Below are 138746 nucleotides of genomic sequence, written 5' to 3'. Positions count from 1 at the left end.
ATAATTGTTGTTATTGTTGTTGTTAATAGTAACATGATATCTGATTTTTTATTATTATTATTATTATTACAAATAATTATTTTTGTTTATTTATTTTATTCTTAAATAAATTAATTTGTTTAATAGTGCTACGTGTGACATATAGGCCCATGTGTGTTGCAAGGGTTAAAATCATCATTTCCATCAAAATATGTCAATATAATATTGAAAAATATCATATATGTGTATATTTGTTAAGTTAGTAAGCGGCTCTCCAGACATTGGAACCCAAATAATTACTTAAAAATAAGTGTAGGTGGTTTGGAAAATGACCTCCCAAATATTAATAAGTACTTCAAAACTTATTTCTCAAACTATTTATTCACCAAAAATAGCTGTAATAGCCAAGGCCCATATATTCAACAACAAGCCCAATTAGAGACTTTTTTTTAAGGCTAGAAATGAATTAAGGTTTACATCAAGCACCCATTTATTGATCAACAGTAACAGCGCCTCAACCTCTTATCGGGTTCTATCACCCAATTAGGAACGCCAAGTTGCATATGATCAATGTGGTACCATTTGCCTCCAAAAAACCACTACCAACTCAAGATCTTTCTCCATTTGTAACCAAGAATTAGCATGGTCTTCGTTATTTTCAAAAATGTCAACCAAGAATTTTGTTGACATAGATCTCATATTCACGATTAGGTCAAGCCAAAGCCAACATTGATCCTGCATCCGCTCCAAGGTGCACAAGATCAAATCAATAAAAACCCAACGGAAATCGGGTAGAATACTACCCAAATTGCTCTCCTTTGCCCAAATATTACAAAACGGACCGGAATCAGAGGTGACTAAGTATGGATTATCTCTGTTCATTACCCATAAAAGTTAGGTGCTGGATTCTGACGATCAATCTAACAACAGTAAGGTTGCTGGAATCTAGCAATGTCATCAGAAAACTAAGAAGAAGAAGAAGAAGTTAAATTAAAATCCATTTAGAAAGGCAATCTAAAAGGCTACTCTAGAACAATAGAAATAGAAACAAAATTAAATGAATCAACAAAATAAAACTCTATTACAAAGAAACCAAAATAGCTACACGTTGAACTCAGAGCAAATAGATAATGAATATTGAATAGAAGTTAGAGGGCAAAAGAGAGGCCGAAAATATAACCTTCATCCCTCTGTTGCTCAACTTTTTTTCAAAGGGATGACTAGAAAAACAACCATATTGCAATCAAAGGTCATACACGTCGTTGCATGGATTCAAGAAAACTTCTCTACTGCAAGGGTTTTCATAGATGCACAAGTACTAGCAAAAGCAATTGAAATGAGGTTTAAAGGAATAAGAAGAAAAAAGGATGAAAAGAAAATTAAAAAGCTCACCTATCAATTGCCTTGCATAGATCAATACTATACTGAATTAGTTTAGAGCTACGAACTGGTGGTTGTGAATTGTAGCAATGGAGAGGTAGCCCAGTTATTTGGTTTCTTACATAGTTGGAGGATGTACACTATAGAAATAGAAAATAGGGAAGTAAACTAAGGGGTCTTCCACAACAAAGTTGGTTTTGTTTTTGAAAACAAAAACAACCATCAATGTGAAAGTTGATTTTGTCTTTAAAAACAAAAACAACCATGTAGTGGAACACTCTCTAAATTTTTAAGGGAGAATGACTGTTCTCAACCCATCCCAGAATTCTTAGCCCCACCGTACAGGTGGGATGAATCTCGACTGTGGATCGATGTAGGGGGGCTACTAGTAGACTATGGGGGGCTGTAATTTCAGATTTCTATGGTGGAGTGCAGTGTACTTCACCGAATTTTCAAAAACAACCACCACATTAGCAAAATTATATTGTTTTTGCGGATGTGAAAAAAAAAAACAACCATGTGGCAGAACACTCCTTAAATCAATCTATATAAGGCTGCGTTTGGAATCAATGTAATGACATTTTACACTGAACCGTAAAAGTGACCATTGCTTTTTGAAAAACGTGATGGGTGAAGAGTGTAAAGTTTTACATCGATAACATTGATGTAGTATTTACATTGATAATCGATGTAAAACTTTACGTTTGATAGGTTTTATCGATCTAAAACTCCACTCCATTAAAAAATACGCAAAACTGAATTAGAGTGGAGTTTTGTGTCGACCATGATTACACTCTCATTCCAAACACAGACAAAATCGAACTGGTGTAAATTTTTACACCGATTCCAAATGCAGCCTAAAGGAAATATAGTGAAGATAAAGTTATGATAGGTGATTAAAGAGAAAAGACCGTGGTAAGGTTTCCTGTTGATTGTAAGATGCCAACTGGCTGGTTGGTAAGGTTTCGTACTGGTTGTAGCTAAGACTTGGGACTAAGTCCCACCTGCACTTGGGTTGGGGGGTTATGGGTTTAACCTTTTTTTCGTATTAATCAATATATGTAGGACCGTTACTTTTTAAGTTCAGTACAACCTCAACTAATCATATAATTCTTTTCTTACAAAGACGATCATAACAGGATTCAAAACTGCACCATTGCTGGAACAGTTCATTTAGTGTACCAACTGAGTAGCTCAATTGGTAAAGAACACTTGATTGGAGAAGGATTGGCTATATACCAAATAGCTTCCATGTTGTCCTAATAATATCAAATTCCATTATTATCCATGTAATGCAGGTGCTCACACCCATAGATGTGCGAGTAGGGTTACAACCTGGTTTGGGCCAACATGAACCGAACCCAACCCAACCTAAAATTAAACTGGGGCTGGTTCATGAAAATATGAACCCCATATAAATTTGGGTTGGGTTAGGGTTGATGTCTTAGGCAATACAACCTAACCCAACCAAAGATGATGATATTTGTAATTATATATTATGGTGCATGTATTGATCTATGATGAGAGTAGGAGACGAGAGTTAATGATGAAGGGCTTTTTTGTAAAAAAAACGTTCAAATAATGATCTCTGCACATCAATTTTATATGTAGTATATAGAGATGGAAATTTCACTCGTCTTCATGAGCCCCACCCTGAGCGAGGTGGGTTTTTTGATCACTGATTGAGGTTTGGGGAAAACCCAAAACTCTGGAGTTGGGGACAGTATTTGTCTATCCTGCCCCGATTATATTATAAAACATAATATATATAATTATTAATATATTATATTATATATTATTAAGCTATATTATATTACATAATATAAAATAGTTTTAAGTATGTTTCAAAAAATAAAAAATAATAATAATAAGTATATAAGTAAGAATGACCGGGTAGGGTGGGGCAAAGTCGGGGATCCGTTCCCCGTAGGGATGAGGATGGGATTAGGAATTTTAGCTTCGTGGGGGTTCAGGGTAGGGAATTTGTATTCGGAGTCGGGTATGGGGTAGACAAAACCCTGCCCCACCCGGCCCCATTGTCTTTGAATGAATGTGATTGTGTACGTTGGTGTTCGTAAATTCAGTTAGGTTCCAACCACAGCCCAACAATATCTCATGACCAAGATGGGTAAGGGTTGAGAATCTTGGGTTGTATTAATTAGGATTATGTTTGAGGTTTAGTGTTGATCTCAACCTAGGGCAACCTGGACAGAGTAACACTCCTAGTTGTAAGTTATGATGAATTTTAGAAGTGAGATTTTCTGTTTACACCAAATAGATTTTTGAATCAGCAATCTTTTAAAGCATTTTGAGTTACTAGTTTAAATTCAAATTTGTTTCTTTAATTACTTGGTGTAATGGTAAAGATTGTCAAACGTAAGAACATGGTTTGAGTCTAAAGAATTTCACTTTGTGCAAAAACTGATTTAGGACCATATCCGGTTCATCCCTCCCAAGTCCCAAGACTCCACATAGTTGGAACCAACCAACATTGGGTAATAATACGCTCTCTCTCTCTCTCAATAACTCATCAAATTCTCCTATAGTAGCAAAAAGCTACAAGCAAGGATATTTGAGAGACAACAAATCAACCATGCATCATGCCATACTTCAACCACTTATTATAACCACATGAGTTCCAAATTTTAACTAGCATATTTTTCTTCTTAATCTCAACCATTCAACAAATTTTAAAAACTAATTGATTATTAAAATTTTAAACATTAAAAAATAATTAAATTGGTCTCCTAATGATTAAAATTTACATTCGTATCTTAGTTATAATATCATTTTCAACATTTTCCACTTGTTTTCCGGTAGTTCATATTAAATACAAATTAAACTATTAGAAAATGTTCTTTTTATGTTTATTATATACCTCAATTATAGTCATCTGAGACCTAGATTTAGTGTTGTTGATTTAACTTTTGAAACTTATTTAATTTTCCCAACATAACCTTGTGTATATCCTAGATTTTTCACTGTATCTAATGAGTATTAAAAGTATATCCTGATACATCTCTTACAATTGTATTTCCAATATTCCCCTCCACTTTGTAAAGAAACCTTTACAGGGTATTGCTATCTCCTTATCCCAACAAGAAGACCAATTGTGGTGGGGATTATTGAAACCAAAAGGAGAATTTACAATTAAGTCCAGTTATAAGATACCTCTGAGGATGATTTTCTGACTTGGGGAGAGAGAAAATTTAAAGGATATTTTGACACTGTGGGTAGTCATGTTGATTGGAGAAAGTTATGCTACTGTGAGCAATGTGAAAAAGCAGGAATGAGAAAACAAAAATTCATCAATAACAAAGGATATATACACCCCTAGTGATGATGCACAATCTGGCCGGTCTTAGCTGTAGATGGTTTTGCCTCTGAACTGAGTAACAGGGACCTGAAACGGAAGGAGAAGAGAAGCTCCGGGGAGAACCCGGCGTAAGGGCTCTGAAGCTCAAGTTAGAATCCTTCAAAGGCAAGAATAACCAGATAGCGCGAAAGTTAGCATACCTCGTTCCTGGGGGGTAGAAGCCTTTTATAACCACCTCGCGCACTCACTTCTAGGCCTCCGTCAGGTCGGGCATGATTACTTCTGAACTCTTGCCAGTTCGGGTGTCATTTCCTCTGGCCGGACAGAACCGCCACTGTTCCTTTTGTCGGAGCCGTCTCTGTGGCTAGTGACGACGGTTGCAAGTGGCGGTGGCAGGAAGCCGTTTGAAATGCGGCTGTCAGGCATCAGATCCCAAATCAGTCAGGTACGTCGCCCTTGGATACGGACGTCCTTGGTGTCGGGTACGTTTGGCTGGCCTGGTGCTTTGGAAGTGAAGTGTTGGAGTGGCGAGCGAGGTGCCTTGAGTTCGGTTTGGAGTGTTCCGAGCTGCCACGGGTCAGCTCGGGTCAGCTTTGTGAGGCTTGGGGCCCAGTATAGTTCGTGCTCCTTGCAGGGAGCTTAGGTTCTCAGTAGGGAGCTCGCTCTTAATAGGGAGCTCGGACTCCCAGTAGGGAGCTTGTTCTTAATAGGGAGCTCGGATTTTAGGGAGCTCGGGTTCTTACTTGGGGAGCTCGGACCCTTAACAGGGAGCTCGGGCTCCTAGTAGGGAGCTCGGATTTTAGGGAGCTTGGGTTCTTACTTAGGGAGCTCGGACCCTTAACAGGGAGCTCGCTCTTAACAGGGAGCTCGGGCTCCTAGTAGGGAGCTCGGACTTAGGGAGCTCGGGTTCTTAGGGAGCTCGGGCTCCTAGTAGGGAGCTCGGACTTGGGGAGCTCGGGTTTTTAGGGAGCTCGGACCTTTGACAGGGAGCTTGCTCTTAACAAGGAGCTCGGACTAAGTACAACGGTTTGGAGTTCGGGCTCGGTAGTGAGTTTGGACTTGCTTCCGATGTTCGCTTTGGGCGCTCTATTGTCCCGAGCTGCTTGCCTTTGCCACGTGTCGGGCCAAATTTCCCTTCATTAATTGCCCCCCACTCCCTGCGACAACGGTCCCGTCTTGGCGCGGGGAGTTTGCAAGGTAGCAGGAGGGTTTTGGTCCGTGCTGAGCGCGCTTGCTCTAATTTGATTTTCAAAAAAAAGGCGCGCGTTTGGGAGTCGTGACGGCAGTTGTTCGGGAGTTGCGCTGCAGACGCTTTTATTGCGAGGAGACGTGCGCCGTTACCCCGTCAGTTTCGGGAAGACGCGTGCCGACACCTGTCCTCTGACAAGACGTGCGTGACGTTCCGTCAGTTTCGGAAAGACGTGCACTGATTGGTCTTGGAAGACGTGTGGCTTAGCGCGGCTGTGGGCCGTTGCATTGGCTTCGATCTGGGCAGTCGATTTCCGGCCCTGTGGATATAAATAGCGCGCGGGGGGGGGGGGGGCATCCTTGCTACTGTTGTACACCTTGAGCTCGCACCTAAGTTTCATCTCGCGTCCCCAGTTTCCTTGCTTGTTCGAGTTTTCGTGGTCTACTTCAGTCTTCTTCCCGGGTGAGTTTTTTTGAATCCCGTTCCGTTTTCCGATGTCTGGTTTGGAGGGTTCAGACTGTTCAAGCGGGTCTGATGTAGGTTCTACGAACCAGTTTGCGTCCCCCGGTAGTTCTAGTGAGCCCGATGTAGGTCCTGAGGAAGGGGTCGGGCCTACCACCCGAGGTGCTTCGGGTAGGTCGGCGTCCACCTCCCGTCGTGGCCGGGTTGTAGACCAGTTCGGCCCTTTGACTATGACGCCTGAGGAACTTCAAACCCTCGTAGACTACTACGACTTGCCCAGTGAGTACGGTTACTTTATCCCTATGGGCAGCTTCCCTTGGGAACATGGTCCTGATGAGATCGTGATTTTTCGGGAACAGCTCGCCGCGGGGCTGCGACTGCCCTTCCACCCTCTTCTTGTCGAGGTCCTAAACCACTTTGGTGTGTCGGTCGGCCAACGTCACCCGAACTCCATTAGGAACTTAGTGGGGACGATCTCTTTATTTTGCGACGAGAACTTTCCTCTGGATCTGGAGATTTTCTCTTCCATTTTAATGCTGAAAAAGCAAGTGGGTCCCCTTCCTGGGCGTAGGCGGGCATACTACCTGTCCCCTCGCCCGGGCTTCAAGCTCTTTCACGGACTCCTCAATAAGGTCCCGACGTGGAAGCGGGACTATTTCGGGGTGCGAAGTGCGCTGGGGTGGCCGTTTCAGACCGGCTGGGGGATGGCCGCTCCTGATTCCGGCATCACACTTGATGAGGAGACGGCGAAGGGCCTCCGGCAATGGGCGCGGCTTGGGCTAGATTGCCAATGGTATCTGACGGAGGCCAAGCTTATTGCTGCGGGCCTGAGTTCAAGTAGGTTCTTTCCCTAGTGATCCTGTCTTGCTCTTCTTTTACGTCTTACTGATGCCGAACTCCTTTCCGCAGGTACAATGGATTCTCGAGGGACCCGAGGTGGGCATTTGTTCGAGGGCATGAAGAGGAGAAAGCGGGTGGCTAAGCGAGCTCGCGCCGAGCCATCCCGAGCTACGGAGCCCGAGGTGCCGGATTATCCGGCAGAGGAGCCCGAGATGGTTCCTCCTATGCAGGAGCCGGCGGGGGCTCCTTATGCCGAAACCACACACACGGGGGCTCCCGCCTATTCCGAGTCCGCTCGTATGCGAGCTGGGCCGTCGGGCTCGGAGGCCCCGGGGGATTTCAGGAGCGTGTTGTCGCCTGTTCATGCTCTTCAACGGAGTAAGGAGGCGATGTTTCCCGAGGAAGTTGCGGCGTGGACCAAGCTCCCTCTGCACCAAGTGGCCTACCGTGCCGTTACTCATGCCATGGTGGTAAGTGATCCCTTCTTTAGAGCTCGGCTTTTATTCTTTTATTCATTTCTTTGATCCCGTTTTCCTTTGATAGATGAACTCCTCCATTCACGCCTTGGCGAACCAGGTGGAGAAATGCTCGAGGCAGGTGTGAGCTACCGAGGAGGCTGCTCGGACTGCCGAGGAGAATGCTCGTGCTGCTGATGCTGCTGCTCGCCGTGCGCGGTCTAGGCAGGCGAGGTCTCAGAGGGATGCCGAGGCCATGGGAGTGGTGGTGCAGCGTACGGCGGAAATGAAGCTGGACCTGGAGCACCAGGTCGAGTATCTTCAAGAGGATATCAGGGAGAGGACTCAGATCTTCTCTCAAGGCATCGAAGACGCGAAGAAGAAGGCTGTCAGCGATTACATTGCTTCGCCGGATTTTGATGACCTGATGGTAGACTCCTACAGGAGGGGTTTCAAGCTAAGTCTATGGATGATCCGGAATACGTACCCCGGCCTCGATACCAACGCCGTATCCACTTCACGCATCACTCCAAAGATGGCTAATGCTGCGGATGCCGAACCGGACTCCGAGGGGGAGCTAGGTCCTTCGGGCGTTGTCGAAGAGGAATGATGAAGTGGCCCCTGGCTTGTGAAATGAAATGTACACTTTTTTTTTTTTGAATGTACACATCTATTCTGAAATGAAATGGCTTTTTGTTCATGTACTGGTTGTCCTGTCATCGAGCTATATTTTTTGCCGAACTGACCATTTCGGTCCTTCAGTTCGTTTTCTGACATGAAATGTCTTCGAGGTACTTGGTGGCCTATAGGTAGTACCTTCTCAAGTTGACAACGTTCCATGCTCGGGGTACTTGTTTTCCTTCTAGGGTTCCGAGCTCGTATGCTCCCCCACTGAGTGCTTTCTTTACTCTATAGGGACCTTCCCAGTTCGGTCCAAGTTTCCCTACACCGGGTTCGGGCACCATGACCTTACGGAGAACCAGGTCGCCGACGCGGAAGTTCCTCTTTTTTACTCGCGCGTTATAATACCGAGCTACCTTTTGTTGGTAGGCCGCAGTTCGGATGTGTGCGAGGTCTCTCACTTCGTCCAGTAGGTCGAGGTTGGTGTGTAACTCGCCCTCGTTTCTTTGTTGGTCGTACGCTTCTAGTCGCAACGTAGGTACTTCGATTTCCACCAGGATTACTGCCTCGGTGCCGTATGTGAGGTTAAAGGGGGTCTCACCTGTGGCGGTTTTTTCCGTAGTTCGGTGTGCCCATAGAACACTTGGTAGTTCGTTTGCCCACAAACCTTTGTTTCGGTCCAATCGCGCTTTCAGTCCGCAGAGGATGGCTCTATTCATTACTTCTGTTTGGCCATTTGCCTGTGGGTGTGCGACCGATGTGAAGTTCTGACTAATTCCCATACTTCGGCACCATTCTTGGAACTTGATATCTTCGAACTGTTTGCCGTTATCGGAGATCAGTACCCGAGGTAGCCCGAAGCGACATACGATGTTCTTCCAGAAGAAGTTTTGTATGTTTCGGGCTGTAACTATTGCCAGGGGTTCGGCTTCTATCTACTTAGTGAAATAATCTACTGTCACCACTAGGAATTTTCTTCCGCCTGTCGCTGGTGGGAATGGCCCCAGGAGGTCGATCCCCCATTGGGCGAAGGGCCATGGGCTGGTGAGGTATTTGAGGTCGGCGGCGGACTGATGGTGGATGCTGGCGTGCTTCTGACACTTATCGCATTTTCTGACGAGCTCGATTGCCTCTGTCTTCATCGTTGGCTAGTAGTATCCTTGTCGAAGTGCCTTTTGGGCGAGGGCTCTGCCCCCCAGGTGTCCGCCGCACAAGCCTTCATGGATGTCGCGGAGTACCAGCTCGGCTTCGGCTGGGCGCAAGCATCGCAGATAGGGGAGCGTGTAGGATCGTCGGTACAACCGTTCGTTTATCATGACGTATTTGGCTGCTTGGCGCTGCACCCTCTTGGCTGTGTTGCGGTCCGCGGGGAGGGTTCCGTCTAACAGGAAGCTCGCGAGTGGGTCGATCCAGCTCGGCTCCGCTTCGGTGACGGGAGCGACCTCTTCTGCCCCACCGAGAATGATGGGCCGAGGTAAGTCCTCTACGTACACGGTTCTCCTGGCGTTGTGGCTCGTGCTAGCCAGTCGGGACAGGGCGTCGGCCTTAGCGTTCTCTGACCTCAGGATTTGCTTGATGAAGTGTGACTGGAAGTTGAGCAGAGCTTCCTTTACTTTTGCCAAGTACGCAATCATAGTGAGCTCGCGTGCTTCGTACTCGCCTGTAACTTGGTTGACCACGAGCTGGGAATCACTGCAGATAACCATGTGCTTTGCTCCGACCTCGTGCGCTAGGTTTAGCCCGGCAATCAGTGCCTCGTACTCCGCCTCGTTGTTGGATGCCGCGAACTCAAAGCGTAATGCGTATTCCAGTTTTGTTCCGCTCGGGCCGCGTAGCACTATTCCAGCCCCGCTGCCTTGTTGGTTCGAGGAGCCATCAACGTGAAGGATCCAGGGCTCCTCCTCCCAGTTCGCGCTTGGTCTAACCAGGAGGGATGCCACACTGGCTGCTACTTCACGGGGTTTGGACTCGTTTGGCTTGGGAGCTCCGAGTTCGCCCGAACTGGGGATCTCGGGGTCGACCGGCTCAGGGGCTTCGAGGCTAAACGTGCATTTTGCGATAAAATCTGCCAAGGCTTGGGCCTTGATGGCAGTTCTTGGCTTGTACTGGAGATCGTACTCACTGAGTTCGATGGCCCACTTCGTCAGCCGGCCGGAAACCTCGGGTTTGAGTAAAACTTGTCTCAGAGGTTTGTCGGTCAAGACGATGACGGTGTGGGCCTAGAAGTACGGGCGGAGTTTCCGTGCTGCTACCACCAGGGCATACGCTATTTTTTCTATCTGTGGGTACCTTGTCTCTGCTCCCTGCAAGATTTTACTAACATAATATATGGGTCGTTGGACCCGGTCTGCCTCCTTTACTAGTACCGAACTGACCACCTCGTCGCTAACCGAGAGGTACAGTTCTAAGACTTCGCCTTCCTCAGGCCGAGCTAAGGTTGGCACACTGGCGAGGTAGACTTTTAGCTCGTCAAACGTGAGCTGGCAGTCTTGGGTCCATTCGAACCCTTTGCCTTTGATTGCTTTGAAGAAGGGTAGGCAACGATCTACTGACTTGGACATGAAGCGACTTAGAGCGGCTATGCGGCCGTTTAGCCTTTGGACTTCTTTTATTTTCCGAGGTGGTCTCATATCTAGGATGGCTTTTATTTTGTCTGGGTTGGCCTCGATGCCGCGTCGATTGACGACGTAGCCCAGGAACTTACCCAAGGTGACGCCAAAGACGCATTTGTTGGGGTTCAATTTCATGTTATACTGACGTAGGATTTGGAAGACAGAATCTAAGTCTTGTATTAATTCTTGTGAAAACTGTGTTTTGACGACCATGTCGTCTACATAGCACTCTATCTTCGTGCCGATCAGGGGCCGAAACAGCCTATTTACAAGTCTTTGGAAGGTCGCCCCGACGTTTTTTAACCTGAAGGGCATGACCTTGTAACAGTATAGACCGAACTCGGTTATGAAGCTGGTTTTCTCCTCGTCGGATTGGTCCATCCGGATTTGGTTGTAGCCTGAGTAGGCATCCAGGAAGCTTAGCAATTCATGTCCCGAGGTCGCGTCCACTAGACGATCGATCCTAGGAAGGGGGAAGCAGCCTTTCGGGCAAGCTCGGTTCAGGTCGGTGTAGTCGACGCACATGCACCACTTGCCATTCGCCTTTTTCACCAGTACAGGGTTGGCCACCCAGCTCGGGTAATGGACTTCCCTTATAAAGTCTGCCGCGAGGAGCTTTTCGACTTCCTCGTCGACCGCTTTCCAGCGCTCCGGGGCTAAGTTCCATTTCTTCTGTCTAACGGGTCTGACTAAAGGGTCAGTGTTAAGTTTGTGAGTTATAAGACTAGGGTCAATACCGGGCATATCGGCCGTGGACCATGCAAAAATATCTAAATTTTGGAGTAAAAATCTTACCAGTTCGGTCCGAAGAGGTTCCTTGACAGAAGCACCAATCTGGAGTGCGCGAGCTGGGTCCGTAGGCGAGGTCGGGATCACGACTGTTTCTTCTGTTGGCGAGGCTCGTTCTTCGCCTTGCTCCGTAGGCCGCTCCAGATCGAGGTCACCGGCCGTCTTGGACTTGCCCTTTAGGGCGGCAACGTAGCACTTGCGGGACTCGAGCTGGTCGCCCCGCACTACCCCCACACCGAAGTCCGTAGGGAACTTCATGGCCAAATAGTAGGTGGAGACCACCGCTCGCAGGATATGCGTGATGGGCCGTCCTATTATGGCATTGTATGGGGAGGGGGTCGCGACCACCAGGAAATCGTGGTCGAGTCTGACCGCACAAGGCCACGTGCCGACTTCCACGGGCACCGTTATTTTTCCAAGGGGCCTGACTTCCTCCCCGCTAAAGCCCACCAGGGGAGTGCTTGCAGGTTTTCGTTCGCTCCTTGGCAGCTGTAGCCAATCAAATGCCAATTTGAAGAGGATGTCCGCCAAGCTGCCTGAATCTACGAGCACGCGCCTAACCTCGAAGTCGCTGATCCTGAGTTTAATGACAAGTGCGTCGTCGTGAGGGTAGCGAACTCCCCACGCGTCGTCTTCTGTGAAGAGGATCGGCTCCTCGGTCTTCGGCCTTTTCGGGGGGTTCCGCTCCTCGAGGACCGCTTCGCGAACTGAGGTCCGAGCTGCCGCTGATGTGCATCCCGCCACCACCGAACCTCCCACAATTACATGGATGGTTCCCCGAACTGGCCTTTCTGCCGGAGGCTGTCGCTGCATCGGTTCGGTAGGCCTGCTGCTAGTCTCCGGGGCGTCTTTTAAGTGTTCGCCCGGCTGATCCGCTTTATTGCTATTATTGTTGTGCTGTACAAAGTTTCTTAAGTATCCTCGACGGATGAGCCCCTCTATCTCGTCTCAGAGGTTATTGCACTGTTTCTTTTGTTCGGATTCCCTATGGAAACTACAATACAAATTCTTGTTTCTTTCGTTCGGATTTCCCTTTAGGCGAGGTGGCCATTTCACATATGGGGCGTCCTTGATCGTCATTAGGATCTCGGTCCGCCTCGTGTTCAGGGGCGTGTAATCCGTCCGAACTGGCAGGGGTGCTCGGAACGACTGGTTCGGTTTTGGGTCCCGGGCCGGGTTTCTTCGGTCGGCCGAGCTAGAGGGCTCGCCGTCCCTCTTTCTTTTCTCGTTTCCTCCCTCGGTTCGCTGGTTGATTTCCTCCTCCGTTCTCATGAACTTGTCCGCGAGCTTGAGGAACTCGGCCACGGTCGCGGGCTGGTTGGCTACCATGTGCCATTTGAACTCCTTGTGCGTCACCCCTCTTTTTGCTGCGGCGAGCTGCACCACGGGGTCTAACCGCGGTATCTGTAAGCATGCCTAATTGAATCGCTTGATGTAGCCCCGTATGGGTTCTCCTTCCCTCTGGACTACCGCGAAGATGCTTTCCTCTGCTCTGGGGCACCGTTTGCTGGTGACAAAGTGTGCGGTGAAGACCTGCACAAACTGAGCCCAACACTTTATCGATCCGGGGGCCAGGTTCCTGTACCAAGTGCGGGCTACCCATTTGAGGGTGGTGGTGAAGGCCACGCACATTCATGATTCGCTGGCTCTGGCGAGGTGCATTTGGGACTGGAAAGCGTCCACGTGGTTGTTGGGGTCGAAGGACCCGTCATACTTGTCTAGGGGCGGGAGCTTGAAATCTCTGGGCAAGGGGACTGCCAGGAATTCTGAGGCGAGGGGGGAAGGAACTGAGAGAATCAGGGCGACTCCTACCTCGTTCGAGCTCGTCTCGCCTTTGCCTCTGAGCTCGGATAAGACGCGGGTGGCGGTTCGTCGACTTCGACGGCGCCTTCGCTGCTGTGTGAGCCTTGTACTGGCGCTGCTGGCCTTCGTGTTGCCGAGCTCGATGGGCTCGGAGTGCTGGTAGTTCGCTGCTGCCAGTGCGCCGAATCGGTTTTCCACTAGTGGGGACTCCGGTTTGGAGACCCGAGGTGCCGACCTTGCGGGCGAGGTTCCTGATCCGCCTGCGAGGCACGAGGCAGGGATGACTTTTCTTTCTCTCCGGCCTGGGGACAAGGCCTGGCTGTTTGGGGGATTCTGGGGCCTAGAGGTCTTTCCTTGGTGGAGGCGCCCATCCTAAGGAGAGGCCTTGACTGGCTTCGGGGCAGGGTAGCGAGGTGGGAGCAGTGGTTGGTTCGGTGTCAGTTGGGGGAACTGCTGTTGATAGTGGTATTGGGAGAGGTTATGCAACACTTGGTGCTGGTGAAGCTGGTGTTGCTGGAACTGCTGCATTTGGGCTTGCATTGCCCGCATGCACTGCATTAAGTCGTCCAACCGATTTTGGCTAGCTGCCAGGGGGACGGCGGTTGGTTTAGTGAAGGTAGTCTCGATGGGAAGAGGGAAGGTGATGTTTGCGGAAGGTAGGCTTACAGGCGCCACTGCTTGTGGCGTAGTCAGATTGGGGATTCCATCCACCGAGAGGGGGATGGTGAACTGCCCAACACACACCACGGGAACTTGGGGCTGTTCCCCGGTGGTGTTTGTCTCTGTGCCGCGTCCGGCGTTGCTGGATGAGGCCATGGGTATTGAGTTTCTCAGAGAAGAAGAAAAGGGTATGAAAGTTTTGGAGGGAGGCTTTTTGAAGCGTATTCCCACAGACGGCGCCAATTGATGATGCACAATCTGGCCAGTCTTAGCTGTAGATGGTCTTGCCTCTGAACTGAGTAACAGGGACCTGAAACGGAAGGAGAAGAGAAGCTCCGGGGAGAACCCGGCGTAAGGGCTCCGAAGCTCAAGTTAGAATCCTTCAAAGGCAAGAATAACCAGATAGCGCGAAAGTTAGCATACCTCGTTCATGGAGGGTAGAAGCCTTTTATAACCACCTCGCGCACTCACTTCCAGGCCTCCGTCAGGTCGGGCATGATTACTTCTGAACTCCTGCTAGTTCGGGTGTCATTTCCTCTGGCTGGACAGAACCGCCACTGTTCCTTTTGTCGGAGCCGTCTCTGCGGCTAGTGACCACGGTTGCAGGTGGCGGTGGCAAGAAGCCGTTTGAAATGCGGCTGTCAGGCGTCAGATCCCAAATCAGTCAGGTACGTCGCCCTTGGATATGGACGTCCTTGGTGTCGGGTACGTTTGGCTGGCCTGGTGCTTTGGAAGTGAAGTGTTGGAGTGGCGAGCGAGGTGCCTTGAGTTCGGTTTGGAGTGTTCCGAGCTGCCACGGGTCAGCTCGGGTCAGCTTTGTGAGGCTTGGGGCCCAGTATAGTTCGTGCTCCTTGCAGGGAGCTCAGGTTCTCAGTAGGGAGCTCGCTCTTAATAGGGAGCTAGGACTCCCAGTAGGGAGCTTGTTCTTAATAGGGAGCTCGGATTTTAGGGAGCTTGGGTTCTTACTTGGGGAGCTCGGACCCTTAACAGGGAGCTCGCTCTTAACAGGGAGCTCGGGCTCCTAGTAGGGAGCTCGGATTTTAGGGAGCTTGGGTTCTTACTTAGGGAGCTCGGACCCTTAACAGGGAGCTCGCTCTTAACAGGGAGCTCGGGCTCCTAGTAGGGAGCTCGGACTTAGGGAGCTCGGGTTCTTAGGGAGCTCGGGCTCCTAGTAGGGAGCTCGGACTTAGGGAGCTCGGGTTCTTAGGGAGCTCGGACTTGGGGAGCTCGGGTTTTTAGGGAGCTCGGACCTTTGACAGGGAGCTCGCTCTTAACAAGGAGCTCGGACTAAGTTCAGCGGTTTGGAGTTCGGGCTCGGTAGTGAGTTTGGACTTGCTTCCGATGTTCGCTTTGGGCGCTCTACTGTCCCGAGCTGCTTGCCTTTGCCACGTATCGGGCAATCGCGAGGTCGGGCCAAATTTCCCTTCATCACCTAGCTAAGAAAATTGAAAGATGAAAATGGAGAAAGCCAATCAACTTTTGGCTGTTCCATTTGCACGAAATATGTAGAGTTGGGCATGTATATCTATCCATACAAGATAAAATGTAAGAGTTTGTTGTTACACAATAGGTTACAATTACTTACAACCAAGGATCAAAATTTTGTCACGTTTTTGTGAAGCTATTGATGTAAACTAATTGCAGTCTGCAGTTAGTTTAAGGGAGGGCATGAAGAGGTCGTTGCTTGGAGTCAGGTTTTTTGTTAATGTTTTACTTGCTTTGTTTTCTGTTTCAATAAATCCTAGTTTTTAGGGATGTTATTATTTGACATATTCCTTTGCTTTGTTAATCACGTAGCTAAGATAAAGCTAATGTGTGCTGCTTTTATCCTTTTTGTTAGAGTTGTAAATGGCTATAAAAGCCAAGTTCAGTTTCAATAAAATAGTGCAAGTCATTCAGTCCATTTTGTTGAGCTCTTGTTATTGCTTTCGATTGTTGCATTTAATTGTTTCTAACAAAGTGGTATCAGAGCCACACTGGGCCTGAGAGAGAGGAAAGCCGCAGTCTTTCGATTGACTTGTAAACACAGGAAAGTTTGAGAGAGATGTCGAGTGCAAGCGAAGGTCCTTTCGTCCAACCAGCCATTCCACGTTTTGATGGTCATTACGACCATTGGAGCATGCTCATGGAGAACTTCTTAAGGTCCAAGGAATATTGGAGCTTGGTCGAGACAGGATATGAAGAACCGCAAGCAGGTGAAGCTGTGACAGAAGCACAGCAGAAGAGGCTCGAAGATATGAAGTTAAAGGATATGAAGGTCAAGAATTACCTGTTTCAGGCAATAGGCAGAACAATTCTTGAGACTATCCTACAGAAGGACACATCGAAACAAATCTGGGATTCGATGAAAAGGAAGTACGAAGGGAATGCTAGAGTGAAAAGGTCAGTCCTTCAAGCTCTGAGGAGGGAATTCGAGACTCTCAAAATGAAGTCAGGTGAATGTGTTACTGAATATTTTGGTAGAGTTAATCTCTGAATCCATTGCCAATCTCCATTTTGAACTCTTCACTGCCTCTTCATAGTTGATGGGATCTGTAGAGGCAACAAGAGCCATATTGAGCTCAATTTCTTCCTCGGATAGTCCCTCACCGCTGATGTAATCTTCCATCCAAATAGGAGCCTGTCTGACCCTTCTTTCTCTAGCATCAGACCCTTCTGCATTCACTGGATTAGATACAACACTCTCGACTGCATGATTTTCATCTCCCACAACTTCTCCATTGCCTTCACTAGCAGCTTCAAGATTCTCATCACCTTCTGCTTCATGCTCATCATCTGTGTCATTCTTGTCATCACCTCACTCAAGATCTACCAACACTTGTTCCTCATAGCTAGTGTCCCACTCCCACTGTCTATCTTCCTCAAATACTGCGTCTCTGCTAGTCACCACCCTTTTAGCCACCGGATCATACAACCTGTAACCCTTCGACTCCTCACTATCTCCCAAAAGCACGCATCCAAAATTCTTGTTCTCTAGCTTAGTCCTCCTGGCGTCTGGCACGTGAACATGTGCCACACACCCGAAGACTCTAAAATGTTCCACTGTGGATTTCACACCAGACCATGCTTCTTCAGGAGTGATATTCTTGACTGCCACTGTAGGACTTCTGTTTAACACGTACATGGCCTGAGTATCACTCCTGAAGAAGCATGGTCTGGTGTGAAACCCACAGTGGAACATTTTAGAGTCTTCGGGTGTGTGGCACATGTTCACGTGCCAGACACCAGGAGGACTAAGCTAGAGAACAAGAGTTTTGGATGCATGCTTTTGGGAGTTAGTGAGGAGTCGAAGGGCTACAGGCTGTATGATCCGGTGGCTAAAAGGGTGGTGACTAGTAGAGACGTAGTATTTGAGGAAGATAGAAAGTGGGAGTGGGACACTAGCTATGAGGAACAAGTGTTGGTAGATCTTGAGTGGGGTGATGACAAGAATGACACAAATGATGAGCATGAAGCAGAAGGTGATGAGAATCTTGAAGCTGCTAGTGAAGGCAATGAAGAAGATCTGGGAGATGAAAATCATGCAGCCGAGAGTGTTGTATCTAATCCATTGAATGCAGAAGGATATGATGCTAGAGAAAGAAGGGTCAGACAGGCTTCTATTTGGATGGAAGATTACGTCAGCGGTGAGGGACTATCCGAGGAAGAAATTGAGCTCAATATGGCCCTTGTTGCTTCTACAGATCTCATCAACTATGAAGAGGCAGTGAAGAGCTCAAAATGGAGATTGGAAATGGATTCGGAGATTAACTCAATTGAAAAGAATCAGACCTGGAAACTTACCGACTTGTCAGCTGGTGCCAAAACCATTAGAGTAAAATGGATTTATAAAACGAAGTTGAACGAACTTAGAGAAGTAGACAAGTACAAGGCTCGGTTGGTAGCCAAGGGGTACTCTCAACAACAAGGGGTAGATTTCACTGAAGTATTTGCTCCAGTAGCTCGTATGGATACAGTGAGGATGATAGTGGCACTTGCGGCGCAAAGAGGTTCGAAGATTTACCAGTTGGATGTAAAATCAGCATTTCTCCATGGTGAACTCAGTGAAGACGTGCATGTGGAGCAACCAAAGGGTTATGAAAGAAAGGGGAGTGAGCATAAGGTGTATAAGTTGCATAAAGCTTTGTACGGTCTAAAACAAGCTCCACGAGCTTGGTTTAGCCGTATTGAAGCTCATTTCATTAGTGAAGGCGTTTAGAAGTGTCCAAATGAGTAGACTTTATTCACCAAGAGGAGCAATGAAGGTAAAGTGCTGATAGTAAGTATTTATGTGGATGATCTGATTTACACTAGTGATGATGAGGATATGATGTCTGATTTTAAGAATTCTATGATGAAAGTTTTTTACATGACTAATTTGGGGAGGATGAGATTCTTCCTTGGCATTGAGGTGTTACAGAAATCGGATGGCATTTTCATTTGTCAAAGGAGGTATGCCACTGAAGTGTTGAAACGTTTTGGGATGTTTGAGAGCAAGTCAGTAAGCAGCCCGATTGTGCCAGGTTTCAAAATGAGTAGAGATGATCATGGAGTCATAGTGGATGAGACTTATTTCAAACAAATGGTGGGAAGTTTGATGTACCTCACGGCAACTCGTCCAGATATAATGTTCAGTGTCAGTTTGATCAGCAGGTACATGGCTAAACCCACTGAACTTCACTTACAAGCTGCCAAAAGGATTTTGCGATACTTAAAGGGCACTACAAACTATGGGATTTTGTATAAGAAGGGAGGGCAAGAAGAAGAACCGCTTGCTTTCACGGATAGCGACTATGCAGGTGATATAGAAAATCGTAAAAGCACGTCTGGTTATGTGTTTCTTTTAAGTTCAGGCACAATATCATGGCTGTCCAAAAAGCAACCCATAGTTACGTTGTCAACCACTGAGGCGGAATTTGTGGTTGCTGCTGCGTGTGCCTGCCAGGTAGTATGGATGAGGAGAGTGTTGAAAAAGTTGAGTCATGAACAGAAGGGTTGCACCACTATCATGTGTGACAATAGTTGAATGATCAAGCTCTCAAGAAATCCAGTTATTCACGGAAGGAGCAAGCACATTGATGTGCGGTTTCATTTCTTGAGAGATCTTACAAAAGATGGTGAAGTTGAATTAATCCATTGTGGAACTCAGGAGTAGGTGGCTGATTTGATGACGAAGCCATTGAAGTTAGAAGCATTTCAGAAACTCAGAAAGATGATGGGAGTGTGTGAAGCTATTGATGTAGACTGCAATTAGTTTAAGGGAGGGCATGAAGAGGTCGTTGCTTGGAGTCAGGTTTTTTGTTAGTGTTTTACTTGGTCTGTTTTCTGTTTCAATAAATCCTAGTTTTTAGGGATGTTATTATTTGACCTATTGCTTTGTTAATCACGTAGCTAAGATAAGGCTAACGTGTGCTGCTTTTATACTTTCTGTTAGAGTTGTAAATGGCTATAAAAGCCAAGTTCAGTTTCAATAAAATAGTGCAAGTCATTCAGTCCATTTTGTTGAGCTCTTGTTATTGCTTTCGATTGTTGCATTCAATTGTTTCTAACAGTTTTAACCTATATTGGCCGATAGTATCATATTGGATCCTTCCTGATATGCCCCTATAGGGGATTTTCCGGGTCGGCAAGTGATTCAGGGGGTTGACTAGCCTTAAACCGGCCCCTCTGAACCAGTTTCAAAAAAAAATAAAAAAAAAAAAAACACATAAAAAGAGTATCGATACAGGTCAATACGCCCTATCAACATATCACCCTTATTGATATTTTGAACCTAGAAGAAACATATAATGATAAACTTATATCATATCACTAGCTAGTTACGTGCATAACTTAGCTAGCTTGCAAAATTGACCCTCTCCAAGTCATAGAAATAGTATGGGCAATGTTCATAGAATTAACTTTAATTAGTTGAGCTACTGATCACCAACCTATATAAAAACAAAACATTAATCAAGATTTGGTTTGGACTCGATAGAAACGAAATCAAATTTGATGCTTCAAAGATATGAGGATGATGGTCAAACAATTTGTTGGCACTGGGCTGCATTTTTAGGAGGCCAGTGTGGGCAAATTCCTATGGAGGTGTCTGATGTATCAATTGGCTTGTCATCCGGATTGCCTGGGTTGTCATTAGTTAAACCCTTAAACCCCCCTCTTTGTATTGTCATCGCCTCATCGGGATGGGCTTCTCAGCCTCAGGCAGTGCATGGCAAAGATGAATTGGTGGTTCCGGTCTTCCAATCCAGACTAGCAGATAATAGCTTAGATGGGTACCTCTAGAGTCTAGACAAACCAGTCATGAAGCTCGGGAAGTGGACAATATAGTAATCAATTGATACACCCAATGTACCCATGTGACCACAACCTTATATATTATTATTATTATTTTTTTTATAGTATTGTCACTAAAAGAAGGGAGGCAAAGAGAATCTTTGCAGAATTCAGAATTCTGATAAGAAAGAAGAGAGAGATGAGATGATGCTACCAGTACCATACCATACCTAACACGCTGTAGCCTGTATATATTAAATCAAGATTTCAATTACAATTACAATTACATATTTTATTTACTTTGTTCGAGTTCCACTTATCAAAGACGTTGAATAAATGTCATTGTGATATGTGATTTTTGTCTCTGGTTCACATCCCATACTTCGTTTATTCACCTAAATTGAGTGCCTTTTCAAAATTTACAACGCCCTTTGTCTCTTTCGATTTTTTCACGGATCCCATAAGAGACCCAAACTCATCAACCAGCTAAGAGACAAGCCATAACACCATATCAGTTTGGCAGCCAAACATGTAGAAAATCAAATAAATATTTAAATATATATATATATATCAAAAATTAAATTAAATATTCATACATGCTTTTAATTACACCAAGTACTAATAATAGTAGTAAGTCAACAACCTCAACTACTCTTTTGAATAAATACACCCCCCCCTCCCCGCTTTCCCATTTCTTCTTTCTTCTTTCCTCTTCTTCTTCGGCAATCGGCGGCATCCACCCAACTCCCTCAACTTTTAGTATCCCGTCGGAAACTCGCATTTTCCAAACTCTGCGCAAAATACAACCAAACAAATTTTGCAACATGAAAATAAGTGACACAAATCATACGTGGACCAGGACACATCATAGCCCTAAAATCGACGTCTCCCATTCATCGAACAACATCAAATTGGGCTCGGATATGCTACCCACGAGACATTACAGCTACGCTTTGGAAATATTCCCAATACATGGTAGTGATACTTTGTGGGTAGGATTGTGGGAACATGTCCCGAGTGCATCAAATTATCAATCCAAAATATTGAATACCAGATCTACGATCATTACCCTAAAGTTATTCGTCAGTACGACAGGGAGTCCATGTACAGTAAACTTCTTGTTTTTTTCCCAGTCTAACGTGCGCCTTAACTGGGGGTCCCAATGGGTAATGAAAGACCGCCTTCACTCCCATTCAATTGAGAACCCGCTCGTCCTCTACTCTCTCACAAGTCCCAACTCCCAACATCATGGCTCCAGAACCAGCTAAGGTTGCTGCACCATGCGCACATTTACATATCTAGACCAAATATTGCTAACGTGCGCTTTGCTCCGATCCGATGAACGGGGCCCGGAGGCCGGAGCTCTTACCCTGAACTGAATCTGATAGAATCTAAAGTAGTGAATCTACGGTAAAAAAAAAAAGGATAAAACCAGAACACCTCCTGTCCAAACAACACTAGTACACGGCTCCACCCCTCCTCATCCCCGTGAATGTTTCATGTTTGTAGAGAAAAAGTCATGACAGAAGACAGAACATCTTATCCTGCGCGTGAGGTGAAGAACTGAAAATTGAAGAACAGTAAACAAGGAAAAAGAATACGCACTGGGAGGCTGAGTGACAACATATGCGGCTCCTTCAAAATCACAGGTCCCCATCCCGCGCCTCATCTTCTGATAGTAGCTATTAAACGCGAACGAAGCGTGTGCCTCCAGAGTATTAGGATCGTAACACGAAGCACCCGGTTGGATCGGGCGGCAGTCAGATCCTCCCTCTCCACAAGCATAATCTAGTGCTGCCTGCAACTTCTGTTCCCCAGCCTTACCGTTCGCCACACACCACGTCTGTCCGGACGAGCTCGTCGAAACACTGCCCCCATTGTTCACCGGCGTCATCTGGCTCTTCCCACCGTTAACTGGAACCTTCTGCCTCACCTCTTCCGGCGTAAGCGGAATGTCGTAGACCTTCTCTTCGTTGGGGTAGAATAGACCGTAGTTCCTCTCAGAAGTCGGGCCCGGCTTCATGTTTTCGTTAAACAAGGCAAACAAGTAAACGTCGAGGTCTTCTTGTGGTCTCTGTGGGGTACCACCTCCAGCGAGTACCCTGCGCACCAGGTTCCCGTTGTAAGCAGCTGCATTAACCTCGCTTGCGCCCGACTCGTCCTCATCTCCCTTCGATGGCCAACCTGTCTCGGTCACGACCATCTTCACGTCGTCATATTTCAAAGCAGACATGGCTGCGAAAACCGCATCTATCTGGGCCTCGAAAAGACTGTAGTAGCGCAGGCCATTGCCAGAGTCTACGACACCCGGGTTAGTTCGGAAGAGAGCGTAGTCTAAGGAAATCACGTCGGAGTTGGCTGCGTAGGCGAAGAAAGGATAAGCGTTCACCATGAGGTAGGATCCGGTCTCGCGAAGAAAATCCAACATGGGCTTGATGACGGGTTCGACTAACTCGGTTTTGAAAGATCCCGCAGAAGACGGGTAGGAGGACTGAAGAGCACTAAGGGCTATGGGAGAGGACACCTTAATGGCGGAGTCGAGGTTATATTTAACGAGCGCGGCGTGAACGTTGCGCATCGCTGCGACTAGGAACTCGGTTATATTGTGTGGATCCACGAAGACTTCGTTTCCGACGGCAATGGCGTGGATTTGGGTGGATGGGTAGTAAGCGGCGATGTTTTTCTGGACCCAAGTGTCGGTATAGGACTGTCGCTTGGCCGCTGAGGAGAGTTGCTCGTTGGGTAGGGTAACGACGACGCTGATTCCTGAACCGGCAAGGGCCCTGAGAACGGTAGCGTCAGTGTCGTAGAGCTTGACTCGGTTGAGACCCTGAGACTTGAGAAGCTGAACCACCTTCCCTGACGAAGGAAGGTCGTTAGCTACTCTGCCATAGTTTATCCCGATTGTGCCTGCATCTGCAAACGTAGTATGGAAAAAGAATTAACCACAAAAACATCAAAACTACACATGAACAGACAACAGACAAGAGGTTTTGGTAGCCTTTTTTACCTGTAAAAGAAACAATGGAGATGAATAGGAAGAAGGGAACTGTGAAACGTTCCATGCCCTGGTTCTGTGAGAAACAGAGCACGAATGAAGAAGAAGAAGAAGAAGAAGAAAAGCGAAAACTTTCTTTGGCTGGTTTTATTCTATTAAACGCTCTGCCTCAGGGAGGGGAGAAGTGGAGGAACAGGTGGGAATGAGTGAGGGTCTGGTCTCTTCTTATTGGGGTGAGTGAAGACTGAAGAGTTCAGTGAGGAGGGCGTCAGGGTGTAGTGGAGACCGGAGAAAACATCGAGGCAGGTGGCGGGACCCACAACACTGACAAAGAGTTAAAAGTAAAACACAATTCCACTTCTACCCATGAATCTTACCTTCGCCGTTATAATTGCCGTTTATCGTGAATATAAACCAAGAGATGAGCCGTTATATGCGCCGTAACGGTGAAGTTGATCTCTATGGCATAATGGCAACTGCGCGCCAGTGACGGAGCCCACGAACTCGACCGTTAATTCTTCCCCCCAAAACCAAAGACCGTAGCATGACTATGACCCACCTTGGCCTTGGCCTTGGAGAAAGAAAACATCACCACCATCCAATTCCAATCAATATGAACGTTATGAAAATGAAAGTGATTAGTCTTCCAGCAAAAATGGAAGCCAGATTGCGCGACAGACGGCAGACGCTTATGCGTACGGTAGAGTTTAACCAAATATGGTGAGAGTGAAGTGGAGCGGATGCAGTTTTAATGTACAAGACTTTGAGACTCAAGAGTCGAGAATGCAGTTTCATTCTTACCCCGAAGGCCCGAACGAACTCGTGTGTTTCGGTCAGCAGATCCGTTTTCATTCGAACGTTGTGCTTTTCTCAAGGGTCTACATTAACAGTTTAACACTACGTAACGACATATAATAATCCCCCACTTAGGAGTGTAAATGCATGCAATAGAATCATATAATATGCGAATTCGAATCCGATTAAAAAATTGGGTTAATAGTATAGAAGGGCAATTTTTGTGGTTTAATATCAATAAAAATAATATATTTTAAAAAATTTTAAAAATAAATTAATTTTTTAAAAATAATATCAATAAAGGGTAAAAATACTATTCATCTTCTTCTTGTCATTTGTTCATCAGAGTCGTCGTCCGTTGGCACCTGCCACCATCGTCCACTGGTCATTCCTTTGCCCGCCATCGCCGCAACCTCTACCTCCACCCATCTCCAACAATGTTGCCGAAGGCAGAGGCGGAGGTGGCAGCATTGGACAAAGAAACGACCAGTGCCGCCGCTGCCACCTCTACCTCCGGCCACCTCCGGTAATATTGCCGGAGGCGGAGGCGACGGTGGCGGGCGGCGGCTCTAGTGAACAAATGGCAAAAAGAAGAAGATGAACAATGCTTTTGCCCTTTATTGATATTATTTTTAAAAATTTAATCTATTTTTTAAATTTTTTAAATATATTATTTTTATTGATATTAAACCCCAAAAGTTGCCCTTATATGATAGAAACCCTAAAAAATTTGATATTTCAATCTAATTTAAGATGTATATTAAAAATTAATATTCAAATTTAAATTTGATTAAATATTTAAATATTTGATTTGAATTTGATCAATTAATTATTTTAGGTAATTAATAAATTTTATTTATATAAAATATATTAATTATTTATGTAACTTAATTATTATATAAATTATATAAAATGTTTAAATATTTCATATATTATATATAAGAATTAAATAATCAGATTCAATCGATTATTATATAAATTCATATATGATCTTATTCGATTTAATAAATATTCAAATTCAACCAATTAAGTATACGTTTAGCATCAATGATGTCTTTTTTTCTTTTGTTTGGAAACATTGCTACCAGGTTTTCTTGGGGCAACAACAACCCCTTCTATTTGGTACCAGTGCTCCATATCTATTTTCAACACTGGTACCCATTGTAGGAAGTCCACCGTTTTTGCCACATCATGTCCCCATTGGCATGAGCTTCAAATTGAAAAAATGTCAAATTCTACATTTTCCTATACCACACTTTCTCAATTTCCAAAGCGTGGTTTGGAACACTATTTTTTATGAAAAAACGGTTTCAAACATATTATCATTTTCTAAAATACCGATTTTTCCAACATGACATTAATGTATCACTGTTTTCTAAAGTAACTGCATCCATGCCAAACACTGCCTAAATATTCAAACTATGTAAATTCAATTCGATTATATCATATCTCAAATTCAAAGTTAGATTTTTGAATATCATTAACACCCCTGTCCCTAATGCCAACCGAATGAAGGCTGATTTGATCCCAAGTCTCCGCTACAACTAGCAAGAGACCTTACCAACCAGCCGGTTGGTCCTTTCAATTGAAACGTTGTTCATAACAGCTGTCGTAGATTCGCAGTTAGTAATAATGTGTTTCTGTTTGTTTTTTTTACTCGCCCTCGCACATGATTTTTGTTAAGTTTACAAAATTTTATTTGTTATTACTTATTACAATTTACAAATTAAATGTAAAATTTAGTATAGGATTAGGATCCAGTGTGAGCTAGTAGATGAATGGTTAATCACTATATGACCAATCTGGGCCAATGATGATCAACGAGACTGTTATTGGTCAAGATTGGCGTGATTTCGAGTTGATCCAATCGCTGATCGGAATCTGCTTCACATTCATATACCTATGCTACATACAGCAATCCCACGACTCGCACAAATAAGTCATTTTCAAGCCAACACCGGCACCAACCACAGAGACAGAGGTAAGCACGGGGACCGTTTACAGAGTGTTCCCAATGCACGGTGAAATGTGCCTGTGAATTCAGTGTGAGGCGCCTGGGTGAGGAGCAAAATCCAATTCCGTACTCTAGAGAATAAAATGAATCACAAATATGAAAATACCCCGGAGAAAAAACATCCCTGATGTTGTTTTACAGTGGAGAAAAACTACATCAGTTTGGTGGTGGGTACCGGGGTACATTCCATTTTCTGATAAATATCCAGTCAAAAGACAAAAAATACCCCCTTATTTGTGCATGATATAACAAAGATAAGGACTACTTTTTGTCTTTTTAAAAAAGTAACAGAGTGCAGACCAGTAGCCTAGAATCCTAGATAGCAAATTAGCAATTGGTTCAGATCCTAGGGCATTGGCTTTGTAGGGTGACCTATTCTTCCAGTCTCTGAGAGGACATATGTACTTAGCTGCAAACAGCAAACCAGCCCGACCTTCCCATCTGATGCTGTTTTACTTTTACATGTATAAACTATGAGTAAATAAGAGTCAGGGTCACAAGAAGACTAGATGCAAGAAAAAAGGGTTAAGGGTTAAGCTTCTTAGCATGGAATCACAACTCATCTTGCATTATTGATGAATCAATTTTTTGTGATGTACATATTATATTGAGTTTGGGTGAAGTTGGTCGATAGTGATATTAAAAAACTTAACTATTTCTATAATAAAGGGATGGAGCGGAAAGCGCAGCCCGACTACGAGCTGTTCTTCGAAAACTGCAAGGTCATGGTGATCGTGAGCCCAAGGGTATTGACCTAGGGGAACGCTAAAAACTAAACTATCAGGGAGACGGTAGCGAGCTACCAAAGACAGTAGCCTATCCAAAGTCATGGTAGAAAGACCGAAGTCATCCGGATCCTGACCCCAAGAAGAAGATGGGACCTCCTCTCTAGAGGTCGGTCCCTCCTCCCGAGCTTCAGGCTCCTTAGGCCGAGATGGCCCAACTTCAAGTAAGGAAGTTTCCTCTAAGGGGCGAAGGGGGGAGCCACCTAGAGAGGAGCTGACCTCGCCAGTAGGAGCCGAGGACTGCACCTCGGCACCCTCGAGCTCACTAGAATCACCTAGGAGCCTATCTATGCTAGCACTAGACATGATTAAAACAAGAAGAACAAACTAAGAAAAAACGAACTCACCAAAAGAAGAATGACCTTAGAATACAAAGAAAGAGCGAGCTGAAAGACTTCAATGCGACCTCGAGAGAGCTCAATCACAGAATTTTTGGCGAAGAAGAGGGGTCCCTCGGCCCCCTATTTATAGTTCACCGCGAGGCGATCAACGGCTGAGATCTGCTTGATCCAACGGTTTTCATGAAAACCGTTGTACGATGCCCGAGGACGAAATCAGTTGAGCGCGTTTTTGACGTCCCCGGAGTCCATAAACAACGTGGCGTCCGCGCATACACCCAATGCGACCTAGGCTACTTTTGGTTAAATCGAAGGTTCAAACAGGTCCGATCGGCTGATCCACTCGACAGACCGCCTAGACCTCGTGCCAAATCCACCTGGACTCGTCATGAACTCCCCGCACCAGGTCAGGACCCCCGGCTCAAGGAGTGGGGGGCAATTGATGAAGGGTGATTTGGCCCGACCTAGTAATAGGGGGACACGTGGACACGTCCTGACTAATAGATGACAACTCAGCCCGACATACCAAGACCGCAACAGATCGAACTTAGATAATCAAACCACCTCGGCATGGGTCACCTCGGGACGAGGTCACCTTGGTACAAGGTCGCATCAAGACCACCTTGGTCTCAAGGCACTTCGGGGTTCACTCTAGTTCGGGACTAAAGAACATCAGTTCGGGGATACCGACTCAGACCACTACTTGATGACCCTGGAAACCTCGCCATCAGATTCCAAACTTTACGGGATCACGCCTCGTAACGGCAAGCTTTATCTTCCTCCTCGCCCGGTTCGGGTGGAATAGATAAGCCTTATCAGTTGGCAACGTTATCCCCCAATTAACGCGGAAACGGATCTCGTCGTAATGAGGACCCCGGAACTGCTCCACAGAACCCGCGAGGACTTCACTATTTAAATGCTCAAACCCCGAGGGCACAAGGTACGCGTGATTTCTCTGCTCTCTAGCTCTCTATACTCTCAAGTTATTTTAGCTCACAACAAGTATACTAACTTAAGCATCGGAGCGACCTCACCGGGCTAGCCACCCCTGGTTCTCTAATCGTCTCCTTGCATATCAATCTCGTCCGTCATCTAACTAGAAGCCAGGTCACCTCCAACGGGGAGCAGCTAGATCACGCTACATCAATTATGATGCCCTCTAACATTATCTTGACAATTAATAAAAAGATGTAAGAGTATTTCAATTGAATTTTATCTTTTTAAATAATACTGTTGAGGAATGGGCTGGGACAAAGTAATTTTTACAATTTAGGATGTGTTTGGTTTCAATGCCAATTTATTTGCATTAATATTGCAAACTTATGGTAGTGCAAATGATTTTAGTGTAAATTATGATTTATTTTTATTTCAAAATTTGCTTTATTTTGTTTGATTGCATTATAAATGAAGTAAAATAAGACTAGAAGCAGAATAAAGTAAAACTCAAAATAAAATTAAACCACAATTTGCATTATTTTCATTTGCACTCCCACGTATTTATACTAGCACAAATAAAATTGCATTGCAATCAAACACAGCCTTTAACCGATTGTTTTGAAATTTGTATTGAACTGTGTTGGAATACAATATAAGACGGAATAATTTTAACAAGCACCTTGGTTTCATTTATTTGTAATTTGAAAAATAATAAAGTATGTGAATAATATCTCATAATTGGACATGCTTAAAAGGAAGTTTCATTGCTCTATAAAAAAAAGGAAAAAAAAAAAACAAAGTTTCATTGATGTGAAGCTATTGTCTAAAATATGTTTTTGAACAATGATAATCTATGTGTTTTGTATGGCTTCCGTTTATTTGATAAATGGTGGCATGTCATTGCTAAATTAGCATTTGTCTCATTATGTCGATTCGTACACATTGTAATTGATAAAGTTCAGTCTTGATTTACATGTACACCAACTATTGGGAGAAGCTTCATTTTAACACTTCCCCCAATTGTTAAGTGTTTATTTATTGTTCTACTGATGTGGCGCCTAGTTCTAATTGTCAACAAATTCAAGAAAAACATTTATCAACCATTTTTTTCTTGGTTTTGAAGACAAATCAAGTATAATCAATACCTAGGGGTGCCCACGAGCTGAGCTCGAATAACATAATAATAATAATAATAATAATAATAATAATAATAATAATAATAATAATAATAATAATAATAATAATAATAATAATAAATAATAATAATAATATAAAATATAAAACTATAGAAATTAATATATATATATAATATAATATTTTTATTTTTATATATAATAATAACTAATTATTATAATCCTTAATTTTTAAATATAAAATAAAAAATATTTTTATATATCATTTTTTTAAAACATTTTTCTCAAGTCAAGCTTGAGCCGAGCCGAGCTCAAGCTTACGAGCTTTTGACCCGAGTCGAGCTTGAGCTCGAGCCTTGTACTGCCTTAGCGACTCGAATCCACCCCAAACTATACAAAACACAACCAATGTGGTATTTGCAGATTCTGATAATAAGGAATTATTTTTGGAAATCTTTTTTACTTTCAAAGTGATAATTTTTCTAATCATCAATTTTGAACAATGTTGAATGCTCATGTGGCATTTTCAGATATTTTACCAGGAAATAAAGTTGTAATTTTTGTATACATTGTTGACATAGACACACCAATGCCATATCAAGATTCAATAATCATTTTGACAATTGATGTAGCGCAATTCGGATGCTCTCTGCTGGAGGTGATCTGGCTACCAGCAACGACGGGAACTGAGGAACCTGCAAGAGATGAATCAGAGAACCCGGGGTGGCTTACCTGGCGAGGTCACTCCGATGGTTAAGTTAGCACTTAGTAGTGAGCTTGAAGATGATATCAGATTATGAGAGAGCTAGAGAGCAGAGATTACGCATTATATCACCCCTGGGGGGTGAGGTCTTTACATACTGGAGTCCTCGCGGGTTTGGTGGAGTAGTTCTTGGATCCCCGCTGTGATGGGATCTGTTTCTGTGTTAGGTGGGGATAACGCCACCAACCAGTAAGATTGCCCATTTCCGCCTGAAACGGGGAGTGGGTGAGCTAATATAGCCATTACAAGGCACAATCCTATAAGACACAGGGTACGGTGTTGAGCTCCTTGGAATTACCATGCGGCAATTGGTCAGCATTGCCTGAGCTCGTGCTCATTAGATCCGACCTGATATGAATGCCAAAGTACCTTGGGACCGAGGTGTTCCTGATGTAACCTTGCACCGAGGTATACCCATCCCGAGGTAGACTTGTCCCGAGGTGGTATGGTTATCCGAGCTCGATCCATTGCGGACTTGGCGTGTCAGAGTGAGTTGTCAGCATGCTAGTTTAGGTTGTGTCCACGTGTCCCCCTATTACTAGGTCGGGCCAAATTACCCTTCATCAATTGCCCCCCACTCCCTGAGCCAGGGGTCCTGACCCGGTGCGGGGAGTTCATGATGAGCCAAGTGGATTTGGTTCGAGGTCTGGGCAGCTAGCCAGATGATTCACGGGTCGGACTTGTTCGGTCACCTGGCTCAACTAGGAAAATCCAGGTCGCGTCTGGCCTACGCGCAGACGTCACACGATCTATAAACTCCGCGGATGTCAAATAACGCACTAACCCGACTTTATCCTCAAGGGTCGCGCAGCCGGTTTTACTAGGAGCCGTTGGATCACTTCGATCTCGATCGTTGGTTCTCGAACATAGCGGCTATAAATAGGGGGTCCGCGATTCATTTTTCTCGCCAAAAATTCACAAGTCTGTTCTGAGGTCGCGTTGGAATCTTTCACCTCACTCTTCTCTTTGTTTTCCGAGGTCATCCTTCTTTTCGGTGAGTCTGTGTTTTCCTGTTCTTCCTTTGTTTTTTAATCATGTCCAGTTCTAGCGTAGACAAACTTTGAGGTAGTTCTAGCGAGGCGAAGGGTGTCGTGGTGTAGTTCGCGGCCCCTGCTGGGGAGGTCAGCTCGCCGCAAGGTGACTCCCCTCTTCAGTCTTTAGTGGAAGCTTCTGCTCCCGAAGTTGAGCCGTCTCAGCTCAGGGAGACCGAGGTTCAAGAAGAGGGTCCGTCCTCTAGGACGGAGGCCCCATCTTCTTCCCGGGCTCGGGGTCCAGATGACTTTGGTCCTTCTACTCTAACTTCTAATAGGCTAATGTACCTTGTAGCTCGTTATCGTCTTCCCGATAGCTTGGTTTTTAGCCTTCCCCTAGGTCAATACCCTTTGGCTCATGATCACCATGAGCTTGCGGTCTTTGAAGAGCAGCTTGCGGCCGGGCTGCGCTTCCCGCTTCACCCTTTCATTATAGAGGTAGTTAAGTTTTTTAACATTACCATCGACCAACTACACTCGAACTCTACTCGGAATTTAGTTGGTACTATCTCTTTGTTCCACACATACAACCAGCCTCTATCCTTAGACACCTCCAGCTCGACCTGTGCAATCAAGCGAAACTTTGCTTGTTTGCCTGGGGACATCAGACAAAGCTATTATATCTCACCTTGGCCTGGGTTCAAAATCCTGTTCGGCTACCTGAACAAGGTTCCATCCTGGAAAAGGAGGTATTTCATTGTCCGAAATCCTGAAGGGTGGTCTTTTCCAACCCACTGGAGGGTAGCTATCAAGGATCCCGGGGTGAGCTTGGATGTAGAAACTAGGGCAGTCATCAACTCGTTGAGGGACCTCGGCCTCGAGATGAAGGATTTCTTGGCTGAGGAGAAGCTTGTGCGAGCTGGTCTGAGCCCTCCTGGTAGGTTTTCACCTTGGTTTTTTATTTTAAAGTTCTTTTTATTTTGCAACTAACCTTTTGTTCTTGTAGTTACCATGTCGGAGGTTGATGCCGAGAACCTTCTCAAGAGATCTCAGAGAGGGAAGAAGAGGAAGGCTTCGAAGAGGCTTCACCGGGAGGCCGGTCCTTCAGCCCCTGCCCCATCCAAGGTTCCGGCTATGGAGTTGATCTTTGCCGAGCTCCCCGAGGAGGAGGTTCATCCTCAACCCCCCATAGTGAACCTCGATGATGACCAGGAGGAGGATGCTCAGCCCCATGAACCGAGAAGCACTTCTGTACCCGAGCGGGAAATTTTCCAACCTCGTAGGCTGGAGAGCACTTCTGCTCCGAGACCCAAGCCTTCCAATCAGAGCATAATGACTCTCAAGCTCGCAATGCGCAAGAGCAGGGATGCTGCCTTTCCTGACGAGGTCGCGGAATGGGCTGACATGTCCACAACCCTGCTCGGAACCTGAGCTGCCAGTTACTGCATGGTGGTAAGTATCTTACTTTACAGTTTATTTCTTTGTTAATTTCAAATGTACTTACTTTGGTTTTGTTTTCTAGGTGAACTCCGTCATTCAATCGTTGATGTGCCAGTCTGAGATCCGTATGAAGCAGGCTCTGGAAGCCGAAGAAAAGGCACAAGAGCTTCACCACGAACTGGACCTAGCTCGGGGTGAGATACTTCGAGCCAAGAATAGAGCTCGAAGCCAGCAGGAGTTGATTTTGGCCATGACTGAGGAGAAGGAGAAGCAATAGAAACTAATCTCCGCACTAACTGAGGAGAAAATGAAGCAACAGGAGCAAATCTCGATGCTAACCGATGAGAAGGCAAAGCTTCAACGAGAAAACAAGAGTCTCAAAGCGATGATTCAGGAGTAGACTGAGATCTTCGAGACCACTATCCAAGAGGCGCGAGCTGAGGAAAGAAGCCATGCTGTTGAACGCTTCGAGAAATCCTCGGAGTTCCACGATCTTCAGGTCGAGTATGGATCGAGCTTCTATCATTCAGGGTTCAAGCTGATCAGATACTTGGTGCGGCAGAAGTTTCTCGACCTCGATCTTGAAGTCCTTACTATGTCGGGCCTTACCCCTGAGGTGGCGAAGGCGGCGAATGAAGAGCCCTGCTCATCCGATGTGGAAAGTGACGATGAAGCTGAAGAGGCGGGCCCCTCGGGTCAGGAGGACATGAAGACCGACCCAGCTGGCAATCCTCCTGAGTGATTCTAGCTCTTTCTTTTTCCTATGTTTTGGATGTGCGCCCTGAAGCCACCGAGCTCGGGTTACAACGAAGTCTCTGTACTCACACTTTTTCAATCAATGAAATATAAATTTTTCTGAGCAATCCTTGTGCAAAAATATTCTAAGTATGAGTACCTCCCGATCTGGGCAATGAATGTATAGGTTACCTGAATTGTCGAGTTACCGAGCTGGACAACAAGTAAGGATAGCCAAAGTAAAAAATTTTCTAAGTGTTTGTTACCCCAATCTGTCTTCTTGCACTATTAGTAGGGGCAAGTTTACATAATGTACGCCGAGGTGAGCGACATCGCAGGGTACATACCCGTCCTGTCCGTGCACGAGCTGTTCATCTAAATGTCGGTTGTCCCTTAACGGAGGCGACATCGCATTGTAGGGATCACACCCGAGCTGTCTACACTTTAGGCATTAGAAGTATTTTGCCTATGCTGAAGAGGCGACTGAGACTTATCTGCCCATGCCGAGGAGGTGACTAGGACTTGTCTGCCCATGCCGAGGAGGCGACTGGGACTTATATGCCCATGCCGAAGAGGCGACTGGGAGTTATATGATGCCGAGGTCTTTTATCAGCTCGACACTTTTAGTCCTTAGACTTCTGGGAGTGACTCGCAGTCCGCTCTCCAGTTCAACAATCACAGGTAGTATCGCCTTAAATTGCTGATGTTCCACGCTCGAGGTACTTGCTTTCCTTCTAAGGTTTCGAGCTTGTACGTACCTTCCCCAAGTACCCGCTTTACTCGGTAGGGACCTTCCTAGTTCGGTCCGAGCTTACCTACACCGGGCTCAGGCACCATAACTTTTCGAAGGACCAGGTCCCCGACACAGAAGTGCCGCTTCTTGACCCGGGCGTTATAGTACAGAGCTACTCTTTGCTGGTAGACTGTGGTCCGGATATATGTGAGGTCCCGTACTTCTTCCACCAAGTCAAGGTTGGTACGGAGCTCGTCATCGTTTTCTTCTTCTTCGTATGCCTCCAGGCGTAAAGTGGTACCTCGATCTCGGCTGGGATTACCACTTCCGTGCCATAGGTGAGGTTGAAAGGGGTTTCACCTGTGGTGGTCTTGACAGTGGTTCGATAAGCCCATAGTACGTTGGGTAGCTTGTCTATCCATAGTCCCTTAGCTTGGGCTAAGCAAGCTTTTAGTCCATGGAGTATAGCTCTGTTCGTGACTTCCGCCTGGCTGTTTGCCTGAGGGTGTGCTACCGAAGTGAAGTTCTGCTGTATCCCCATCTCGGCACAATAGTTCTGAAACTTGATATCTTCGAACTGCTTGCCGTTGTCAGAGATGAGCACTCGAGGCAGCCTGAAGCGACATACTATACTCTTCAAAAAGAAGTTTTGTACACTTCGAGCTGTGATTGTTACTAGGGGTTCTGCCTTTACCCACTTTGTGAAGTAATCCACTACTACCACCAAGAATTTCCTCTGTCCTGTCGCCAGCGGGAATGGTCCAAGAATGTCAATTCCCCATTGTGCGAAGGGCCATGGGCTGGTGAGGTACTTTAGGTCGGCAATAGGTTGGTGATGGATGTTGGCGTGCCTTTGACATTTATCACACTTCTTGACAAGCTCGAGTGCATCTGCCTTCATCATGGGCCAGTAATATCCTTGTCACAGTGCTTTCTGGGCGAGAGCCCTGCTCTCCAAGTGTCCGCCACACATGCCATTATGAGTGTCGCGGAGAACGAGCTCAGCCTCTGAAGGTTGCAAGCAGCGCAAGTAGGGGAGCATGTAGGATCTCCGATATATCCGTCCGTCTATCATGACTTACTTGGCTGCCTGTCGCTCTACCCTTCTGGTCGGGTTGCGATCTGCAGGGCGGGTTCCGTGAAGCAGGTAGCTCGCGAGTGGGTCAATCTAGCTCGACTCTGTTTGTGTAACAAGAGCGACCTCTTCTGCCACCCCGAGAATGCTGGGCCGAGGTAGGTTTTCCATGTACATGGTCCTCATGGTATTGCTACTCGTGCTGGCTAACCGGGACAGGGCATCGGCCTCAGCGTTCTCGGACCTTGGAATCTGCTTGATGAAGTATGATTGGAAGCTGCATAGAACTTCTCTGACTTTAGCTAAATAAGCAGCTATGGTGGGGTTGTGAGCTTCGTAATCGTCGGTGACTTGGTTAATCACGAGCTAGGAGTCATTGCAGATGACGATGTGTTTCGGTTGTACCTCGTTTGCTAGTGTGATCCCGACTATCAGTGCTTCATACTCCGCTTCGTTATTAGATGTCGCGAACTCAAACCGAAGTGCGTATTCTAGCTTCACCCCGCTTGGCCCGTGTAGAATAACGCCGGCTCCGCTTCCTTGTTGATTGGATGAGCCGTCTACATGGAGGATCCATGGCTCCTCGTCCCAGGTTGGCCTTGCTCTAACCGGGGTTGGTGCCACACTGGTTGAAGCCTCCTCTCTGTGCTCGAGCTCAATCAGTTCGAGGATTGCAGTGCTGAAGGTGCATTCTGCAACGAATTCGGCCAAAGATTGGGCCTTAATCGCCGTCCGAGTCTCGTACCGGAGGTCATACTCGCTGAGTTCGATGTCCCACTTTGTCAGTTTGCCAGATACCTCAGGCTTGTGTAAGACTTGCCTTAGATGTTTGTTGGTGAAAATGACAATTGTGTGGGCTTGAAAGTACAGATGAAGCTTCTGAGCTGCTGTGACCAGTGCGTATGCCAACTTCTCGATCTCTGGTTACCTGGTTTTGGTGTCCTGCAAAACTTTACTTACATAGTAGATAGGTCGTTGGACCCGATCTACTTCCTTTATTAGTACCGAGCTGACCACCTCATCGCTTGCGGAGAGGTACAGTTTCAAAACATCACCCTCCTCGGGTTGGGTCAGAACCGGGATACTAACTAGGTATTTCTTCAGCTCGTCGAAGGTGAGCTGGCATTCTTCAGTCCACTCAAAGTTCTTACTTTTCTTAATCTTCTTGAAAAAAGGCAGGCAGCGATCTGCTGATTTGGACATGAAGCGACTTAGGGCAGCCATACGGCCATTTAGCCTCTGAACCTCTTTCAACTTGCGAGATGGCTTCATATCCAAGATAGCCTTTATTTTTTCGGGGTTTGCTTCGATGCCACGTTGGTTAACTATGTAACTCAAGAAATTACCCGAGGTGACACTGAAGACACACTTGTTAGGGTTCAATTTCATGTTATACTTGTGTAGAATTTCAAAAACACGTTGCAAGTCATTTATTAGATAGTTCGAAAATCGGGTTTTGACGACCATGTCATCTACATAGCATTCAACCTTATTGCCGATCAACGGCTCAAATAGTCTGTTGACAAGTCTTTGGAAGGTCGCCCCAGCATTTTTTAGCCCGAAGGGTATGACCTTGTAACAATACAATCCTACTTCGGTTATGAATGTTGTTTTTCCCTCGTTAGCGGGGTCCATCTTGATCTGGTTATAACCCGAGTATGCATCCAGAAAACTCAGCAACTCTTGCCTTGAGGTCACGTCCACTAGACGGTCGATCTTAGGGAGTGGGAAACAATTCTTCGGGCAAGCTCGATTTAGGTCGGTATAATCGACACACATGCGCCATTTACCGTTGGCCTTTTTTACCAAAACGGGGTTAGCTGCCTAGCTCGGGTAATGGACCTCCCTGATGAAATCGGCTGCAAGGAGTTTCCCGACCTCCTTATCGACTATCCTCCAGCGCTCCAGGGCGAGGTTGCATTTCTTCTATCTAACTGGCTTGACTACAGGATCAGTATTTAGCTTATGAGTTATTATCTTTGCATCTATATCGGACATTTCTTCCGTGGACCATGCGAATATATCTAAATTTTTAAATAAAAAGCTTACCAGTTGAGAACGGAGAGGTTCCTCGATCGACGCCCCGATCTGGAGGATCCTGGCTGGATCTTCTTTTGAGGTTGGGATATGGATCGTATCTTCGGTTGGTGTAGCTCGCTCCTTGAAATACTCCACGGGTCGCTCTAGCTCGACGTTGTCCGCCAGCTTGGCTTTCCCTTTGAGGGCAGCAACGTAGCACTTACGGGGCTCGAGCTGGTCACCTCGCACTACCCCAACTCCAAAGCCCGTGGAGAACTTCATAGCCAAGTAATAGGTGGATACCACTGTGCGGAGTGCGTGGGTGATAGGCCGACCTATTATGGCATTGTACGGGGAGGGAGTCGCGACTACCAGGAAAGTGTGCTCGAATCTCGATATACTGGGCCAGGTGCCGACCTTCACAGGTACTAAAATTCACCCTAGGGGCCTGACTTCCTCTCCACTGATGCCTACCAGAGGAGTGCTTGTTGGCTTGAGGTCGCCTTCCTGGAGCTGGAGTTTGTCGAACGCGTCTTTGAATAGGATGTCCGCTGAACTGCCGGAGTCGACTAGGATACGCTTCACCTCAAAGTCATTGACCCTCATCTTTATAACTAGTGCATCATCTTGGGGGTACTGGACCCCACGTGCATCGTCTTTTGTGAAGAATATCGGGTCTTCGGGCCTAGATCACTTCGGTGGATTCTGCTCTTCTTGTTCCAGTTCGCGAACAGAGGCCTTCCTTGCTGCCGAGGTGCAGCCCGCGACTATGGATCTGCCAGTAATCGTGTTGATCATCCCGCGGATCGGTCTCTCCTCGGGCAACTGTCTTTGCGGTTGCTCATTGTGTCTGTTGCTGGACTCGGGAGCATCTCTCCTTTGCTCCCCCTGTCGATCTACCTAGTTCTTATTGTCTTTTTGTGAAAAAATTTTTAAGTATTCGCGACGAATGAGTTCTTTTATCTCGTCATGGAGGGTTCTACAACTTTCGGTACTGTGACCGTGGTGTATGTGGAAGTGACAGTATACATTTTTATTTCTTGTGGCGGGGTTTCCCTTCAACCGACATGGCCAATTTACGTAAGGGGCGTCTTTGATTTCCATAAGGATTTCTCCCCGCTTTGCGTTGAGGGGTGTGAAGTTCATTCTTTCAACCGGGGGACTTCAGGAACATAAATCAGACCTGTTCCCTCCCCTGGTTGGGGACTTGCTTTTCCTCCTTTTGCTGCCACCATTGTTCGAACTGTTGTCTTCCCTATTTATTTTCTCCGCTGGGGCTTCAGTCTTTTGATTCATCTCCTCTTCGGTCCCGATGAACTGGTCGGCGAGCTTGAGGATTTCGGTGATGTCTTTAGGCTTGTTTGCCACCACATGCCACTTGAATTCCCTGTGGTTGATGCCCTTCTTTGCTGTCGCGAGTCTTATAGCGGGATCTAAGTCTTGGATCAACAAACAGGTGTCGTTGAAGCGTTTGATGTAGCTTCGAATCGATTCTCCTTCCCTTTGGACTATGTTGAGGAGGCTTTCTTGTGACATCGGGCACTTCTTGCTGGTGATGAAGTGCGAGGTGAACATTTGCACGAGCTGCACCCAACTCTTTATTGTCCCGGGTGTGAGGTTTCTATACCACGCGTGAGCTACCCCTTTGAAGGTCGTAGAGAAAGCAACACACACACAAGCTTTGTTTGCCCCAGCGACGTGCATCTGGGACTTGAAAGAGTCTACATGATCATTTGGGTCGAACGACCCGTCATACTTATCCAGGGGAAGCACCCTGAAGTCTTTCGGCATCGGAGTGGTTAGGAGCTCAAAGGACAAAGGAGAGGGCACAGAGAGGAGGGGAGTGGTTTTTGTGATTTCCGAGCTTACCTCCACCTTGCCTTTAGGCTGTCCAGGTTGGCTAGGTCCTGCGAGTTGGCTTGGGTCTACTGTTCGATGTGCCTTAGCACTTTGCCTTCGCTGCTTCTTGACTGGTTCCACAGCGGTGCTACTGACTTCTGTGCTGTCAAGTAGTGTCTTGGCTTGAAGTGACCTCAGACTGCTGACGTTGGCTATGATGGACAGAAAGGCCTTGTCTGGGGTCCGCGGCTAGGACCTCAAACCGATTCCCTGTAAGTGAACCTTCAGGTTGCGAGGGTCGGGGTGGACTAGTTCTGGTGGGTCAAGTATCTCCCGACCCGTTCACTTGCTGGGAGACTGGAGGAACAACTTACCTTTCCCTCTTGCTATGGGACGAGACCTGGGAAGTCTCTCCCCGGTGAGGAGGATGACTATTTTGACGACAAGGCTTGTTTGGTGTGATTGGACACTGAGGCAGGGCTGGCTGTTGATTCTGTTGTAGTGGTGGGAACTGCTGCTGGTAGATGTGGTGCAGAACCTACTGTTGGTAATGTTGAAACTGTTGGACCTGCTGCATTTAGGCTTGAATAGCCTGCACACAGTGTACTAGGTCATTCAGTTGGCTCTGTCCGACTCCAGGGGGAACCACAACTGGTTCAGCAAGGGTCGCACCCACTACAGGGGGAAGTGGGGCGTTCACGGGCACAGTTGCTTGAGGCACAGTCAGTGGTGGGATCCCACCCGCGGAGAGCGGTATGGTAAACTGACCTATGCAGATAGACGGGAATTGAGGTTGCCCCCTGGAGACGTTCGCTTTGTTGTTTTGTTCGGCATTGCTGGAGGAAGCCATGGACTTGATTCTGAGTTTAAGACTTTTGAAATGGAGGCAAAGGCTTTTAGTAGCGATTTCCCACAGACGATGCCAAATGATGTGGCGCCGTCCGGCTGCTCCCTGTTGGAGGTGATCTGGCTACAAGCAACGATGGGAACCGAGGAACCTGAAAGAGATGAATCAGAGAACCCGGGGTGGCTTACCCGACGAGGTCACTCCGATGGTTAAGTTAGCACTTAGTAGTGAGCTTGAAGATGATATCAGATTATGAGAGAGCTAGAGAGCAGAGATTACGCATTATATCGCCCCTGGGGGGTGAGGTCTTTATATATTGGAGTCCTTGCGGGTTTGGTGGAGTAGTTCCTGGATCCCCATTGTGATGGGATCCATTTCCGTGTTAGGTGGGGATAACACCACCAACCGATAAGGTTGCCCATTTCTGCTTGAAACGGGGAGTGGGTGAGCTAATATAGCCGTTACAAGGCACGATCCCGTAAGACGCGGGGTACGGTGGTGAGCTCCTTGGAATTACCATGCGGCAGTTGGTCAACATTGCCTGAGCTCGTGCTCATTAGATCCGACCTGATATGAATGCCGAAATGTATTGGAATCGAGGTGGTCCTGATGTAACCTTGCACCGAGGTATACCCGTCCCGAGGTAGACTTGTCCCGAGGTGGTCTAGTTATCTGAGCTCGACCCGTTGCAGACTTAGTGTATCAGAGTGAACTGTCGGCCTGCTAGTCTAGGTCGTGTCCATATGTCCCCCTATTACTAGGTCGGGCCAAATTACCCTTCATCAACAATCACTCCCTGATTCCATAAAACATATCTCAGTACAAAAAATGAGAAATTGAGAATAATGGTTTTCTCTACTTTTTTGAGGAAAATGGACTCTAGCAAAAGTAAAAAAAGAAAGTTGTCTGTAATGTTTCCTATGAAATATGAAAAAATGGCTGACGTGGCAAGATGAAAAGGTAGAAGCGATGAACAATTTGGGAGGTGTTGGATGATGCCAATGGTTTTGCTTGATAAAACAAGAACAACCGCCAAACATATCACTTTCATCTTACCAAGATACCTCCTTTGCTGGGTTTGGGAAAGCGGAAACGGCGACCAAAGTGTTATTGGTTTTCAGGAAACAGAATTTAGACAGTAGGCAGCCCAACATCAACGATTCAACATGCCTGACCCGAGGCTGAAAGTGATCTCCACTAGTTCCTACGACATCACAACGCTGTTTTACTCTCAAGTGCTCTTACTATTATTACCTTGTGAGCTCTGCGCTGTGGCCGAACAGAATCTCTCGCCATTTCAAGTTTCAACTGCAATTTTGGTTTCTTTGTCTGTATGGTGTGGATTGTGGACTAGAATTCTGGAAACAAATTAATACAACAGTAATTCTCTGAGCGTAAGATGCAAACGAGGTAACAACCGGCCATTTATTTCCTTATAATAGGAAGGGAAAACAATTGAAACATGGTCCCTGTCCCCCACTAAAAAAATCAAATCATCAACCAAGATGGTTTTTGGACTTTCTTGTATCGATTTATTACTGTGATTCTGTGAATGAAGTACATTCTTTCCACCGTTTTTCCCATGTGACTCCTTTTTTTGCTTCCTTTCGGTTGTTTGCTTCGTATCCAGCCCTACCGGATCAGTACAATAATTTACTCGCATGGTTGATTGATTTGTCCTCGCCCCACTAAACCTTTGCCAACATTCTGAGCTGTCTTTCTTGGGGAACGACGGAATACGTCACAATGAGCAATGATTGGGTAACGTAGGCTGTTCGATCCAATATGGCCAAATTCTTCGTTTCGTGATATATCAGAACCGTTGATATGGAAGCACGTTCTCCTATTATATGATTATATCATGGGTTTCTACGAGACCGGATCTGCTCCTAAAGAATTTGGGAGGTGTAGCTATTCCCTAATCAGATTACTGTAGCTATTGTATGACTCAATCATTCTCAAGTTGTCATTAGCAACAACTTGTGATGGAAACAAGGGACACTTGTTAAAGAGTATTCCAATTCAATATCACACCATATATATTTTGATCACGTACATTACACTTTTAAATTGGACAATAAAAGTCATTCAGATTATATGAATACTGAAAAATCCATGTTTCAGCTCTTATGCTTTGGAAACTTGTGCACTGACCATGTAATGTAATCAAGCCTCTTGACATTAAAACCTAGTGGCTTTGTGCTCTCCTCCATTTTTTTTCCATGATTTTTGATGCAGAGCATCTCAGGGCGAATTTCATCTCTCGCTTTCCACCCTAAAATGATGCAAAAAATTAATTTAGTAGTGTAGTGAAGACATTCACCGTGGCCTAGTTAAATTAGCTCTTTTAGTTGAGGCATTGAATTGGCAATAACAACTAAGTTATGTTACTCAAGCAGAGACCTACCAATACATCAAAGCAGCAAAAAAAGCACTTGTTCCTTTTCAAAAAGTCTAGAGAGATTAAGCCCTTATGATAGTGAGATTATGTCGAAAGCATTCAAGACTAATGGTTTCCCCTTTTTTGGTTCCTTTTGCTCTGATGCTATGTCATCCTTCTACATAAAAGCAGGTCATGCTTCATCGTATTCTTGTTTTTGAATGAACAGTTGGACACTTAGAGACATGCTAGTTTGGATGGAAATTTAAGATGAAACCAATCTCACATAAACCAAAAAAAATATTACATACTTATCATTTTAGTTATTTGTAACCTTGCATTACCTAACTAACAACTTACATAATCCAATAGTGGTTACAAGTAGGGGTGCTCACGATTTAGTTAGGTAATTTTCTGGACCGAACCGATAGGTTCAATTTTTACATTCAATCGAACTGATACAACTGGTTAACCGATCAATCGATTAACTAGTGGACTGGTTAACCATGGTTTGGTTTTTTGGTTTTTTATGCCCTTAAAATTAAAAAAAAAAAAGAAAAATTGAGAGGCAAATCGGTCGAAGGGCGAAGCACCAAAGGCTAGAGAGAGTCCGAGAGGCGAGAGAGAGAGTTCAAAGAGAGACCGAGAGGCGAGAGAGAGAGAGAGAGAGAGCTCAGAGAGAAACTGAGAGGTGAGAGAGAGAGAGCTCAGAGAGAGACTGAGAAGCGAGAGAAAGAGAGAGAGTCCAAAGAAACTGAGGTGAGAGAAAGATTTCAGAGAGAGACTGAGAGGAGAGGCGAGAGAGAGAGAGATAGAGAGAGTTCAGAGAGAGACTAAGCAGCGAGAGAGAGAGAGAGAGAGAGAGAGACAGAGAGAGAGAGAAAGAGAGTGAGAGTCCGAGAGAGAGGGAAAGAAAAAGACTATCAAACCTGTCTTAGAGAAACTGAGAGGCCAGCGGGTGTCAGTATGTCAGGTGATTCAGACTGACAGCCAGTAGGTGCCAGACTGGCAAACCTGTCTCAGCTCTCAGTTCGGCAGTCTGAACACTCTTAAATTGTCGAATGTTTTTATTTGATTTTTTTTAAATAAAATATAATATATATATATATATATATATAATATTATATAAAAATATATGCCAGTCGGTTCGGTTAACTACCAGTTTTTTTAAATGGTTAACCGAAACCAAACTGAAACTTTCAGTTTTTTGAAAACATCGAACCGAAACTGAACCAACCGGTTTGATTAACCGATTTTTCGGTTCGGTTTTTCAGTTTTTTTTTTGTTCACCCCTAGTTACAAGAAACAGTATAATAGCAGATTGATTACAAAAGGTTGATTTAAACTGAAGACAGTTCGTTACCGTCTGGTGTGATTAAGCTCTAAGTCTTCAAAACATTTGAAGTCCAACTTAATCTTCATGGAGATTCCTTTTTCTTTTTGAAAACCATCAAGATGGTTGTTGTTCATAGATCAGATTGCATTAAGCTAATCCTAGAAGATGAAATACATATAGCCCCTGCTATTTTATAGGATCTAATCCATATAACTACATGACAATTGATGTAACCATTTCTGGTCACGTACCATTTTTTGTGATGTATAAATTTTTTTTGGCTAAGTACCTCGTTATTTGACCCGGTGGTGACGTGCCTTGGTGATGAGCTACTTGGTGGCGAACTCCCTGGTGGAGAACTGCTTGGTGGTGAGCTCCCTGGTGGCGAACTGCCTGGTGGCGAGCTGCCTAGTGGCGAATTGCCTGGTGGCGGGCTCCCTGGTGGACTCATCATTTGACCTGCTCCTAGGCGGTCTGCAACTCAGAGGATGGTGGAGCTCCCTGGTTCAGCGCAACCCGACTACCCTCTGCATGAGGTGATTTCCTCTCCTTCGTAGGTGGTGGGAGCTGAGGGACCTGCGAGAAGTGAATCAGAGGACTCGGGGGTATTTTCCCGGCAGGGACTCTCCGATGCCTAAGTTAGCATTCTGATTACAGAGAGCTTGGAGTGAAATGAGAGAGCTAGAGGGCAGGGGTTACCATCCTCTTTTCCCCTCCCTTTCCCCCTTTGGGGGTGAGGTCTTTATATACCGGAGTCCTCGCGGGTTAGGTGGGTGAAAAACCTCCAAACGGTAAGACTCGTCACATCCCGTCAGAACCGGGGTAGGTGGTGAACTCCTCGAGGTTGTCAGGCTGGCGCTTGTGTCAGGCGACCAGGTCGGCGCCTGGGCCAGGTTGTCAGGGCGGCACCTGCGTCAGTCGGCGGGTCGGTGCCTAGGACAGGTTGTCAGGTTGGCGCCTGTGTCAGTCGGCGGGTCGGTGTCTAGGCTAGGTTGTCAGGTCGACGCCTGTGTTAGTCGGCGGGTCGGTGTCTAGGCCAGGTTGTCAGGCAGGAGATCTTCCTGCGATACGCCAAACTACTCCTGTACCAAGCTACCCTACAAGGGGCGAGCTGCTCGGGAAAGCTATGCCGAGCTGCTTGTGGCGAGCTCTGCCGAGCTGCCTGGCTCCTTGGTGGCGAGCTCCTTGGAGAGTAGCCTAGCTCCTTGGCGAGCTCTTTGGTGAGCTACCGAGCACCTTGGTGAGCTCCTTGGTGAGCTACCGAGCTCGCGGGGTACGCCGCTATGGTTCATCGGTGGGCGTCTTATGGGCGGCTAGGTCGGCCAGGTCAGATCATGTGCCAGGCCGATCCAGGTCGGCTAGGTCGCGCAGGCCGCGCCAGGTCGCGCGCAGACCGCTCCAGGTCGTGCGCAGGCTGCCCGTAGCCCGCGTGCAGGTCGCGCCAGGCCGGCCAGACTGGTGCCCGGGTGGGATACCAACTTGGTAAGTTGTTGCCTGGGTGTTTGCCTAGTTGTCACGAGGTGCCACGTGTCGCAATTTCACTGGAGGGCCAAATCTGCCCTCATCAATTGCCCCCCACTCCCGAGCTGAGAGTAACTCAGCGAAGGGAGTAGATTTCTTTTGGCCCGTAAGTCGACGAGCTAGTAAGTGTTGATCCAATTCCTTAGGCTTTGGGAGTTGCTTGTATGTGGCGAGCTGCCAGTAAGGCGAGGGGGTCTCCGCCAGTTCACTAGTGTAGCCCTTAGGCTCTGGGGCAACTTATAGTTCACTTTTGCTGATTTGCTCCTGCTGAGGAAGCGATTGGATATTTAGCAATAGTGTGGCCCGTAGGCTTTGGGAGTGACTTGTAGTCTACTCTTCTTTGACTTTTGCTCGTGCCGGAGAGGCGACCGGGCCTTAAGCAGTAATGTGACCCGTAGGCTTTGGGGGTGACTCGTAGTCTACTCTTTTTTGACTTTTGCCCGTGCCGGAGAGGCGACCGGGCCTTAAGCAGTAATGTGGCCCATAGGCTTTGGGAGTGACTCGTAGTCTACTCTTTTTTTACTTTCCCGTGCCGGAGAGGCGACTGGGTCTTAAGCAGTAATGTGGCCCGTAGGCTTTGGGAGTGACTCGTAGTCTACTCTTTTTTGACTTTGCCCGTGCCAGAGAGGCGACCGGGTCTTAAGCAGTAATGTGGCCCGTAGGCTTTGCCTGTGAGGTGTCGAGCTATGATTGTGCTGCATCAGCTTCGTAATGCCGGTCACCCACTCCTACAAGAAGCTACTAGGAGCTCGACCTTCTGGGGCAACACTACTAACTTTAGGTCGCCAGCTCACACGGGAGCCTTGGAAGGCTCGACCGGTAAGGGCGCCTATGTAGTTTGTTGGCCGTCAACTCCCGCGGAAGCCACGAAGAGCTCATCTTTGTAGGGGGGACCTTGCGAAGAGGACTGATGAGGCATTATCTGAATTGAAAGTAAGGTTCGTAGAGCTACTTAGTCTGTTAGCTCCCTGCATAGTCTTTGAGTTCATAAAAAATGTAAACTATAAAGCGATAGCTTCGATTTCTAAAAAGTGAGGATTTAGCTTTGGTAAGATGAGAACTTGGCTTTTGTAGGATGAGAACTTAGCTTTTGTAGGATGAGAACTTAGCTTTTTGTAGCGTGTTCCCACAGACGGCGCCAATTGATGTAACCGTTTCTGGTCACGTACCATTTTTTGTGATGTATAAATTTTTTTTGGCTAAGTACCTCGTTATTTGACCCGGTGGTGACGTGCCTTGGTGATGAGCTACTTGGTGGCGAACTCCCTGGTGGAGAACTGCTTGGTGGTGAGCTCCCTGGTGGCGAACTGCCTAGTGGCGAGCTGCCTGGTGGCAAACTGCCTGGTGGCGAGCTGCCTGGTGGCTAACTGCTTGGTGGCGAGCTGCCTGGTGGCGAGCTGCCTGGTGGCTAACTGCTTGGTGGCGAGCTGCCTGGTGGCGAGCTCCCTGGTGGACTCATCATTTGACCTGCTCCTAGCCGGTCTGCAACTCAGAGGATGGTGAAGCTCCCTGGTTCAGCGCAACCCGACTACCCTCTGCATGAGGTGATTTCCTCTCCTTCGTAGGCGGCGGGAGCTGAGGGACCTGCGAGAACTAAATCAGATGACCCGGGGGTATTTTCCCGGCGGGGACTCTCTAATGCCTAAGTTAGCATTCTGATTACAGAGAGCTTGGAGAGAAATGAGAGAGCTAGAGGGCAGGAGTTACCATCCTCATTTCCCCTCCCTTTCCCCCTTTGGGGGGTGAGGTCTTTATATACCGGAGTCCTTGCGGGTTAGGTGGGTGAAAAGCCTCCAAACGGTAAGACTTGTCACATCCCGTCAGAACCGGGGTACGGTGGTGAACTCCTCGAGGTCGTCAGGCTGGCGCTTGTGTTAGGCGGCCAGGTCGGCGCCTGGGCCAGGTTGTCAGGGTGGCACCTGCGTCAGTCGGCGGGTCGGTGTCTAGGCCGGTTTGTCAGGTCGGCGCCTGTGTCAGTCGGCGGGTCGATGTCTAGGCCAGGTTGTCAGGTCGGCGCCTGTGTTAGTCGGCGGGTCAGTGTCTAGGCCAGGTTGTCAGGCAGGAGATCTTCCTGCGATACGCCAAACTACTTCTTTACCGAGCTACCCTACAAGGGGCGAGCTGCCCGGGGGAGCTATGCCGAGCTGCTTATGGCAAGCTCTACCGAGCTGCCTGGCTCCTTGGTGGCGAGCTCCTTGGAGAGCAGCCTAGCTCCTTGGCGAGCTCTTTGGTGAGCTACCGAGCACCTTGGCGAGCTCCTTGGTGAGCTACCAAGCTCGCGGGGTACGCCGCTATGGTTCATCAGTGGGCGTCTTATGGGCGGCTAGGTCGGCTAGGTCAGATCATGTGCCAGGCCGATCCAGGTCGGGCAGGTCGCGCGCAGGCCACGCCAGGTCGCGCGCAGGCCGCCCGTAGCCCGCGTGCAGGTTGCGCCAGGCCGGCCAGACCCGTGCCCGGGTGGGATACCAACTTGATAAGTTGTTGCCTGGGTGTTTGCCTACTTGTCATGAGGTGCCACGTGTCATAATTTCACTGGAGGGCCAAATCTGCCCTCATCAACAATATTCTTAAAATGCAGGCATGAAGTGAGGTGGTAGGATCTACTAATGCATGAGACGTAAGCCTTGTCAGTTTCATTATTTCAAGAAAGAACATGAACTAAGATGAGAGGTAAAGTGTAGAATTATGCAATATAAGGGCTACAATTTTATAGAATAATGTATGAATGAATTACTCGTAATATGATCAAGGAATACCAAGTAATATTTTTCTTAAAACTCTTTCTAGGCAATTAGAAAGCTCTTGATATAAATGAAAAGTTCATAGGGGTTTTGGAAACCTTAATTATTTATACAACTGAAAATGCAAATCGGGAAATTTTTGCTCATTTCATTGTTGAGATGAGAACCAGACTTCATTCAATTAATGTATTCAAAACATGATATTGACATTAAACACCTAAAAGTGTGACTAATGTGCATTATACTTCTAGGCATGAACCTCAAGGATGATCCTTGGGATATTGTCCTTATGCTTTGCCTTGAAGTGAGCCCCTACATGCCTTCTAAATCATTGCTTCATAATATAACAAGTGATTTGAAACTTGTCTTTTGTAAATGGGCCGAGGATAGTATCTAATAGCAAATGTGATGATTCAAATCAAATTAAGACAAAATACGTACTGAGAACTACCAACAGTTTGAGCCAATAGATCATCCAAAATAAGGGCATGGCTAAAGCTAATAGGCAGAATAGATTATGTCCAGTATTTACATTTATTAGGCAGAATAAATCAATTTCACTTGAGACCACAACCTTTTGATCCTCAAATCTGACAGGTTTGTAACCTTTCTTCAACCATGAGCACTCCAAAATATGGGAGATGGAAATCCTCTAAAAGAAGAGAATAGAGAATTTCAGAATCCATTTAAACAAAGAGACACTTGATTAAATAGGCCTATCATATGAGGTGTTGAAAAGAAACTGGCACACATGTTTGGACCTAAACCATTAGGTCCTATCATCGATGAAATTAAACAATTTCATATCTAGACTATTTATTGGACCTATCGATGAAATTAAATAGGTCTATCATGGGTATTCTATTTGAAAATTTTCATTAAGTTTGTTTCATAGGAGGAAGACATCTCTTCCAATTCAAAAAATATGGATTGAGGTTGTGCCTTCAAATATTGATTTGTTTGTTTGGTCAGTAGTACTCCCTTGTCTTTCCTTGTAAAAAGTAGTTCTAGGAGTACGACACCAAACACATATACATCGACTTTGTCATTTACTTTGCCATACATGAAGTATTCAAGAGCCAAAAACCTGACCCAAAAGAATTTGACAACTTAATCTCAACGCAGTTTAACCAATAAAGTAATTAGAGCTAGAAAAGATGCATACCCAAAAGTTCTTGCAACATCATTGTAAGTTATATGGGATGGCAAGGATGAAGCCCACTTAGCAAGTCCGAAACTTGAGATCTGATGAAGAAAAACCCAAGGGCAACATGAATAAATTAGTGGCATATACAAATAAAGTTACTGTAGAGAATTTATAAATAGATCTTAAAAGAAAATCACATGTGGGTCAAAAACATCAAAAAGAAGAACATTGGATTATTTTACATCCCTATGAATCATGGGTAGATCACTTTGAAGGAAGGGGAAATTCATCATATGGATGGCCAAACCATGCAAGATGGTTGGGCGAAATTTCAAAAATTCTCTTTTACCTTTTCGGGAATCGTATTCCTAGTTTTAGAAAAACTGTATTTTTTAAGAATCGTTCTTGCACCATACTAGACCAAATATGAAACCAAAAGGAAGGGAGAAGTATACCTGATATGGAATCCACAAGTGTAGCTCCCAAAGTGATAACAAATGTATTGTAACTAGAGCAGTTCGCCCTCCTCCTTTTATAAGCCTTGAGGATCAACACTCCTAATTCTATTAGGAGGAGTCTAATCCAAATATTTATTTGGATCTAGACTCTTTAAGTGGACAAGACTTATCCTCTTATCTAAATTGCTGATCCAAACCCATATCCATACCCATATTCGCCCATGTCACATGATTGCTTAAGCTGTCATGTGACCACTTGATTAATCTAATTAATCATGGGCTTTAGGCCCATTAAGAAAGTGGCTCACGACCCTAGATAGTTGCTGGCCCATTTGGCTCTCTTTGTATGGCGTGGGACCCCAATAATGACCTCACATAAGCCCATATGGGTTTGGCCCAGATTCTGTGAAAAAGCCTGACCGAATTCACTGTCAAGTACAATGAACCCCTGAGTCCATCAATATGGGCTCTTAATGGACCCAACATTTACACTAAATGATCATTGAGTCCAGCCATCCTATGAAGGCCCAAGGACAATGGACTTAAGTGAGATATAGCCCATAAGGTAACAACCTTAAATGGTCTCTTACACTTAATCTCTTAGCTCTTAATGATCAACCACTACCCAATAGGGAAGGAACTCTCCCCTGACTACAAGGTGTAGTGTTATACTCTCTGCTCGGAAGGGTCCTACGAATTAAAACCTTTTGCAAACATATATATATATATATATATCATATCATATCATATAAATATATTTTGCAAAACAAATCTCAAACATGTTTGAAATTGACTGTCGGCAGTTTTGGTTTCCATTAGAGAGTGTGCAATCCCAACCATTCACTTTGTCTGGCAAAGGGGCTAATCCTGTCACTATGATCACCCACTCGAGTGAATTCTCAGACTGCCCCAACATACCCAGGTTTTGACCTCCAAAGGATCTCACTGATTGGCATATCAAAGACAGCCTAATCTGATACCCAGTGCAATACCATAATCGAGTCTAGGGGTTATGTGTAATTTTCCAGTTTTGCCCGCCAGTCTCCAAGGTCTAGGGCATAACTGAGAAATGGTCCAGGTTCAGTGATTTGAACAAACACACACTACATGTGCTTTGGGTCCAAACCTGACAGCTGAGATAGGCTGCCACAACCTTCTTGGCAGCACACCAATGTTAGCCTTGGCAGGATAAACTTCCCCAAGTCTATCCAACGGTTAGGAATATTCTAAACTTACATAAGTCTCATAAGTGTCCAGTTTAAGGGTAATTACATAGAAACACACCAATTATAACACGAATCAATTATGCACTTTTATTCATTTTACAATAAATGCATCAGTACATCAATCTAATTGGAGCTAAGGGCATACACTGTCTAACAGCTCATACTTGCACTTAGGTCCAATCAGGTACAAGCCTGAGTCCCATACTGTCCACGTGTTTCTCAAACACTTTCTGTGTCAGTGGCTTAGTCAATGGGTCTACCACATTCTCCACTAGTGCTACTTTCTGAATCTGGACGTCCCCTCTACCAACAATCTCTCGTAGATTCAGTATTGTCACACAACAGTGGAATGGGTGATATGGTAGGATTCCAAATTCCAAGATGAACAACTTCATTCATTAGGCAGCCTCACTTACGGTAATGTGCTTGGCTTGGGTTGTTGACTATTTTTCTTACTACATAGAACCCCATCGTGAATATCTAACCAGATGTAGACTTTCTATCATCTAAGTTTGACTGGAATTCGACATTAGTATACCTGACAATCTGTAATGAACTACCACCGAATACAAGACAAAACTCTTTTATCCTCCGAAGGCATTTGAGTATGTTCTTTACAACAGTCATATGCTCCTATCCTAGGTTTGATTGGTATCTACTTACTACACTCACAACCTGAACAATGTATGGTCGAGTGTGCAACATGGCATATATGATGCTTCCTACAACAGAGGCATAGGGAACCTCTCTCATGCCCTCAATCTCCTTAGGAGTCTTGGGAGACATACCCTTGGAGAGAGTGACTCCGTGTTTGAAAGGGACAAATCCCTTCTTGGAGTTCTCCATGTTGTATCTGATGACAATCTTGTCAATGTAGTGTTTCAAGAAGTAGGCATTTCGATCACAAAACACTTTTTGCTCTCTTGGGTCATAGAATAGATATTCTACAAAGCCTTTGGGGTAGCTTACAAATAGGCAACAATTAGTCATGGATTCCAATTTGTCTGCACTTAATCTTTTAACATGTGTTGGACAACCCCAAATCTTCAAGTGTCTTACAAATAGGCAACGTAGTCTCCAATGCGTGTTCCCAAAATGATATAGATAGTTCTGAATGTATGAGGAGTGATCGAACCATATCTAATAAAGTTCGGTTTCTCTTCTTCGATACACTGTTTAATTGTGGTGTAGTAGGAAGAGATAATTGCGATATAATCTCATTATTCTTAAGGTAGTTCTTGAATTCGTCGGAGAGATATTCACCTCCTCAATCTGATCGAAGGGCTTTGATCTGTCTCCCAAACTATTTCTCGATTTCTTGTATGAACTCCTTGAACTTTTCAAAGGATTTGGACTTATGTCTCATTAGGTACACGTAACCATACCGAGAATAATCATTGGTGAAAATTATGAAATAACAGTGTTGGTTTCGTGTCCTAACATTCATGGGACCACATACATCAATATGTATCAGGTCAAGCATGCCCGTAGATCTTTCAGGCTTTCCCGTAAATGACCATTTCGTTATCTTATACTGAAGGCAATGTTCACAAGTTGGAGGATCTTCTATAGTTAGAAAATCCAAAGGATCATCATTTACTAATCACGTGGGATTAACCACATCACGTGTTCTTTTCTTGGGGTTAAGATCCGATGTAGTTTCGGTTATGTTCATTTCCAAAGAAGGATGGAGGATATAGAGACAATTTCAAGTTCTCCGTGAGTAAGGAATTTGTTACTCAATTTGATAGTAATCGTTTTACTAAATAGAATAGAATAACCATCCTTATATAGTTTTGAAACTGAAATCAAATTTCTTCTTAGTAACGGAACATAAAGACAATCTTTAAGTGTTACAATTCCTTCTCTGAAAATTAAATCTACAGTTCCTATAGTTGTAGTTGCAACTATTGCAGAAGTCCTTAAGTAAAGGACCACCCCGTCATCACTCAGCCTTCTACTTTCTCTGAACACCTGCAATGTATTACATGCATGAGTAGAAGCCCTAGAGTCAATATACCAGGATGTAGAAGTGACCAACAAATTGGTCTCTTTGACAAGAGATTCGAAATTACCTTCTTTGTTTTTAAATTCTAGATACTGAGGACAGTTCCTCTTCCAATGTTCGGTTTGTTTGCAGAAGTGACATTCATCTGATGCTTTGTCTTTCTTCTGCTTTTTTGGCTTACTTGCTTTCTTTTGAGGCTTCTTTTTGCCCTTCATCTTCCTTTTTCCAGATTTTTCACTTTCCATAAGCATGGCTATCAGTTTGTCTTTCTTTATCAGTTTTTCGGCCCTCTGCAACATATTGTTGAGTTCCTGAAGGCTAATCTTTAGCTTATTCATGTTGTAATTCATGACAAGCTGATTGATGGAGGGAGACAGAGAGTTTATGATGGCATCATATTTGGTGTCATCGTCTAGTTAGGATCCAAGAGCCTCTAGTTTGTTAATTCATGACAAGCTGATTGAGAGTAGAATGCTTCAGCCACGCCTCTTATATTGTTGAAAATTTTTGAATGTTTAAATGAAGTTGCTTGAACATCCACCTGAAAGAGTGGAAGTGTGTAGTTGGAGGATAAAGAAAAACAAAGCACCACCTTATGGGTCTAGATGTAGTAGGCATGCACGTTAGGTAAGTACAATGAGTGAAAACGTAATAGCTATGTGACACATGTTCCAGTTAATGTGTCTTTCATCCAAATTTTTTTGTTCCGTTAGGCAGAAATTATCCATTATTTTATTATCTTTGTCAAAATAATTAAAAATAAAAAACAATAAAAAAAGAAAACATAAATGAGTCCCAACTCCCAATACTTTTAGGTTTTCCTTTTTCGTTATTTTTATTTTTAATGATTTTGTCAAGAATAATAAAATAATAGATAATTTTTGTCTCACAACTATTATGTGCTCGCTCATTGTGCTTAATTAATGTACTTACTACATCTAAACCCCTACCTTATACCTACTACGTACGCTACTACTCACTCTTGTTTTCTACCAACTTTCACCGCAAGCTTTGACCTCCCCCTCTAGCTCCTCCTTCCCGTCACCTGTTTGAATTGTACAACAGAAATTTCACCCTTGCGGAAGAATTCCAATGCTTTTTGACTGATTCTATAGATGTCACAGTAGGTGCCGTGATCTGATCTCCAAGTTATATCTTCAACATCACTCCTTGTTGCCGAATCGAGCAGCAACACTTTGTATTAATGCATATATTATTTACCTTGTTGGCTTCGCGTTCACAACATCATGTGAAAAATCTGATTTATTTATTTTTTACACTGCCATCATTTAGGTCCTGATTTGTGATAATAGGGGTTTAGAATTGGATTATCATTTTAATTACAACTGTTTGGTTAGATGGAATTAGAATTTTAATTACAACTATAGAAATAAAATATTCTAATTCTAATTCGAAAAAATTTCAATTCCGATTTTGACTGAACACCAAATGGACTCTTAATAAACTAAAAAAGAAAAGACTGTTGAAAATTAGATTGTATTAATTAATAAATCAATATTTAACTAAAAAGTTGTCATTTTGCTTGCTTAATGGCAAACTTCCTGGATTGACAGAATTAATTTGATTGGGAATAAAAATGGCGACGACTCAGGACTCACAAGTCACGACAGTGTTTGCTCAACTCCATCTGAAAGTTAAAACTCCTTTTTATTAACCTAAATTTGAACAAGACATTTAAGTAGGTAGAGGTTGGCAGGTTAGTGTTGAATTGAAGAGAAAGCATACAATATACAGATGAGAGGCCGACCAACGCATGTTGAAGAATTTGTGAGAGGTAGCGCGCGGGGTAGGTCATGTCATATTGTCATGGGTGAGGGAGGACTGAGGTGAGAGACCTGCAGCAAGGGAGCCAACAACGGTAGCTGCGCGCTTTATTTTGTGATTTGCTGCTCCCTCCTCCATTCCTCCACTCCACATGGAGACGTGAGTAGCTCTTCCAGCATGTTACGTTTGCAGCTGCAGGCGAAGCAATAATAAAGAGCAAACAAACATTCACTACTACTACGCCTCTTCTTTCATCACTGTTCACATTAATTAATAATAACTTTAATTAGCAGAAAAATAATTAATGCTGCAAGCAATTGCTATTTTTGCTAACCAACCAAGAGTAGGAAGTTTCACGACAATACAAAATTACAATACAGGACAGGGTCGCAATATAAATATCTAATGTTCTGGTTTGTATCTCTAGGCTCTACCTACTACTACATTCATCTGGCAATGCATGCATGCATGTGATGTGGTTGTTAAAATTTGTGAATGAAGGATTGTCCCAATATGGATATGGGCATGGGATGCCACCTAGCTAGCCAGGACGTACTGGCATTAATGTCTTTTCAATCACATGAGCCCACCCGTTTCTAACATCATCATCATCATGGTCCCCTCTCCCCCTGTTGCCAAAGTGCCTACCGGCGGAGGTCGTTTCTTACTCTTCTCTTATATATATATTATGTATAACAGAGCAAAGACTTCGCTGGCTATAGTATTCACGCGGTCTCACAATAATAAATAAATGAAAGCTCTGTCCCTAGCCATCAAGGCGAGTCTCCTTAATTTTACCTGGACATGTCCAGAGTGATAGCATAAATCCATTATATTATTATTTATTTTTTACCAAATAAGCTCAATTTTAACCTGCACCGGCTCTGCCATTTGACATTTCTTCTCCTCAAACTCACCATCATGTGCTTGATATAATAAATAAAAAAAATTGCTATTGTATTTCCAAGGTAAAAAAACCAAGCTTCAACAACAACAATAACAATAATAATAATAATTGATAATAAAGTAATTTTCAAAAATTATCATTTAAAGAATTAATACTAATTATTTAATTATTTAATTATTAATGATATACTATTTAGATTTAGAAGTGTAAATTGAGTTGTACTGGGCCAGCCGTGGTGTTGACAGGCTATCGTGTTGGTATGCGGGCCAGGCCATGAGTTGCAGGCCATGTTGTGGGCCTGGGCCATGCTGGATTGGGCTATGGTCTAGGCCTTGGCCTAGGCCGAAATGAGTCAAAAAGGCCTAGACTATTTTTTTGCCAAGTAAAACTAGAATACTTTATTAAAAAAATAACAAATAATTTAAATGAAATTGAAAACAATTACTCCATCTCCTAGACTTTAATCATCTACTTCATCGGGTGTAGTAGTTTCATGTTCTCCTTTGTCTTGTAATTTATTCTCACCATCCAAGAAATCTTTACAGTAGATCCCTTTTTCCTTGTTTCTCATAGAAGAACAAATATTTGCCCAAGTTTCCAGTATCACCCTTGCTATCGAAGCTTAAGTCAATCCTACATTTTTAGCAAATGCCTCTTTTTCCCTTCCCCTCAAAATCCTCTATTTTAAATATTTTATAAATCGGGCTAGTGAACTTACTATTGAGGAATTGGTTTTAGGAGGAGCCAGCCATTTTTTTATTCTAAAAAAAATAAAAATTAATTTAATTACACTTACCCAGATGTTTGGATTACTGGTTTAATCTCAACTTGATTTTAATAGTTGAAGCCCCAAAGCCTCCTAAATTGCTAAGTGCATAAGTGTATGTTTGTATGACAGTATGCCAATATGAGATTGTATGAGATGAGAGACCAAGCGAGTATGAGAACGGAGAAGAGAATTGTTGAATTGGTGTGATGAGAATGGTGGACTGATGGATGATACATTTATTTATAAGAATTGAAAATAATTCAATTGCCCAAAATACCCTAAAAAGACATTTTTTAGGTGTTAGGAAGGGTATTTTGGTCATTGTAAAGTCATTTATCACATTACCCAAATGCCCTCAAATTCCCAAAAAACAAACTGTTATATATGATATAGGCATATAGTTGTTGGAGGGACATTATTGTCTTTTTCTTCCCCCAAAAGCCAAAATACATAAATACTCCCCCTATATATGCTTATGACTATTGATTGAGGGGGTATTTCTATAAAACCCTCTAAAAAAGCTGAAACTAGTTGTTTGAGGGGTCCCCCAAGGGCCCCAATGGCTAATTTTCTCGAATGGGCTGCACTTGGCCCATTGTAAGTCTGCAGATCATGTCGGCCCATGGAACCTAAGACCCCTGATCCAGCACGGCCCACACAATCATGTCGTACTTGACACAGCCCACGTACCACCATGTCAGGCCACAGGTGGCACAGCCCAATTTATACATCTGTTGTAATGCTTCTGGTTGTGTTTAGGGATTTCATTTTTTTGGATCAAAAGAATAGCATTTTTTACGAATTTGAAATTGATTCATAACTGCATTGATTTTTGGCTAATGTTGGCATTTTGTGAATATGAAATTGACTCATTGTCCACTATTTTGCTGTTTTGCTTGGATTTTAGTTTATACGAGAAGATAATTCATTGTTCTCGGAATTACGTAATAATTGTTTCTTTGGATTGGAATTAATCTAAAATTGGTCTACTAGCTGTTGGCCTACATAAAATGGAGTTTTTGTTTGTAAATAGGAACGGCAACGGGGTGGGCTTGGGGCGGGGATTACATTCCCCATCTCCGATCTCGACTCCCAAATCACCCCCCATCCCCATCCCTGATCCTCGATGGGGAAAGGAGTCCCCCCCTCCATCCCCGACCCCAACGGGGATGAATTTCACATCAGAGACCTGAATCCCCGACGAGATATGTATGCACACTGAGAGTCTGAGACAGAGAGATTGAGATTGGGATTGAGAGAGAGAGAGAGAGAGAGAGAGGATTGTTGCGAGAGTTGAGGTCGGCGACGAGAGAGAGTCTGACGGGCGACGGCGACGGCGATCGGCGACAGTAGACGAAGGTTGAAGCGACAATGGTCGACGAGTGGTGATAGCGACTCTTCTTTGAGTAGCTCTTCTCTGTCACTTGAGTATATCCTCTGTCCGATGTCCGACGGGCGAGTGGCGACAGTGACGAGATGACAGTGGGCAAATTGGCGACCGACGACAAGACGAAGGAAGAGTGGAAGACGAAGGTTCAAAGACAGAGTCGCCAATGAAGGTTTAGAGATAGAGTCACCGACGAAGGTTTAGAGACAAAGTTCTCTCTTCTCTCTATCGAAGTGTTTTGTGTTTTACTATCAAGGGTTTTAGTATTTTAGTATTTTTTAAGTTTTAATCTTTTAAAAAAACAAATAATAATTATTATACTTATATAATATTATATATAATATTAATCGGGGACGAGTCGGGGCGGAGATTGCATTATGATTATTTATGATTAATCGGTAATTACTTAATTACCAATAATCCACCTCTTTACTTATGCTAATTATGATTATTTATTATACATATTACATTATTATGTAGGTATTTTAAAGAAAATGTAAGTTAAAAGGATTAAAACCTAGTCATTTATTTTAAAAATTAAGAAGCTTATCATCCATCCACCATATTTAAGTACATTGTTGTAAATATCATGTTTGATGCTTAGACTATGTTTGGTTTTGGTTGCAGTGCAAACAAATGAAGTAGAATGATTTGGTAGTACCCGGTCTGGTTCATTTGCATTGATGCAAAATTATGGTGGCTCAGTTTGGAAGGAATACAAATACAAATATGTATAGTGCAAATACATACAAAATATAGGGTTTTGCACTCTACAAATTTGCATTTGTACTCCTTCCAAACTAGCCGTAGTGCAAATGATTTGGGTGCAAGTTTTGATTTTTTTTTTTACAAATTTTATCTTTGTTTGGTTGCCGTAAAAATGAAGTAAAATAAGACTCAAAGCAGGATAAAGTGAATTCCAAAATAAAATTGAACCAAAATTTGCATTTTTTCATTTGCACTCCATACATTTGTATTAGTGCAAATAAAATTGCACTACAAGCAAACACAGTCTTAGGCTAAGTTTGAAAAGAATACAAATACAAATATGTAGGGTGCAAAACCTTGTATTTTTTATGTATATGCATTGTACCTGTTTGTATTTGTATTCTTTCCAAATTGAGCCTTAATTTAAAATTTCTACTTCCTTGCTTTCTAGTCTTTTTTAGGGTTTTTGTTCTAATAAAATGGCCTACTTAATTTTGTTAAAGGGCAAATTTCTTAAAGTATCCTTGTGGTTTAGGAAATTGACTAGCTATACTCTTAATGTTTACATATTGTCTTAATGTATCCTTAAGGTTTTTGATGATTGTAGGGATGCAAACGGACTGGATCGGATTTGAATTAGGGTTTGATAGGATTAGATTTGAATTTGAATCCTATCGGTAAGTGGGATCTTCAAATCTGATCCGATCCGACTTGTTTTCTTTAAAAATTAATAAATTATTAAAAGAAAATAAAATATACTAATTTAAATAAAGTAAAAACAAAAAATAGAAGTATTTTTTAATTATTTTCATCATATATATACACATTTTTTTATAAAAAATAAATAATATAACAAATTTATAAAAATATAATATAAAAAATATATTTATAAACAAATAAATAACATATATATGTATTACATCTATCTATATTTACAAATATATAATACATATCGGATTGGATATTCTCGGATCGGATAGGGGTGATCCAAATCCAATTCAATTTCTGATCGGATCCTATTATCTGATTCGAATATTCAAACAGGGGTGATTCGAATTTGACCAAATAGGATCGGTTTGGATCATAATCCGATCCATTTGCACCCCTAGACAATTGTCTAAAACCTCCCTTGCCGTTAACTTTCTATCACGCTCTGTTCACATGTGATGTCACGTGAATCTTCGAAGCCATAAATGGGGAACTCAATCTCCTTCCCTCTTTACAATGTTTTTCTTTTTTCTTTGGTAAGAAAGAAATGTTTATGCTTAAGTGCTGAGTAATGTTCAACAGTAACTATTAAAATCTTCTTCGTTCTTTGTTGTGGGTTGCATTTTCATATGGCTGTCCTCACCACTAGATTATTGGTTTTGGGGAAGGTGAGTCGTTGTAAAACGATGCTAGTTATGCATCTATCAGTTCCAATTATCCTTGGACTTTGGTTACCATCTCCTCTCTTGAACTAGCAGCTATTTTTTTTTGTTATTTATTAAATTTAGAAAATAAGATATAGGACTTTGATTTAAGGTTTTGATTATCAAGAGAACTTGGTTATAAACTGAAAGACATTTTTCAAACGGTTAAACAGAGAAAGGGTATAAAGAAGAGACGTGCAATAGCTCTTGCAAATGGCTTCAGCCGGTGGATGAAGATTGGAGAGAAAGTTTTTCTTGTCAATAATTTCTGCCCCTAGCTGATGAAGAAGAAAGGGCTAGGGGTTTTAGGAGTTAAAAAAAAGTAATGAATATGGTCTAAGACTACTCTGGCTTCAATCGGTGAAGGAACACAACGGGTTAATTTCTGAGTTAAAACAATTTCCTGTCGTTAGACTACCACCACTCACGGATTTGAACCCTGATCTCATGAGTTTGCTTTCAACTCTCCTTGTCCTGACTCCTGACCTCCTCGAGACTGCTGCTAGAGCAATCTTGGATAAGAACAGTTCCCACATCCGACAGCTAATGTGGATGCTCAATGAACTCAGCTCCCCGTATGGTGACACCGATCAGAAGCAAGCTACATACTTCCCTCCCCAGACCCTGCATTGGCGATATATGGCGAGTGTCTCTTGCATTGAGCTGCCCTTTTTAAGTGGAAAATATATGAAGATTTTTACTTCAACCGCTCAACTTAACTTGTTCCTTAATTTCCTTTGCCATTTTGTCATTGCAATAGTTTTGGATTTTTGACAATAGACAACACACTATCAATTATGAAGCTGTTCTAGTCAATCTCTCTGTTACATTATTGGCATGTTGCACTTGTATAAAATCACCACCACGAACAATTAAATGCTTTTTACCTGATCTGTTTTCTTTTATCTATGTCTTAATTTATTAGTTTTGTCAAAGTTATATGATTTGGCATGGGCTTAAAAACATTTATTTAAGGACCTGCATAATATCTAGCTTAATTAGATTGGCTGTTATATTTGCTTCATTTGCCTTTTAAAGTTGAGATGTTTCATGGGTGCTAGCATTCAGCACACTGTGGTACAGATGTTAACAAATCATCATCTATTTCAGAATGTTCCAAGGGTTTGCATTATTGACTCTGGAAAGTATTAGTTAGGATCCAATGTTGATGTTATTAGCCTTTAAGCTTTTAATTGCCTTTTCTCTTTCACCAGTGCATGTCATCCTGTAATTTATTGATAATGAAGACCGGAAACACAATCTATATATAGTGATCATTTACCAACAGACTAACCAGATGGCTTTCTTTTTTCTTTTTTTTTTCCTGCTGCAACGTGTAGCTTTAATTAACTTAAAAAAGAGACAATACATGTAGGAGGCTTAAATGCTTAATGAAACCATAGTATTAGAAATTGTATTCTATTTTAATTAGGATTTAAACTCTGGTCATCCACATGAAAGGCAAGATTCTTATAAAATAACATGGGTTTTAAGTGTTATAACTTGTGACCTTTACGAACTTTCACTTGATAATGTTATATCAATTAAAGAAAGAAAATAATCAATTCATTTTTATAGTTAGTTTTTAAGTATTGATTTTTTATGAGCATTTTTAAGTATTAAATTAAAATATATTAATTGTAATAATGGGAAAACAGGATTCATGTAGTCGACCCCATATGATTGGGACGAGGCTTAGAGGATGGCAAGGTTTAAAGTATCGATACACACGAACACGGACAGTTGGGGTGTTTATGGTTCGGTTAATTAAACTGTGGGCTTATTTTTTAAACTAATTGGTTAACCAAACCGGTAACTGAAACAGAACCGAAGCCAATTGGTTAACCAGTTGACCACTTTGGTTAACTGTCGGTTTTGATTCATCAGTTTTTTGGTTTTTTTATATTTATACTATATATTATAAATAAATATATAAATATATATATATATAATAAAAAACTAGAAATATATAATATTATATTTTAATAAATAAATAATATATTATATGTTTTAAATATATATTTATATATAATGCATAATTATTAATTTATAATATATGAATAATATAAAATATATAATAATACATAAATATACATATAATATATAGAAATATACTTGTACCGATCAGTTTGATTAACTGAAATTTTCAGTTTGGTCTCATCGGTTTGATTCGATTTTTCAATTTTTCTTTCTCACCCCTAACAAACAAGCATATCAAGTGTTTCAATACTTCATAACTTTTTTTTTTAGTTTTTTTTTTTTTCAAAAATGTTTCACTTGCCCCATTTGGGGTTTCGGAAAGCTACCGATACTTCATAATTTGAAACCATGATGTTTTGAAGTATTAGATTAATAATAAGATTTATATTAGTTTGATAAAGTACGTAATGCATATTTTAATTCTCCTGCTATTTCCCAATATTTTCTATGCCTATCTTGATAGTTCGCACCACATAACTTGTCAACTTGTGTGTTTTTATGTGTCTATACTCTATCCATGGTCATTTAAGCCTTAGATTTAGTGTTCTTGTTCTATTTTTTTGGGATTTATGCGAGTTTTCTCAATGCATCTTTGCATATCTTAATTTTTCAATCATATCCATGTATTTTCAAAATATATCTAAATATGTCTTTTAAAATTGTCTATTCTTTATAATATTATTATTTTAAACATAATTTATAGTTTATAAAGAATATAATTGCAAGTTCTACATATAAAAAATACTCTCAGTTTTCTCCTCCAAAAAATATCAGATTTGTCTTAAATACATTAGTATATTGCCTGCTTAATTATAGGATGGTAACGAAGTATTTTTTAGATCAAGAGGAGCACTTAACTGCGAAAACTCATGAATGCATACTGTGATAGGCTTAATTCAGTTGCATTTTTGTTTGATGGTCGTCATCTCCGAGGAGAGCAGACTCCAGAGGAGATCTCTCTCTCTCTGGTTTGACCGGTTGAGCAATCTCCGAGGAGAGCAGACTTCATAATCTGTCATATAATGATACCCCACTTTGTATTGGTGGATTTCCCAGCTAGCTCATTTCTTTCAAAGGCTTCAATTTATAATATAAAATTTATTGATAAAAGGGCTTATTTTAAACATGGAGTGAGAGAGCTTTGTGTGCCACGTTATGTCCTAGTACATACATCTTGAACTGAAATTTATCTTCTGTCACTGCAGCTTGAAATGGAGGATGGAGATGACATTGATGGAATGCTGCACCAAACAGGTGGCACGACCATCGTGATTGTGGACTGTGTGGTTATATGCTGTAAAAAGAAATAGAGTTCAAACACTTGTCAATTCTCATAGACCGATGTGGGTTGTGCAAATCTAAGTTCATGGAAGATCATTCGGTTAACTATGTTTCGAAGTCCAGCAGGAATTATACGGAAAGCTGTGGGTATTATATTCTCTTGGACAGAGAAATCTTCTGATTACCTTGATATTATAGAAACCCTGCTGGCACTTCACTACACTACATGATATGATAATATAGAAATGTGAGATTTTTGTTATTTCATTCCTTGTCTGCAATTCCTCCATTTAGAGGTTTTTATGTTGTGTTATAATAATTGCTTAATTGAATGATGTTGATCAGTAACTTGGAGCTCCAGCTTGTTGGTGAAGGTCCATTGTACAGGAAGTTTATGAATGCAAGCTCAAGCTGGTCTGGTTGGTCTACGGTTGGGGTAAGTGAACCCATGTGCATGTTATTTACTCGGATTGAATCTTTCAGGCAAAATTTGTCGTGGCTGATTCGTTCGAGCTTTGAAGGGTGATCTCAGTTTGCAATCGAGGTCTTTCACTTTGTTTTACTTGGTTGTTGAGCGTAAATATATATCTATCCGACGATCTTTTTGGGGTGGATAAAAAATTCATACAAGAAACAGCAACTTCCTGATAGGGCTGTCAATGGGTTGGTTCTATCTGATTGATCAAATGGAACAGAATTGATTATATCGGTTCTGCTTCTGGTTCTTGTTCATTCCAGATAATGATCATTTTCTTAATAATATGTAAAGTTTCTTTTTAATAATTTTAATTAAATTTTATGTCTAAAATGACAAATTTGATAATTAATATGAAATTATTTTAGTCTAAAACATTTGATTTATTAACATATAAGTGATTTACCATTTTACTATTATTTTACCATTTTTATTAAGGTTATATTATCAAAGATCAACTGATGGTGACTCAGTTGGTAGGTTCTCATCTGAATAAAGACTTGGGATCAAAACCCACTGCCACTAGGGTTGGGAGGTTTAGAAGAATGGGCTACTCTCATTGTATAGCCCAATGAAGCAAAATAAATAAATAAATAAATAAATAAAAATGAGTTAATTTTTATATAATTACTGTTAGTATAATTAGGTCAGATCCAATTATCCCGATTATTGGGTCTATGATTTTGTCCCAATTTATACTTTATTCGGGACTGGAACACCCTGTCCCAACCCAGACCCGACTCATTGACAAACCTACGTCACAGGATATACCAATATAATACATGAAGAACTACACAGACAAGCCAAAGCAAACCAAGTAACCACCAACAACCAAAACAGAAAAAATAACTAGAAATTACTACTATTTGCTTGTTTGTAGGGAAATTCATTTGCTTTGGTGAAAAAGTATGGGAATGCAAAAGAATTGAGCCATTTTTTTTGTCTAGTTTTCACTTTTTTTGATAGTCATGTCATAGGTTTCACTGTCTTATTGTTTGCAGTGCATCAAGTAAAATAAAACCTAAAATAGAATAAAAAAAAATCAAATTTTGTGAAATTCTCATTAGCACCTCCATCTAGTTTGTACCAGAATTGCAAGCAAATAGAGCCTTAAAGACTGAACCTGAGCCCAGATACCCTGCAAGCAAAAACTGCATACATGGCATTCCAGCAGCTGATGGAGAATATTTTCTGTACATATATGTTAAATTCATAGGGAGATGCTTTCGATGTATGACTGAATGCCCGTTGTTTCAGTGTGAGGTTATTGCTTGCAAGATATCCTGTCACAAAACCAACAAAATCCACTTTGTCCATATCAAGTAAAGCCGACCAAGTAACTGAATGCTTATGAGAGAAATTTCGAGCCGACCATGTGTCCCCACCTGATCCAGACGTGTAAAATACATTGATAGATTAAAACCCATTGAATGCTGCAGTGAGTGTAACCTCTTGGCCATCCATGCCCAAGAATATTTCATTTTGTGATTTTATTATTTCAATCTGACAACGTTCTTTTCTTGTCTTATTTAGAATAATTTTACTATATTAACTAAATTCTTAATTTCTGGCCATTTAATCACTAACCCCTATATCACACAGACGCAAACACAAATGCTCGTCATCTGGTAAGTATAAATTTACAGTTTCAACTTTCAATAAAAATTCAATCCGGTTGCACCGGAAAACACATTTTCGGTCCACCATTCATAATTTGCCACATCTCTTTAAATTAGATTTTGCGATCAAATGGAAAACTGATGAACGAAAGGATTCTCTGACCTGCTTGGCCTCTCTCTCTCTCTCGCCCCGGTTTATTCCGTCATCTTATTTCTTTGGTTCTCTGTAACTGTTTAATAAGATAATTGATCTCCAAGAGTTTTGGTTTCAAGAAAGAGTAGGAATCCAGATCAGAATCTCTCTCCCAAACGTTTCTCCCATTTTTTTCTTTCCTTCTTTGAATTTGTTTACAAATTTCCAAAAGCTGTAATTTGCAAAAAAAAAAAGAGAAAGAGCAAGAATTCATATCAGAATACAAAATAACATGATTTAAATTTTAAAAAGTTGGAGATTCTGATGGGTTCCATAAGTGTAATTTACAAAAAAGCTGTAATTTGCAAAAAATGAATCACCATCACCACAAGTGTAACCCAGATAGCAAAAAGCACAAAAGAGAGAGAGAGAGAGATGAGGAGATATTTGTTGATGGATTCCATAAGAGCAACTAGTCAGGATTTGTGAAGAAACGACAAGGACAGACAATGAAACTCTCTTTGTTTCATTGATGGTTTTGACAGAAAAAATAAATATGAAGAGAGAGAAGAAATGGTAAAATATGGCTGAAAAAATTCTTCAGGACAGAGATGGTTAGAGAAAGGTAGTGAGGGTTTAGACGAGATAAAGGATGGATGGCCAAGAGGTTTATGAGAAAAGGATGCTGATGATGTGTGGCTTAGAGCACTGTTTTTTCAAAAAATGATATCTTTATTTTTGTTTGAAATTGTTGCTGTCTGGTAAGACGTTTCCTGGAGCAACAACAAATTTTTCTGTTTGGTACCATTGCTCCAGGAAACGTTTTCAGCACTAGTACCCATTATCCAATGTCACATCACTGCCCTGTTGGCAGCAACAAGCTGTAGTTCCAGGAAACGTTAAATTGGCGTTGCTCCAAGCCATGTGATAAGATCTCCATCACCATGGCTTCCCAATTTCTGAGGCGTGGCATGAAACACCATTTTTTATGAAAAATTGGTTCTAAACAAATGCCTGTTTCTGAAAACACCGTTTTTTCCTATGTGGCACTGTTGCTCCAGGAAACAGCAACAATGCCAAACAGCCCAAAAGGGGTTTTGAGTGAGAAAACGCTCTTGACCATTTTAAACATTGAAATGACGCAGCAGATTCTGAATGGTCTGAAAATCACCCTTATTTAGTGAGTCCGCATCAAATTCTTACTCTTACAGTTTTTTGTGTAAAATACTGGATGATGGGGTAAGCAATGTGCCTCTTCTACTAGATTCATCCGGTTCATAGTCACTAGTACGAGGGTGTTTGGTTCCGTTTACGTTATTGAGTAAATGTTTTGTACGTGTGTGGCTGCAAAACCAAGAAAAGCAATCAATGAGGGCGTTTGACATAGAGATGCCATTAGACACCACATCAGCAAAGTGCCAATAAATGCCTACCCAGAAGCTCCAAAATAAAACTTCCTGAAACGGGAGAGGTACAATGAAATTGATGTTTGCTTTTGCATACATCAATACGTACCGATGCACATAATGAGCCCTTTGCTGATGGGGTGCCTATGTAACAGTATTTACTCAATAAATATAAACGGAACCAAACACATACTATATCGTTGAATGAACCCAATTGAAAAATTCAGCTTGGAATTACTAATTAGCTTATCGGATTTCTAGCATTAGTTCGTGAAAAAATATATTAAAACTGGCTTTATTTATCTAACTTACAGCCATCTGCAAGGAATTTGCAGAGAATCAGGGATCCAGCTGAATGAAATTGGCGTGGCCAAGTATATGTATGTTACTGCTAAGCATGGGGTGGTGGTTTATCCTAATGATATAAAACATGGACGAAGGTACATGTTTTATTTGGATGCGTTATTATTTAAGGTTGGTTTTGCACTAATTGAAGGTTTAAGATGGACGCAGGCAACATGATTCAAGGAAAAAGTCTCTCTATATTCAATGTTTATATGCATTAGAGAATGTGCAAATGACCATTTGACGCAATGCAACTGTTAGCTGACGAATAATTGATCTCAGAACTTTAGAGGTGTTCTCCAATATCAATTGTTTTTCTTCTTGTGACTTTATAAATAATACAAAACCAACTAGTTAGAAAACAAAAACATTGGTTATTTATGTCTTATGTTTCCAAAACTGAAACAAAAAGAAAAAAACACGTTCTTGAATTTCTGGTTCAAAGATGATATTTTCATGGTTATTTAATATAATGTTCTATAATATATAATTTCTATACTACAAAATTTATTTTTGTTTTAAAATTAATTATATTGATGGTTTCAAAAACATGTATTGTTTTATGAAACAAAACTAACTTGTTTTTGCTTTTCAAAATGAAAACACAGTTCAAGAACATGTTTCTTTTGCTGATGTGGCAATTTCGAAAACAAAAGAAAACAAAGAACATTTGTAGAACACCGCCACAACATTTGATGATAGAATTAAGAACATGGTTCGGTGGACAAGTTGTTACTTACAATTTACAGGTATTTACAACCTAGGCTGTTGCTAGAGGGAATTTATGCCAGCACTTGAAAGTTGCAGAAACACGGAATATGCAACAAAATCAAAGAATAAATAACAAATTATGCAGTATATGCAGTAGCAAAATTTACCATGAACCTCTCACGCCTTTGATCCTCCAATAGTGTCTTGTGTGTGCCTTCTCATTCGCATGCTGGGGGTGCCTGCAATCAAAACAGCGACTGTTGGCATCCACTCTATTACTCCCGATAGTATCTATCAAAACATAATTTGTTTATTGTTTTTCTACTTACTTGGAACAGACGTTCCCCCTTGTTTCCATCTGTGCAGGTAAAAGCAATAAAGTCAGATGAAAAGTGAGGGAACAAACCATATGATTTAACCATCTGGTAGCAAATCCTCGAAGACAATGCTTGTCCGTGTCAGGTTAGAGGATCAGAAATAGGATAAATACTTGCCACTATTATCATCAACCCAATTTACTTTTTTTTCTTTTGTATATTTTCTCTTATCTTGGAGGTATGTTCCATTGTAAGAACATTTCAAGGCATGTATCTCTTTTCTTTAGTTTGGAAGCATATTTCCATCATTCCATGCTAGTGTTCTGCTACCATTACTTTCCTACATTTTATCCATTTCTTTTCTGTTCTTTTTTCCATTCCACTTTTCTTTATTTTGATAAGGGGGGTATATGAATGTAAGTTTGCTTTACATGTAAGATTACTTCAACGGAGGTTTATCCTTGATTTCAGACCATAAAAAATTGATTCTTCCAAGAGTTTATGACCAGAAGAGTGAATTTCATAGTGATGGTAATTACATAATGATATATAATTCACATTAGGTGCTTGCTTTGATGTGCTCAACAAGATAATATCATCATATATTTTTCGTAAAACGAGTAGTGAAACTTGACAAAGCCTTATCCCAACCATTTTGGTACCCCCATTCTGCTATATTCAATGCTAACAATTGTTAAATCGACAAGCCTTATCCCAATTGCATTACTTCAAATAGCTAATGCGATGTTAAACATTATGCATTCCTGATTTTATGAACCACTTTTGTACCAAGCCCCTCAAGGCAAGCCCAAAGATTTTATAATTTTAATTCTTCTAAAAACATCTTTTCTTAGGATCAATGAATGGACAACATTAGTAAATATGGGGCTTTTCATTGCTTCAGGTTGGGCCAGGCTTTAGGTGATTAGACCTATTCATGGGCCAGGGTTCGGGCTTGGCCCGTGAACATTTTGCATTGCTTCAGGTTGGGCCCGTTCAAATTTTGGAAAATGCTAAGCCCAAGCCCATCCCATGAACAAGTCTACTGGTGATGCTCTACTGTTTCACCCCTCAGTTGAACTCCAGGTTCTTGCCTCTTGGTCGCCATATGCTAGAACCATCAACCATCTTTGGTAGCGATGGGCTTGAGGAAGTGAATCTCCCTTTCCTTTCATGTCAGACAGGGAAGCCTGAGGGAGTGAATAACTGTTGGAGCAGATGGAACTTGTAAACCCGGATTATGGAACTTTTCTGAACCTGGGAGCCTTGCTAAAAGATGAGGAGATTTGCCCCAAAACCCTCCCCAAACATTTTTTTTGGGGAACATCTGCCCTCTAACCCTAATCTTTGTCCTTGTTTTCCTTTTAGTTTTTCTCCTACTTCTGCCTCTCATTGTGATCCCTCCTTTTTTGATGTTCAAGTTCAAATGGCCTACTATCTTAACCAGAAGATATTCCTAACCTGATGAATGGCAGCCAGTATCCTGAAGGTTCATCAAATTACAAAAGAGAGGAGCAGACAGAGGGTCAGATTGCAAAAATGGCAAGGAAACTGGGGATTAACAATGTGGAGAAAGTTTGTGATAGACAAACTCTCAAAAGCAATGGAATTGATAGGAGTGGAAAGGGGGCGGGAAAAGGTTTGAGAAGGGGATCCAACAAGGAACTGAAGTATCATAACTCGGTAGGGAAGAGGATTGCTAAGGGAAAGTAAGCTGCTATGAACCAATGAAGATTCTAAGTTGGAATGTTAGGGGATTGGGAGGAGAGTTGGAAGAGGTTCCTCTTATAAAATATACCCTAAGAAGAGAAAACCCTAATATAGTTATCTTTCAAGAAATCCAAAAAACAAAAAAAAAGTAGTCAACAAAAGGTTAGGAGAATTAATGGTAGAAATAGGGCTGCTCTTCCTGTATCTAGTGCTTTGGATGGAATTTTAATAGTACGGAAGGAAGAGGATATTTCTGGTGTTGAAGTTGATAAAGGAATTTCAATCTCCATATTGCTTACCAACAAATTGGATGGTTTTAGCTGGATTTTAACAGGAGTGCATGGCCCGAATTCTCTATCAAAAAGAGGAAATTTTTGGGATGAATTGGATTCACTCCATGAACATGGTGACATCCCTTCTGCATTGAAGGTGATTTCCATGTCATGAGGTTTATCCATGAGCACTCTAATGGTAAATGACTAACCAGGGAGCATGAGAGATTTCTCCAGTTCCATTGCTACGCATAGTTTGCATGACCTCCCTCTCCACAATAGGAAATTCACTTGGTCAAACATGTAGGAGAATGTTGTTAATTGTAGACTTGACAAACTTTTATTGACTTCAGATTGGGAGGAGCACTTCCCTACTCTCATTCAGGAGATCCGACCTCAATGTATCTCTGATCATTGGCCAAATGCCCTAAGAATTGATTTGATGGTAAGAGGAAAAACTCCTTTTAGACTGGAGAAGATGTAGACTCTTCACAATGATTCTCTTAAAAAGTGGCTGCTTGGTGGGAGTTTAGAATGAAGGGATGGGGTGGTTACTGAATGTTGCAGAAGTTGAAGAGTTTAAAGAGGAAGCCAAAATATTAGGGAAAGGAGGAATTTAAGGCTTTTGAAGAAAAAAAAAAAAAACAAAATCCTTGAGGAATTGGATGATTTAGATCAAAAAGAACAAAATGGCTCCTTGGATGAGGGAGGTAGAAGTAGAAGAAAAGATTGGGAAAAGGTGGTAAGGAGAGAAGAAATTTTTTGTAGGCAAATATCAAGATTCAAGAGTTAGTAATGCTACAGGATGGCATAGAAAAAAATTTATCTCAATTAAATGTGGGGAAATGAGATGTGGAAGACCAAGTGTAAGACACTTGAAGATTTGGGGTTGTCCAGCACATGTTAAAAGAACAAGTGCTGACAAATGGGAATCCAAGACCAATCGTTGCCTATTTATAGGCTACCCCAAAGGCTCTGTGGGTTACTTATTCTATGATCCAAAAGAGCAAAAAGTGTTTTACAGTCGAAATGCCCACTTCTTAGAAGAAGATTACATCCTAGATAATCATCACCAGAAAGTTGTTCTTGATGAGGAGAGCCCAGGGGTAGTGGGAGATGTCCCACTAGCTCCAGAAAATAACCAACCTAGGAGATCTATGCTGGTTTCCAGGCCTCCAATTCATTTTGGCTATGACCAAGAAAGTTACTTGGTGGAAGCCACAACTAGTGAGGAGGATCTCGTGACTTATACGGAAGTTATGTTGGACATAGATTCCTTGAAGTGGGTAGATGCCATGAGAGTTGAGATGGACTCAATGGAGACCAATGGAGTCTGGACTCTAGTAGATCCGCCGAGTGGGGTAAAGGCAATTGGTTGCAAATGGATCTATAAGATGAAGAAGGACCCCGATGGTAAAGTTGAGACCTACAAGGCTCGTCTAGTGGCGAAAGGTTACACTCAAAAAGAGGGAATCGATTATGAGGAAACCTTCTCGCCTGTGGCCATGCTTAAATCCATTAGGATCCTACTAGATGTAGCAGCATACCATGATACGAGATTTGGCAAATGGATGTCAAAACTGTGTTCCTGAATGGAGATCTTACTGAAAATATCTATATGCAACAACCACAAGGTTTCATAGCTGCAGGTCAGGAACACATGGTATGTAAACTCAATCGATCCATATATGGACTTAAGCAAGCTTTTAGGAGTTGGAACATCCGGTTTGACTCTACCATCAAACAGTTTGACTTTGAGCAAAATCTGGATGAACCCTGTGTTTACGGGAAAACCAGTGGTGATAAGGTTACGTTCTTGGTTCTGTATGTAGATGACATTCTATTCATTGGGAATGATGTAGGCATGTTAACTACGGTCACAACAATTCTCCATGAAAGATCTTGGAGAAGCCTCCTACATACTAGGTCTTCGACTCTATAGAGATAGATCGAAGAGGATACTAGGATTATCCCAGTCTGCTAACATTGACAAAATAGTCAAGAGATACAACATGGAGAACTCCAAGAAAAGAAATGTTCCTTTCAAGCATGGAGTCACTCTCTCCAAGGGTATGTCTTCCAAGATTCCCGAAGAGATTGAGGGCATGAAAGGGGTTCCCTATGCCTCAGCCGTAAAGAGCATCAAGTATGCCATGTTGTGCACTTGTCTTGACATTTCTCAGGCAGTGAGTGTGGTAAGAAGATACCAATCTAACCCAGGGCAAGAGCATTGGACCGCTGTGAAAAACATACTAAAATACCTTCGAAGGACAAAAGAGTTTTGTCTAGTATTCGATGGTAGTTCACTACAGATCCAGGGGTATACTAATGCCGATTTTCAGTCAGATCCAGATGATAGAAAGTCTACATCTGGTTATATCTTCACGATAGGATCGTGTGCTGTTTGCTGGAAAAGCAGCAAATAGGGGTCCACTGCAGATTCCACAACTGAGGCCAAATACATTGCCGCAAGTGAAGCTGCCAAGGAAGCCGTTTGGATGAAGTTCATTTAGGAATTAGGAGTAGTTTCATCCAGCACATCACCCATTCCATTGTTGTGTGACAACACTGGAGCCATTGCTCAGGCTAAGGAGCCACGAGCCCACTCAAAGTCGAAGCACCTCGAGAGGAAGTACCATGTACTGCGGGAGATAGTTGGAAGAGGGGACGTCCTGATTCAGAAGGTAGCATCAGCGGAAAATGTAGCAGACCATTGACTAAGCCATTGACACAGAAGGTGTTTGAGAAACACGTGGAAAGTATGGGACTCCAGCTTGTACCCGATTGGACCTAAGTGCAAGTGGGAGCTGTTAGACATTTATGCCCTTAGCTCCAATTAGATTGATGTACCTTTTGACATTTACTGTAAATGAATAAAGTACATAATTGATTCATGTCATTGTGGTGTGTTTCTATGTAATACCCTTAAACTGAACACTTGTGAGACTCGTGTTAGTTTAGAATCTTCATAGCCACCAGGGTGAGACCTGATGTACATGCAGTGTGGGTTTTCTCGAAACCCTGAACTGGACCAAAATTCCAGTATTGCCTTGGACCTTGGAGATAGATGGGCAAAACTGGAATGTTACACCTGACCCCTAGACTCGATTATGATACTGCACTAGGTGTCGAAATGGGCTGTCTTTGATATACTAATCAGTGAGATCCTTAGAGGGGTCAAAACCTGGGTATGTTGGGACAGTCCGAGAATTCATCTAAGTGGGTGATCATAGTGACAGGATCAGCCCCTTTGTCGGACAAAGTGAATGATCGAGGATGCACTCTCTGATGGAAACCTAAACTGTCGGCAGTTGATTTCAACCGTTGAAATTTGCTTTGCAAAATATATTTATAAAGATATACATATATATATATATATATATTAAGGTCTCAAAATGTTTGCAAATGGTTTTAATTCCCGGGATCCATGTGAGTAGAGAGTGCAGCACTGTACCTTGCAGCCGAGGAAAAGGTCCTCTCTTGTCGGGTAGTGTTTGATCATTAAGGGCTGAGAGGTTAAGTGTAAGACCATTGGGGGTAATACCTGATGGGCTAATCTTGTATCTGCCCACAGTCCTTGGGTTTTCATAAGGTGGCTGGACCCAAGGATCATTTAGTGTAAATGTTGGGCCCATTAAGAGCCCATGGTGATGGACTCAGGGGTTCACTGTCTCTTACAGTGAATTCGGCCAGACCTTGTAACAAAGGCTGGGCTGAACCCATGTGGTTGATGTGTAGATCAATGTTTGGGTCCCACGCCATACAAGGATAGCCAACTGGGCAGCAGGTATAGAGGTTAAGTGAGCACATAGACTTAATGAGCCTAAAGCCCATTTAAGCCTATCCACTTAAAGAGTCCAGATCCAAATAAAGATTTGGATTAGGAAACTCCTAATTTTATTAAGAAGGTTGATCTTTATCTGCAGATAAGGATAAGGGATTATCCTTATCTCTTAAAGAGAGTCCAGATCCAAATATAAGATTTGGATTAGGAAAGTCCTAATAGGATTAGGAGAGCCTCTCTTTAAGGCTATAAATAGGAGAGTAGGGCGGACCTCCAAATTCACTCACAGTCTGCTGAATTAAGAGAGAAGACAACTCACAGTTTGACTGCTCCTGTCTTCTGCTCTTTTCTTCTTGTTCTTGCCGCCCCTACCCAGTTCGATCTCCACCTGTGAGAGTGATCAAGAACCGTTCTTGATATTGCTTCCTGCTAGAAGAGGCAATATGAAGTTGTGCTCACCAGCCCTCCACTACATCCTTGCTAAAGAATTTGGTTCTTATTGAAGAGCCATCCTGCTGATTTTGTTTCACCTCACATTGTGTCATATTCAGTGGGAGCAGATTTTGGTTTTCTCCTTGGGCGTTAACACCTTCATTGGGAGTTACTGTTACTTTGTATCAGGTATATCCCTCTCCTCCCTTTTTGGTTTCAGATCTGGTCTGGTTTGGTTCAAGATTGATCCTTGAAAAAGCAGTTTTCTAAAATAGGGAATGTGATTCCCATATGGGAGAGAGAGAAATTTTTGAAATTTCGCCCAACCTTCCTACAGGGTTCGGCCATCCATATGATGGATCTCTCATCCCTTCATAATCTTCTTCTTCTCTTCTTCCTCTCTTCTCCCTCCTCTTCTCTTCCTCTCTTCTTCTTCTTCTTCTTCTTCTTCTCGGAAACCATGGTATCAGAGCAAGATAGGGCTCTGTAAACCTCTTTTTTCTTTGATCGAAGCCCTCTCTCTACTTCACTGGACTGAGAATGGAAGAAACCAAGTCAAACTAGCCCTGAGAACACTTCAGCTACCTCTTCTCTTCCACAGCTTCATCAGAACCCAGTAGAACTGATTCCAGAAATCAGTGGATGGTTGTTTGAATCACTTCTAAGAGGTCGGTGATTGTTTTTCCTAATCTTTTCTATTATTCTGGGACTGGAACCTCTAGAAATCTACTCGGACTGAACAAGGGCAAGAACTATGCCCTCTTTTTCTTTGGTTCTTGGTCTGGTTACCAAGAATAGGCAGTGGTCTGCCTTGACCAAATAAGGGAAGTCTGAACCCTACTTGTGGATCTGAAGATCCAGAACTGTGTAAATGTGGAAACTCTGTAGGTCATGAATGACCTGGTTCAGTTTGCAGAAGTACTACAGCAGCCCTATTGAAGTGTTGTGTGACTCGTACTAGCTTTGGAGAGGTCTAGTAGACCTGTAGATGTGTTCAACAGCAAGTGCTGTACTTTCTTGAAGTATTTTTTGATTCACAAATTATCCTACAAATTGGGGGCTGCTAAGAACAGAATTGTTGTTCACTGAGAAGTGGTTACTTATGGCTTATGAAGACTACAACTTCAGGAACCACCTCTAACCAGGGTGGTCAGAACAGTGGTCATGATACAGCAAACTTCCCAATGACTATTACCCCCTTAGATGACAGAAATTAGTTGGCTTGGTCCAAGGAGATGCAGTGTTGTACATTGTAGCCAGGGGTAAAGCAGGATAATAACAATGGAAAAGTGAAAGAACCTAGGGCTTGCACTGCTGAATATGGCAAGTGGGACCAAGAGAACTGCATGATTGTGTCATGGTTTTTGACATCCATGGTTACCCTCTGTTAAGCAGAACTTTATATGGGCTGAGACAGCCAAAGAAATATGGGAACAAGCAAAGGCAACATATTCGGGACAAAGACATAATACTAGAATCTATCAACTTCAAGCAGAATCTTCAACATGTAAGAAGGGGGAAAGGAGTTTATCAGCTTACTATTCTGCCCTCACTTTGGTCTGGAAAGAGTTGGATTACTACCAAAGCATTGAATGGAAAAGTGAGATAGATACCAAAGCCTATAAACAGTTGGTCTCTCAACAACATATCTTTACTTTTCTACTATGACCTTATCAAAGTGCAGATTTTGGGCAGCAATGACCTCCCTTCTGTCCAAGAGGTGTATGCTCTAGTGCAATCCGAGGAAAGTAGGAGATCGACTATGAATGCTCCTGAGGGGAAGATTATTGCTCTAGCAGTGAGAAATAACACAAGTTCAGCAAAAAAAAAGGAGGAAGGCCAGAAAAGAGTGGATGATAAAGATAAATTGTAGTGCACTCAATGCTAGAAATCCATGTACACCTGTGAGACTTGTTGGGAACTAATTGGGAAACCAAAGTGGGCACAAGAACCAAGCAAGAAATCAACATAAGAATAGACTAAGAAAACAAATCAGAAGAAATTCACCTCAATAAGCTTATCATCTCATGAGCCTTAGAATGATCTTCCTACTATGAGTTCTGCTCTAGGTTGCCCCCTAGTTTTGATTTCAAGGAAGATATTATTAACTCCTTTTGTGAACATTTGGAGTAGTATGGTAGGGCTCTCCGGCAGGCAGATTCTAGATCTACACCTTCAACTTCCTCTATTTCCTCCTCAGTTAACTCAGCCTCTGCTTTCCATGTATCTACTGACACTCTGGAATCCTCATGGATTATTGATTTAGGTGCATCAAACCATATGATTGGTAAGTCAACCCTTTTCCAATCATACGCTCTTCTCTCTGGCAGGGATAGAGTGAGGTTGGCTGATGGATCCTTCTCCTCCATTGCTGGTCAAGGATCTATATATCTATCATTTGGCCTCTCACTGTCAAATGTCTTACATGTCCCAAAGTTACCTATTAATTTGTTATCCATTAGCAGTATTACTCATCCTTGAACTATTCAGTAAACTTTTTCCACATTCTTGTGTTTTTCAAGATTTGACCTCTGGGAGGACGATTAGGGGTGAGCATTATTCAGTTAAAACTGAATTACCAAACCGAAAATTTTGGTTTCGGTTTTTTCGGTTCGGTTTTTCGGTTTTTGGGTAATTTGGTTTTTAGCAATTTCGGTTTTCGGATTTAGAAATTCAGTTAACCAAAAAAACCGAATTAACTAAAATTCATTATATAATATATAATATACAATATATAATATAATATATATATATATTAATTAAATTCGGTTTTTAACCAAAATAACCGAAATTTTCGGTTTGGTTATTTCGGTTTTATTGTAATTCGATTTTCATTTTTTTATTTCAGTTTTAAAATATTCGGTTTATTCGGTTCAGTTTTTAACCGAATAAACCAAATGCTCACCCCTAAGGACGATTAGTAGAGGAAACATGGTTGGTGGTCTTTATTGTTAGACAGTATATGCCCTTAGCTCCAATCAGATTGATGTACTGATACATTTATTGTAAATGGATAAAAGTACATAATTGTTTCATGTTATGATTGGTGTGTTTCTGTGTAATTACCCCTTAAACTGGACACTTATGAGACTCGTGTTAGTTTAGAATGTTCTCAGCTGTTGGATAAACTTGGGGAGTTTATCCTGCAAGGCTGACACTGTGCTGCCAAAGAAGTTGGGGCAGCTTGTCTCAGCTTTTAGGGTTGGACCTGAAACTCATGTAGTGTGTGTTTGTTCGAAGCACTGGACCCATACCTTTTTCCAGTTATCCCCTAGACTTTGGAGATTGATGGGAAAAAATGGAAAGTTACACCTGACCCATGGACTTGATTATAGTATTGCACTAAGTGTCGGATCGGGCTGCCTTTGATATGCCAATCAATGAAATCCTTTAGGGGTCAAAACCTGGGTATGTTGAGGCAGTCTGAGAATTCACTCGAGTGGGTGATCATAGTGATAGGATCAGCCCCTTTGTCGGACAAAGTGAATGATCAGGGCTGCACTCTCTCTGATGAAAACCAAAACTGCTAGTAGTCGATTTCAACCGTGTTTGAGATTTGTTTTGCAAAATATATTTATATGATAATATATACATTATGTTTTAAGAAAAGTGTTTGCAAAAAGGTTTTAATCCCTAGGATCCATCCAAGCAGATAGTGCAACATTGCACCTTACATCCAGGGGAGAGGTCCTTCCCTGTCGGGCAGTGTATGATCATTATAGGCTGAGAGGTTAGGTGTAAAAGACCATTGAGAGCTGGACTCAATGATCATTTAATTGTAAATGTTGGGCCCATTAAGAGCCCATACTAATGGACTCAAGGGTTCATTGTACTTAACAGTGAATTCGGCCAGGCCTTTCTCAGAGGTTGGGCCAAACCCATGTGGGCTTATGTAAGGTCATTGTTGGGGTCCCACGCCATACAAAGTGAACCTAAATGGGCCAGCAACTACCTAGGGACGTGAGCCACTTGTTTAATTGGCCTAAAGCCCATGATTAATTGGATTAATCAAGTGGTCACATGACAGCTTAAGCAGTCATGTGACTTGGACGAATATGGGTTTGATAAGGGTTTGAAGCATCCATTAGGATAAGAGGATAAGTCTTATCCACTTAGAGAGTCCAAATCCGGATAAAGATTTGGATTAGGAACCTCCTAATTCGATTAGATCACTCTACTATCAGCTCTTTCTCTCTGCTCTTGTTGCCCCAAAAACCCTAATTCGTTCTCCATCTTTGTGACTGATCTTGATCAGTCTAACTTCTGATTTTTGCAAGAAAATATCAGAAAAATTTCGTGCTCACCTCCCTCGTACGATCCAAACAGTTGGATACTGCATTGCTGAACCGACTTCATTCCAAGCTGTGCCATCTTCAGTGGAGGCTGGTTTTGGGATTCAGTTTGGGTGTGAACTACCACTTTGGGAGCTACATTTGTGGAATCCGTATCTGGTATACTTCTCCCTCTAGTTTGGTTTCAGATCTGGTCCGTTTTCGGTGCAAGAACGACCCTTGGAAAATGCAATTTTTCTAAATCAGGGAATACAATTCCCAGAAGGCTGAAAGAAATTTTTGAAATTTCGCCCAACCATCTGGCATGGTTTGGCCATCCATATGATGGATCTCACCTTCCTTCATCTATGTGCTGGAGAATAAAGTTGGTCTTGAAGTCTCAAAGTCTTTGTGTCATTTGAGTAAAAGTCAAGTTATTTGTGGCACCATTGTTTGGGCCATATGTCTTTTGAGTCCTTGAAATACTTGCTTCCAAAATTGTTTAGATCTGTATTAGTCAGTGATTTTCAGTGTCGAGTATGTTAGTTCAGTAAGCATTGTAGAACTTCATTTTCTTTACGTAATAAAAGATCAAATCGTCCCTTTTATCTTGTGTATTCTAATATGTGGGGCCCTGTTAATGTTCCAATTGAGAATGGCTACAAATATTTCATCTCTTTTATAGATAACTTCTCTTGGTACATTGTTTTCCCTATGGACTCCCAAGATGAAGTTCCTAAGCTTGTGAAAGACTTTCAACACATAGTCTATACCAATGTTTTAAAAACCAAACTGGAGGCCGAACCGTTTTTGCCTCCGGGTCACAGGTCATCGGTTCGACCGTCTAGGTTGAACAGTTCAAGCCGTGACATCATAACTAAAAATATTAAAAAAGAGAAAATATATATGTAGACATAGTATATTTATACATATATAGCAATTGTATATATGTCTAAATGCAAAAAAAAATAAATAAAAATAAAAACCAATTGGAATAACAAAAAAATGCCTAAGATTTACAAAAAGAGTATATATAAATAGCGAAAAAAATGCATGAGCAAAGCAAAAGAAATTATAGAAAATTATCAATAATCATCCTTAAAAAATGACATTTTCAGAATATGAAACCAAATCAGGAATATCGTTCTCAAAAAACCATAACAGAATTTCAAATGAGAAAATAAGAGGAAACAGAATTTCTGAAAAATAAAAGTTTTCCCTTTTCAAACTTCAAACTTGCAGCTCCAATCATCCAAAGTCAAAAGGATTGCCGACTTGTAGGCTTGCAGCCGTTAAATGATTAAATCAATAAGGGGATAACAGAAAAATTGGAAAAAAAATATAGAGTAGAATGAAAGGCTACTGTTTGAATGTAAATCGCAGCATATTAGAATTAGAATCTAAGAGTCCTAAGTATTAAAAAATAAAAAAAAAACGAAAATGAAATTATAAGTTAAAACTTGTCTGATGAAAAGGCTAAAACATTGAATGTAAATCATGCAAAACTCCAGATCCAATTGCAGGTCGCCGGAGATAATCACTGTAGTTTCCGGCGCTAAATCTCTCATTCAATGATTGTGGGGTTTTCTTCTTCTGAAAGACAGAAACTCCTCTTCCGTTTCTTCTCAGCAAAACCCTCTAAAACTCCAGATCTGATTGCAAGTCGTCGGAGATAACCACTGCAGTTGCCGGTGCTAAATCTCTCATTCAAAGATGGTGGGATCTCTGTTCTCTTCTTCTGAAAGACGAATTCCTCCTTCGTTTCTTCTCAACAAAACCCTAAAATGAAAAAAGAAAGTAAAAGGAGAATGAAAATAAAAGAGGATTGGGGTTGGGCAAAGGGTTAGGACACGTCCGACATATTCAAAAATTTTATACCTAACCATCACCCGCTAATCGGGTCGTCCGAGTTGATGGTTCAACCGTCTGGGTCAACAATTTGTTGACTTCATCAACGGTTTTTCATTAAAAGATGGGTTTTAGTGAAACCGGAACCGGAAATGTGGTCGGGTGACGGCTCGGATGGTTCAACCGTCCGAGTCAATGGAAGGTTAAAAACATTGGTCTATACTCAATTTCAGACAAAGGTTCAAGTTTTCCAATCAGACAATGCAAAGCAGTACTTCCATGGTGATCTTATATAGTTTTTTGCATCCTATGGCTCCCTTCACCGGAGCTCCTATGCTAGAACCCCCCAACAAAATGGGGTTGCAGAGGAAAAGCCATCATTTTCTAGAAGTTGCTTGAGGATTGCTTTTGCAAATGAATATTCCAAAAAGATTTTGGGTGGATGACATCCTAACTGCTACTTGTGTTATCAATCAATTACCATCTTGGTTATTAGGGTATAAGTCTCCTCATTAACTCCTCTTCCCTAAGGCTCCATTATTTCCTATACCCATGCGTGTCTTTGGTTGTCAGTGCTTTGTTCATGATTTATCCCCCACTCGTGGTAAGCTTGACACTAAGGCTACTGTTTGTGTTTTCCTCGGTTATCTTCTTTCTTAGAAGGGTTATCGTTGCTTTGGTCCTATTTCAAAAAAAATATATTTTGTTTCCATGGATGTCTCCTTTGGAAATGTTTCCTTTTTCTCTTTCTCCTTAGGGGGAGAGTTCATGTGAGGAGAAATAGAAACAGACATAGGTTTTATTACCTTCTCCTCTTGACTCTCCTCCATTCCGTGTCTTCTGTAGACAACGCTACAAAAGCCAAGGCCATCAGAGTTCAACAACTGTGGAGAAACCTGAAGCTATGCAACCAATGCTATCGAACTCTCAGGGGTTGGGTCCCTCACCCCATCTAAGTACCATTGTTCCAATTGATATCCTTGAACCTATTAATATTGACACTTCAGCTTGTGATTTGGACCTTCCTATTGCAAAAAGGAAGGGCATCAGATCATGCACTACACACCATCCTATGGCCCATTTCTTATCTTATGAGAACATCTCACCCTTATTCCGTGCTTTCCTTTCTGTTATTGATAGCATCCCTCTTCCTAAGAGTGTTGCAGAGGCCTTACATGTTCCTGAGTGGACAGATGCAATGAAGGAAGAAATTAATGCCCTACATAAAAATGGCATGTGGGAATTGGTAGATCTTCCAAAGGGAAAGGAACCTGTGGGGTGCAAATAGGTGTTCTCTGCAAAACATAAGGTAGATGGAATAGTGGAGAGATACAAGGATCGCTTGGTGGAAAAAGGTTTTACTTAGGTCTATGGAGTTAACTATGCAAAGGTGTTTGCTCCAATGGTAAAGATGAATTCTATCCGAATTCTTCTCTCTTTAGCAGCAAATCTAGATTGGGAACTCCATCAGTTAGATATCAAGAATGCCTTCTTGAATGGTGACTTGGAGGAGGTGTGCATGACCCAACCTCCTGGTTTTTGAGTACAGTGAACAGAAAGTATACAAATTGAAAAAGTCTCTATATGGTCTAACACAATCACCAAGGGCTTGGTTTAGCAAATTTCATCAAGCAGTTCAAAACAAATGGGTCTCAAACAATGTCAAACTAATCACACCCTCTTTGTGAAGAAAGAACAAGGAAGAACAACATCCTTGATTGTTTATGTGGATGACATAGTTACCACTAGTGATTAGGTTTTAGAAATTTAGAGGGTAAAGAAGTTCTTGGCCACTCAGTTTGAGGTGAAGGATCTAAGACCCCTACGTTACTTTCTTGGGGTTGAAGTTGCCCACTCCCAACCAGTGTTTTAAAAGGCATGGGAGGTGTACGCCTGGAGGCGAGGTTCTCCCAAAACGCCCTGAGTCGTATGCCAGAGGCGCTGACACATCTGAGGCATACGCCTCTTGTGCTTTTTTCATGAGGCATACGCCTCATGCACATTTGATATAAAAAGACAGAAAAAAAAAAAAGGAAAGAAAATGAAAGGAAAGGGAAGGGAAGAAAAGATAAGGGGAAAGAAAGTGGTTTGCCCCCCTTTGAACTAATGTTATGCATTTTTATTCTTCTTAATATAAAAGGTTTTTTATTAAAAATAAAGAAAAAAATGAGATCCCCCCTTTCCTCTTAAGGAGGCGTAAGCCTCCTTGTGTTCGGGAGGCTTACGCCTCTTGCATTCTGAACTACGCCTCACACATCTAGGTAGTGGAACGCCTCGCGTCACGCCTCCACGTTTTAAAACATTGCTCCCAACAGGGTATCTTCATCTCTTAAAGTAAGTATACCCTAGATCTCCTAAAAGATACAAGAAAGCTTAGGGCTAAACTAGTTGATACACCTATAGATGTAAATAACCAATTTGGGGACTGCAATGATAAGCCCATAAAAGATTCAAAGGAGTACCAAGACTTGTGGGTAGACTCATATGTTAGACAGTGAATGCCCTTGCTCCAATTAGATTGACGTACAGATACATTTATTATAAATGAATAAAAGTACATTATTGTTTCATGTTGATATTAGTATGTTTTTGTGTAATTACCCCTTAAACTGGACACTTATGAGATTCGTATTAGTTTAGAATGTTCTCAGCAATTGGATAGACTTGGGGAGTTTATACTACCAAGGGACACCGATGTGCTACCAAAGAAGTTGGGGCAGTTTGTCTCAGCTGCTAGGGTTAGACCCAGAGCACATGCGGTGTGTGTTTGGATGAAACACTAAACCCGGACCATTTTCCAGTTATGCCATGGACTTTGGAGATTGATGGGCAAAACTGGAAAGTTACAAATAACCCCTAAACTTGATTATGGTACTGCACTAGGTGTTGGATTAGATTGTCTTTGATATGCCAATCAATGAGATCCATCAAGGATCAAAACCTGAGTGTGTTGGGGCAGTTTGAGAATTCATCTGAGTGGGTGATTATAGTGATAGGATCGGCTCCTTTGTTGGACAAAGTGAATGATATGACATACACTCTCTTTGATGGAAACCTAAACTGCCGGCAGTGGATTTCAATTGTGTTTGAGATTTGGTTTTGCAAAATATATTTATATGATATATATTATGTTTTATGAAAAATGTTTGCAAAAAGTTTTAATTCCCGGGATCCATCGGAGCAGAGAGTGTGACACTATACCTTGCAGCCAGGGGAGAGGTCCTTCCCTATCGGGCAGTGTTGTGATCATTATGCGCCAAGAGGTTAAGTGTAAGAGACCATTAAGGGATGATTACCTGATGGGCTTTATCTTACTTAAGTCCATCATCCTTGGGTTTTCATAGGATGGCTGAATTCAAAGATCATTTAAGTGTAAATGTTGAGTACATATTGAGCCCATAGTGATGTGCTCATGGGTTCACTGCGTTTAGTAGTGAATTCAGCCAAGCCCTTTGACAGAGGCTGGGCCGAACCCATGTGGACTTATGTGAGGTCATTGTAGGGTCCCACGCCATACAAATCAGGCCTAAGTTGGCCATGCAATATCTTGGGTCGTGAGGAGTCCGGATCTCCTGCCCACAAGAACTCTGCCCACGTTTATCGCAACCATATATGCAAAACATCTCATCCTCTACATAGTATTATGCAAGGGGAGATGTTCCCAATTCACGGGGGGTAGTTTATTGTGGGTAGGTGTGAGCAGAGTTCTTGTGGGTAAAAGATCCAGAGTCGGTCATGAGCCTTTGAAGGAAATGATCCTAAGGCCCATAATTAATAAGACCAAGGAAGTTGCCTTGTCATGTGCTCTAGGTCAAATCTGGGTTTGGAAATGGGTATGGAGCACCCATCCTCTTAAGAGGATAAAGTTTATCTCTTAATAGAGTCCACATCCAAATTAGATTTGGATAATCTCCTAATTTGATTGGGAGAGTGCTCCATAAGGAGATAAAAGAAGAAGAGGGTGAACCAGACTAAAACACCACTCTCTCTTATTCTCTCTTCTTCTCTTTTGTCTTTCAAGAAACCCTATCACGACCTAGGCTTTCAAGGACTGATAGAGATCAGTTTTCTTCTGATTTTTGCAAGAAAAATTCAAAGGAATTTCAGGCTCACCTTTCCCAGTTCGATCCAAGCAGTTGGGTTGCAGTTTTGCTTAAAATTGTATTGCTGAATCGACTTCACCTATGCACTATGCCATCTTCAGTGGAGGCTGGTTTTAGAACTGATTTGGGCATGAACTTCCACCTCGGGATCTGCGTTTTAGGTATCCGTATCAGGTATAAATCTCCCCCTTTGTTTGGTTTCAAATCAGGTCCAGTTCAGTGCAAGACTGATCCTAAAAAATGCAATTTTTCAAAACATAGGGAATTCGATTCCTAAAAGGATTAGGAAATTTTTGAAATTTCGCCCATCCATCTAGCATGGTTCAGCCATCCATATGATGGACCCTAACCCTTTCCAACATCATATACTTATCTATGACTAGGCCAGATATTGCATATGCAGTAGGAGTCCTTCGTTCATGCATGCTCCCAAAGCGGCAGACTGAGTTCTCAAGTACCTAAAGAAATTCGATTCCTAAAAGGATTAGGAAATTTTTGAAATTTCGCCCATCCATCTAGCATGGTTCGGCCATCCATATGATGGATCCTAACCCTTTCCAACATCATATACTTATCTATAACTAGGCCAGATATTGCATATGCAGTAGGAGTCCTTCGTTCATGCATGCTCCCAAAGCAGCTGACCGAGTTCTCAAGTACCTAAAGAAATTCCTAGGGACAAGCCTTTTCTTCAAGAAGCATGGACATATGAAAGTTGGGGTTTACACTGGTGCTGATTGGGCAGGTTCTGCAAATGACAAAATCCACAAGTGGCTATTGTACCTTTGCAGGGGGAAATTTTGTTTCTTGGAGAAGTAAGAAACAAAGCGTGGTGGCTAAATCTTGTGCGGAATCAAAGTACAGAGCCATGTCTAATGGAGTTGCTGAAATATTATGAATTAAAAACCTATTAGGTGAGCTGGGGTTTCCCCTGCGGTCCCATGTCACTCTACTGTGATAATAAGGCTGCTATCATATTGCAGCCAGTCCTGTTCTCCATGATAGACCCAAGCACATTTTAGTAGATAAACACTTTATCAGATAGAAACTAGAAAAGGGAGAAGTGTGGACTCCATATATCAACTCCGAAGAGTAACTTGAAGATGTTCTTACCGAGGGATTGAACTCCTTGCAGCACTATGATCTTTGTGACAAGTTGGGGATGATTTTTTTATTTTTTGAAGGATAAAAAGGAAATTTCATTAAACTGAAAAAGGGCATTACATCTGAAAATGATGGTCGCAAGTTGACAAACCAAATACATATCAAATATAAAACTGAAAAGGAATCAGTGTTACAAGGATGCAAATCAAGAGTGCTCCAGGAATTCTCTAACAAATCAGTCTTATTCACTTGATCAAACTCTGGAAGACTAAGAGCCCAAGCTGTAATCAAATTGTCCACTCCTGCTACCAGGTATTCAATACTTTGACTCGTCCTAAAAAACCCTTCTGTTTTTCTCTTTCCAAATGGACCAGCATACTGAGAATAGAATACAGCTCCACATGATTTTAACTTTCTTGCTTCCTCTGATTTTTGGCCATTTGGAGAATATCTTTGCTGGAACCAAAGGATGAAAGGCATTCACTCCCTTTGTAAAGTTGGCGCTGCCAGACAAGTTTTTTTTGCCTCCTTAATCTTCTTCTTCTCTTCTTCCTCTCTTCTCCCTCCTCTTCTCTTCCCCCTTCTTCTTATTCTCTGAAATCAGAGGACTTGGCTTGAGAGAGTTTGAGGAGAAAGAATTCAAGGAGGCTGTTTTCAGTATGGATGGATATAGAGCTCCTAGGCCCGACGGGTTTCTCATCCTCTTTTTTCAGACATGTTGGAATATTATAAAGCTAGACTTAATGGAGGTTTTCAGAGATTTCTACCAGTCGGCTGTTCTGAATAAAGGCAACAACGCTACCTTCATTTGTGTTATCCCCAAAAAAGGTGGTGTTCTGGAGGTAAAGGACTTCAAGCCAATAAGTTTGGTTGGGAGTATCTATAAAATTTTGACTAAGGTTTTGGCAAGGAGGGTTAAGGGATGTGCTAGGGGATTTAATCTTATCCCAAACAATATTCTTTTGTGAAAGGTCAGAAAATTGTGGACTGCATCCTAGTAGCAAATGTGTGTGTTGAAGATGGAAGGCAAAATGGAAAACCAAACAATAAGTTCGGTTGGTTTTATTTATTTATTTTTTATTTTTTATTTTTTATGCCTTACACAGAATTTCTGTATAGTTTCTGGCTGTACATGATGCATATATGATACACACTTGTAATATGAGTTATTACATTTTTTAATACAATACAATACTTAACCTTTTCTCAAAAAAAAAAAAAAATCATAGCTGATATCATACATGTGAAAACATAGATTTAACAAATAACAACTTACAGGAGTTGGAGCTCCATGTTTCTGCTTGCAATGACTAGAGCCTTGGGGCTGTGACCGGAAGGCCAGATGAGATATTTGTTGTAGAAACTCTTGGATATGATTATAGGTGCTGCATATACAGAAGAAATGTCAGAAAGAGTTTATCTTGGCAGAAATATAAATGGAAGATATGAACCCCAAAGGTGGGCAAGCAGTTGATCTCTAATTAATGTAGAAGAAAAATAGTCCTTGAGAATAGAGGACTGTTTAGAACAGATGCAGAAATCAAAAGAAAACAGCAGAAATCCTTCTTCTAAGGAAGAGAAGATGAAGAAGAAGATGGCGGCAATAAGGGTTCAGAGGAAGAGAGTTTCGAACCTTAATCTCTCTTCTTACCCCCTAACACTATTTTATTAAGTTAAACTTTAATAATTTACAAAGAGGCACTTAGTTGGGCAAGAAATTAAAAGAACATAACATAGAAAGAATAGGCCCAGAATAAGGCCCATTACAGTAAATAACATAAAAAATAAGAAAGGATAAACAGCCTATGGGCCATTCCGCCAAGCTTGCCAGTATCATGCTGAAGTTTCGCCTTGGGAATGCTCTTGGTAAGAAAATCTGCTAGCTGTCCTTCAGAGGTGATGAAAGGAATACATACTTCACCCGAAGCCACTCTTTCTCGAATGAAGTGTCTATCAACTTCAATATGGTTAGTTCTGTCATGTTGTACTGGGTTGTGAGCAATGTTGATGGCGGCCTGATTATCACAGTATAACATCATTGGCTTGTCATGCTCAATCCCCAGTTCCTCTATCAATGATTTTAACCACAATAGTTCAAAAACCCCATGTGCCATGGCTCTGTATTCTGCTTCTGTTGAAAATCGAGCAACAACAGATTGTTTCTTGCTTCTCCAAGAAACAATATTACCAACCACCAAGCTGCAGTACCCAGAAATAGATCTTTTGTCATCAATGTTTCCAGCCCAGCCAGCATCAGTATAGGCTTCAAGTTTCATATGGCCATGCTTGGCAAACAAAATTCCCTTCCTGGGGAGCCCTTCAAATAACATAGGATTCACTCTGTTGCTGCCATATGAGTGTCCCGGGGAGCATGCATGAATTGGCTGATGCAACTGACAGCATATGCAATGTCTGGCCGAGTCATGCATAGATACAGAAGTTTTCCAAGAAGTCTCTGGAAGACTCCTTTGTCTTCTAACAATGTTCCATCTGAAGCAGAGAGTTTATGACTCATATCAATAGGAGTAGCAACTGGTCTAGCACCCATCTTCCCTGTTTCAGAGAGCAAATCAAGAACATACTTCCTCTGGGAGATAAGAATCCCATCCTTGGATCTAGCAACTTCTATGCCAAGGAAGTATCTCAATTCCCCCAGATCTTTGATCTCAAACTCTGTATGGAGAAAAGATTTGAGATCATTAATTCCTGAAACATCATTACTAGTCACAACAATATCATCAACATACACAATCAGGTAAACTGCCAGGAGACCTCTCCTCTTTACAAAGAGAGTATGATCAGACTGTGTTTGTACATAGCCAAAGTTAACAAGGGTAGCCCTAAACCTCTCAAACCATGCTCTAGGGAACTGTTTTAGTCCATAAAGAGATCTCTTCAGCTTGCATACCTTTCCTTTCATATATGTTTCATACATCCCTGGAGGAAAAGACATATAAACCTCCTCATGTAATTCTCCATTCAGAAATGCATTCTTTACATACAATTGATAAAGTGGCCAGTCAGAGTGAGCAGCCAAAGATAGAAGAACTCTCACAGAGGTCATCTTGGCAACAGGTGCAAAGGTCTCCAGATAATCAATCCCATATGTTTGTGTATAACCTTTTGCAACCAGCCTAGCCTTGTACCTCTCAATGGTGCCATCAACATGATATTTGATAGTAAAGACCCACTTACAGCCAACTGGATCCCTCCCTTCAGGCAAATCAACCACTTCCCAAGTGTCATTCTTGTGCAGGGCATCAATTTCGGATCTCATAGCATCCCTCCATTCTAGAATATTAAGAGCTTCTGACACAGACTTGGGAATAGGGTTAGAGGCAACAGAAGAAAGGTAGGCAAAATATGAAGGAGAAAGCAAACTATAAGAAAGGTGTTTGGAAATGCAATGTGTAGTACACTTCCTTTTTCCTTTCCTAATAGCAATGGGAATATCAAGGTCAGGGAATGATGGCTTCAAAGGGGGTTGAAACAGTACTTGTTGTCTCATCTGTAACTGGAAGTGCATGAGGTTCATGTGTTGTAGGGGAAACAACATGCTCATTTCTAGATCTTTGCCTTTGATACATCCTGAGATTAAAGAGAGGACGAGGAGGTAAAGGAGGAAGAACACTGAGACAGGGAGAGTGGAATGATTGATCCTCCCTTGATTCATTTGAAGAAGAAAGAGACTCAGTAAAAGACTCAACTGGGACAGGAAGAGGAAAAGCAAAGACTTGTGACAAATCCTCCCCCTTTGGACAATGTCCTTCCATAGAGGAACCATAAAAGGAAGAAAGCTCATCAAAGGTGACATCCATTGCGACAATATCGAGTACCAGTCTTTGGATCAAAGCAACAGTAACCCTTCTGTGTGGGGGAATAACCAAGGAAGATACACTTGTGGGCTTTTGGTTCAAATTTATGTCTTTGGACACTAGGAATATGTACATAACAAGTGCAACCAAAGACACGAAGAGGAATAGAAAAAAGCTCATTGTCCGGATGAAGGAGACTGAAAGGAGACTTAAACCCCAAAACCCTGGATGGCATACGATTTATAAGGTAGGTAGCAGTGAGAACAGCATCACCCCAAAACTTTGTAGGAACATGTGAGGCAAACAAGATACTTCTTGCAACTTCAACAATATGTCTATTTTTTCTTTCAGCAACTCCATTCTGTTCTGGGGTCATAACACGGAAGCTTTGATGAATAACCCCCAAGTCAGAGAGATAGCAGGACAAGTTCTTCTCAAAATATTCTTTTGCATTGTCAGATCTGAAAATTTTAATCCTGGTATCAAACTGGGTTAGGAAAAATTCATGGAATTGTCTCACAAGTCTAGGAACTTCATCACGGGATTTCATCAGGAATATCCAAGTAAACCGAGAAAAGTCATCAATGAACAAGATAAAATATTTGTAGCCACCCATAGAGGGTAAGTGTTTCTACAATGCTTTGACAGCTCACAAGACTCACAATGAAGACTGGACAAACTAATTCCCTTCAACAGTTCAGGGAATAAATGACTCGATGCAGAAAAAGAAAGATGACCCAAATGAAAATGACATAACATAACTCGACTGATAGACTCTGTAGATATAAACCCAAAAGCAACTTTTCCAGGTTGTTCAGGGCATTGCCCCGGAGTATCAAGCAGGTATATTCCATTCGCCTCATGGCCACTCCCAATCACCTTCCGAGACTCCAGATCCTGAAAAACACAGTAGGAAGGGAAGAAGGTTACACAACAGTTTAATGACTTAGTTAGACTACTTACAGATAACAAGTTTGTATTTAGTCTAGGTACATGAAGAGCAGAAGGTAGGAACAAGGAATCTGTAGCCTTGATGGTTCCCTTGCCGGAAATAGAGGCAAGAGAACCATCGGCTAGGGTGATTTTGTCATGTCCAGGAAGTAAATCATATGAAACAAACAAGGTAGAAAGGTTGGTCATATGATCAGAAGCCCCTGAATCAATAATCCAAGGGATCTTAAGATTACCTGAAATGGTTGCATGATTGGCAGAAGCCCGTATACCTGAATGAGCAAATGCATAAGAGGCTGAATTTTCTGCATGGTTGGAAGAAGTCACACCCTCTAGGTGACTGATCATCCTCCCAAACTTCTCATATTCTGCTTTCGTGGCTGCTAACTACGCACAAGCTGTCATCTCTTCAGTATGGTACTTGTCACTATCTGGACCAGCAGCCGCATTAGCACTCCCTGCCCTTTTATTATCATGCTTCTTCTGAAACTGAAGAGGTAGAAGCTTAGGATGTAATTTCCAGCACTTGTCTTTAGTGTGTTTTGGCCTTTTATAGTACTCACAGACAACCTCTTTCTTCCCTGAGCCACTAGGAGTCCCTGCAACCCCTTTGGGTTTCACTCCCATATTAGCAAAGTGATCATTTAGACCAGCCCCTTGAACCTGGACAATCCTTCTACTCTCTTCACTACTTACCAAGGCATATGCTTGTGACAGTGACACACTATCCTTGGATAAAATATTCTATTTTGTAATATCATACTTTGGGTTTAGTCTGGTTAAGAACTCAAACACCCTGTTTCTCTCAACCAGTTTTCTGTAGGTCTCTGCATCATTAGTGGTGTCCCAGGTTACAGCTTCTATCAAATCTATTTCTTGCCACAAAAACTTCAGTGTTGAGAAGTATATAGCGAAAGGTTTCTCCCCCTGTCTTAAATTCTTCACATCACTTCTCAACTTGTAAGCTCTAACCACATTTAATTTTTGGGAATAGGTTTCAGCAACACTATCCCAGATTTCCTTTGCTGAATTCATCCACAAATAGTGTTGAATAATCTGTGGCTGCATTGAGTTCACAAGCCACCCAATAACAGTATAATTTTCTTGCATCCACTTCTCATAAGATGGATCATCTTCTGAGGGAGCCTTCTTGCTCCCGGAGATAAAACCCCATTTTCCTCGACTACAGATATGAATCTTTACCGATTGTGACCATGCCAGATAATTAGTTCCATCCAGCTTGAATATGGTCACAGTCAGTAAAGAGTCAACAGAGGCTCCCGGAACCTGCCCGGATTCAGCAACATTCTTGTTTTCAATCTCTGAGGAGTTCATCTCTTTAACCACTTCAAAAAAGGACACCGAATGAAGATGGAACAAGGACTGTATTAAGCCTACCTCAATGCAGCAGAACCACAAATCTGAGTCACACCCAAAAGCTGTGAGAAACAGAAACAGAAGTTGCACCTTGTAGACTACACGGTACACCAACCAACTTGGTTCGGTCTTCAAGAAAGAAAATCAGAAAAACTCCTTTTCTAAACAAAAATTCTAGGTATTGTCCAATCAGCATCCAAAGGAAGCAAAAAAACTTCAAAGACGTTTTCACAAACACAAGGTGGGCAGTAGAGGAGACCACACTGTCGAAAGATTAATACAGCCCAGAAAATAGTCCGTACAGGTGCCCTAAACAGTCCAAAAGAAAAGGGCAACCAGCAGTACTGATTCCAGAGATATTTCAGCCACTTGAAAGTCCAAACAATATGAAAACAACCCAAAAATTTCTGGGCTAAAGCAGTCTAAAAGAACAGCCGAATAGGAGTACTGATTTCAGAGAAATTTTGGATACTTTAACAGTCCAGAAAAATATAAAGAAAACAACCCAGAAATTATTGGGCACCACTCTCAATCTCTAATTTAAGCTCTAAATCAGGAACCAACCTATTTTCTCCGATTCTTCTTGGTCACCAGACAGCTCTCCAAGAGATTTGAATCTTGGGCACCTTCTTCAATCTCTAATGACCTCCAAGAACCAGGCGACTCAAGCTGAAGCTTCCAGCCCTAGAACAACTCTCATGTAGTCGGCTGGACAACACCTACATGAGAGCCCAAGCCAAGTTTAGGCCTGCTCTGATACCAAGAAGAAAAACAGTCCTTGAGAATAGAGGACTGTTTAGAACAGATGCAGAAATCAAAAGAAAACAGCAGAAATCCTTCTTCTAAGGAAGAGAAGATGAAGAAGAAGATGGCGGCAATAAGGGTTCAGAGGAAGAGAGTTTCAAACCTTAATCTCTCCTCTTACCCCCTAACACTATTTTATTAAGTTAAACTTTAATAATTTACAAAGAGGCCCTTAGTTGGGCAAGAAATTAAAAGAACATAACATAGAAAGAATAGGCCCAGAATAAGGCCCATTACACTAAAGAACATAAAAAATAAGAAAGGATAAACAGCCTATGGGCCATTCGGCCCATCTTCTCTACAAATGTAAAATAATATCTAATCAGACACAGGATGGCCCTATTTTGTGCTAAAAAAGGTTTAAGATTCAAAGAAGTTCTACTACTGAAGATTATTACTATAAGAAAATTTGATAAAGATCTTGTTATAAAGAGAGCTATTGGATCTTCAACTCAACTCAACTAAGCTTTTATCAACTATATGAGGTCAGCTACATGAATCCCATTTCTCCATTCTGCTTCTGTTCAGTGTCATATAAAACTTTTTTTTATCAATGAAGAAAACTTTATTAATCAAAAGATCAAAGCAATACAAGCATCTCTAAGAGAGGTGTGAGTTGCATCCTCTCCTAAAAGACATAGGTTAATACAAAAGGCAAGTTATAACTAAGCCCAAAACAAATGCTCTCTATTAACCCCTTGGTTGGATAAACAATTAGCCAAAGCATTTGCTTCCCCTCCCACCCATTGCATTCTTATATTCATATCCTGTGTAAGCCACTTGAATCTCTTTATTTCATTCCTATAGCACCACATAACAGAATCTGAATCCTTCAACCACCCCACCATCACTTTTGAGTCCCCTTCTATTAGTAGGGACTCCACTCCGAGCTGATTTGCTATCAGTACTCCTTGAACAGGCACTAGTAATTCAGCCCTTAAAGAGTCTCCAACTCCCAGTGGACCCAAGAAAAAAGATAAGATACTCCCAAGCTCATTTGTGAGGACCACGCCTCGAAAGTTTAATTTTACAAAGCCACTTGGATTATCAATGCTACTTCTATCAAAGTTTAATTTTACAAAGCCTTTAGGGGGGTGTCCAAATCACTGGCAACCTGTTCCTTTTGGAAGAGAAACTTGCCACAGAAGACCAATTTCTCCAGAGATCATCAAAGGAAAAAGAACTGAATAGTTCCAAAGTTTTTAACCAATGGATTGCCCTATACAATAGCACACAATCCTTGTCTCTTGTAGGCTTCTCTCCTTCTAGTGGAAGAACTTTGCATCCTTTCTTCCCAAATGGTCCATGACAAAGCTGCTCCAGCACACCTCCACATACACCTTCCTTTTTTTAAGGCCCAGCAAAGGTAGACGAATCAAATAGCATGCTAACTCTAATGGCGAAGCCCACCTGCACCCAAACAAGGAGAAAAGCCAATTTCATAATTCTGCAGTAACCACACAAGAAATCAGTAAATGATAGCAATTCTCATTGTTAAGCTTACAACGAACACACCAATTAGGTGAGATGTGAAAGCTGAAATGTTGCAGTCGAAGAAGTAGAAGAGAGAAGAAGACCAAGAGGTGCTGATAATGTCGAACTGAATAACCCAGTCGACAGTACTATTATTTATATTAGACTATAGTACAATGTTATAGGAAATGTCTGGAATGCCCCTGATTAGTGATGGGACACCCAGACTACTTAAAACAGCAAATAAACTTAAGCCCATTAACACAGGCCCAGTACATAACAACTTAAACACAAATACAGACTAATAAGAACACTTATCAGCCGAACCATCAATACATAAAACCCCTCAAGCTAAGCATGGATGTCAATCATGTTTAGCTTGCCAAGAAGGTCCATGAATTTTGCTGCAGCCAACCCTTTAGTCAGTACATCTGCAATTTGTATCTCAAATGGAGTATAAGGAATGCAGAGTTCTCCCGAGACTATTCTCTCCCTAACAAAATGTCGATCAATCTCAATATGTTTTGTCCTGTCATGTTGCACAAGGTTATTTGCAATGTTGATGGCTGCCTAGTTGTCACAATACAGTCTGAGAGGACCCTCAGCTTTAATCCCAAGCTCATTTAGAAGAGTCCTGAGCCATAAGTGTTCAACAACCCCATGAGCCATAGCTCGATATTCAGCTTCCGCACTTGATCTAGCAACATTCTACTTCTTACTGTGCCATGTAACCAGGTTCCCCCCACAAATGTACAATAACCTGAAGTTGATTTTCTGTCCCCAACAGAACCGACCCAATCTGCACCAGTATAAGCTTCAATTTCAATTTTATTGTTTTTTCTGAATAGAATTCCCTTTCCTGGGCTAGTCTTCAAGTACCTGAGAATCCTTTCAATTGCTTTCATATGAGGGATCTTTGGAGAGTGCATGAACTGACTGACAACATGCACTGCATAAGCAATATCTGGTCGAGTGAGAGATAAATATATCAGCTTCCCTACCAATTTTTGGTATCTCTCTCTATCACAGTAGTCCTCCCCTACTGAGTCCTGTAGGCCATGATTCTGTTCTATTGGAGTATCTGCTGGTCTACACCCTATCATGCGTGTCTCCACTAGAAGGTCAAGAACATACTTCCGTTGACATATGTAGATCCCCTCTCTTGACCTAGCAACTTCTATCCCGAGAAAATATCTCAAATGGCCCAAGTCTTTGATCTCAAATTCAGAGGCTAAAAACTCCTTCAATCTTTTGATCTCTTTCAAGTCATTCCCAGTAATCACCATATCATCCACATAAACAACGAGTGCTGTAAGTTTGCTATCATGTCTCCTTATGAATAAGGTATGGTCTGCACCACTCTGAGTGTACCCAACTTTCTTCATGGCCCCACAAAGCCTCTCAAACCATGCATGAGGAGACTACTTTAAACCATATAATGCTTTCATCAGTTTACACACCTTTCTATTAAAGTCATAGCCTGGTAGAGGTTCCATAAATACCTCTTCATGAAGGTCACCATTTAGGAAGGCATTCTTCACATCCAGCTGATGAAGTTCCCTTGAAAAATTTGCTGCTAATGACAATAGAACCCGAATTGTGTTGAGCTTTGCTACTAGGGCAAAGGTTTCTTTGTAGTCAATCCCTTCTTTCTGAGTAAACCCCTTTGCCACAAGCCTGGCCTTGTACCTTTCAATGGACCCATCCTCCCTATGCTTTATAGTAAACACCCACTTGCACCCAACAATGCTCTTCCCCTCTAGCAGATCCACTAATTCCCAAATTCTTGTTTTCATTAGGGTTTTCATTTCTTCATTCATAGCTTCTTTCCACCTTGGATCAGACACGGCCTCTGAGTACATAGAAGAAACATGAACAGAGGAAAGAGCAGACACAAAGGAGTGATAGGCTGGAGATAAATGCGAGTATGAAACAAAATCAGCAATGGGATGCAGAGTGGTACAAGAACGGATAGGCTTACGGAGAGCAATAGGAAGATCCAAATCAGAAGTATGAGTGTTGGAATTACCTTGGATTGCAGAGACAGATTGATCCGAGTCCAACTGGTTGCTGTCATGAGTTTGAGGGCCCTTTATCCTTTTGTTGTAGGTGATTCGTATCTCTTTTTGTTGCCTACTGGAGCCTTCAGGGACATCTGCAGTATCAGAAGTAACCGGCACAGTGGGAGCCTCACTAGGTTGACCCGGAATGCCACAACTAGGAGTTGAAGAAGAGGATGGAAGGCCCGAGGCAGATAGGGGAACAAAAAAAGAGGGAGAATGAGAATCCTCTTCTATCCCACTAGTCTCCCCCTGAAGAGGATTCTGAGAAGACTGAAAATAGGGTTGAGACTCAAAAAAGACCACATCTCTGGTGACATACTTTCTCTTGGAGACAAGATCATAACACTTGTAACCCTTTTGCGTAGGAGAATACCCCAAAAATATTCCTTTCGTAGCCCGAGGATCCAGCTTGGTCTTCTTTGGATCCTTCACATGTATGAAACATATACAGCCAAAGACCCATGGAGGAAGAGGAAATTCTGGAAGAGTAGGACACAGAATAGAGAAAGGGGTTTTCATACCCAACACCTTAGATGGCATCCGATTTATCAGATAAGATGTAGTAAGTATAGCTTGAGACCAATATTGCTTGGGAACTTTGTGCTGGAATAGTAAGGCTCGAGCTGTCTCCAATAGATGTCTATTCTTGCGCTCAACAACCCCATTCTGCTAAGGGGTATAAGCACAGGATGATTGATGTAATATGCCAGCATCTTCCATGAATAAGTTCAAGGATTTTTCAAAATACTCAGCAGCATTATCTGACTGGAATTGCTTAATCTTCTTATCAAATTGTGTTTCAATCATTTTGCAAAATGCCATAGTTATCCGTGGCACTTCATCTCGTCCTTTTAACAGGTAGATCCATGTGCATCGAGAGTAGTGGTCAATAAAACTGATAAAGTAATGAAAGCCATCAATAGAAACAATAGGTGAAGGGTCTCAAGCATCAGAATGGACCAAATCAAAAGGAGCTCGAATTTCACTACTGGAAATTGGATAAACAATTCTACATTGTTTTGACATTTGACATACTTCACATACTAAACTCTAACTTGAAATGCCCTTAAACAATTCGGGAAACAACATTTCTAATGAAGAGAAAGGTAAATGACCTAGCCTAGCATGCCACAGATGCAACCTAGCTATTGACTCCACACTCTCCGGACTACTAGCAGTAAAGGCTTGTAAGGCTGAACGGATGTCTGCATCAAAATAGTAGAGGCCTCCATACTCATGACCGCTCCCAATCGTTCTCCTCGTCAATCTGTCCTGAAAGACACAATGAGTAGGAAAAAAGGTTATACTACAGTTCAAATTTTTGGTAAGTTTTGAAACAGACAAAAGATTTGAGGTGAGACTAGGAACATGTAGGACTGATTTAAGAGAGAGGTCCTTGCTTAGGTCAACCACCCCTTTTCCAGAGATGGTGGAGAAAGACCCGTCGGCAACTCTCATCTTATCCTGACCAGACAACAATTGATATGAAGAGAATAAGGAGGACATATCTGTCATGTGGTTAGTTGCACCGGAATCAATAACCCAAGAAGTAGAGTCAATAGAACTAGTTGCACTAAAGGCAGAGACTATACCTGATCTGGCAAGAGAGGAGGGAGCAAAAGAATTACTCCTTAGACGGGCTAAAGCCCGGCTAAGGACCTCTACCTCACTAGCAGTGAAGCCCAAGGCACCGGCTCCAAAGGAATCAGCAACCTGCCCCATGGGAGAAGAAGTCACTATTGGCATACTCTGTGAGTTGTCACCATTGTTACTAGTGACAAGGTTCCCACTTGCCGCATGACTCTTCTGTTCCCACTTGCCGCATGTCTCTCACCCCCACAATGAGTGCACTTAAGATACTTCTTTTCTAGATGTTTGTTTCCCTTAGTAGAAATCAGGGCTGAATGGTCTCCAAGTTGTTCAACTAGTTGAATCTGAGAGTCGACTTGCATCTCCTTTCTCCTCACTTCTTCATTCCTTACCAGATAATAAACATGGTGTAACTCGGGCAGTTCATCTCTTCCTAGAATTTGTGACCTTATGCCCTCATACACTGGGTCCCGGCCAGCCAAGAACTTAAAGGCTCTGCTCTCTTCAACCTGCTTATCATGTCTCTCCTTGTCCCTGGCATTTTCCCAGTCCAAAATCAAGTGATGGTCAAGTTCTTCCCAAAGTCCTTTCAGAGTTGCAAAGTATGTTGCAACTGTCATATCCCCTTGCCTTAAGGCAGCAATGTCTTGATTCAATCAGTAGATTCTAGCATTATTTTTCCTCTACCCATTGGTTTTAGACACTTTTTCCCAAATCTTGGCTGCTGTGGGAAAGTGTTGAACAGTCCTGGCAACTCGTGGAGTCATAGAGGCAAGCAACCAGGACATAACTGTGGCATTCTCCTTGCGCCACACTGCATACTCCGTACTGCCAACTTCAGGTTCCTTCTTATTCCCATCTAAGTAGCCTGTGAGGTCACGGGAAGTAATAAAAAGTATTGCAGAAACTGACCACTCCCTGAAGTTGTATTCATCCAGCAGCACACTTGTAATCTGCAAGCTGTGCAGATTCGGGTTTTCCAGGTTTGAAGACCTCCCACCAGGTATGTTATCTCTAGAAGAGACTTCTCCTGATACTGAAGACATCTTGGCTACAGACACTGTGTAGACAACTGTTATGGGCCCGAGCGTAGGATCGCGTCACGGGTCGTTCCACGGCAGGAACCCCTGATCTTCCCTTGCCTTTGAACTTGCGTACAGACCCTATTGTGGCAATCGCATGAATGATTTGTCCAAGAGACCACCCGAACTCTCCCTTGGGGTGATTTGTCCAAGAGACCACCCGAACTCTCCTCACTATTTTCTTGACTGGAAAACTGAATACTTTATTTCAATTCGTAGCTCCTTAAATAGGAGATTACAGAAGGGAATTCCTTGTTGGATTCGGCTAGGCTAGGGTAATCCAACTCAAACTAAAACTCCTAATTTCCTACTTAAACTAAAACTCATAACTCTTACTTAAGAAGATAAAATAAGATAAGGTTAAGATAAGGGATAAGGGATAGGATTAAGCTGGCGGCGAGTTGACGTGTCCAGATAAGGGTGGGCCCACCCCTATGAGTTGTCGTGTGGGCCCCGCTCTGCTGCTACTGCCGGGTGCGTGCGCGCGGCTCATGGTGCCGCTGTCGCGCGGTGAGTGCGCGCGGCTCATGGTGCCGCTGCCGTGCGGTGCCGGCGTGTGCACGGTGCGTGCTACTGTGCAGTGCGCGCTGCTACCTGGCGATGCATGCTGCGCGCCATGGTGCCGCTGTCGTGCGGTGCCGGGCGTGTGCGTGCAGCGCTCTGTCGGGCGGTATGTGCCGCGCGCTACCCGCCTGTTGTGCGGCGCTACCGGGCGGTGCGTGCTGTTGGGCGGCCCGCTGTGTGTTGCTGCCTATGATTGCACCGCAACGTGTTGCCGGGTGGTGTGTCCATAACATCACACCCCTCCCGGACTACGAGCTTGTCCCCAAGCTCGAATTGGGTGTCGAAACACCCTCGAGGGAATCCTGGGTGGCTTTGCCCTCCTGGATCGGGTTCCCATGGAGGGGGTTCATCCTCATCTCCCTCTTGTTTCACCAGGAGGCAGAAAAGTCCCTTGCACCTGTACCCTGCCGAGTAGAGTTCATCGCAATTAAAACATTGCCCCCTCGCCCTACGTTCTGCCATCTCATCCCTTGACAAGTGCTTGATAGGGGGTGTACCGCCGCTGCTCCCCACACTGGATGTTGATCTGGAATTGGTGCTTGTCTGTGGCTTCCGTTCTGGGCTGGCTGCTGGATATGGAGCCATTCCGAGTGGTTCCCTGTTGTCTTTCAGAGAAGACCCTCCTCCAGTAGGCTTCGGGTTTGTCCAAGCCGCTGTTGGGCATCCCATGCTGAACGGTCCTCGGCTAATCTGCAGTTTGCGTTCGAAGGCTCGGGCTAAATTCATTGCCGTGACCAGGTTAGGCGGGCTCTGCATCTCTACATCAACTCTCAGGGGTTCAGCTAGACCAGCTGTGAACATATCAACCTGCTGGTTTGGGCGTACTGAAGAGGCCCTGGCGAGAAGGGTCTGGAACTGCCGCTGATACTCTGCTACGGTACCGGTCTGCTTGAGATTAATGAGTTCCCCCAAAGGGTTGTTTGTTAGTGGGGGTCCGAACCGAAGGAGGCAGTACGACTTGAATTGCCCCCAACTAAGACCTGGTTCCTCCTGCTCCACTCTGTAGAACCAGAGCTGCGCTTCTTCGGTCAGGTGGAACGCGGCCAAGCTGACCTTGTCCTTGTCATCGGTGCACTGGTTGCGGAAGAACTGTTCACAGCGGTGTAACCATCCTAGTGGGTCTCCAGTGCCGTTGTAGGATGGAAATTCCAGCCGGTTGTACTTGGGAATAACAACGGCTATTGGGGCAGCGGTCTGCTGTTCGCTGAACGTCTCCGCCCTGTCCGGACGGCAGCTGTTGGTGGTGGCGGTTCCCTCCGAGCTTCTTTCGTTGTTGGAGAGAAACGCTTCCAGAAGGCGTCGCAGCTCCCGGACATCATCCTTGACCTCACGAACTTCCAAGCAGGTTTCGGCGAGCCTATGCTCTAGCTCGTGGACCCTGGAAGACAGCGGCTCCTGTTCCCCCATGACGGTAGGCTCTGATACCAAAATGTTATGGGCCCGAGCGTAGGATCGCGTCACGGGAAGTTCCACGGTAGGAACCCCTGATCTTCCCTTGCCTTTGGCCTTGCGTACAGACCCTATTGTGGCAATCGCATGGGTGATTTGTCCAAGAGACCACCCGAACTCTCCCTTGGGGTGATTTGTCCAAGAGACCACCCGAACTCTTCTCACTATTTTCTTGACTGGAAAACTGAATACTTTATTTCAATTCGTAGCTCCTTAAATAGGAGATTACAGAAGGGAATTCCTTGTTGGATTCAGCTAGGCTAGGGTAATCCAACTCAAACTAAAACTCCTAATTTCCTACTTAAACTAAAACTCATAACTCTTACTTAAGAAGATAAAATAAGATAAGGATAAGGGATAGGATTAAGCTGGCGGCGAGTTGACGTGTCCAGATAAGGGTGGGCCCACCCCTATGAGTTGTCGTGTGGGCCCCGCTCTGCTGCTGCTGCCGGGTGCGTGCACGCAGCTCATGGTGCCGCTGCCACGCAGTGCTGCTGCCGCGCAGTGCGTGCGTGCGTCTCATGGTGCCGCTGCCGTGCGGTGCCGGCGTGTGCGCGGCGCGTGCTGCCGTGCAGTGCGCGCTGCTGCCTGGCAATGCATGCTGCGCGCCATGGTGCCGCTGCCGTGCGGTGCCGGGCGTGTGCGTGCAGCGCTTTGTCGGGCGGTATGTGCCGCGCGCTGCCCGCCTACTGTGCGGCGCTGCCGGGCGGTGCGTGCTGCTGGGCGGCCCGCTGTGTGTGCTGCTGCCTATGATTGCGTCACAGCGTGCTGCCGGGTGGTGTGTCCATAACAACAACACTGTTGAGACTAGCCGAAGTGATAACAGTGCTGAAAAGAGACTAGTTGCAGTATTGAAGAAGGTTCTGATAGCCCACAACACTGTTTCAGACTTTCCGAGACTGACACAGCTCTGAAGTAGTGCAGTAACAGCAGCAAATTGGGTGTACTGTGAGCAGGAAACCAACCTGAAATTGAGAGCTTACACCACTGCACTATGCAGACTTTTCTTGAGCTTCGATTACTGCAGCTGTAGAGAGTGTTCCTCCCCCTACAGCCAATACTAGGACTGCAGAAATCAGTCCTCAAACTAGGTCTGTCCTATACAGACCTCTCTTAGTAGCCGAATAGCTACTAACTACTAGAAACAGTCTAGTAGGACATCAACTTCTGGGTCTTCTTCCCTTGCGCCCTACAACCAAGGGAAACCCTAGGTTCGAACCTTGTAGTGTTCTCCTGCAACCCTAGGGTTTCACCGCAGCAACCAAGAAGTAGAAGAGAGAAGAAGACCAAGAGGTGCTAATAATGTCGAACTGAATAACCCAGTCGACTGTTATGGACACACCACCCGGCAGCACGCTGCGGCGCAATCATAGGCAGCAGCACACACAGCGGGCCACCCAACAGCACGCACCGCCCGGCAACGCCGCACAGCAGGCGAGCAGCGCGCAGCACATACCGCCCAACAGAGCGCTGCACGCACACGCCCGGCACCGCATGGCAGCGGCACCATGGCGCGCAGCATGCACCGCCAGGCAGCAGCGCGCACACGCCGGCTGCACGGCAACGGCACCATGAGCCACGCGCATGCACTGCGCGGCAGCAGCACTGCACGCACGCACCGCGTGGCAGCGGCACCATGAGCCGCGCGCACGCACCCGGCAGCAGCAGCAGAGCGGGGCCCACACGACAACTCATAGGGGTGGGCCCACCCTCATCTGGACACGTCAAGAAGGAGATGAGGATGAACCCCCTCCATGGGAACCCGATCCAGGAGGGCAAAGCCACCCAGGATTCCCTTGAGGGTGTTTCGACACCCAATTCGAGCTTGGGGACAAGCTCGTAGTCCGGGAGGGGTGTGATGTTATGGACACACCACCCGGCAGCACGCTGCGGCGCAATCATAGGCAACAGCACACACAGCGGGCCGCCCAACAGCACGCACCGCCTGGCAGCGCCGCACAGCAGGCGGGCAGCGCGCGGCACATACCGCCCGACAGAGCGCTGCACGCACACGCCCGGCACCGCACGGCAGCGGCACCATGGCGCGCAGCATGCACCGCCAGGCAGCAGCGCGCACTGCACGGCAGCACGCACCGCGCACACGCCGGCACCGCACAGCAGCGGCACCATGAGCCGCGTGGACGCACTACGCGGCAACAGCACTGCGTGGCAGTGGCACCATGAGCCGCGCGCACGCACCCGGCAGCAGCAGCAGAGCGGGGCCCACACGACAACTCATAGGGGTGGGCCCACCCTTATCTGGACACGTCAACTCGCCGCCAACTTAATCCTATCCCTTATCCTTATCTTATCCTTATCTTATTTTATCTTCTTAAGTAAGAGTTATGAGTTTTAGTTTAAGTAGGAAATTAGGAGTTTTAGTTTGAGTTGGATTACCCTAGCCTAGCCGAATCCAACAAGGAATTCCCTTCTGTAATCTCCTATTTAAGGAGCTACGAATTGAAATAAAGTATTCAGTTTTCCAGTCAAGAAAATAGTGAGGAGAGTTCGGGTGGTCTCTTGGACAAATCACCCCAAGAGAGAGTTCGGGTGGTCTCTTGGACAATCACCCACGCGATTGCCACAAATAGGGTCTGTACGCAAGGCCAAAGGCAAGGGAAGATCAGGGGTTCCTGCCGTGGAACGACCCGTGACGCGATCCTACGCTCGGGCCCATAACATCAACAGTACTATTATTTATATTAGACTATAGTACAATGTTATAGGAAATGTCTAGAATGCCCCTGATTAGTGATGGGACACCTAGACTACTTAAAACAGCAAATGAACTTAGGCCCATTAACACAGGCCCAGTACATAACAACTTAAACACAAATACAGACTAATAAGAACACTTATCAGCCGAACCATCAATACATAAAACCCCTCAACCTAACAAGATGCATAGGAAAGGTCTTTTTCTTTGTAAGTTACCGAAGGTGTTTACTTTCCCATAGGACACTTCCCAGCAGAAAGCATATCCATTGTTAAATTATGTTCCCTTGAATCATTTATAACTACTTCAACCCATGTTCTTTTAGGTCCTCCCCCTAGCTCTTCTAGACCCTTCAACTTGTGACATCACTTCTCATTGACTTTGTATATGGTCTTCTCTGCATGTGACCAAACCATCTTAATCTACTTAACCTCATTTCATCACCAATGGGAGCCACTGGTAGGTTCTTTCAAATGAGTTAATATCTAATCCTATCCTTTCTAGTTTTTCAACTTATCCATCTCAAAATTTGCATTTTTGCTACACTGAATTTTTGAACATACTGTTTCTTGACTACCCAACACTTTACTCCATACAACATAGCTGGCCTTAAAGCTATTTTATAAATTTTCCTTTTAGCCTAAGTGGTATTCTCTGATCACATGAGACGTTGGATGCAGCCATCCATTCTGCCCCATCCTACTCTAACTCTATGGGCGTTATCTTCTTGTATCTCTCCCTCATTATGGATATGGGATCACTGAACTAAGATTTCTTATTTCTAAGGCATTTGTCCATAAATCTAATTTTGCACGTAATCCCTCTCAAGTTTCATCAGAAAAAAGCATACATCTGGGACCTCCTCTTGAACATGTTTAGTTTCATCCATGACTACTACAAACAAATAAGAACCAAGTGCTGACCCTTGGTGGAGTCACATTTAATCAAGAACTATGATGCCTCTCCCCTAGATATTTTAAGATTGGCTAGTGCTTGATCATACATGTCCTTAATTAGGTCCATTTACCTATTTGATCTCTTTCCTTTTGTAAAACCCACTATAATATCTTTCTAGGAAATCTATCATATGCCTTCTCTAAATCAATGAATACAGAACACCACATGGAAGTCTCTTTTCTTCTCCATGAACTTTTCTATCAATCATCTCAATTAAAAGATAGCTTCCATGATTGATCTCCCTAGCATGAAAGATGAAACCAAGTTGGTTTTCTGAAATAGGAGAAATAAGGAATAAGAAATAACATTTTCCCTTGGTAAAGATGCATTGACAGTAAAGAAGAAATTGAATGTAGAAAAACCACAAACTTGTTCTCAACTGGTTTTCTTTTCTCTATTTTCAATCTTGATTCCAACAAAATTGTCAGGGAAAACATTGGTTGCATGCATTACTGAATGCACATGTTATGCAAACCATGGAATCATGAAAATCTGATCCTCATATGGGCCATAATATCTTGGGACCAAAAGAAATTTAAAGTGGGGTTGGGATTTCCATGTAGAACTAGCAGTTCAAGTTGAGGGTTTTCCAGACATAGATAGGAAATTCAATCATTTATATGGTAAGCCAAACATCTTATATGGTAACCTTGTCCATCCAAAGACAATGTTTTCAAACTCTTGTTCACCTGGATGGTTGAACCAGTGACCTGGACAGCTAACCAGGTTTCATTTTTCGACTTCTTTATTGTTAAAATGGTTTAACCTATTGGCTGAACTGCTATAATGGTGACCTGGAAAGTTGAATTGTATATGAATTCTATTCCTGCCTTGCTCCTGTGCATTTGAAATGACTAGTCCCTACACCATTTCAAATTCTAGTAAAATGTGAAACCAAAGGTTAAATACCTAAAAGTCCCTACTTCATTGAAGCATGTGATGGAAAAAAAATGAACCCAATCTACAGAAGCCGGAGATTCATTAAGTTGACAATTCAGTTCTGCCACCAAACCCAAATCCACCCTAGTCCAAATGCAACCTAACAGCTTTGAAGTATGCAAGTGGATTGATTTCCAGAGAGTTTTAAATAAATTGATCCATTGCTTAATTTCCACTCCTGGTATTAGAAAACAACCAGATGAGTTTTTTTTTTTCTTTGCTTTTTTGCCAATGAGGATGAGTTAATCCAGTTAGTATGCATATTACTTGCAGATGGTTGACTCTTCTTATAACATGTGACATACCTTAGTCGGTGCCTGTTGCAGGCTATGAAGAAGGCAGCAAGACCATTTATGATGCTACGTATGGCACGGAAAATCTGCAGGTATTAAAGTAGTTTATTTGGAATTAACACAAAAGCAGGTAAATTTACCTTTTTTAAGAAGAAAGCAGGTATGTTTACCATTGTTCAGACTATATAACCAAATGCAATTGTAACAACCTGAGAAAAAAGGTCATTCCACAGTGTACGCCACATTGAAACCTCAGAGGTGCTCACTGCTGCTTCAGAAGATGAAGCAATCCGGAAGATAATACTTATGGACAACCAAAGCTTTCCCAGAAAATCAAATATAGAGGAGTAAAGAAAAGTTATACAACTTGCTAATGCAGCAACCAGGCGGATGGGAGTGTATAGTAATTCCCCAAGAGTCAAAAACATCGGGTATATTAAGGATCCTGCAGTATAACACAAACAAGAAAAGCATGCTATTGATACAATATTTCATAAAAAAACAACTAATAAATATATCAGTAACTTGAAACATAGTTCTTGTATCAGCTGCTGACATACCAATGCTCCAGATAACAGAAATTATAAACCACAATGGTGAAAATAGAACCTCTAAAAGGTCCACCACTATGCTGCATGAAGAACCAATTGTAATCCAAATAACAGAACAGAAGGTCCCAATTGAGTCAAAACATATGTCCCAAAGGGGAAAACAGAAATCCAAAAGCTCCAGAAGCGGCTGTATGGGCCACATTAGAATTGAAAGAAATGATCTGACAAAACGTGTTACCATTAAGAACCACCTAACAGCTTTCTCAAAATTATGCAAAAATAGAATGGTGCCCAAGTATTTGATCCTTGATATCATCTCCCAATTTTCTATCCAGTCAAAAAGGGGTCCACACAAGTGTGCTGCAGTGGCTTTCAGTATTGGGACATTTTTGTATAAGTCAAAAAATCCAACAAGAACAGTAACAACTGAAATCAGAACATATAAAGCTCTTGCAAGGGGACACATCCATGGCCGATAGAGGTGACAAATTACTGGATATGACTGAAGAAAAATAACCCAAGCTGGAAGCCCATACTCTAATAAAGTTAGTAACCGCACATCTGGCATGATTATTTCCCTCAATTTAAAGGGCAGGTCATGGTCATTGAACCTAAACAAAATCAAAACATCCCGGTACTCTGAAGCTTCAACTGTGTTTTCACTGTCATTGCTACTAGTAGAAGTTGAAGTCTCTGACTGTATAGGTGAATCAACAATTTCACCATGAGTCTTCTTGGAAAATCTATTACCTTCATATCCAGAACTAACATATTTTGTCATATTCCTCCTTTTGCATGGCATGGTAGCAGGAGGCAGTCTGTGTAGAGCACTTGTTCTATTTTCCACATTTGCAAAGCGCACACCAAAATTTCTACCAATGCTACAAGGAGATTTTTCTAGAAGACCACCAACATCAGAACAGATGCTTTCACCATCACTAGAAGGTCGAGTCCATGACAAATCTTCTTGAGCATCAAAGAAGACCTCTCCTGGAAATTTTCAAAAAGTTTGTTATTGAAAGGAAATTCACAAATGATAAGGAAGTCTCATGTCAGCCTAAAGAGTAGAAGAAAAAAGAATGTTCTTGCCACCTGCATTGTCCCTGTGGCACACATTGAGAAGCCTACTACCCATCATTTAATGGTCTGAGAGAAAGTATCTTTTGAGGTAAAAATATACTGATAGGTTCTAGCATCCATGCAATGGACCATATGGTTTATTTGGTTAATATCTGGTTGAATAATTTCTTCCTGGTATCTTGGTGGGAAGCATGGATCCAACCCCCCCCCCTCCCCAAAAAAAAAGAAGGAAAATAAAAAAAAAAAAGAAAGAAAAAAGAAAAAAAGAGGGAAAAGCAAAAACTGCAAGGTGTATGTACCATGGCTGTGATACTTGCTATTTTCCATCCTCCCATCCTTATATGAAAGTCAAGGAATCATGAAAGCCAAAAAGAAATACCTGTAATGGAATATAGGTGCTTCCGCAAGAGAACCCTTTCATAAAGTGTTCCTGAGAACCATGAATGGATAGAACTTGAGGCGTGTTCTATACTATCAAATTCCCATCTTTTCATCAATTTAGCCTCTAATGCCATGCATGTATCTGTCTGTTGGTGACACAAAAAACTCTCAGAACAGAATAGTAGTAAGATAAAAATTAAATGACAAGACAGCATCAAGTGAGTACCTGAAGCTCATTCAGATAGTTGATACCACGGACACTAGTCCATGCAACTTCAAATACAATAAAGCCATATAAGGTCTGATTTAACTGATGGTTCCAAAGTAAAGAATTCCCAAGGTTTTCAGGTAGCAAAACTTTCTTCTGACATAACACTGCTGCATCAACCAAGGTGGACCATCTCTTTGATTCATTTGGTTTGCTAGTGTTGGATATGGAACTATTCTTGAAATCAAATCTCTTCCCAAGATTCTTTCTCCCTTTTTGTGCTTTAGTGTTTGCAAATGGGGACAATCTAGACTGTACAGGAATGCAAATTAATGTCATTAACCGTCTAAGAACAATATACAGTGATAAAAAGAAACACATTTTTGCAACCTTTGTAACCATGAATTGCCACAAGTGTGCAGCCCCTGAATCCAGGTACATTGACCATGGTCGATTGTCCACCAATATAAAGAACTTGTTAGATTCGGTGGCCAGAAAAATACTAAGATGTGAAAGATAAGATTGTAGATCCCTGAACAGTTTAAAAGCAGAGAGTGAGGCAATATTAGTTGCCACCAACAAATATAAAGAACTTGATAAATTCAGTGGGCATAAATGACTAAGATGTAAAATATAAAGATTGTAAAAGCCCTGAACTGTGCAAAAGCAGAGAGCAGGAAATATTAGTTACTTTCCTTGATCTGTATTATCCATGGTTTTTAAAACCGACCCGGTGACCGAACCGGTTTACCGGGTCGAACGGTCCGGCCGTTCACACTGAACACTCAGCCCGTTCTGACAAATTTAAAAAAAAATTCAAAAAAATAAAAAACAGTCAAAACCGTTCGAATGGTTAACCGCCTGGTTCAAAGGTTCGCTGACCAAAATCAACGGTTTGGGGGGGAAATCTGGTTTTTGGGGAAAACGGAACCAGTCACCTGACCGATTCCCGGTTTTCCGGTCCGACCATCCAGTCCGGTCCGGTTTTGAAAACCATGGTATTATCTGTTACATTCTTCAAAAAAGGGTAATATTAGTTGCTACCAAGTTTACTAGATATCCAAAGGTGAGCTTTACATGAAACTCTAGTTAGGAGAAATTATTATCTGAAATTTCAATATTGTCCCCTGTAAATAGAAGTTAGCAAACAAAATCACTAGGTGCTCATCTATCTTGGCATTTGATGTCAAAGGGAAAAATTAAATGAAAAATTAAATTGTATGGTATAACTCAGAATGCATTAGGCATTTTCACATCAAACTCAATTATCTGCAAGACTACACGGTATGTTTCTCCAAACAGAAGACTTTAGTTTCACAACAGAAACTTCTAATAAAAAATAAAGGTAAAAAAATATCAATTGACTAATTTTCCTCAATAATTAAATTAAATGGTTCTAACTTCTAAGGAGCAGTTATGTATATGCTGGCTGCTACATGTTGATAGCAATCTTTTTAAAGGGAATACTTGCCCACAAGGCCACAACAAAAGTCTTAGAATTTGGCAATCTCAAATACATAGTAGAGAATATCCACCTATTAACTATTCTTGTATTCCTACAAGGAGTAATTAATGGCACTGACACCTCAGCAAAAACCTTGCTTAGAACTCTGTGTCTCATGTTTCACCTAAGCATTTGCTTCTAAGAGTTGTTTTAAAATGGTCTTCTCTTCCCCCCCCCCCCTTCTTTACTGTGTGTCTTACAGTGGAGGGGAGTAGTACTGGAATAGTGGAATGCAACATGACCTTATGTGCAGTCAATCAGTATAACTAATTGGTTTGAAGTTTGAACTCTTAACTGCAGTCTAACTCTTCTTACTTGAAAACTAAAGATATATTATGATGAGGAGACCTATAAATGTAACATCTCAGAAGCAAAACGAGTATGGACCAGCATATATGCTTTGAAAGCTTATAATCCACCAAAGAGGCATTGACTAAATTGTAAACATTCCTGATAATCTATTTACTTTACCACTAAAGTCTAAATCCACCCAAACCATGGTGACAAATATAACCCCCTGCAGAAAGTTGAAATAATAGTTGGAAGGATTGGAGTCTATTTGGGAAGGGGTGTCTGACTATGCGGATTCTGGTGAAGGTTCAGTGGCTGCAAAGAAACCTAGAGGGTCGGGTAAATCCCATCTTGTGCATGTTATCAAGGTATTCCCAATGCTAAAAGGACTTGTTGGGACCAGCCACAGTAATAAATATAAGAGAGCTTTCATTAGAAGAAAGGCTAATTCATATACACGAACCATAAGGTTCCTGATGAGATTAACTCTAGTGGCCAAAATAGCGGGGATGGAAGTTTCGACAAAGGGGAGTTGAAAAGAAATGAAGCCATAAAAGTGAAAGAAAAGGAAGGTAGTTGTGAAGCATTGGGGAATGATGGAGAGCTGAACAGAGGAATAGAGGAAAGGAGTAATGAAGGATTGGAGTTGGACTTAAGGAAATTTTAGAGAGGGACGTGGAAGTTGGAAAAGGTTTGGGTCTTTTTCTTCTGGGTGGTGAGCCTTTTGCTTGAAGGGCTTTTGAGGAGTTTAAGAAAAAGGAGGAGAGCATATTTTTCAAGGCGTCTAGGTGATTCTGGGCAACACTGGGGCGCCTAGTCGCCTAGGCGATTAAAATTTTATAATATAAAAAACTAACGTTTGGCTAGTTCCCTAGTTTTATATACCATTCAGCATGCATATTAATTGAAAAATAGCAATTCTCTTTATTAAGAACATTAAATTTCCTCTAAAAATGCGACAAATCATCACATCTAAAAGATAAAAATCTATTACATATATTAATTTCATTAATTTCAAAAATAATACTACTATAATAAGTATTTAATAGAGCAATTTCATATCAATTAGCAGCTAAAGAAGGTTATTAACTTTATATGATAAATATTCAAGATGGAAAGTAAAACAGAAAAAACGAGGATAGAGTTTCTGTTTTATTTAATTAGAGAGAGGGGGAGAATAGAAAAAGAAAGAACCTCTTTATAATTCTATTCTTTCTTTTTTTCTTTCTTTCTTTCTTTCTTTCTTTTTCTCTCCTCAAAACCCTTTGATCTTTTAAATTTCAATAGTAAAACATTAAAACAAAGTATAGATGATATATATATAGCATACAATAAAATGTATTAACACATACATTAATAAGATTCAATAATATAAATGATATTATAAAATGCACTCATCTTGTCATTTTTGTTGCCTAGGTAGGCACCTAGTTTCTAAAAGTCAAGGTGTTTGGGTGAGGCACCCAGCCAAGGGCGCCTAGTCGCCTAGGTAACACCTTGACAACTATGGAGGATAATCGTAATAGTTCTATTCCAGAGGAAGGAGGAGAGGTGTGGAATGAGGAAGAGGGGCAGGTAGAGGTCCTAGACTTGGAAGATTAACGATGGGTATTAAGAGGAGGTTGGGGGTTTGTTCTTCATGTTTTTTTGTAAGGAGGTTGGATGTGTTGTTAGTTGAGCTTATTGGAGTTCTTATCTTGCTGAGTAAGTTTTTTGTTGCTTATGTTTGATTTCTAGAAGGAGGTGTTAGTTCTATTGTATGCTTTTGGCCTTCTTGGTCTTTTGTTGTAAGGCTGAGTTGTATATTGGTGGTTTTTTTTTTTTTTTTTTTTTTTTTTTTTTTTTTTTTTTTTTTTTTTTTTTTTTTTTTTTTTTTTTGCGGCGGGGGTTATGGAGTTATGGTTCTTATCTAAGGTGCTTTATCTCCATTTTTTCTTTTTAATGAAAATTTATTTTAGTAGAAAATAGAAAACAGTAATCTGATTTGATATCTGTGATAGAAAAGAAAGAGAAAAAGAAGTTTCTGTAGAGAAGAGAAGAGAGAAAGAGTAGAAAAGATGGGGAAAAGCCTTTTTTAAGATCTGGCCGCCCCATTCATTGTCTTATATACTCATAAAAAAAAGGGAAAATTTCTTAAAGTACCCTTATGGTTTAGGAAATTGACTAACTCTACGCTTACTGTTTACATATTGTCTTAAAATACCCTTAAGTTGTCTAACAATTGTCTGAAACCTCCCTTGCAATTAACTTTCCATCACACTCCATTCACATGTGACATCACATGACTGATTTTTTAAAATTACTAAAATACCCTTCCTCAACATCTTCTCAAAAGTGCTTTTGTTGTGTATTTCACATTTGTTATCACTACAACTGTCCCACCACCAAAGAAGACGTATATCATTCATATAGACAAGTCAGTGATACCAGATTCCTTCGCCAACACTTCAAATGGTATGCATCTATTGTTAAGTAACTTAAGTCATTATTGGCCAACCCTGACTCAGCAGAGGATGATAATATAGCAGGAGAAGCTGTGCAATGGATGATTTACAGTTACGAAACAGCTTTTCATGGCTTTGTTGTCAGGCTTAGCGAAGAAGAAGCTGAGAGAATGGAAGAGGCACATGGTGCACTGGATGTATACCAGGAAACTGTCTACTACCTACACACCACGAGGAGTCCAATGTTCTTGGGGCTTGAAAAGGAAGACAGTACTAGTGTCTGGTTTGATGCTTTGATTGATCATGATGTGGTAGTGGGAGTGCTGGATACAAGAATATGGCTGAAGGGTCCAAGCTTCAATGATACAGGCATGAGTCCAATCCCTCCACATTAAGTTGAAAGGGTGCTTGTGAGATGAGCCGAGGCTTTACGAAACATAAATGCAATAGGAAGATTGTGGGTGCTTGGATCTTCTACCATGGCTATGAAATGGCTTCCGAGAAGATCAACGAGCAAGATGAGTATAAAACGCCAAGAGATCAAGATGGACACCCTACCCATACTGCAGCCACCATTGTGGTCTCTCCTGTGGAAGGTGCAAACCTTCTGGGCTATGCTCGAGGGACAGCCCGAGGAATGGCACCCAAGGCAAGAGTGGCAGCTTACAAGTAGGTTTGTTGGGATAGTGGGTGTTTCAGCTCATATATTCTTTCAACAATCGACTGGACTGTGGCTGACGGTGTTAACATCTTGTTGATCTCCCTAGGAGGCAGTGTCTTCCTATTATTGCAATAGTTTGTCAATAGCCACTTTTGGGGCCATGGAGATGAGTGTTTTTGTTTCTTGCTCAGCAGGAAATGGAGGACCTGATCCCATCAATGTATCTCCATGGGTCACCATAGTTGGAGCGAACACCATGGACATAGATTTCCCGGCATGGTAAAACTGGGGAATAGCCAGATTTTGCCTGGGGTCTCACTCTATAAAGGCTAGACATGCAGAACGGAGTCCAGCTGCAACCGAGTCAGCTCTGATGACCACAGCTTACGTTCACGATAATACATACCACCCACTTAGAGATGCCTCAATCGATGCACCTTCTAATCCCCAATTGATCGTCACTTCTAGAGTATGTTTCAACACCTTTTGCTAATGTTCTCTCCTAAACCAATTTCAACCTCAAAAGAACATTCAAAAATGTCCATTGTTGAGGCTTTTACACATTCAGCGGAGAAATCTTTTTGCCTTGCAGTGATGGTTAGGATGAAGATTGAAAGAGGAAAGTAGTTCCTCTTCATCCTTCCAATGGACCCAGACTGTGTTACAGTTTTTGAAATTTTCCATTAGTTGGGTTTTATATTGAAATTTTGAAGAATAGTAGAGGATAAATTCGACATTCCATTTTTTTCTGTTAGTGTTTAATGGCGATGTCAATTGTCAGAGGGTACTTTAAGACAACATGTAAACAGTAAGGGTAGAGTTAGTCAATTTCCTAAACCATAGGGGTACTTTAAGAAGTTTACCTAAATAAAACTAATCACAATGACAAGTGTGCCCTTAATAGGGTAGCTGCTGCTAATCAACATAAAAACAATCTTAACAAATAGCATAAACTAATGGGCCTTGGGACCAATAACACTAACTAAAGCTTATAAACAAGAATGAACATAAACAACTTAATCTTAACACTCCCCCTCAAGTTGGGAGTAGATGTCAGACATTCCTGTAGACCATGTTCAAGCTTGTTTCTTGCAATTCCTTTTGTGAGAACATCAGCTAGTTGTAAGTCAGATGCAACATATGGTAGGCACACTTCTCCAGATGTCACCCTTTCTCTTATGAAATATCTACCAACTTCTATATGCTTTGTCCTATCATGTTGAACTGGGTTATGAACAATGTTAATTACTGTTTGATTATCATAGTACAACATCATAGGTTCTTCATCAACTCCAAATATCTCCTAATAAGGACCGAACCTAGAGAAGCTCTGAAACACCATGTGCCACAATGCAAACTCCTGATTGAAATCTCCTGTCATCTAGACACCCTGCCCAATCAGCATTTGTGTAAGCTTCTAGCTCCAATGTCCATGATTAGCAAACAATAAACTTCTGTTTGGGTGTCCTTTCAAATAGGCAAGTATCCTGTCAATGGCTTCCTAGTACTAATCGTGGAGCATGTATGTACTAACTCATCATACTAGCCACATAGGAGATATTTAGTCATGACATGCATAAGTATAGAAACCAACCCACCAATCTCTAGCACCTCCCATCATCCTTCACTAGCTCACAATCTAAAGCATTAATTCTATGGTTCTGATCAATGGGCGTATCAGTTGGCTTTACCCCAACGTTTCATGTCTCCTATAGTAGATCCAACACATACTTCCTCTGGGAAATGAAGATCCCATGTTTGGACCTTGCCACCTCAATGCCCAGAAAATACTTTAACTCCCCATGGTCTTTAATCTCAAACCCTCGGTGTAGGTTCCTCTTTCAATCTCACTCAGGTCATTCCCTGTGAGTCTATGACTTCAATGTCATCCACATACACTATCAACATTGGCATCAATGATCCCCTTCTCTTCACAAAGTATGACCAAACTGGGTTTGAACATAGCTAAATACAATCAATGCACTCCTAAACTTGTCAAACCATGCTTTAGGTGATTGTTTCAAACCATATAAAGACTTCTTTAATTTGCATACCTTTCCTTAGGCCACATCACTATAAAAACCAACTAGAAGGTCTAGGCACACCTACAAATCTCCATTAAGAAAAGCATTCTTCACTTCAAGTAGACCCACAACTTCCCATATCTGATTTTTAATCAAGACTTCCATTTCCTCTTGCATAGCTATCTTACACTCAGGTTTGGAGAGAGCCTCACTAGCAACTGAAGACACAAAGTCAAGGGAAGAAATAAAATGCTTGGTATGAGAGAGATAACCAACTGTAAGAAAGATGATGTGAGATACAATGGGTTGTGCACTTTCTCTTCCTCTTTTGGAGTGTAATTGGAAGGTCTAGGTCATCTACAATGATGTTAGGAACGGGAGTGATAGTATTAATAGGAACTAAAACATCAGAGGGAGCAAAAGGCATACTTAGGTCTATGTCACCCAAACCTAGAATCTCAGATGAGCCAATAAGAAGTGGCATGGGTTCCTCTGTTGTGGAATCAACCTCCCTGTATTGTCTTAGATGTTGTGGTGTAAAAAACTAAGAAGCAAGACGTAGCAGAGAAAGCAAAGTAAGTAGGTGGAGCAGGGTTAGACATTGGAGTAGGCAAAGGAGTTGGAACAGGAAGTGGTATGTGTTGCTCACTTCCTTCCCTAAAGCAAGACACCCTGAAAAGAAAGGTGTGGACTCAAAGAAAGTAACATCCATGGTGACATACCAACTCCCTGACACCGGATCATAACAACAATACCCCTTCTAATTTCCTGCATACCCAAGGAATACACACGTCTTTGCTTTATGGTCCAACTTCAAGCCATGAGGACCGAAGATATGGGCAAAACATACACATCCAAATACCCTCAAAGGAACATGAAACATCTCCCCCTCAAGAAAAATAAGGCTGAAAGGAGTAGCATATACAAGAACACAATAGGGTACATGATTAACCAAGAAGACTATTGTGAGAATTGCATCACCCCAAAAACAAACTGGAACTGTGGACCTCACCATGATACTTCTTGCCACTTCCACAATGTGTCTGTTCTTCCTTTCTATTATACCATTTTGTTGTAGAGTATATGTACAATTGCTCTGATGGACTACTCCATGCTCTAATAAATAAGATGCTAGGTTTTTTTCATAAGCATTCCCTAGCATTATCTAATATAAACACCTTAATCCATACTCCAAACCGCATCAACACCATTTGATGGACATGGAACTATTGTACCAGCCAGGTACCTCATCATGAGATCTCATCAAATATACCCATGAATATCGTGAATAATCATCCAAAAGCATAAGAAAATAACGGTAACCACCCATAGAAGGAACATGATATCGTCTCCGAACATCAGTATGAGCAATGTCAAAAATTGAAAAACATTTTTCATTACTTGCCTTAAAAGAATGTCTACAATGTTTTGTAGGTTGACAACCCTTGCACTCCAAATTGGACAACTTAATAGACTCAAACAACTTTGGAAATAAAAAACGCAAAGAACCAAAAGGCAAATGTCTTAACCAATTATGCCAAAGAATAAACTGACCCACTGGCTCTAACTCATTACCTCCTACTAACATGATGACTTGGATGACTAAGAAGCACATCAAGGAGGTAGACTCCATTCACTTTACGACCACTCCCAATTGTCCTCTTTGACTCCAGATCCTGCAAAACACAATGACCAGGAGAAAAAAATTACTAAACAATTCAATTTGTTTTGTCAAACTACTCAAAGATAAAAGATTAGTACTCAATCTAGGAACATGCAGTTCAGAAGGCAAGGTAATGGTATTAGTTATTTTGACGGACCCCTTCCCAACAATGGGAACATGGGAACCATCAGGTATTGAGGCTCTTTCTCTACCATAACAAAGGTGGTAATGTGGTATAAAGAGAAAATGGTAGAAATATTGGTCATATGTTCTGAGGCTCCCAAGTCTATAATCCAGGGAGGTCCCCCCTTACCTGTAGTGGAAGCATAGTTTGTAGTTGCATAAGAACTACTTGTATGTGCAAATGAAGTACAATGACTAACTCCTTGTCCACTTGCACTTTGTAGTCCACCCAGTGAAGAACTAGAACTAGTTGTATCTCTTTGACTTAGAAACTACTCATATCTCTCCAACTCGGGCCTAACTACAGATGATGCAACTGACTCCAAAAAAAGTGTGGTAGGTGGTCCGGATAAGTCACCAACCATTGCCATATAGTCATAGATCAAGTCCTTCTTGTCCTCCTTCCTAGCATCACTACCACCCTTATCCCCACCAAGCTTACGTTTCACTGTACGAATCATAGCAGACTGCTAAATATTTAAGTTCCTCATCATTACATTCCTCCTACTCTCCAGACACAATGGCATATGCTTGAGAGAGAATTACACTATCACGAGAAAGAATATGTTGTGTAATATCATACTTTGGGTTGAGTCCCGCTAGAAACTCAAAACACCCTATTCTTCTCTACCAGGTAGCTACACCTTTACTACTTTCCCAAACCATAGTCTCAAAATGATCTATCTCATGCCATAAGGCTTTGAGGGATGAAAAATAAATTGCAACAGATTTATCTCCCTACCTAGTAGCAATCACTTGATTCCTCAACTAGTAGGCCCTAGCAACATTCTCACTCTGTGAGTAAGTCCCTGCAACTCCATCTCGGATCTCCTTAGTTGTGGGTAACATAGAATTGCATAGTCAGGTCATCACCATGTAATTCTCTTGCACCCACCGGGAAGAGTTAGTCTCAGATTTCTTCCCTTCACCAATGACATACCTCAAATTTCCATGAGCACCAATAGTCATTTTGGTTGATTGTGAACATTCCAAATAGTTTGTACCATCCAATTTAATTGTAGTGATGGTCCATGTCCCAAAAGGGTCACTAGCACCTCCTTTACCTAGTCTCAATTCACTAGTAGACTTGTACTCAACTCCACTGCCCCCCATAATTCCCAAAATAGTTTAGAAAAAACAATTGTGGATTAGGAAAACAGATTTTTCTCCTTTAGAGGCCTCAACCAACCTTCTGGTACCCAAAAGCCTCCGCCCACAAAAATTCTTATCTCTGTGGGAGCTAATAAAAACAGGAGAAAAGGTTGTCACTCCCTCCAGAGACCTCAGAAAACTCCAGAACTTGAACAGCCCCCTTCAGAAAACACCAAAGAGCCTAAGAAATCCTGAGTGCTCCTTCCTAGGTCAAAATTAAAGAGTCCTACTGTAATCAGGACTCTTATTCCCCCAGTTCTTCATGGTTTCGATGACCAACCCTAGATCTGACATACAGGGTTCTAGATCCACCAAAAAAATCCAAGAAACAAGCACTTTTAAAGTCTTTGATCAGCTCTCTAACTCACCACGCAGTCGGCTGATCTAGGGCTACATGATGGAAGACTCAAAAGATCCCAAAAGATGCTCCAATACCAAGTAGAAAATAGAAAACAGCAATCTGATTTGATCTGTGATAGAGAAGAAAGAGAAAAAGAAGTTACTGTAGAGAAGAGAAGAAGAGAAAGAGTAGAAAAGATGGGGAAAATCCTTTTCTTAGATCTGGCTACCCCATTCATTCTTATATACTCAAATAAAACAAATTACAATGACAGGTATGCCCTTAATAGGGCGGCTGCCACTAATCAACATAAAAACAGTCTTAACAAATAGCATAAACTAATGGGCCTTGAGCCCAATAACACTAACTAAAGCTTTTAAACAAGAAAGAACATAAACAACACCTGAATCTCAACAATTTTTATTATAAAAAAAATGGTTCCATGACTCTTTTTTTGGTAATGGTGGTTCCATTGACATTACTCGACAAGGATATTTCCCTCAAAGGTCCACGATAATTCCCATGGAAGTGGCATGCCATAGTAATACCTGATTGTGGTTAGAAATAGGCAAAAATTCCCACATTCTTTTGTACAAGGTAAGGTAAAGAAGTCTAAGAAACAAGAATTTGATTAGCTACTTGAAATGTACGAAGATTAATAGGCAAGACTATGGAATTAGTAGGCATAATGAAGAGAAAAATTAGTATAACAATCTTATAAGAAACTAAATGAAGGGGGGAGGGGAAGATAAAGAAATTGGTGGCCATAAATTACATTACATAGAAGTAAATAATAGAAATGGAGTAGCAGTAGTAGTGGAAAGGATATCAAAAATGAAAATGTAAATGTTAAAATGATACTAGTGTAGAATTTGCAACAGCTTATGATATGGCAATAGCAAATAAAAGGGTCATTACCCTTTTTTTGAAAGGTAAAGGCAAAGTTGTATTATAAATTGAGTATGAGCACATATAAAACCACTCCTTCAAGGTGAAGGAGACAACCACAGCCACTGAATGGCCTTTCCAAGCTATCGATCATGTAGAAGTTCACAAGTCCCTCCCAGCCTCCATTCTCCAACCCAACCCAACGATCTGACCACAAAAAGGAAGAAACATAAATTTATGCTATTTTAGGCCATAAATTTCCTTCCTCAGCTTGCACACTTTTCCTACTATATAGCAGCTAGAAGGAAACCTAAGTCAATCACAGCTCTAATACCATGTGATTGACCACAAAAAGGAACTAAAAAATAGCATAGAAAATTAAGGAAAAATATCTGAGAACTTGTAATCTGTGTTTAGAAGAAAGAAGAGTTGAAAAGGGAAGGAAAAGTGGGAACAATAGGGCTGTGGCAGTTAGAGAATTCTGTTTCTCAATCAATCTCTAACAGCTGCTCTTTACTTTATTATAAATATAATGGTGGAAATTACAAGTGTACCATCACTTAAGTAATAACTAATGAGGCATACAAACATAAAAAAAAAGAAGAAAAAGACGAATCTATCATGCCACTTTATTGGTTAATAAAAACAAACTAAAACATAGCTTCCAACAATGCCCATCTTTTTATGTCTATCTATCATGCCACCTAATCGGTTAATAAAAGATGAGTTAATCAATTTCCTTTTATTATTTAGAGGGGATGACATTGTAATTTAGCTTTGATTTGAATACATAATATATAAAGAGATCTGGATGATCAGAAGACTAATTTTTCTAATGTCCAAAGTTCCAAACCGGGAACAAAACCGGAGAAGGGAGAGGTTCAACTGGGGTCAAACTATTATGATGTGGCATATGCATATATATACTACGGGTCATATAAATACTATATATAATATATTTTACAACTTTTCATATATTTAAATATGGTGGATGGATGGAAAGATCCTTAATTTTTAAAGCAAATTACTAGGGTTCAAGTCTCTTAATTTACATTTTCTTTAAAATACATGTGTAATAAACTAATATGTACAATAAAGAGTCATTAATTAACACAAGTAATGAGGTGGATTAGTGGTAATTAAGCAAGGATTTTTGGCTCTGACAACCCCTAATATTTGTGAAAAGGCCAACTTTGACCTTAAAGAATTTAAAGGGCCATTTTAGACCTCAACCTAATTGAAAAGGCCACCATTAGCCCAAAAACACACAGTGTTAGTGACATTGTTCACAATTCGTTAAATAATGAATAAAATAAAAAAAAAATGTTGATGTGGTTGCCATTGATATCATTGAATTGTTGGTTTTGGAAGATGTCAAATTCGATACTCAGTACGTGGTTCTCGGGGCTGTTGTTGTTGGTGTAGTTAAAGAGGCCCATATTTTGAGCAGAGTCAGTGCCATTGATTCCAACAGTGGGAGCAAAGATGAAGATAAGGCTGTGACCAGAGAGTTGGCCCTCGCTGGGGGCGATAAAGAGGATGAAAGAGGTGTAGAATGGAAGGAACGTGAAGGAGTTGAGAGGTCTAGTTGGAACCTTTGTGAGGTAAAGGGTGCGACCAACAAAGAAAATAGAGTTGTTTGTAAGGATGAGAACACGAGACTTGAGCGAGGCAATGTCGTAAAACAAGAGATCGGAGGAATTAAAGCCGTTGAAGACCAAATCCACAACATATGTTGATCAAAAGAACAAGGTTTTGGTTAGTAGTAGTAGGAATAGGAGCTGCCAATAGATAGGTTGTGCCATTTCAGGCAAGAGGAGTATCGGATGGTAATTACTAATTAATGGGAGAAAGGTTGTGTTCGAATGGTTTTCACTCTTCAGAACTTATCTAAGATTTAAAGGGTTAAGGAAACTTCTTATTCATTAACCAAAGGAGGGACCATCTAAGAATTTTTATCCACATACCCAGAAAACTTTGGTTCTCATGTTTGACAATGGATTGGACAAAGAATATGAGATTAATTAATTTCCTTGACAACTTTTTTATTGGGTTGAATGTAAAAGATTGATGAATTAGTTCTCTTTCTCTGTAAAAGACTGATGACAAATTGTTCAATCTATGAATAGTCTAAGCTCTAAATAGTCTAAGCTCAGAAGAAGAAGAAGAAGAGGAGGAGGAGGAGAGAGAGAGAGAGAGGGAACCCACTTGTAATTTTTCTTTTAAAAGAGGAATTTTCAAGTGGGACCCACCTATATATTATTTCCAACCTTTATTAATTTATAACCAAGTAGTTTTTACTTTATTCAGTGGGACCCACTTGTAACTTTTCAATTTTTTGAGTTGAATAGTGCCATGTCAGCATTTCTTATTACTTTATTCATTATTTAATGGATTGTGAATGGCATCACTAACACCGTGTGCTTTGGACTAATGGTGACCTTTTCTATTTAGTTTGAGGTCTAAAATGGCCCTCTAAATTCTTTAAGGTCAAAGTTGGCCCTTTCACAAAGTTCAGGGGTTGTCAGAGCCAAAAATCCTTGCTTAATTACCATTAATCAACCCCATTACTTGTGTTAATTAATGACTCTTTATTGTACATATTACTTTATTAAACACGTACTTTAAAAAAATGTAAATTAAGAGACTTGAACCCTAGTAATTTGCTTTAAAAATTAAGGAACTTTCCATCCATCCACCATATTTAAATATATCAAAAATTGTAAAATATATTATATATAGTATTTATATGAATCGTAGTATATATATGCATATGCCACATCATCACAGTTCAACCCTGGTTGAACCTCTCCCTTCTTTGGTTTTGTGCCCGGTCTGGTTCTTTGAACATTGGAAAAAATTTGTCTTCTGATCATCCAGATCTCTTTATATATTATGTATTCATATCAAAGCTAAATTACAATGCCATCCCCTCCAAATAGTAAAAGTAAATTGGTTAACTCTTCTTGTGTGTGTCAGTGTATATCTATGTTATATAACCAGCCAGTTAGCTGGTTTTCATTGGGATTTTAGCAAATATTGTTATTGGGGTGTAACCGGCCAAGGTCCCAGGTCACGATTCAACAAGTTCAACCAGCTGGTCCAGTCAGGTTTCCTAGACTAACTTTTTTCTCCCATCTAGCAGCTACCCTTCTTTTCTCCCCAACGTTATTGTTGTCCTCTCTCATCTTTCCTCTACTTCAATAGTAATAGTAATAATCAAATATTTACAATTTAAAAGTGGATTAAATACAAGTCAAATAGAACCTACCTTATTAGTAGGGTTGTAATCAGATTGGATTCAAATTCCAATTATTGTATTTTCAAATCCAAATCTGAACTCAATCCAAGTCTAACTCCACTCTATTATCATTAAAGTAAAGGGAAAGATAACAAATCAATTTTTTTTGACATATACACATATAAAAAATGCATATAAATATAGAATATTATATATAATATCTATATATATGCATTATTATATTACATATAATCGGACTCAGATTTTTATCAGATTGGATGGGCTCAAACCCGCAATTGATCCAACTACTAAACGGGTGCAGGTTTTAACATCCAAGTCCAAGTAACAGGATTGCATATTGGATCAAGTATTGGATTTTTGAAGTCTGTTGGCAACCCTACTTATTAGGAGAATTGAATAAATGATGTCCAAAGAATGCAAAGTTATTTCAAGAGAAGCCTTGACTACATAATAACTATGGAAGAAAATGTGTGCCTAAGAATTAGATAGGTAATTTTAAAAGGGAAAAAAACTAGCACAGTTTAAAGATAAAGTAATAGTAGAAAGAAATGGAATTTAGATGAAAATATTAATATCTGGTTTGAAAAGCCAAATATTAAAAAAAAAAGAGAGAAATAAAAAAGAAGTGGCAAAAGAGGTTTTAGGGGAATCTAAAGGAATACAGCAAACCACTAAAGAAACTTGGTAGTGGAATGAAGAGGTTCAAACTATAATTAAAAACAAAATGGGCATGTTATAAAGATGAGAAAAATACTACAAATGCAAAAAAAAAACTTGGAAAATATTGAAAAAAAACACATAAAAGAAAGCTAAGTAAAGCATGTGAACCTGAATTTAAGGCATGTAATGAACTCCATAGCCCATACTAGAGAGGGAGAAAATGGAATTTATAAACTTGCAAAGATGAGAGGAAGAAAAAGTAGAGATTTAAACCTTACTAGATGCATAAAAGAGGAAGATGAAGAGTCATAATAAAATAAAAGGAAATCAAGGAAAGATGGAGAAGCTATTTAAAAAAAAAATGCTAAATCTCAAACAAGATAGAGAAGAAAAATAGGTGCCAAGGGGGGATGGGTAATAACTCTAATATTACTACAAATGATAAGTACCTTTTATGAAATTGAGTTTCTAATGTAAAAGAGGTTTCAAACAAGATAGAGAAGAAAAAGGCATTAGAACCTTATGGTATCCTAATAAAAGTTTGGAAAAGGCATGGAAGAGGTTGGCTTGTTATGGCTAACTAAACTATTTAATAAGAAAATGAAAACAAAGAAGATGCCAAACAAAAAGAGAAATATCACTATGGTGTTTATATTCTAAAAACAGAGGCCATGCAAAAGTTACAATAATTACCATGGGGATTAAACTCATGGACCACATTATGAAACTTTGGGAGAGAGTAATTGAGAAAATGTTATGACTGAAGAAGGTATATCGGAAAGTATAGTAAGACGGATTTGTCACATGCAAAGAAAACCATGTACAGCACCTTTAAGAAGAAAACACTTGTTACAAGTTGAAAGGGATAGAAGAAATTGCCAAAAGGGCATGGAGTGAGAAATGATTGAAGGGCCCATAATTTAACAATGGATAGCACTTCCTATAAAGAAATGGCCGAGCATGATTCATGTAGCCGTCCCATATAGTTGGGAGTGGGGACAAGGCGATGATGATGATTTTCCGCTTGCATCTTCAATTATATTATAGCATTTGAAAGGAAAAATGAAAAAAGTAAAGAAAGAAAAGGAGACCGAATTAATTTAAGCAGCCTTCACGTGTGCCCATATGGAAAACAATTGCATGCTAAGGAAATTTTTCCTTCTCTTACAGAAGCTATATCTACCAAAAGTAAATCTACCAGAACAAGTAACGACAAAATCTGTCTAATGAATTCCAACAAGTTAAATAGAAGGGGTTGAAGAACACATAATGATCAAATCAATATCTAATGAATACAAACAAGTTAAATAAGGGGATGAAGACTAACATACCCAATCTGTAAACTCGTCAAAGGGAAGAAAAATCGGCCGTTTTCAGCTGTCCTCGTCCACATTATCAAGTGCTGCCTAAAGCAGGAACTATCACCGACAAAACCCAAAATTTCTGCAAAAAAATTAGATCAGGAACGCTATGTATTCGAGAATTCTCTCAAATTACAGAAAAAGAAAGCAAGAAGAACAAGAAAAACAAAAGAAACTGGGATAACAGCAAGAGGGGGGGAAAAGAAAGAAAAAACAGTTGGAACCTGGAAGCGATCAAGAGAGTTCCGTGGAAGTGGTGAAATAACAAACAAAGGAGGAGAGACGAAACAATCACAAGCGAACTTCATAACAAATCTGCTGCGCCCAGGAACGTGAAAGGCCGTGATCAGAAGACGGCAGAGAGCACACGGACAAGCAGAAGAGACACGGCACCAAAAACAACGAAACTAGAAATGAAAATGCGCAAAAGAGTCAACTATGAAGGAACTCCTGCTCCAAACCTCCAATGAGAAGAATAAGCCAGAAACTTCTCTTCCTCCTATTCTCTCTATCTCTATCTCAGCATTTTCGGAAGGAGTCTCCTTTGGCTTGTAAGGCGTATGGAGAAGAAGCCTCTGATTAAGGAGACGTCGAAGGGGCAACATCATTTAATTGGAGTTTATATAGTAGTAGCACGAGAAAATCTATATAGTTTCTCCTTTTTTTTTAATGCTTTATTTGTTTTAACACAAGTAATGAGATACACTTTTCAAATAATCAAATTAATTTTTTTATCTAAAATTTTTCCTAAATTATCTCTCCCGTTATTTCTCACTTTCTTCAAAATTATCTCTAATTTCTATTTATCTTTTAAATTATCTCTAATTCCTATTTATCTCCAAAATTATTTCTAATTTAGTAGAGAGTTTCTCTCCTAAATTATCTCTAATTCTTATTTATTCTCTCCCCTAATTTTTATCTATATATACCTAAATAAAGTTTGGATTAAAAAATTTAAGAATTATTTAAATATTCTAACAAAATTATATAATAACTTCAAAATATTTATAAAAAACACAAAAAATAATTTTACATTTTTACAAAATATATCATGAAATTATGTACTAACAATTTAAATTATGTTTTCAGATTATGATCAATTTAAATATTTTTCAAATATTTAATAATATGTAATAGTTTTAAATAAATAAAATTCAAATAACAAAAAGAATTAATATTTCATAAATTATTTAAATATTTAAATAACTAAATATTTATCATAACTAGATTTTAAATATTTAAAATAATGAAATTATGTAATAAATTTTAAACATTTCTTCAAAGTACAAAAATAATTATAATATAATATTGAAAATAATTAATATTTTAAGACTTAAATATTTTACATATTATATAAGTATTTAAATAACAAAACATTTTAACATAACTAGGTTTTAAATAGTTAAAATAAAGAAATTATGAAATAAATTTAAAAAAAAATTAAAATGTAGAAAAATAATTATAACATAATATTGAAATTAATAATAATTTAATATTTATAAATAATATTGTAAATAATTAATTTCACTTATATCAAGTAATAATTCGAGAAAAATAACTTTCAAAAAATTAATATTAATTAATAATAATTTTAAACTCTTAATCTGTATTTATTATATAATTATATATACTAAAATTAATATTTATTGTATTTTAGTAATTATTTATTGTTTTTTGTGATAAATGTATTTTCAATGATTATGTATAAATTTATTTTGTTTTGTTATTTAACAAAAAACTTTCAATAATTATTAGAGATTAAATTACTATTAATGAAATTTTTAAAATTTTTTTATTGCACTTTTTGTATTTATTGTATTTTTGTTATAAGTTATTGATTAATATTTATTAGAGATTAAACAATTATTTGAGATTATACTATTTATTGACTAAGTTAATATATTTTTAGTACTTATTGTATTTTTGTAATTTCTGTAATTATTGTATTTTTCATTATCAATATATTTTCAATAATTGTGTATTTTCACTATAAATTTTTCAATAATTATTGGAGATTAAACTATTGTTATTTATTAGAGATGAGACTATAATTTAGCTGAAATTATGAGTGTTCATGAGTTGGTTCAATTCGGTAGTAGGCTATTTGGCCAACCAAATTGACCTGGTCAAGTTAGGGAGTTGGTCAGATAAAACCGACTAACTTTTTGTGAAAACCGACTCACTCAAGTTGTATCGTTTAGGTCGGATTTTTGGTTTGGTCAGTCGGTTCAAAAGATTTAAACTTTAAAATTTAATTTAATTTTAAAAATTATAGTGCAATTATTAAAACTTATATTTAATATTTAGGTCGTTCAATTTTGGTCAGTTTACAAATGGCTAAAGTGAAATTGATCCAACTTGGCCAAATTGGGAAGTTTTTGAACCAAATTCAACCTAATATACTAGAAAATTGACCAACTCGGGTTGAGTTAATCGGGTTGGTCGGTTTCATCAATTTGATGAATGAACATAACTGAAGTTAATTATTGTTATTTTTGTATTATAAAAATTTTATTAAAAGTAGTATATAAAATATGAATAATTTTTAATTATTTAAAAAAGTTGAAAATATAAAACATTTGTATACTCTTATGTGTTTCTATTAGGGTCATTTACTAGAATACACCTTTAGGGATGGAAATTTTCCCCATCCCCGACGGGGACCCGATTTCCCCGACCTAATGGGGCTGGGGATGGGGACGAGGAATCATAGGAATCCCCGATCGGGGTCGGGGTCGGGATTGGGGATGAGGATTGAGGTCTCCACCTTGCCCTGACCCCGATTATATATATTAAATATTATTTATATTAAATGTACTATTATATTATTTATATTATATATATATCAAAATATATTTAAAACATTATTTATAATTAAAAATTTTTATTTATTTTAAAAAATACTATTATCTAAAAACATTTTGGGGATTCGGGTCCCCACGGGAAACCCATCCCCTTCAGGGATCAGGGATGGGGGTTAATTTTAGAATCAGGGTCGGGGACGGGGAATATGATCCTAGCCCCGAACTCGCCCCGTAGACATTCCTACACACCTTATAGTTTTCATTTTACTAAAATTATCCCATATATTTTGCAACTTATTTACTTAATCAACATTTCATTAAAGAGTGTTTGTTTGGTCATTAGGCTCATGATTTTTCATTCCAAAAATACCCTTAAAACTTTTTTTGTATAGAAAACAAAATTGACCAAATATAGCCAATGGACTGGTTGTCTATGTATTATTAAGGGCAAAATGGTATATTTATTTTTATTTTCTTTTGATTAAATTTATTTAAATGAACATTAGGATCAACACTATCATTTTCCACTATCATCTAATGGAAGATTGATTAAATCTATTACAAATTATAAGTGATGTTTTAGTAAATTGCTAACTATATGGTAGATTTTAGTAAATCCGTGAAACTATAAGGGGTATTTTAATAAATAACTCTTTCTATTATTTAGCTTTGACTTAATAAATCCGATGCATTGCGCGGGTCCCTGCTAATGGGCAAATAAAAGAAGCCTCACAATTAAAACCACAATTTTTGCAAGGTAAGGAACTGAGAATCCTCCGATTTGACACTTCCCGCCACTATCGTCTCATTGTCTTTTGAGCCTGAGGTTTGCCGCTCTCTAATCTCTATGGCAAAACAATCAGATTATCAGGAAGACAGGACTACGTAGTTCACGATTTCAAATGCGACTGAGTCGGGATCCTCTGCGGTTGCGACCTATGCGACACACGTTGTTATTTGTTCGGTAGGATTTGGACACCTAGACGGCTAGACCAGACACAGATGAAACTTTAAGAATATCTCTCTACAGTACAGTTAATGCATACAACTAACAATTGTTTGGAACTGTCTCCAGTCCTCTTATCTAGTGGGACCACATTACTTGGGTGTTGGTGTTTCACTCTCAATCCATTGCAATTCTACAAAGTGTTAGACAATTATGCCCTTAGCTCCAATCAGATTAATGTATCTTTTGACATTTATTGTAAATGAATAAAGTACATAATTGATTCATGTCATTGTGGTGTGTTTCTGTGTAATACCCTTAAACTGGACACTTATGAGACTCGTGTTAGTTTAGAATCTTCACAGTCATTAGATAGATCTGAGGAGATTTATCCTGCTAAGGCTGACACTGATGTACCACCAAGTTGGTTGGGGTGCTTGTCTCAACTGCCAGGGTGAGACTTGAGGTACATACAGTGTGGGTTTTCTTGAAACTATGAACTGGACCAAAATTCCAGTATTGCCCTAGACCCTGGAGATAGATGGGCAAAACTGGATGAAGGGATGAGAGATCCATCCTATGGACGCCCAAAAGATTGCGGAATAAGGGGCGAATTTCAAAAATTGTTCTCTCCCTTCAACTGGGAATCGTATTCCCCATTTAGAAAATCATATTTTCAAGGATCAATTCTGAACCAGATCTGAACGAAAAAGGAGTGGGAAGGATTATACCTGATACGGAGAAGTAATATCTCCCAACGAAGGTGTTCACGCCCAAGGAAGGATCCAAAGACTGCTCCCACTGAAGATGGCACAGTGCAGGTGGAGCAGAATCAGCAGTGTTCTTCTCCAAGAACTCTGTCCTTCGCAAGAATCAGCAAGATGGTACGTGAGCACAGTTTCCTTTCAATCCTTTCTCAAAGGACTGATGTCAAGATCCAATCTTGACTTCTCTCACAAGTGGAGATCGAATTGGAAAGCAGGGCGGCAAGAACAGGGAGGCGGCAAGAGAGTATTTGCAGGGAGCAGAATTCTCTCTTCTAGATTTCAGCACCAAAGAAAACCTGATGATCTGTGTGTGTATTGTGTATCTAAAGGCTGTCGCCCCCTTCTTCTTTTATAATCTTAAAGGGATCAGCTCCTAATCAGATTAGGAGTTGCTAATCCAAATCATATTTGGGTTAGAAGTCCCTTTAAGTGATAAGGGATAATCCTTATCTTATCTGGAGATCAGATCAGCCATCTCTTAATCTGATTAGGAGGTTTCGAGATCTAAATCTTATTTAGATCTTGGACTCTCTAAGTGGATAGGATCTAAGCCCAATCCTATTGTTAGACAGTTTATGTATGCCCTTAGCTTCAATCTGATTTGATGTACTTGTTATTTAGTGGAAATAAATAAAGTGCATGTTTGATTCATGTTGTTTGGTTTAATTCTGTGTAAAACCCTAAAACTGGACATTTATAGAGATTCATGTTAGTTTTAAATGTTCACAGCCGTTGGATAAGTCTGGGGAGATTTATCCTGCCAAGGCTGATGCTTGTGTGCCACCAAGTGTTGGGATGGCCTGTCTCAGCCATCAGGGTAAGACCCGAGGCACATGCAGTATGGGATTACTTGAATCCTTGAACCAGACCAGATTTCCAGTCTTGCCCTGGACCTTGGAGATAGATGGGCAAAACTGAAAAGTTACACCTGACCCCTAGACTCGATTATGACACTTCACTAGGTGCTGGATCAGGCTGCCTTTGATATGCCAATCAGTGAGATCCTCAGTGGGGGTCAAAACCTGGGTATGTTGGGGCAGTTTGAGAATTCATCTGAGTGGGTGGTCATAGTGACAGAATCAGCCACTTTGTCGGACAAAGGGTAATGATCGGGAATGCACTCTCTCTGATGGAAACCAAACTGCCGGCAGTTGATTTCAATCGTTGGAATTTTGTTTTTGCAAAATTAATATATTTATATATGTACGGTTTCAAAATGTTTGCAAATGGTTTTAATTCCCGGGATCCATGTGAGAGGGGAGTGCGGCACTGTTCCTTGCAGCCGAGGGAGAGGTCCTCTCTTGTCGGGCAGTGCTTGATCATTAAGGGCTGAGAGGTTAAGTGTAAGACCATTTAGGATAATACCTGATGGGCTAATCTTGCACCTGCCCACAGTCCCTGGGTTTTTATAAGATGGCTTGGCCCAGGGACCACTTAATGTAAGTGTTGGGCCCATAGGGTCCATACGATGGACTCAAGGGGTTCATTGAGCTTTTCAGTGAATTCGGCTGGGCCTTGTTTTAAAGGCTGGGCCGAACCCATGTGGCTGGTGTGTAGATCAATGCTTGGGTCCCACGCCATACAAAGAAGCCCAACTGGGTAGTAGATTGGAAACTAATTAAACACTGAATACTTAATGGGCCAAAAGCCCATTTCGAACTAGGCTGATATGATCACCCAAAAGATGGGGCGAATCTGAGATTAATGTTAGTGAAAAGGATGGGGCTTTTAACCTTATCCACTCTGGGAGACCAAATTCAAATCAGATTTGAATCTGGTAACCTCCTGATAAGATCAGGAGTAAACAAACTTTATCTGCAGATAGGATTAAGATGATCCTCTATCCAGATACTGATTGGGATTGGGATAACTCCTGATTATGAGGTTTCTTAATCAAGAAGAAAATAGGAGAAACCCTAAGGGAAATACATCAGATTTCGAACCACCTTTTTTGGATACATAAGGGATACCTTCTGCGAATTTTGAGATCATATCTCATACTCTCCAGAAAAGGAGAAAAAGCAGTTCAGCTTTTTCGGTTTTGGTTCTCTCCTCCTGCCGCCGCCATCTGTCATTGCAAGATTGGATCTTTGCAGAAAAGAAAGTCAAGAAATCTGTTCTTGACATCAGTCTTGCAAGAAAGACTGGAAAGGTTACAGTGTTTAGTTCTTCCAGAGGATTCTTGTGAAGGATCCAGTGTGTAGGACGCACCCTGCTGGTTCTGTTCCATCCACAGCTGTGTCATCTTCAGCAGGAACAGATCTTTGAGCATTCTTTGGGCATGAACACCAACTTTGGGAGATACTGCTTCTTCGGATCAGGTATATTCCTCCCATTTACCTTTTGGTACAGATCTGGTTTGATTATAGTTCAAGTAGGATCCTTGAATATTGTATTCTAAATCTAGGGAATATGATTCCCAGTTGGGAGAAGGTAGGAAATTTTTGAATTTCGCCCACCCATTCCGCAACCTTTATGGCGTCCATTGGATGGATCCTACCATTCTTTCAGTGGTATCAGAGCCACAAGTTCGAATCTTGAACCAAAAGAAAATCAGATCTGACCCTGCGCAGATGCATAGAAGGTGTTCTTTCAAGATTTGCGCAGATTGTTTTCTTTATTTCAAGAAGCTGTTTCTTGTTAAGGGCGATTGATCTGAAATTAATTTTTATTAAATCCAAAATTTATTTAGAATTGTTCTTTATTTATTTTGATTTAATGGACTGTTCGAACCTGGAGATCGCAGTGCAGATTTGGCGCAGATGGTCTGCGCACCCTTTTTTCTTTTTTTCTTTTCTATTTATTTATTTCTTTTAATTCGGTCTGTAAATATTTTTTTTTATTTTTTTTAGACTGAATGTATAGGATTTGATCAAGAATGTAATTAATAGAAATAGGATTTCTGTTTTTTTAATTTTCTTGATTAAAGAAGAAGGAAGAAGAAGGCGGCGCTGGAGATTTGCAGTTTGTGAAACTACAACCCTTGTGATTAACCTCTGTTTCGCAGGTGGTGCAAACAGTCCACAGATTGATTTGTGATTGTTTGAAATCAAAATTATTAATTTCAGATCTTTCATGAATTAATTCTTGAATTGAAAATCAGTTTTGGATCCTCTCGGACTAGATTGGACCAAAACTGTTTGGACCGAATCTGGGATTCGAAAGGGACTGTTTTTCAATCCATTTTTCTCACACTTGCTGTTCCAAATCTGATGTTCAATTACAGGGATTAATTCGGCCCACCTGTAAAGCCTAGTTTTAAAGGGTTAAAACTACAAAAGCCCATTATTGTGAGATGAGCTGTATGGGTCAAACTGCTATCTGCGATTCAGCCCATACACCTAGTAGACATTAATTGTTAATGACTTGGATTTTAAATGGGCTGTTCAATGGGCTTTACAGCAGTTAATTGATTAGATCAATTCCTCCTTTACATGTGATGTTTGGATGTTCGATGTGCTGCGACCATGGGCCATAAGTACTTGGCCCATGAAGACTCGTTAGTGGCTCTTGCGCACACCATGGCTGAATGCACATCATTGCCATGGTGTCCCTAGAGGTCATTGGATGACCCCCTCTTTGCTTGGTGGGCCCCACAACCCTGAAAAGGGATGCGTACAGAACCCCTAGCCGATTAAGGCCCACCAGAAATCTGACTTTATGAAAGTCAGTGGGAGCCACTTTGGTTTGACCTAAATTAAAACTAGGGCGTAATTTTGTTCCCTCCAGCAAATATGAATGCATGTGATAGGGAGATCCATATGATGGACTCTCTAAAGGCCTTCCGTCATTAGCACAATGATGGGTCCTTCAGTAATGAGGAAACGCACCATAAAATTGGGCTATCCATTTGCTGTTGGATCTATTAGAGTGTTTCATGAGATGATAGGGGCGTCATAGACCGATGTGGGAGGGGCTTCACCAGAAAATGGGAACTCTCTCACAGTACCTTGGCGTAACCTGAACATGATGGGTAAGCACTCACTAGACAGAAAGGTTTACCTGAAAACGGCTCTGAACCTTGTCTGACAGAGGCCAAAGGGAAACTCATTTGATGAGTGGATATGATCCGTCACAGAAAGGTGGTGGGGTTATGCAGCTGAAATAGTTGGCTTCACGCACCATGTGATTTCCCACATTTCCAGAGACATTTCGTCGTCTCCGTCACTGAGAAAGGAGGGAAATCTCAGAGATGAACAAATGGGAATGGAACATAGATTAAAAGCCATATCTATGTAGGTAACATGAATCAAACTAAGGTTGTGGACTAATGATTTTGCTGTTTTATCAGAAAATGGCAAACGGTCAATTTGCAAAGCTTCTAAACGATAACAAGCTTAAGGTCCCAAACTATGCCGACTGGTACAGAAATCTTATGCTGGTCCTAACTTTCGAAAAGTTAGACAAGGTAGTGAAAAATCCTGCCCCGGAACGTCCGGGTGATAGGGCTTCTGAGGCTCGTAGGAGGGACTACCAAGATTGGGAGGATAAGAACTCCCTAGCCCGCTGCTTTGTCATTGCCTCATTAGACAACTCAATACAGAGGCAGTTCGATCAGATCGAACTAGCCAAGGACATATTGGACAGTCTAAGGACAATGTATGAAGAGCATAACCGTTCTACTCGACAGAAGGTCCTGAAATTGTTCATGACCGCGCAGATGACCAAAGGGCAAAAAGTTCATGACCATTGTCTACGGATGATGGGATACATTAATGAACTTGAAGCTCTTGGATCCGGGCTAGATCTTGGCACGCAAGTGGATGCCATCCTAAATTCTTTGCCCTCTTCCTTTAATGCGTTCACTATGAACTACAATATGAATAAGCTAAATGTTAGCGTCCAGGAACTCAGCAATATGTTGCAGAGGGCCGAGGATTTACTCAAGAAGGATGAGCCTGTGGTTATGCTTGCTGAAGCTAACAAATCGGGCAAGAGAAAGAGAAAGGCAAAGAAGCCCCAGAAGAAGACTGCTAAACCTAAGAAGCAGAAGAAGAACAAGGCATCTGATGTCTGTCACTTCTGCAAGCAGACCGACCACTGGAAGAGGAATTGTCCTGCCTACCTGGAATCTAAGAAAGGTAACATCGAAACTTGTGTCATAGAAACTAATATGTTAGTTACTTCTGTGTCCTGGTGTGTTGACTCCGGGGCTTCAACTCATGCGTGTAACTCACTGCAGGGGTTCAAAGTTAGCAGAAGGTTGAGTGAAGGTGAAGTGACACTGTTCTTGGGGACGACTGCAAGTGTTGCAGCTGCGGCAATAGGAACCGTAGAATTAGTTTTTAAAGAAGGAATACTTGTACTTAAAGATTGTCTTTATGTACAGAACTTGAGAAGAAATTTAATTTTTGTTTCAAAACTGTGTGCTGATGGATATACTGTTTATTTTAGTAATATGATTACTGTTAAACGGAATAATAAATTCATCACATGCGGGGAACTAGAGAACGGTCTCTATGTTCTACATCCTTCTCTGGAAACTAACTTAACCGAAACTACGTCGGTCGAAAATCCCAAGAAAAGGAATCGTGATACAGTAAGTCCCACGTGCCTCTGGCATTACCGACTTGGCCATATCGGTATTGACCGAATCACAAGGCTGGTAAAGGATGGTCCTTTGGATTTTCAACCGACGTAGTTTCGGTTATGTTAGTTTCTAGAGAAGGATGTAGAACATAGAGACCGTTCTCCAGTTCCCCGTATGCGATGAATTTGTAATTTCTTTTAATAGTAATCGTATTAATAAAGAAGACAGAATAACCATCTGCACACATTTTTGAGACAGAAATCAAATTTCTTCTTAAATTTTGTACATAAAGACAATCTTCTAAAATATAATTCCACGGTTCCTATGGCCGCGGCTGCAATAGTTGCAGTAGTCCCCAAGTAGAGTGTGACTTCTCTTTCACTCAGCCTTCTGCTTACCTTGAACCCTTGCAGTGAGTTACACGCATGAGTTAAAGCCCCGGAGTCAATACACCAGGACGCAAAAGCTACCAATGAATTGGTTTCTATAACACAAGTTTCGAAGTTACCTTTCTTGGATTCCAGGTAGGTAGGACAATTCCTTTTCCAGTGGCCGGTCTTCTTGCAGAAGTGACAGGCATCCGATGCTTTGTCTTTCTTCTGCTTCTTGCTTTTAGTGGCTTTCTTCTGAGGCTTCTTTACCTTCCTCTTTCTCTTGCCTGTCTTGCCATCTTCAACAAGCATGGCTACAGGCTCATCGTTTTTAATCAGTTCTTCAGCTCTTTGCAACATATTGTTGAGCTCTTGTAAGCTGACATTCAGCTTGTTCATGTTATAGTTCATGATGAACGGATTAAAGGAAGGAGGCAAAGGAGTGGGAAGGATCAATTCTGAATCATAAACTGAACCAGATCTGAACGAAAAAGGAGTGGGAAGGATTATACCTGATACGGAGAAGTAATATCTCCCAACGAAGGTGTTCACGCCCAAGGAAGGATCCAAAGACTGCTCCCACTGAAGATGGCACAGTGCAGGTGGAGCAGAATCAGCAGTGTTCTTCTCCAAGAACTCTGTCCTTCGCAAGAATCAGCAAGATGGTACGTGAGCACAGTTTCCTTTCAATCCTTTCTCAAAGGACTGATGTCAAGATCCAATCTTGACTTCTCTCACAAGTGGAGATCGAACTGGAAAGCAGGGCGGCAAGAACAGGGAGGCGGCAAGAGAGTATTTGCAGGGAGAAGAATTCTCTCTTCTAGATTTCAACACCAAAGAAAATCTAATGATCTGTGTGTGTATTGTGTATCTAAAGGCTGCCGCCCCCTTCTTCTTTTATAATCTTAAAGGGATCAGCTCCTAATCAGATTAGGAGTTGCTAATCCAAATCATATTTGGGTTAGAAGTCCCTTTAAGTGATAAGGGATAATCCTTATCTTATCTGGAGATCAGATCAGCCATCTCCTAATCTGATTAGGAGGTTTCGACATCTAAATCTTATTTAGATCTTAGACTCTCTAAGTGGATAGGGTCTAAGCCCAATCCTATTAGCTGATCCACTTCATATTTCGCCCCTTTATTAACTAAATAAACAGCCCAGTTTGAAATGGGCTTTAGGCCCATTAAGCTTATGTGCTCAGTTAACCCTCTTAACTGCTGCCCAGTTGGGCTTCCTTGTATGGCGTGGGACCCAAGCATTGATCTACACATCAGCCACATGGGTTCGGCCCAGCCTTTGTTACAAGGCCTGGCCGAATACACTGTTAAAGACAGTGCACCCCCTGAAACCCATCAAATGGGCTCTACGGGCCCAACACTTACCCTAAGAGGTCCCTGGGCCAAGCCACCTTGTAACACCCAAGGACTGTGGGCAGATGCAAGATTAGCCCATCAGGTATTATCCTCAATGGTCTTACACTTAACCTCTCAGCCCATAATGATCATACACTGCCCGACAAGAGAGGACCTCTCCCTCGGCTGCAAGGAACAGTGTTGCACTCTCCACTTATATGGATCCCGGGAATTAAAACCTTCTTGCAAACATTTTAGAAACCATATATATTCTTTTATATCTTATATAATATATATTTTGCAAAACAAATCTCAACGGTTGAAATCGGCTGCCGGCAGTCTTGGTTTCCATCAGTGAGAGTGCATCCCCGATCATTACCTTTGTCCGACAAAGGGGCTGATCCTGTCACTATGATCACCCACTCAGATGAATTCTCGGACTGTCCCAACATACCCAGGTTTTGACCCCCGCTAAGGATCTCACTGATTGGTACATCAAAGATAGCCCAATCCGACACCTAGTGCAGTATCATAATCGAGTCTAGGGGTCGGGTGTAACTTTCCAGTTTTGCCCATCAATCTCCAAGGTCCAGGGCAATACTGGAAATCTGGTCAAGTTCGAAGATTCAATTAATCCTACACTGTATGTGCCTAGGGTCTCACCCTGGCAGCTGAGACAGGCCACCCCAACCGACTTGGTGGCACCACAGTGTCAGCCTTGTCAGGATAGGTCTCCCCAGACCGACCCACTGGCTGTGAACATTCTAAACTAACACGAGTCTCATTAAGTGTCCAGTTTAAGGGTATTACACAGAAACATACCAAGGGAACATGAATCAAATATGTATCTTTATTCATTTACAATAAACTCATAAATACATCATTCTGATTGAAGCTAAGGGCATACAAAACTGTCTAACACTGGAATGTTACACCTGACCCCTAGACTTGATTATGGTACTGCATTAGGTGTCGGATCGAGCTGTCTTTGATATGCCAATCAGTGAGATCCTTAGAGGGGGTCAAAACCTGGGTATGTTGGGACAGTCCGAGAATTCATTTGAGTGGCAAAACTCAAGGGACCTAATTCATCGGAGTGCCTTGCCTTTAGCAGAAATGGCAAACGGAAACATCACCAAACTGTTGGATGATAACAAACTCAAGGGGCCTAATTATGTTGACTGGTTCCAAAACCTAATGCTGGTTCTGACGTCCGAGAAATTGGACAAAGTTGCTAAGAACCCTACTCCGGATCATCCGGGTAACAGGACTTCTGAGGCCCGAAGAAGAGAGTATCAAGAATGGAAAGAAAAAAACTCTCTTGCCCGGTGTTATATTATAGCCTCTTTAGACAATCTGATACAACGACAATTTGATAAGATCGAAGTGTCCAAGGATATAGTGGATAGTTTGAAAACTATGTATGAAGAGTAGAACCATTCTACTCGACAAAAGGTCTTAAAATTGTTTATGACTGCACAGATGAGTGATAACCAACAGGTTCATGACCATTGTCTAAAGATGATGGGATATATTAATGAACTTGAGGCTCTCGGGTCAGGGCTAGATCATGACACCAAATTTGATGTTGTCCTCAATTCCTTACATACATCCTTCAATCAGTTTATCATGAATTACAACATGAATAAGCTAAATGTTAGTCTTCAATAACTTAGCGATATGTTGTAAAGTGCTGAAGAACCGATTAAGAAGGATAAGCCGATAGCCGTGCTTGTTGAAGGTAGCAAATTAGGTAAAAAAAAGCGAAAGGCTAAAAGGAAGGCTCAGAAAAAGGGTAGCAAAACTAAAAAACAGAAGAAAGATAAGGCATCAGATGCCTGTCACTTTTACAAACAAACCGACCACTAGAAGAGGAATTGTCCCCAATATCTGGAGACTAAGAAGCAAGGTAATTTCGAATCTTTTATCATAGAGACCAATTTGTTGGTCACTTCTGCTTCCTGGTGTATTGATTCCGGGGCTTCAACTCATTTATGTAACTCACTGCAGGGGTTCAAGATAAGCAGAAGACTATGTGACAGATAAGTGATGCTCTACTTGGGGACTTCTACAACAGTTGCAACTATAGCCATAGGAACTAGTTTTCAAAGAAGGAACAATTGTACTTAAAGATTGTCTTTTCGTACCTAATTAAAGAAAAAATTGATTTCTGTCTCAAAATTGTGCATGGATGGTTATTATATTTTATTCAGTAATGTGATTATTATTAAACGGAATAACAAATTCCTCACATACAAAGAACTTGAGAACAGTCTCTATGTTCTCCATCCTTCTTTGTAAACAAACATTACCGAAACTACGTCGAAAATAATCCTCAAGAAGAGGACTCGTGATACAATTAATCCCACGTGCATGTGGCATTACCGACTTGGCCACATTAATATAGATCGTATCACAAGGTTGGTAAAGGACAATCCTTTGGATTTTCTAACTATAGAAGATCTTCCAACCTATAAACCTTGCCTTCAGGGTAAGATGACGAAGTGGCCATTTACTGGTAAGCCTAAAAGGTCTACAGGCACACTTGACCTTATACATATTGATGTATGTGGTCCCCTAAATGTTAGGACACGTAACCAACACATTTATTTTATAAATTTTACTGATTATTACTCACGGTATGGTTACGTGTACCTAATGAGACATAAGTCTGAATCTTTTGAAAAGTTCAAAGAATTCAGACAAAAAGTCGAGAAACTGTTAGGGAGAGAAATTAAGACCCTTTGATCAAACCGAGGCGGCGAGTATCTCTCTGACGAATTCAGGGATTACTTAAAGGAAAATGGGATTGTATTACAACTAGCTCCTCCTGCTACACCACAATTAAACGGTGTGTTAGAGAGGAGAAATCGGACTCTGTTAGATATGGTCCG

General features: G+C 41.6%; 2 protein-coding genes and 1 pseudogene across 22 annotated transcripts; 1 reads left to right on the top strand and 2 right to left on the bottom strand.

Moving 5' to 3' along the window:
* The first annotated feature begins 18415 nt into the window (after positions 1-18415).
* On the top strand, positions 18416-19111 carry LOC109115361 (secreted RxLR effector protein 161 pseudogene; annotated as a pseudogene).
* Positions 19112-20890: 1779 nt separating this feature from the next.
* On the bottom strand, positions 20891-23625 carry LOC104606498 (O-Glycosyl hydrolases family 17 protein). Its single transcript, XM_010271740.3, has 3 exons — positions 23369-23625; positions 21964-23274; positions 20891-21149 (listed from the first exon to the last, which is right to left on the bottom strand). The coding sequence occupies exons 1-3, from the start codon at positions 23421-23423 to the stop codon at positions 21115-21117; spliced, it is 1401 nt and encodes a 466-aa protein (XP_010270042.1). The 5' UTR covers positions 23424-23625; the 3' UTR covers positions 20891-21114.
* Positions 23626-64225: 40600 nt separating this feature from the next.
* On the bottom strand, positions 64226-124691 carry LOC104606496 (uncharacterized). Of its 21 annotated transcripts, none has more exons than XM_088894641.1 (15): positions 124306-124688; positions 124052-124163; positions 118829-119005; positions 117939-118040; positions 116148-116248; positions 108039-108180; positions 107667-107960; positions 107439-107586; positions 105989-106969; positions 105638-105873; positions 105441-105514; positions 86632-86740; positions 67844-67872; positions 67682-67753; positions 64226-64685 (listed from the first exon to the last, which is right to left on the bottom strand). In XM_088894641.1, exons 3-15 carry the CDS (start codon positions 118880-118882, stop codon positions 64649-64651), a joined length of 2379 nt encoding a protein of 792 aa, XP_088750767.1. In that variant the 5' UTR covers positions 118883-119005; positions 124052-124163; positions 124306-124688; the 3' UTR covers positions 64226-64648. The 21 variants fall into 21 exon arrangements, 17 of the variants coding, with proteins under 17 accessions (XP_088750767.1, XP_088750769.1, XP_088750766.1 ...); XM_088894643.1 differs by having other exon boundaries at positions 64226-64583; XM_088894640.1 differs by lacking the exon at positions 64226-64685 and adding an exon at positions 64811-65284.
* Positions 124692-138746: the final 14055 nt, after the last annotated feature.

This window comes from Nelumbo nucifera, chromosome 1, assembly GCF_055504915.1.
Source record: "Nelumbo nucifera cultivar China Antique chromosome 1, China Antique-T2T, whole genome shotgun sequence".
Lineage (NCBI taxonomy): Eukaryota > Viridiplantae > Streptophyta > Magnoliopsida > Proteales > Nelumbonaceae > Nelumbo > Nelumbo nucifera.
Note: the sequence above shows the minus strand (reverse complement) of the source record. Positions and strands in the feature narration are given on the sequence as shown.

Excerpts from the sequence above, each read along its gene's own strand:
- LOC104606496 (XM_088894639.1), bottom strand. The coding sequence starts at position 118,882 with ATGTGCTCATACTCAATTTATAATACAACTTTGCCTTTACCTTTCAAA. Across the intron at positions 108,181-116,147 it reads AGTCATCATGTTAGTAGGAG|GGATCTACAATCTTATCTTT; the intron begins GTAATGAGTTAG and ends TAAACTGTTCAG. Across the intron at positions 107,587-107,666 it reads ACTATCTGAATGAGCTTCAG|ACAGATACATGCATGGCATT; the intron begins GTACTCACTTGA and ends TGTCACCAACAG.
- LOC104606498 (XM_010271740.3), bottom strand. The coding sequence starts at position 23,423 with ATGGAACGTTTCACAGTTCCCTTCTTCCTATTCATCTCCATTGTTTCT. Across the intron at positions 23,275-23,368 it reads CTCCATTGTTTCTTTTACAG|ATGCAGGCACAATCGGGATA; the intron begins GTAAAAAAGGCT and ends CTACGTTTGCAG. Across the intron at positions 21,150-21,963 it reads TGTTGTCACTCAGCCTCCCA|AGTTTGGAAAATGCGAGTTT; the intron begins GTGCGTATTCTT and ends TATTTTGCGCAG.